At 45.1% G+C, this 144,179-nt stretch overlaps 2 protein-coding genes across 2 annotated transcripts; one reads left to right on the plus strand and one right to left on the minus strand.

The window, feature by feature from the left end:
• Positions 1-5,684: 5,684 nt before the first annotated feature.
• LOC147633633 (uncharacterized) lies at positions 5,685-120,658 on the plus strand. The gene is made up of 8 exons (XM_086805751.1): positions 5,685-5,757; positions 6,542-6,585; positions 29,990-30,084; positions 30,287-30,587; positions 30,693-30,845; positions 74,490-74,637; positions 80,515-80,662; positions 120,112-120,658. The coding sequence occupies exons 1-8, from the start codon at positions 5,685-5,687 to the stop codon at positions 120,140-120,142; spliced, it is 993 nt and encodes a 330-aa protein (XP_086661877.1). The 3' UTR covers positions 120,143-120,658.
• Positions 108,145-110,792, minus strand: LOC147633634 (uncharacterized). The gene is made up of 3 exons (XM_086806820.1): positions 109,378-110,792; positions 108,967-109,282; positions 108,145-108,836 (listed from the first exon to the last, which is right to left on the minus strand). The coding sequence occupies exons 1-3, from the start codon at positions 110,790-110,792 to the stop codon at positions 108,411-108,413; spliced, it is 2,157 nt and encodes a 718-aa protein (XP_086662946.1). The 3' UTR covers positions 108,145-108,410.
• Positions 120,659-144,179: the final 23,521 nt, after the last annotated feature.

A 144,179-nucleotide genomic window follows, 5' to 3' on the forward strand; every position in this document is an offset into this window, starting at 1 on the left:
CTTCTCATTATCTTCTCTTACCTCAGATTGTTGAGGTCTTGAATACTCTGCATAATGGCTTCTATCCTGAACGTCCATGGAACACCTCACAATTTCCCCCTCGTTATCCATACTGTACATCATTAAGAAATATATTAATGAAATATTTTTCAAATTTTTTTTAATCTAGAAGAAATTACGGATTATGAAAATAATCGAAACGGTGAATCACAAACTAAATCACACGTACGTAGAATAGATTAAGACCCAACTACGCTCAAGTGAATGAATGGTAAAAAGGTATCCACATGATGTATATGTATATGTATATGTATATGCATATGCATATACATACATATATGGTTGTATATGTATTTGTATATGTATATATATATGTATATGCATATACATACATATATATATGTATATGTATTTGTATATATATCTATATATGTCTGAAGGCGGTTCACCTAATTTTAGCTTTTGGGAAACTCATTGAAAAAGATGGCTGAGAGTGCGGGCCCAAGGGATTCACCTAGGAATATGTAAAATATCATGTGAGTTAAACAAAAGGCGCTTACAATTTCATCGACTTACATAAAGTTTTACATACATCCTCGATTTTTTAAATACAAAGAATGAAGAAAGTTCTAAGCTTAACCGTAGTTTATTACCTTGAAGTTAACAAAATGGGTATATTTAAAACATCAAGCTTCATAGATCAAAGAGTTTTAAACTACTCCTTTAGTGAACTCCCTTACACTTATCGTGAGAACCACTCTCTTTGTCTCAACAACATGCATGTTCCCCATGTAGAGGACACATATTGTTTGAACAACATGTATGTTCCCCATGTAGAGGAGACATACTATGTCAACTTTCATAGATAGATGACGACCCAGCGGTCAAAGGTGCCAATGTTAGGGCCTTTTTATTAACTATATAAAATAAAATAATATCTTTTCAACCGGTGTTCAACCGGTCAAAGGCGTCATGACATTTCCAATGCTATTCTATGTTTTTCTTTGGGGAACCAAAATGCCCTTCAATTCCTAGTTTTAGTTTTACTGGCCCTCCTTGTCGTCTTTTTCTCTACATTATCATCGTCGCTGTCCGCAGCTCTTCTCATCGACCTCCAAGGATCAACAGATTAGGGCTTGGACAACCTAGGGTTTGAATAGGCTAGGATTTTGGTGAGATTAGGTTTTGCCTCAGCTGCTCTGTATCGATAGCATAGGGGTTGCGCACCTCCTTTGCCCACGTGGAAAGAGGTGGGGATGTGGTTAATCTTGTATAGATTTTCATGTCCTCACCATTCCTTATCCGGCCCAAGGCCACATCAATCCGCTGTTCCTTTTTTTGGGGGGGGGGGGGTATGAGTACGTCAAAATTTAAAATTGAGAAGAGCAATTAATTAATGCAAAGAAATACTTTTATACTTGCGGCTTATTTAATTGATACGTCTTCTAAAGAGAGCCAAAAAGGTCCAGAGGCTCTCTCAGCTGCATGGCTCTAAAGCCAGCTTTGCAATCAGCACGTGGGTGTTCCCCATGTAGAGGACACATACTGTGCCAAGTTTCATAAAGAAATCTGTTCTTGAAGGCGTGCATGTCAATAATTCGAGCATAAGAGGTATGAGGGGCAATGCAATGCAGAAGGGATTTGGTCCCATGGGCTTCTCAGGTATCACAACAAAAACCAAGACAGTGATCGATCGTTTCCTTCTGCCATGGCGAAGGGGCTGCCGTTGGCCACACCGTTGACATCAAGCCGTTCATGTGAATAGCCTCCTCTCCCATCCATGAATGCATCGAGTTCAAGGTATAGATAAATATATATAATACATTTTGTTTGAAATCTTTAGGTAGTCCTCTATATATATATATATTCTATATAAATAAATCTTTTATTTAAAACAAAACAATCCAAATCTTTATCAAACATTAATCAAAAGTCATCAATCTTCGACTTTTTAGGAAGGTTTTGAATTGATGTTTATATTAGGTTGAATCATTAATTATAAAACAATTCATTACAACACTCATGTATACAATTGCATCGAGTTCAAGGTAACAGCGCAGTACCAGTTCTGGTTTGCACTTGGAGGAGGCAAAGGCGGTCGAGGAGCTCGAGGAGGCGAAGGCACGACCACGTGGAGCTCAAAGCTAGCAGACTGAGGTGCCTGGCATACATAGAATAACCAAAATTTTTAAAAATTTGAAGGCTAGCCAAAATGCAACCACTTTTTCTCAATCATTTTTTAATTAAAAAACCCGAATTATTCTACACTTTCTCTCTCTCTCTCTCTCTCTCTCTCTCTATATATATATATATATATATATATATATATATATATATATATAAAACAAAACAAATCATTTTTTATTTAAAAAGTCCAAAATCATTTTACAAAATACACTTTTAGAACTCTTAGGGAACTAATTTAAAAAGATGGATGAAAATAAGTCTGAGGTGGGGTTCTCCTTAATCCTGTATAGATAGATGACGACCCAGCGGTCAAAGGTGCCAATGTTAGGGCCTTTTTATTAACTATATAAAATAAAATAATATCTTTTCAACCGGTGTTCAACCGGTCAAAGGCGTCATGACATTTCCAATGCTATTCTATGTTTTTCTTTGGGGAACCAAAATGCCCTTCAATTCCTAGTTTTAGTTTTACTGGCCCTCCTTGTCGTCTTTTTCTCTACATTATCATCGTCGCTGTCCGCAGCTCTTCTCATCGACCTCCAAGGATCAACAGATTAGGGCTTGGACAACCTAGGGTTTGAATAGGCTAGGATTTTGGTGAGATTAGGTTTTGCCTCAGCTGCTCTGTATCGATAGCATAGGGGTTGCGCACCTCCTTTGCCCACGTGGAAAGAGGTGGGGATGTGGTTAATCTTGTATAGATTTTCATGTCCTCACCATTCCTTATCCGGCCCAAGGCCACATCAATCCGCTGTTCCTTTTTTTGGGGGGGGGTATGAGTACGTCAAAATTTAAAATTGAGAAGAGCAATTAATTAATGCAAAGAAATACTTTTATACTTGTTTTTAGAGATATATATATTGCGGCTTATTTAATTGATACGTCTTCTAAAGAGAGCCAAAAAGGTCCAGAGGCTCTCCCAGCTGCATGGCTCTAAAGCCAGCTTTACAATCAGCACGTGGGTGTGGTGGGTGGGGCGCTCTCCCTTTAATTGATACGTCTTCTGAAGAGAGCCAAAAAGGTCATGCCCAGAGCTCGTGGGTGTGGTGGGTATCCATCGCGGAGGGGGGCTCTCCTCGGAGCTGCACGGCTATAGTCCTATTCGCGTGGTATCCATCGCGGGGGGCTCTCCGAACAATCCAAATCTTTTTTATTTAAATCTTACACACACACACACACACACACACACACACACACACACACACACACACACATGTGTATATGAAATACTTTTATACTTGTTTTTAGAAATATATATATTGCGGCTTATTTAATTGATACGTCTTCTGAAGAGAGCCAAAAAGGTCCAGAGGCTCTCCCAGCTGCATGGCTCTAAAGCCAGCTTTGCAATCAGCACGTGGGTGTGGTGGGTGGGGCGCTCTCCATTTAATTGATACGTCTTCTGAAGAGAGCCAAAAAGGTCATGCCCAGAGCTCGTGGGTGTGGTGGGTATCCATCGCGGAGGGGGGCTCTCCCCGGAGCTGCACGGCTATAGTCCTATTCGCGCGGTATCCATCGCGGGGGGCTCTCCGAACAATCGAAATCTTTTTTATTTAAATCTTATACACACACACACACACACACACACATGTGTATATGAAATACTTTTATACTTGTTTTTAGAAATATATATATTGCGGCTTATTTAATTGATACGTCTTCTGAAGAGAGCCAAAAAGGTCCAGAGGCTCTCCCAGCTGCATGGCTCTAAAGCCAGCTTTGCAATCAGCACGTGGGTGTGGTGGGTGGGGCGCTCTCCATTTAATTGATACGTCTTCTGAAGAGAGCCAAGAAGGTCATGCCCAGAGCTCGTGGGTGTGGTGGGTATCCATCGCGGAGGGGGGCTCTCCCCGGAGCTGCACGGCTATAGTCCTATTCGCGTGGTATCCATCGCGGGGGGCTCTCCGAACAATCCAAATCTTTTTTATTTAAATCTTATACACACACACACACACACACACACACATGTGTATATGAAATACTTTTATACTTGTTTTTAGAAATATATATATTGCGGCTTATTTAATTGATACGTCTTCTGAAGAGAGCCAAAAAGGTCCAGAGGCTCTCCCAGCTGCATGGCTCTAAAGCCAGCTTTGCAATCAGCACGTGGGTGTGGTGGGTGGGGCGCTCTCCATTTAATTGATACGTCTTCTGAAGAGAGCCAAGAAGGTCATGCCCAGAGCTCGTGGGTGTGGTGGGTATCCATCGCGGAGGGGGGCTCTCCCCGGAGCTGCACGGCTATAGTCCTATTCGCGTGGTATCCATCGCGGGGGGCTCTCCGAACAATCGAAATTCGAAATCTTTTTTATGTAAATCTTATACACACACATGTGTATATAATTTTAGATTTTTTAAATAAAAAATCATTTGTTTTGAAACGTGGAATGGCTTGAAACGTGGAATGGCTCGAATTCAGTTCTCTGGCTTAGCTGCAGTCGGATCTGGTAGCACACAGCTGCAGGTCCAATCGTCTCCCATGCAAACGCCAGATCCTCATGCAAACGGCCGCCCTCCCTATCATGCGCATCGTCGTCGTCGTCGGTCTCTGTTCCACTATACATGCTGAGCCGGCCGCTCAGATGCAAACGGCCGCGACGCCCAGTCTGTTGCGCCCCCCTATCATGCGCATCGTCGTCGTCGTCGGTCTCTGTTCCACTATACATGCTGAGCCGGCCTATGCCTACGCTCAGATGCAAACGGCCAGGTCCAATCGTCTCCCATGCAAACGCTCGTCGTCGTCGTCGGTCTCTGTTCCACTATACATGCTGAGCCGGCCTATGCCTACGCTCAGATGCAAACGGCCAGGTCCAATCGTCTCCCATGCAAACGCCAGATCCTCATGCAAACGGCCGCCCTCCCTATCATGCGCATCGTCGTCGTCGTCGGTCTCTGTTCCACTATACATGCTGAGCCGGCCGCTCAGATGCAGACGGCCGCGACGCCCAGTCTGTTGCGCCCCCCCTATCATGCGCATCGTCGTCGTCGTCGGTCTCTGTTCCACTATACATGCTGAGCCGACCTATGCCTACGCTCAGATGCAAACGGCCGCGACGCCCAGTCTGTTGCGCCCCCCCTATCATGCGCATCGTCGTCGTCGTCGGTCTCTGGGCGGTGTCCGCCACCTTGCTCTGTTCGGGCTGCATGGCTACCTGTCCGCGCCCAGGGCCTCGGTGTCCTAGGTGCGCAACACCCACTGGAATCCCCCCCCGGCCTCCCCCCCACGACAGAAAACTCTTGTTCTCGGGCTCAGCTGACGGGAGCATCAGGCTCTGGGACCTCACCACCGGCCGTTGCCTACACAGTCTCCTTGCCGCCCACACAGGCCCTGTCACACTGGCCTCCTCTCGGCCTCTGTCGATGGCACGCTCAACACGCTTGTCTTGGTGAGTTCGAGAGCCCAAGTTGACTCTCCACACTTCACATGACACTGCGTGCTCATCCCCCACGCAGTCTGGCACCCTTGACACCAGGACGGACACCGCCTAGAAAGTGAAATGCACTTGTCAGAGAGAAACTGGCAGTACGAAGATACCTGTGAGAGCTCGACGCGACCCGAACGTGCCGGAGGTGATGAAAGGACTGCAACAGCAGAACGCGCAGAACGCCTGGAACAGTAGGCGACTCACGTCACGTCACCTCGCGTGAAGCGTGAAGCGTGAACTTCACGCTTGCAGGAGAATTGGCCATTTTGAAATAGGCCCCCCTCCGTTGCCCACGTGGAGGGAGGGCCAGTCTCCCTTAATCTTGTATAGATAGATAGATGAAGTGACATTGTTTATACTCTTTTGGCCACCTCTACTTTTATACAAGGATCTTGAGGTGTGCAAACAAAACACATCAGATTTATGAGAGAGTGGAACCATGGTATTTTCTTCTCCTCCACTCTTATGGGGCTTTTAAGGCACCATAGTGCCCTTGATTGGTTGAGATCTCCTTTTCTATGATATTATGTTACTTAATAGGAATCTCTTTTTTCTTGGAAAAAAAAGAAAGTCATGAATACCCTAGATGAAGAGAGAGAAAAAGAATGGAAACCCTAAAATTCATGGAGAAAGTCTTCAGTAGAATCTCCAGGAATGCTCCTCCACCTCAGTGGATAGATATCAAACAAGAAAACTAAAAAGAACAACACTGCTTGGGTGCTCTTCCACTTCGGTGGCAATCGCCGGTGTAATGATCAACACTTAAAAAAGTTGAAATGCCAAAAAGGTTTCTTCTTCTTCTTTTCTCTCTCTCTCTCTCTCTCTCTCTCTCTCTGCGAAAGGTGTCTTCTTCTTCTCTCTCTCTCTCTCTCTCTCTCTCTCTCTCTCTCTGCGTGTGAGGCGCTGAGGCGGCACCCTTACCTGATGAGATCGGGGGGACGGACTGGCATCCGATTGTGCAGATTACACCGATGTAAGTGGCCGGTCTGTGTTTGGATCGCTGTGCTATTTTGCCATCGCTGAGCTTTCTGTTTTCAGATCTTTGCTTGTTTTGATACTTCCTGATCTCCCAATGTAAAGCTTGGCAAGGTTTCTTCAACGATGCTTTGTTAACTTCTATATAATGCATAATTCACACGAATATGTATTCGCTCAAATTATTTTCCTTTCTGGTGCATTCTTTTCAAAAACAGATGAAATGGCAGCAGATGTCGCAAAAACATTTGATACTTAGCCCTTGGCGTCTTAAACGCTAGACCTCGTCATCCCTTCTCCTGATATTTACAGATTTTATCGTCTTGCATTCAGAGCAAATGTTGTACTGAAAATATCTGCCGGGTTTTCTCAGTGGGACAGTAGTTATGAAATTATGTCAATGTGCGTGCCTCGGAGGATGCGATGCATGATTGGTTGTGACATACATTGATTATTTGGATCTGAGTAGTGAAGTCAAGTTCTCACAAGTATTGTAGCTATCTTGCTTTGCAGATTGCCGTACTGTGCAGTGTAGCTCATTTTCTACTCACTTATTGACGATTGAGTTTCACGTGTATCTTCTTTGAGCGAAACATGCACTCACTAGCTATTTTAACTCCATGTGAAAGCCTATTTGGGGAATTGATCTTTGCTCTATTCAAAACCTGTCTGCCTAGTATCTCCCATCTTTTGGCTGGCGGAGGTGTTGTCTACAAAGGGCTCCTATAGTGTGGTGGTGGCAGCAGCAGCCAGGATATGCAATCCCTTCAGGACATCCCCTAGTGTGGTAATGGATGGTGGGAGAGGTAAGAGGTAGTGGGGGGTGGAAAAGGAAGGAAGAGGCAGAGAGACGGAATGGGTTGTATGGGAGGTTGATCGTGGTGGTTGGGATATAGGAGGGGGTTGTTGGGAATCGAAGGTGCCTATACCTCGGGTGGGTTGCTCCCTTTTTGATGATTAGTTGGGACCTAAAAGGGGCTGGCCGACCAGCATACGACCTGCTGTCAGTATCCCTATATAAAGGAGGTCTAGGTCATTCTTCATTCATTGGGAGACGGGATGTAGAGCTAAGAGCAAGGGCAAGAGAGCCAAGACTAAAGGCATGCAGCCACAACATCTTGAGCAGTAGAGTACACCTCCATATCAACGTTTTTCATCATCACACAGAGGAGTGCCACAAGCATTAGTTTATGCATAGCATCAGTTCATGAACATCATTGAGGGCTCATATTTGATTTGGATCTTTTTCAACCATTGTGAATACGCACATTAGTTATAGCATTAGTTCATACACATCATTGAGGGCTCATTTCTGATTTGGATCTTTTCCAATCATTGGAAATACTCATTCATTCAGTAATATAAAATGAGTAGGTTATGTAAAGAGTCTCTCTCTTCTACTTCTCTCTACTTCTTTGTGTCAACATTGCCCATTTGATTAGCGTTAAATCTTCCGCATATTTAGCATGTTGTTACATTGGTATTGGAGCATTTGGTTTGTTTGGTGGGTCAACCACACCAATGTATTAGTCTGTTGGCATAAAACTGGCACGACATAAAAACATAAAAACTTGGTCTTCCTATGGAGTGACAGTCCCATAGGTAAGACACAGTTCCAGGCACGAGTTTCCCTATGGTGTGACAGTCCCATAGGCAAAACACGGCACGAATACTGGCTCTTCCATGGCGTGACAATCCCATGGGTCGAGCACAGTCCAGGTCATACACGGGTGGCACCAGTCTGGCTCCCGTCCATACGACACCATCCTACTAACACACGGATGGCACCAGTCTTTCTAAAGAGTTGACCTCAACTGAAAAGCCTCAAGATATGCCTGCAACAATTGCGGGTAATTGACAAAATAATCCTCATTTACCCACTTGGCATCAATAGGCAAATAATTCTTAAACTTCACAAGGTATCTCCTGGAAAGCTTTCCTGCAGGAAGCTTTCGCTCCTTGTGAAAAACAATCTGTTCTGGCTGGAGGATCTCCTCAAGCTCTTCAATCTCTGGCGGATCTTCTGTGACAGGCTCTTCAGGATCTGGCCCCACATATTTCCGAAATAGACTCACATGAAAAGCATTGTGAATCTTCCAATGACTAGGTAAAGCAAGCCTGTAGGACACTTCATTGATCTTCTGAATCACCTTGAAGGGTCCATAATAGCGAGGAGAAAGCTTAGGATATGATCCTTCTCGTCCTGGCCTCTTCCGAAGCCTAGCCTTCTCAAATTTCAGCAATACCCAATCACCTTCTTTGACTTCCATGTCCCTTCTATGCTTGTCAGCAGCCATTTTATGCTTATCCTGAGATCTTGCAATGGCTGTCCGCACCTGACCAAAGGCAACATCCAAGTCACGAACATATTCATCAGCTGCAAAAATCTCATCCTTTGTACGAAGGATGGGTGGCAAGACCACTCTGCCATAAATAATCTCAAACGGAGCCTTTCTTGTGGAAGCATGGATCGTATTGTTGTAGGCAAACTCAACAAGTGGAAGATACTTCTCCCATGCACTCTTTTGATCTGCCACATAACACTTCAATAAATCCAACACGGCTGAATTTGCAGCTTCACTTTGGCCATCCGTTTGGGGATGATAAGCTGATGAAAACTCAAGCTTAGTACCCAAATTATCAAATAAAGCCCTCCAAAATAGGCTTGTAGTTCTGGGATCTCTATCCCCAACAATGGATTTAGCCATGAACGGGAGATATGTCCATGTTACTATTTGCACATGCACACATGATTTGCATGTTTGAAACTATTTTCGCATGACATGTATTTGTGTGTTTGCCTGCTTGAGGTGTTACTTACTGAGCGGGGACGCCTTCCAGTGAGTCGTGAAGTCTGCTCTGTATTCTGACGAGTTTTATTGCATGTGAACAGGTGGTAAGTATATTGCACATGTTGTTTTTTATTATTTTATTTCTAACCTTTAGTTTTATAAGGTTAAGTGTTCACATTTATTTAAAAGTGGGCACCCCCTTTGGGCACCCACTTAGGGGCCAAGGTGGGGAGCCCCACTTAAGTGAGTGTGGGGGTGGGCATGGTCACCTACTCACACTAGTCCCCCACATGCAAGCGTGGAAATCACTAGAGAAAACTCCACTCTAAATTTTATAAAAGAAAACGTTCCCTTTCAAGCGTGGGCATGATTCGCTTCCACCTTACGTGAGACAACCGGCGACTCTCCCTCTCTCTGGCGCACGTTTTCATGAAGGCGACTGCTTCTGTTTCCTCTGCTGCTGGCTGCGCCTCCTCTTCTACAGGCGGCTAGCGCTGATTGCAGGTGGTTGCTTTCACCTCCCTACAGGCGGCTGTTTCTACGTCCTACAGGCGGTTGCTTCTACCCTCTTACAGGTGGGCTGCACCTGTGTACAGCAGCCAGGCAACCTTTCTCTAGGTGGCTGTGCGCCAGGTTTCCAGCCAGCAGACCCTCAGGCGATCGTGTGCGTGCCCCATCAGGCCATCTTCTCGCAGGCTGCAGCCAAGTAGCTGTGCACAGCAGCCACGTGCCTCTTCTATACTCGGCGGTTTCTTTTCTCTCTTAGGTGGCTGTGCCTACAGCAGGAGGCTATTTTCAGTTGGCAACTACACAATCCTCTCCGTTCGTTTGTGTACTTCACCCGACAGCTGCATCACTAGGCGGCTGTAGCAAGACAAACTCCTCAGCAAGAAGGCAGGCTTTGTCCAGCACAACAGGTGGTTGCACTTCTTTTCCATAGGCGGTGTTTTCTTTCTTCAAATGGCTTCTTCTCGGTGTCTCTTTTATGTGACTGTACACATGGGTATTGGACTTCCTCAGCCATCTACAAGTAAGTGAATTTCAGATTTAAGTAAAGTATTTTATGTTTAAATCTGATAAGGGATTCATCCCGCTCGGCCAACACCCGTTCGGTGCCGGGTTGTCCAAGCTCTGTTGGAGAACCACGGTCCAAAGGTGCTGAGATCGGGAGAGCCAGGCGTTAGTACGAGAGCGCCTGTTTGTGCGTGGTCTCGGAACACCAGTGAGGCGCGTTGCCTCAGTGGTCTAATCAGGTTTTGGTTCTTCAAGGTTCCCTATTCAGGTGCTCATTGACAGTGGGTGTTCTCATAATTGTGTGGGAACCACCTTGACTCAGAGATTGAAGATTCGGACTTCTCCAAGTACTATTGTTTATGAAGTAGAGCTTGCCGATGGTTCCACATCCTCGTGTAACACCATTGCCAAACACCTCTCCTTTCGAATTCAGCATTATCGTGACAAATTGGATTTCCAAGTCATGAATTTGGCACATTATGATATGATCCTTGGTCAAGAATGGTTGTATCAATACGATCCCCTGATCAGTTTCCGAAACCATTCTATACAATTTGCTCAAAATGGTATGCTTGTGGCTCTCGAAGGAATCAGAGACCAACCTTCTACACCAACCCTTTCAGCTCTTCAAGTGAAACGGTGGGTCCGCAAGAGTGGTTGTTCCTCAGCTCTTTTAATGGTCTATTCAGCCAACGACCCTCCCGAGGACATAGATACAAAGGTGATGTATCTCGGGCAACCTTTCTTTGCTCCATACTTGGATCTTTTTCCTCAGGAGCTTCTTGCGGTTCTCCCACCTCGTCGACGAGTCGACCATGCTATTGATATTCTTCCTGGTAGTGCTGCACCTACTCGTGCTCCATATCGAGTTTCTTTTACGGAATCTCAGGAGATACAGCGACAACTTACTGAACTTTTGGAGAAAGGACATATTCGACCAAGTAAAAGCCCTTTTGGAGTTCCAGTGCTTTTGGTGAAAAAGAAGGATAAGTCTATGCGTCTTTGCATCGACTATCGTGCCCTTAATAAGTTAAGAATAAGTATCCTCTTCCACGCATTGATGAATTGTTTGATCAATTGCTCCATGCAAAGGTCTTCTCCAAAATTGATCTTAAGTCTGGATTTCATCAAATTCGCATTCGCGAAGGTGATGAATATAAGACAGCTTTTCGCACAAAATATAGTCATTACGAGTACCTGGTCATGCCATTCGGGTTAACCAATGCCCCTGTAACATTTATGAGTCCGATGAATGATCTTTTTCGACCTTTTTTGGACAAGTTCGTCATTATTTATCTTGACGACATCTTGGTGTTCAGTCGTAATATGGAAGAACACAAGGCACATCTTAAGATCGTTTTCCAGGTGCTTCGAGACAATGCTCTTTATATTAATCCAGGCAAAAGTGAATTCTTCAAGACATCCTTGGAATACCTTGGACATGTTGTTTCAGCAGATAGAATTTCCGTGGATCCAAAGAAAATACAGGTTATTGTCAATTGGCCAACTCCCACAAACATCCATGATGTTCGTTCTTTTTTGGGACTTGCCAACTTCTATCACACAAAGGTTCATCGACTTTTCGAAATAGCTGCACCTCTCACCGAACTTCTAAAGTCTGCTCCTGCATTCCAATGGACTGAAGTCGCAACACAAGCTTTTGAAAATTTAAAGACAGCTTTGACAACAACTCCTGTCATGGCTATTCCAGACCCTACTCTTCCCTTTGATGTTTACATGGATGCTTCTGATATTGCCACTGGTGCCGTCTTAATGCAACAAGGACGTGCTATTGCGTTTGACAGTCATAAGCACTCTGCAATTCAAGGACGATTCCTGGTATATGACAAGGAATTTTTAGCCATTGTTCATGCCTATCGTGCATGGAAACATTATCTCCTTGGTGCGGATTCAGTGGTAAAAACAAATCATCATTCTTTGAAATATATCTTCACGCAGCCAGTTATGAATGCTAGGCAAGCACGTTGAGTCGAATTCTTAGCCAATTTTTTTATGACAATTGAGTATGTTCCTGGTCTTACCAATGTGGTTGCGGATGCCCTCAGTCGTATGCTGTCAGCTTCGGTCTTGGCTATTTCTACAGTTGAAATGGATATACCTCAAAGTTTCAAGGACCGTTATTCAAAAGATCGTGATTTTGAAAATGCATTTCGAATTCTCAATTCTTAGAATGCAACTCCTTCCGACTTAAAGATTTATGGCGCATTTACAATTGTGGATGGTTTATTATATTATCAGGACCGTATTTGTGTACCTCATGATACTCATGTTCGAAGAGTATTGGTGAAAGAACATCACGAGGTCACTTATGCTGCACACCCAGGCATCAACAAGACTTATCGTCTTTTGACAGCTACATACTATTGGCCTCAAATGAAGCAAGATGTTATTAAGTTTGTTATAGCGTGTCTCTCATGCCAACGTATGAAATCTAGCAGACAAGTTCTAGCTGGTCTTCTTCAACCACTTCTAGTTTCCAATGAACGCTGGGAAAGTATTAGTATGGATTTTATCACTTCATTGCCACGTTCTTCTAAAGGCAATACACAGATTCTTGTGGTGGTTGATAGATTTTCTAAAATGGCACATTTCATCCCGTGCAAGAAAGCAGTCCAAGCTTCAGATATTGCAGTACTGTTTATACAGTATATCTTCAAACTTCATGGATTGCCAAAATCTATAGTTTCGGATCGAGATCCAAAGTTTATAGGACATTTTTGGACTTTGATATTCAAGTCTCTTGGTACAAATTTACTCTTTAGCTCTGCTTATCATCCTCAGACAGATGGACAAACGGAACGAGTTAATCAGATTCTGGAAGAAATGCTGCGACATTATGTTCAATCTCGATTAGCTTCATGGGAAGAAAATTCACCGTTGGTAGAATTTGCTTATAATAATTCTTATCATTCAGCTATTGGAATGACACCTTTTCAAGCAGCTTATGGCCATACTCCCCTTATTCTTGCCAACTTTGTTCTTCAACATACAGTGGCTTTAGCATACCACCTCATTCAGGAAATGCAAGATATTCTATTACAGATTAAGGATAAGATGATCAGCGTCTAAGAGCAATATCAACGCACAGCTAATAAGCGTTGTCGTCACATTGAATTTCAAGGAGACTTGGTATTATTATATATTGCCCCTCATCGATACAAGACAGTGAAATCAGTTTTCCCAAAGCTTCGCTCAAGATATTATGGACCCTTTTGTATTATTAAGAAGAACTCATCTCTCAGTTATAAGTTGGAGTTACCACCTTCTTGGGGTAGAATTCATCCAACTTTCCACATTTCTTGGCTCAAGAAGTTTGTGGACGGTGATTCTCCAGTTTTAGATCATTTGGATTATGATCCAAAAATCGAAGATGAACACATACTCTTAATCCCAGAGATAATTCTTGATGTCAGACAGAAAGAAATACGACATAAACTCACTACATAATTTTTGGTTAAATGGAGAGATCTTGATGATTCCGACTCTACTTGGCAAAGTGATGAAGACTTACAAGAATATCCAGAACTTCTTCGGGAATTCTTTCAAAGACAACCATCTCTTCTTAGCCGGAGTCTTATTTTAAGTGGGAGGGAATGTCACGATTGTGACTAACTCTCTTAATCTCTCCTTAATTACTCATTAATCTCTTATTAACTGAAAGGACACTTGTGAAGGGTCACACCCTTACACATGGGTCATTATCAAAGGACATGTCTATTCATTAAAAGGCACACCCCTAAGTCCAAAGGACATAACCGTTGACTCAAGAGCCACACCCCTTCCCAGGGATGTTCTCTTCACTTGTACCTTTTCGGTCTCTATTTAAGAAAGGCCCCTGTCTCAATGCAAACAACTCAATCTTTCTATCAGCATTTGTCTTATGTTTATTAATTAAGTCTTAATCATGTTAATAAAGCTATAAAAGCTTTACATTCTTGCTAGACCAAGAGAAAGGGGCAGATCCGAGGGGGCACAGATAACCACCATGAGAACTTCGGGAGTCGAAACCACCGGCCCAGTCGGAGTCCGTGTAACCACGCAGGGTGATCCCACGACTGTAGTGAAGTCCAAACATATAGGTACCTGCTAGATAGCGAACAACCCTCATTGCTGAAATCCAATGTGGTCCCTTAGGAGCATTGAAATACTGACTTAAAATGGATGCGCAATAGGAAATGTCAGGTTGAGAATTTGTGAGCCATAATATGAGTTTCCCAACCACTTGGTGGTAGGCTCGCTCTTCATGTGGAGGGGAGTCCTCTTCGTTTGATAGTTTGATGGTGGGATCCAATGGCGTAGCCATAGGGATAGCACCATGAGGAAAGTAGGAAGTAATGAGTTGAAGACAATACTTTTGTTGGGACTCAAAAATACCATCAGGATGTTGGATCACCTCCATGCTAAGGAAATATGAGAGAAGACCGATATCAGTCATCTCAAAAGTTCGTCTCAGCTGTGCCATGATATCAGTCACTTTGGCTTGATGTGAACCAGAAAAGATGAGGTCATCGACATACGGTACTAGGTAGATTGATGGGAGAGAAACTCACCACCATTGTCACTGTGAGCAATCCCAACCGAGACGCCCATTTTGATTAGTGACTAACTGAACCCATGTGGAAAAGTATTGGAAGGTGTCTGATTTATGCTTCAAGAAATACACCCACATGTACCTCGAATAATCATCAACAATTAGCATGTAGTAGAGAGACCCATTCAAGGAGGGGGTTGGGGATTGCCAGTCAAGTCAAAATGAATCAACTTGAGGATACCCTGAGCACGATGAGTAGCATGATGTGGGAACGGTGAACGATGCTGTTTACGCATTTGACATGGCTGATAGACGTCCTTTGTCAGTTTGAGGCTAGGTATGCCTTCAACTAACTGGTCTCGAGATAACTCATAGAGTGTGTCATAGGGCAGGTGACCATAGCGAAAGTGCCATAGTTGTTCAATGTCCGAAAGAGCTCTGGTCACATAGGCACAAACCCGATGAAACTCAAAACCCTCAGAAGATGGCTCAGATAAAAAAGTAGACATCTGGTACAAGCCATCCTTTTGTGCTTGGCTGTGGGCAACAACAAGATCGGTAGTCTCATCAATTACCTCTACAACTCGTTTGTTGAAGTAAACTTCACGATCGAGTTGGGTCAGCTGGGATACAGAAAGTAAATTGAGGCCCAAGTTAGAAACAAGATAGACATTGTCCGATGTTGCCTGATTGGGGCTTGTGCCAATGGTGTCAAATAAAACGGTGCCAACAGATTTGATGGGCATCAGTGTGTTGTTGCTACATCGAACTTCATCCTTAGCAGGTTGCTGAGAGATGAAAATGTCAGCATTGCGTGCCATATGGTGTGTAGCTCCACTGCCAACTACCCAAGTGACCGGATAGCCATAGGGAACGGTGTCATAGTATCTAGTCCATACTATGCATAATGGAGTTGATAGTTATATAGTCTTGTGGGTTGACTACCATGAGTATATAACATGTACGTTCCTAAAAGGTGAATTTGGGCATGTTCCTGGATTCATCTAGGTATATAGGTATATAGAATGACCATCAGGTAATTGACAAATCTGAACGAGGGCGGATGCTTCCACGCGTGGACTGCCTCATCTAGGTGGTTGTTTCTTCGTCCTTCTGGAAGAGTAATCAACCTCAAATGTGACTTGAGCGACATTGGCCAAGGGGTCGGGATGTGGTGTAAGAGATGACCAATCAGACATCTCTTCTGGTGTGGTAAGAGAAACTGATTGGGTGGGGGGCCTTGAGCGACTTGACCAGTGGGTCGCCACGGAGATGATCTAGGACAATTCGTACCATTGCCTTGTTGCGGGTACCTCGGGGGGGAACCGTGCAGAGTAGGTGCTGGATTATTACCCCCTCTTGATCACCAATTAGGATTATTACTGCCACCTTGGTTGTTTTGGCGATTCGAGTTAGTGGGATTGTTACCTCTATTTTCCTTGGCTTTAATGCCACTCATCATCAACATGACCATGCATTTGGCAATGAGTGCAGAATCTATTCTTTTTGGGAATATTCCACTTGTAGGGAGTGGGTGTTGAGGCAGAGTTTTTTGGATTAGTATTGTTGCCTTGAGATTTGCCTTGATTACCTAAGTTGTTGTTCCCCTTCCCTTGCTGCTATTTTTGAGTAGAGGTGGTATTGGACACAAGGGCCCCCTCTTGAGTAGAGCAGGAACATTTCTTGGGATGAAATTGGGCATGCAACCGAGCGAAGTGCAAGAGTTGGCACTCACACTCATATAGGTTAGGCATAGGTTCTAGACTAATGGTCTGTGTGACAAAAGTAAAGAAACCAGGAGGCAACTTGTTCAATAAAGTGATCACCTGGTCTTCTTGAGACTTGGCGGAGCCAGTGGTGGCGTACTTCGCGTTAAGGCGTCGGTATTCAACAACCTTCACGGTCAGGTCATCACTCTCTTTTATAGAGAAAAGTTGGATTTGATGTTCGAGATCAATGTGATGCGTGCCATCACGTGCTACATATCTTTTTGCAAGGTGTGCCCATTTGTCAGAGACATAGGGGAACTACTGGAGTTGTGAATGAAACTACGGCAGAAGGCCTTACATGAGCTCCACTATGGCAGTGGCATTCCTAGCCTCCCAATAGCCGATGACGTCAAGAGGTGCTAGTGAGGGGTGGGGTTTTGGTTCAAGTCCCTTCACTAGGTTCCAGGAACCTTGGGAAGTGAAAACTTGTTCCATGAGGTTAGCCCAGGTGGTGTAATTAGACCTATTGAAATGAGTCTTTTCTGTGAAAGCATTTCTGGACATAGAGACGTAAAAGGAAGGAGGTGGGGGAGTTTAGGATGGTCGGTACCCATATCTGGAGTGTAAAGGGTGAGGAGGAACTCTAGAAAATGCACTAATACCACGCATAGGTGTAGGACGGGGCGAGGGTACTCCATAAGATGGAATATAAGATTGGGCACTCGGTATAGGTGGAATACTTGGCTAAGGCACAAATCCTTGAGTGGGCACATAAGTAGGAAAAGCATTAGTGCCAGAGATGGGTTGGTAAACCACTTGATACCCCGGAATGCTGGGTGGCACCATAGTGCCAGAAGGCATGTGTTGATAGATACTTGTGTGGGGTAAAACCCATACGTAGGACCCAATGGGGGTGCAGCTGGTAATGACTGCATGCCAACATTAGGAGGAAAAGACATGGGTTGGGTAGGAGGGTTTTGTGCTTGAGATTGAGCAGTATTCCAAAACACATTAGGAGAAGGAACAAAAGGTGAACCAGAAGAGAAAACAATGTTACCTCCTTGAACACCAGAAATCTGGGAGTGAATTGTACTCCTAGACCCTCCTCTATTTGGGTTTACATAATTCCAGGGATTGAGGGTAGTTGATGGTACCATATGTTGAACTTGTGCTACAGAAGAAGACACCCAGGTAGAATTAGGAACATAAGTACTCAAAGGCACATACGAACCTGACGTGGTCATCGGCAGAGATGATGATGATGGATCTCCAAACGACCAAGGAGGTGCCTGTCCTTATTGAGAAAAAGTCCCATACCGAAGTCTAGGCTGTTGGCTAGACTGAGTAGCAAGGCTCTCTAGATGAGGCTGGATACCTGGGTGCAGTATTGGCACATTGGCTGGCTGTAGGCATGTATCCTCCTCTGGAAGTGACGTTTGATAAGCTCGGAGAAGAAAGATGAGATGCCAAGGGTGTAGAGGGTGAGTAAGTGAAAATGGGCTGGTCGTCTCCCAATGAAAGACCTCGAACGGGGCTCTCCAGTGAATAAGGAGTCCCATCCTCCGTGTGATCTATTTCTGAATAAGGAGAATCAACATCTGGTAAGAAGGGCTGGTCCTCCGGAATCGTGGGTAGACGATCCATGCTGTGCGCTCTCAAGGTCTTCAATCCTTTTGCTCACGATGGCTCTGATACCATGTGAGGGCGCAAAAGGACGAAAGGACCAAATGTATGAGAGATTAGAGCAAATCAACACAGCATGCAATGAGTGAGTGTATATATGATAAAATCTAGTACAAGAGCTCAGTTTGAGACTCTGGAGGAGCAGAGAGGGCTGCTGTCCCGTGATTATGCAGAGGGTGGAGAAGGCCACAATCCAAGGCAGATGGTAGGCTGCTGTCCTGAAGAAATGAGCAGAGAGGGCTGCTGTCCCGATGTCGAGGCCAAGGAGCAGAGAGGGCTGCTATCCCAGTGATAATGAATGAAGAAACTTGCTGGAAAATTCTACTGTAGCAGAGAGGGCTGCTGTCCCATATGCTGTAGGTAAAACGCTGATATACTGTGGGCGAGAAGCTATTGCAGATCTGCTCCTGAGGAACAAGTGCAGTAGATGAGGGCTGATGTAAATGCTGATGATAGGCAGATGTAAATGCTGATGTCAACCCTGGTGTAAGCGCTGAATGTAGGCTGATGTAAATGGCCTGTAGCAGCAGCAGGAGAGGATGCGCAGCCAACAGATGAAGGAGCACCAGCTGCAGCAAGACTCCGGGTTTTGATGTGTTGTTGTGGAAGTGAATAATGTTTGAGTTTCTTTTATATGCTGAAGGGCTACTGGTTGGTCAGGGTAAACAGTCGGCCAGCAGCCAAGACAATTAAATACCAAAAATACCCTTTTGGGCTGGATAAAATGGCATGTTTTCACACACATACTGCACCAGGCGACCATTTTATTGGGAGAGGTGCATCCCTATGGTTGAGTTTGCCTATGATACTTCTGAGCATACAATTATTGCAATAGCTAGATTATGTTTGGTAGGAGTTGGATTAAAACCTATATTCCCTGAGACTTTGATAGCTTGAAGGAGAGACAATTTGTGGTGCCTGATAGATTTAGGAGTCTCTGAGAGGGAGGTACGATATCCACTAGGTACGAGGATTTACCCGATCGTGGAAAGGATGGGTATTATATTATAGCTAGCAAATAGTTGTCTCAGCAATTTTAGGTTTCCAATTCCATGAGGAGTTGGAGGATTGAAGGATGGTTTATGTTCTTCAAGGACCTGAGAAGGTTCTTTTTTTCTCTGTGTTGTTCCAATGGTCATATGCTACAGGAAGAGCATCTTCAGTTAAGCTGGTTGCTTAACTGAAGAGCATTTTCAGTTAAGCTGGTTGCTTGATAGGTGGCTATGTGGATTTGATAGACAGGTATAAATAAACCTGATTTCGGAGATAGTTGATGCAGGTAGTTGGATTCTCCATTTATTTCCAAGAGTGGAAATGTCGTAAGTGGGGAGGAATGTTACGTACTTGGCACTAACCCTTGGGGCTAGGGACTAATCTTGCAAGGTTAGGAGAGCCTTGGGATTAGGAAAAGAAGGTGGATTCAAGTGGATAAGGTTCAGATTTAATGAACCCAAGGTTATTGGCTATTTATGATTGGACTATTATTTATAGCAGCAATAAGCACTATATAAGTGAGTCTTGGGTTATTATTGATTCATTGTGTTCTGGACTTGGACCAAGAGGCTTACTCTTGCTATGGACGTGACAGGTCATGCGTAGTCTTGCCGAGGGCCCTTGTGGGCAGGCACTGGTGTTATTGGACGCCAAGGCTGACTGGCATGGACTCGTGGGAGTAGAAACTTCGTCCTTGGCTTGGGCAAGGTTTGCGACTTGAACCTATAGTTGGGTGGTGAGCTTGCCTACATCCCTTTTATTTGGTTTCTCTAATCTTGTTTATGCCTTAGGTGATCCCTGGGAGGAGTCCCCCACACCAGGGTTGCTCCAAATAAGTGAAAATGCTGTCGAAACCCGCAAACTCTAATTTCCAGCCCTAAAACCCTAGTTTGTAGATGATCTAGGCATTTTCCCACGATGAAACTTGGTACATAAATGAATCCCACCAAGAATTAGCATGAGATGGCTGCCTCTCACCTGTACTTGCTGTCCAACACCTGTAAATCCTAATTTACAACTGATAAACACTGATTTCCCAGAGTTTGGCTCTTCTCCCAGCGATGAAACATTGTGGAGTTGTCAAGGACAGCATGAGGAACCGGTTTGTAGCTGGTTGTACATCATTAGGGTTGGTTGTACATGCCTCAATCTGAAGTTAGGGTTTCTGCCATAGTCACAGGAAACGGCTGTTTCAGTCCCTAGAAATGTTTTTTTTTTGTTTCAGGACCTCATCTGTTTCCATGGCCATTTCTCGTTTCCCAAGTGATATTGTTTCCGCCCCTAAAAACTCGTTTTCCCGTTTACATTCCTCGAATGTTTCCCTTCGCGTTTCTCGTTTTTGGTGACTATGGTTTCCGCCCTGTTTCTTGGTTGTAGATCACCTCTACACCCTCTGAAATCAGGACCCTACCTTACCTAAAAAACATCCTATGGATGAAGAATTAGTGGGGGTTAGGTGAAAGAAGGCTCCCAAGGATAGAAACTAGCCAAATGTAACTTCCGAAGGGCCCGGGGGCTTTTGTGATATGCAGCGGAAGTCTTTGTATTGGTTGATCCTGTCACACAATATGCTCACACCGTCTTCTATATCCTGAGTTTCGTGAGTTTAGCAATCCATTTCATTACTTCAAACTTTAAAGAGATGAGAGAGAGAGATATGAGAACTGTACACCAGATTGGGTCCCGAATTACCCATTGAAGGGCCCCCTATCCCGATAACGAGATAGTATTTGCTTTATTACTTTAGAGAGAATGACTTTGGACTGTAGATAAGCCAAACACAAGATCTCGGAGGATCGGAGAGCGGCTGATCTGTACACTGCTGTAGAAACACCTCAATGACTTGATCTTGAGCCTATGCACTCTGCCCAAGGGTATGAGGAAGGGCTACACACCTGAGGCTCAAAGAAGAAGAAGGTGGACTGTTCTACACACTGTTATAATGCTGAAAACACATATGAATGCTGTGTTACCTTCACCAGATGACTGCTGAATGTGTGGATGATGCACAGAAGGCTGGACACTGATGCAAACAACTGTTTCAGGGCTGGAAACTGCTGTAGACCGAACCTTCAGGGCTGGATTCTGCTGTGGACAGAAACGCTGAACTGTAGAGAGGGCTGAGGGCTGAAACGCATGCGCAAACAGAGGACTGCAGGGCTGCTGTACGGCTGGAACAGAAACGCTGAAGACCTGCTGTACGGCTGTGCAAAAACGCAGAGATGAATGCTGATTGCTGGCGTTAATCTATGCTGAACTGTGGGCTGAACTGTGGGCCTGAACTGATGCTGAATTCAGGGTTGAAAGAGGCTGAAGGCAGGCACCTAGGGCTGGGTTGAAGCTATGGGTCTCAAGGGGCTGGAGAAGAAAGCTTATGGGCACTAGGGCTGGATTAGTCTTGGGCTGAAAGCAAGAGAGAGGAGAGCTCTTAGCACAATGAAGACTGAATGAGGAAAAGAGGCTCTAGGCAAGCCTATTTATACTAACTGGAGGTTGGTCATTTAATAAAGTTAATATTTATAAATGCCCAATAATGCAAATAATGATAAATAAATACTAATAAATATGGAAAAAATACCAGATAAATCCCAGTAAATTTCCTAAGGCTTTGGGGATGTTCTAAATGATGCACAAGCATATGTATGCATATTATGCAGGATGCAGAGTGCTTTCTGATGCAAACCCTAAGGCTTCTACTGACTCTACATGCATGAATGATTCTCTCCAAGTGGGTTAAGGGACTTGACTGACTGACTGACCCACTAAGGCTGAGGAATGACCTACGTAGCTCGTGCCTGACTTATCCTGGACTGAGGATGTACAATGGGGTCACGGCGTACGACAAATATCATCCTATTGGGTTCTAAAACTGTACAAATGTTGCACTTCTGATGATGAGCCATCTTGTCACCATGCACGGAGTGTAGAGTGCATGTGACATTCTCTCCTGATTAGCTTGGTGGCAGGTTCATGGCTTCCAAGTAGTCCGCCAATAACTGGGGGTACTCCTGGAAGAACTCCTCGTCGAGCCATACGGCTTCGTGGGTGCCTCGATCTCGGAACTTCGTATAGAACTGACGAATCCGTCGACCAGAACCATGCTTCCATTGATGAAGAAGGATTTGCTCAGGCTCAATAACTTCTGTCTCGTCTACCACGTCTGGCTGCTGTTCATCTGAAACATCAAACACTTCTGGACCAACATATGGTTTTAGCCAAGAAACATGGAAAACATCATGCATTGTCCAACTGGCAGGCAACTTTAACTTCATTGAGACATCACTTATCTTCTTAACTATTGGAAAAGGGCCAAAACTACGGAATGAAAGCTTGGGACAACGTTTGCCCACTTGTTTCAATCTCTGCTTCATGATACGCAAATAGACCCAATCCCCTTCCTTGAAGTGGACATCTCGTCTAGATTTATTTGCCTGTCTGCTATATGCTTCCTGAGCTTTGGTCAAGCGGTCCTTAACTGACTCAATGATCTCGGAAAATGCTTCCGTGGTTTTATTAGCCTCTAAAGATGGAGATACCATTCTCGTCAAAAGAGAAGAAAAACGGCGACCAAAGGCTGCTTCATATGGAGTCCGTCCGACACTGGATGAATGAGTGTCGTTCAAGATAGCTTGGACCAACGGAAGATAGTGCTCCCATTTGGACTGCTGGTCATGACAGTAAGACTTGAGGACATCAAAGGCCAACTGATTATAAATTTCTGTCTGGCCATCTGTCTGGGGATGGAATGCACTAGACAACTGCAACTTAGTTCCAAAGTTTTCAAATAATGCCCTCCAGAAATGCGAGGTAAACTTGGAATCTCTGTCTGATGTTATGGTGCTAGGCAAACCACAAATTGGATACCAATGCTTGAGAAACAGACGGGCTACGTCCTCGGCTGTGGCCGTATGCTTGCATGGGATGAGCATGCAGAACTTACTAAAGCGATCCACAATGGTAAAACACTGAGTGTTACGGGATCCAGTGGATGCTGGTAGAGGCCCTACAAAGTCCATAGATATGTCGATGAAAGGTCCGTCAGGGATAGGCAAAGGTTGAAGTAAACCTGCCTTCTTTGTATGGGGAACCTTGACTTTTTGACAAATCTTACAAGCTTGTACATGTGCATAGACATCACGCCTCATCTTTGGCCAATAAAAGGACCGTTCTAATTTCTCGAGGGTACTGTTGATACCCCTATGTCCTCCAACTAAGGAGTCATGGGCATCGTGGAGAAGAGCGGAACGCTTTTCTCGAGTAACACAGAGATGGTTCTTGTAGAACAACCAACCGTTCTGTACTGAATAGTGGCCAGGCTCAGAAGTGAGGGCCAAACTATACTGAGTACCAAACTCAGGGGAGTCGACATATTGGTCTTTCATACTATCCAAGTCCTTCCCCGTGATTTCGAGAATGGTAGCTTCTTGGACTGCCTGGATGCTGGACTTTCGACTGAGAGCATCTGCTACTGGGTTATGTTTACCAGGGATGTATTCAATCATACCTCCAAACTGTTGGAAGATTTGACTCCACCTGGCTTGTCGATCATTCCACTGGGCACTTGGCATAGTCTGAAGCCACTTAAGTGCTTGGTGGTCTGTTTTCACTGTGAAAGCCTGTCCATAGAGAAAAGGCTTCCAATGTTTGAGCGCTGTGATCACACCCAAAAGCTCTTTGTCATATACCGAATAATTCTTTTCGGCGACATCCAACTTTCTGCTGTAATAAGCCACGGGTCTATTGTCCTGCTGGAGGACTGCACCTATGGCTACATTGTTGGCATCGGTGATGACCTCGAAAGGTTCGTCCCATGATGCTAACTTTAATACAGGTGCTTCGGAGGCAGCTTTCTGGAGTGCACGGAATGCATCAAGTGCCTTACCTGGAACTGAGACTTTCTGCTTGCGAGTCTTCACCCCCTTGAGCAAGTCGGTAAGAGGTGCTGCAAGGTTGGAAAACTGATGGACATGTGTGCTATAGGCCTGACAAAGACCTACGAATGAACGGATTTCTTGGGCGGTCTTAGGAATATCCCAATCTAAGATCTCCTGAACCTTTGATGGGTCCAGTCTAATCCCATCGGAACCGATGATATAGCCCAAATACTGAACTTCCTTAACACCAAAGATAGACTTTTTGGCGTTTATGTAGAGTTGATTATCTCGCAAAAGTTGCAAGACTTTCTCCACATCTTTCTCATGCTGCTCCGCAGTGGCTGAGAAGACTAGTATGTCATCAAGGAATATGAAAACACACTTCCCAATGTGGACTGCGAAAATCCTAGACATCATCTTATTGAACGTTGCGGGTGCATTTGTAAGCCCAAAAGGCATGACTACGAACTCGTAGTGACCACGCTCTGTCCTGAAAGCTGTTTTTGGAATGTCAGCTTCAAAAATGCGGACCTGATGGTAACCACTCTTGAGGTCGATCTTAGTGAAAAACTTAGCCCCGTCTAAACGCTCCAAAATGTACTCTATCCTGGGCATAGGAAACTTATTCTTGATAGTGAGTTTGTTTAATGCCCTGTAGTCTACACAAAGGCGTGCAGACTTGTCCTTCTTTTGGACAAATAGGATAGGTGCAGCAAATGGGGAGGAAGAAGGCCGAATGAATCCGGCTCGGAGAAGCTCAGATAACTGCTTTTCCAACTCGCCCTCTAAAGTCTTGGAAAGACGATAGGGAAACCTGCTAGGAGGGTCTGATCCAGGGACCAAATCAATGTGATGGTCCTCAAGGCGAGAGGGTGGGAGACTGGGTGGGAGATCGTCCCTAAGCATAATGTCTTGGTGTCTGGATAGGAGGTCTGCTAACTGAGGGACTGAAGATGTAATGGATGCTACTAATGAGGGAGGGGCTGTTTGAGCACGAACATAAAGGAGTGCTCCTTCTGCTCCCTTGCGGATAGCTCGTCGGGCCTGGAGATGTGAAATCAATGGGATGCCAAGAATGCTTCTATCCCCCCGAATCATGACAGGCTCAGGAAAACCTTTACAAATAGTAAAAGTGTCTTGCCCCCAATTGGGAATAGGCTCATACTGACGGAACCACTGAATTCCTAAGATCATGTCACACCCTAACAGAGGGGAGACCATGAAATCTCGTTGAAATGAGGCCTTCTGAACTTCAAAGGCAAACTGCTGTGCCTTCTGGGAAATGTGGGTGCGAAGACCAGGTGTAAACCCGTCCACATCCAGATGATATGGGACTAAAGTGCAGTTCAATTTATTAGCCAACTGGGGAGAGATGGCGTCTTCAGAACTGCCCATATCGAAAAGGACTACAAACTGTCGGCCCTGGGCAGAGCCATAAGCTCGGATAAGGCTTTTCTGAGCAGCATCGCTCTCACCCTCCTGCTTAGCATCAAATACCACGGATGGCATAGGATGCATGGAAGGTAAAAGTTGAACTGCATTTGAGGTAGTAGGCGGGGCCGGAGGAGCTGGGGAGGCTGTGGCAACTGTGGCAGAAGGGGCTTTGGCAGCTTGTGCCGCTTGCCATTTGTGGCAATCCTTCTTACCATGCCCTATAATATGACAGAAAAAACATCTATTTTCTGACTGGTACTTCCTTTGCTCCTCTGGAGGAAGATAACCTCCAGTAATGCCTGCTTTAGCCTTTTCATCAGGGGTTTTCTTAGGTTCTTTATCCTTCTTACTCCCTGAACTGGAGCTATTACTGCTGTCCTTCTTAGCATCTTTAGAAGATGCGTTACCTTTCCCTGTCTGTGCAGCTGATTGCTGCTGCTGCGGTTTGGTACTGGACTGAGATGCCTGGTTGGGCTTGCCCCCGTTGAGCTTCATTTCTTCATTCTGAGCGAGAGTCAAAGCCCGGTCATATGTACTTGGTTCAAAGTTACGAACTGTGAACCGAATGTTGGAGTCCAATCCACGAATGAATTGCTCCATCTTGGCCTGCTCAGATAGCCCTAACTGCTGTGCTAAAGTAATAACCTTACCGGAAAAGTGAAGCACTGGGGAACCGTTCTATCTGAGTCCATAGAACTCGTCTTTCAGACCGGTCATGTACTGGGGCGAGAGAAATCTGGTCTTCAGGTCATGGACAAAGATGTCCCAGTCAAAGGCTGTGACACCTGTGGCCTGGTCAGTATGAATACTAGACCAATGCTGCCACCAAGTGACTGCCTCTCCAGTGAGATGGGGAGCCGCTAAGTGGACTTTGTCTTGTGGGTCTGTGATCTTAGCTAATGGAAAATGAGCATTAAACTGATGAATAAATTGATTAACTGAAGAATGATCACACTTACCATCATACTTGCTGAAATTCGGTTGACTGCGAATGATGGTGGTTGATGCTGCTGCGGGATGCTGGCTGGTGACACCTATGACTGGGGAGACTGAGGAGAGCTGCTGATACCTCAAGTGTGGCCTCCTTTTCCCGTTGGTGTTCGAGTAACATACGTTCTCGATCAAGCTCACGTTGGTGTTCCCGAGCGGCGAGTTCAGCCTGACGCCGGTCTTCGTCGATCCTGCGTTGGGCTTCCTCATAGTCCCGTCTTTCTTCTTTTTCTCTTCTCCTTCGGGCCTCGTCCTCTCTCCTTTGTTGTTCCATCTGAAAGAAGAGGGAGATGTAGTCGGGTGCTGCTGGAGGTGTAGAAGGACGTGCTGCTGCTGCCTCCAAGAGTTGGAGACGCTCCATGAGTAGCTGGTTCTGAGCTCTAAGAAGAGCTATGGTGTCTGCTGTAGGCGGAAGAACGAGGTCTCCTTCGGGGGAGACGTCTTCCGGCTGATGAGTACTCTCTCCTGTAGACACGATGCTGAAGTCGGTGGTCGTGCCAGAACGCAATCTAACCATCCAAGGATGCCCCCACGCTAGGATACGGTGTGTGTGGACAATTTGAATCTGATACCAATGTGATATGCAGCGGAAGTCTTTGTATTGGTTGATCCTGTCACACAATATGCTCACACCGTCTTCTGTATCCTGAGTTTCGTGAGTTTAGCAATCCATTTCATTACTTCAAACTTTAAAGAGATGAGAGAGAGATATGAGAACTGTACACCAGATTGGGTCCCGAATTACCCACTGAAGGGCCCCCTATCCCGATAACGAGATAGTATTTGCTTTATTACTTTAGAGAGAATGACTTTGGACTGTAGATAAGCCAAACACAAGATCTCGGAGGATCGGAGAGCGGCTGATCTGTACACTGCTGTAGAAACACCTCAATGACTTGATCTTGAGCCTATGCACTCTTCCCAAGGGTATGAGGAAGGGCTGCACACATGAGGCTCAAAGAAGAAGAAGGTGGACTGTTGTACACACTGTTAGAATGCTGAAAACACATATGACTGCTGTACTACCTTCACCAGATGACTGCTGAATGTGTGGATGATGCACAGAAGGCTGGACACTGATGCAAACAACTGTTTCAGGGCTGGAAACTGCTGTAGACCGAACCTTCAGGGCTGGATTCTGCTGTGGACAGAAACGCTGAACTGTAGAGAGGGCTGAGGGCTGAAACGCATGAGCAAACAGAGGACTGCAGGGCTGCTGTACGGCTGGAACAGAAACGCTGAAGACCTGCTGTACGGCGGTGCAAAAACGCAGAGATGAATGCTGATTGCTGGCGTTAATCTATGCTGAACTGTGGGCCTGAACTGATGCTGAATTCAGGGTTGAAAGAGGCTGAAGGCAGGCACCTAGGGCTGGCTGAAGCTATGGATCTCAAGGGGCTGGAGGAGAGAGCTTATGGGCACTAGGGCTGGATTAGTCTTGGGCTGAAAGCAAGAGAGAGGAGAGCTCTTAGCACAATGAAGACTGAATGAGGAAAAGAGGCTCTAGGCAAGCCTATTTATACTAACTGGAGGTTGATCATTTAATAAAGTTAATATTTATAAATGCCCAATAATGCAAATAATGATAAATAAATACTAATAAATATGGGAAAAATACCAGATAAATCCCAGTAAATTCCCTAAGGCTTTGGGGATGTTCTAAATGATGCACAGGCATATGTATGCATATTATGCAGGATGCAGAGTGCTTTCTGATGCAAACCCTAAGGCTTCTACTGACTCTACATGCATGAATGATTCTCTCCAAGTGGGTTAAGGGACTTGACTGACTGACTGACCCACTAAGGCTGAGGAATGACCTACGTAGCTCGTGCCTGACTTATCCTGGATTGAGGATGTACAATGGGGTCACGGCGTACGACAAATATCATCCTATTGGGTTCTAAAACTGTACGTAGCTCGTGCCTGACTTATCCTGGATTGAGGATGTACAATGGGGTCACGGCGTACGACAAATATCATCCTATTGGGTTCTAAAACTGTACAAATGTTGCACTTCTGATGATGAGCCATCTTGTGACCATGCACTGAGTGCAGAGTGCATGTGACAGCTTTGCAAAACACTTGACCATTATGCAGTGTAACACTGGAATTGACCACAACCGTAAACATATGCCACTTAATCCACAAAATTGTAAAAGAGAGGCCGGAATGGCAACCCCCCCCCCCTTATTTTATTACCCATGGAGAAAATATCATGGACAAGCTTTGAGGGGCTCACTCTCCCCACAGGAGATGCCGGATTATCCATATACAAATGCCATAACACAACCCAACACGAGGCAACTGTAAAATTCAGCCGTGGTACATAGGCTATAGAACAAGGCAGCTTCAGCCCCACCCCCTTCAGTCTATCTAATTTGTACCGGAATGAAAGCTTCCATGAGGGATCGAACTCTTCCATTGACAAAGGACTGGCTGTGGCTCATGACTAATGCAAGCTGGAAAGCACGGAACTCGGTGCTTGTTTAGTGAAACCAACCATGAAAAAATCAATCCAACGTTAGCAGTTGTCTAGCTTCAGCTACCAACTGAGACCCCCACTGGTTGGGCCGGGCCCCATTGAATTTTTGAAGAAAGATTGATGCTTTCTTCTTTAATGGAAAGGTGAGATGCATCCACTCAAATAGCATGGGAAGGCTGAATGCATGCCAATCCAATGTTAGGAATTTTCTAGCTTCAGCCACCAACTGAGACCCTTACCGTTGGGTCGGTCCCCGAAGAAACATTATGCTCTCTTCCACTAGGGAGAATTGATCACATGCTTTCCCCTTCTCCTCTATGGTACTTATTCTCATATTGGTCTCCTTTGATACCAAATTTGTCGGGTGAGAATCTCTCTAAAATGAAAGACTATTACAACTTCCTCTCTTCTGCATCTTTCTTGGGTACTTATCCTCATATTGATCTTCTCTCTTCTGTATAAAGAGTTCTTGGGTACTCATCCTCACACTTTGATACCAAATTCGCAGGTGACAATCTCTCTAAAATGAAAGACTGAATACAAATTCCTCTCTCCATAATTCCGCCACAAAAATTGTTATCATGAATGCATTGAGTTTGAAGTCCCTCAGATTGAGACAATGCTCTCAGTGTGGATGATTATTGTAGGGAGGTTTCGTGTAGTCTTCTCTGTTAGTATTTCTTACAGCCTTAGAGGGCCAATTACATTTTGATCTGCTAAGCCTAGAATGTATGTGAACATTGTAGTCTTGCTTGTGAACATGGAGTGCCTTGTGAAGTTAAGCTGCCAGTGAGACTTGACCTTATGTCACTGTTTTTTGGGAGGCTGTATTGTATTGGTTTGGTTATGTGAGACTTAGTTTTTTTTTTTGGACAGTGCAATATCCAAGTAATTTCATTGGTTTGGAGTGGTGAAAAGAGCACTGTGCATGTGAATGGGAGAAATACGGCCAGCTCATGGGATGCCACCTTGTAAAGTTCACGAGCCTCTTACTGAAAAATCTGAATTAAGTTCTTTATAACAGTTGAACGTAGCACCAAAAGAGCAGAGATATCTCTCAGTTTGACACATACAAATTAAGCTGGCTACGATGGGCCATGAAAACCATGCTGGCATGTCTCCAGCGCACAGGAGAAACCAAAATCCAGTTTCACCCTCTGAATCACTTTTCAGGAGGTCATCGACTTTCTCACGTGAGGAAACAGATCTTTCCTGGATGGCCTTGATAAGGCGCCATCGATTCCTCTTACTCATGCTAGCCTTATTGATGTTCCTCTGTACAATCTACCTGTACTTTGCAATCAAACTTGGGGCAGACAACTGTTCTGGTTTGAGTGGAAAGGAAGAAGCCTTGTGTCGGTTGAAAAGATCAAAGTTCAAAGCATCACATGGCCACAAGGCTACAAGAGGTCTTCTTAATGTTCAAGAGTCAACAATTGAGCTTTTGAGTCGAAATCACATCATGGGTCCAGAAGTAAGTTATTCCGTTGTGTCCTTTACTTTTGTTCAGTTTTCATGGTGCGGCTATTCTTTTTGCAACCTATAAGAGGTTTATTTGTAGTTTCTTGCTTTTTCGCAGATTCAACAGAAGTTAAATGCTGTTTCTTGGATAGATTATCTGTCTGAAGATGGTGGAATTCAGAGTGTTCTGTGTCTAGGTTGCACTGGCAGGGACTTGATTGAGTACTTGAAGAAGCGGTTTACCGTCTCTAAGCCTGGTTTAGATTGTGAGGTGAGTCCGCACTTGTCATGTACATATTGCTGCCTCCAGTGCGCAGCCCATGTAATTAGAATGCTGCAATAATCTTCAGGCTCCCGTAACCCCACATTACGCCAGCTAACGCTGCGGTTGGCATCAGGTAGGTAACAGTGGAATAGTGAAATCTCGGATATGTGACAGGAAAGTAGGAGAGCCCATCAAATAATCGACTGTACTGGAGATGCCACGATACAAAAGCATGTAAGGCTATCAGATGTAGGCCAATGGGACATCCCGTTATATATGATCAGCTCATGCATACTCCCATACATAGTAACATGTCCTACATCCACCGCAGTCCCATCTTTCGCCGATCAAGAACATAACAAAGTCTGCATGAAAATCATACATCTCAACCTGCATCCCATCTGTGCATGTATTGAAGTCACCCAACATGAGAATATCCCCCCCACCCCCTCTAATTGGTGCGTCACTTATCTACCTCACGAAGTCCACTGCAGTTCCATCTTTCCCCAATCAAGAACATAACAAAGTTTGCTCGAAAATCATACATCTCAACCTGCATCCCATCTATGCGTGTATTGAAGTCACCCAACAAGAGAATATCCACCTCACCCCCTCAAATTGGTACCCTCAATATGCCAACTCCCATACATATCCCGATACCTGAGGTAGCCCCCTTTCGGGGACTTTGATGAGGCTCTATTTAAAAAATGATCTCTTCCTCTCCAAGTCTTTGCAAAGCCACGTGGGTTCGAGCATAAAGTCCGCTGCAATTCCATGTGGACAGGTGAAGCATATCCTTGGTCTCATAGACCCCACCCCGTCATGCGGGGTGCCTCAGTTATGATGACCCGACCATCACGACATACATCCCATTTCCCTTCTTTGTGTGCCGTGTGAACCTGTATCATGCCAACCTTCCTTTGCTTTACAATTTGAAAGAGGTGGGGTCATCTCCTATGTAGGCCTTCGTTCCTTTCAAGGCTATCTGTTTGGCCATAAAAGCCTGACATTTGTGTGGTATAGATTGGATTGGCACATCATATGACTGTTGTGCATAAGCTTCGGAGAGGCTAGGGTTTGAGGTAGGTGTTATTAGTTAAACAATAGGAGAGATATGGAGGCTTGAAGATAAACATGGCTATTGCATTGATGAACAGAGAAGTAAGGAAGAGAGAGAGTGTTAGAGAGAGAAAGATAATGCTTCAAAGAGAGAAATTGCACGACTCAATGATGTGAACTCGTATTACTTAAATCAAGTACAATGCTTTCATAGGCTTAGAGCCTCTCTTGTATGACATCATTGCGTAGGTCATTACAGGTATAATGTCTAGATATTTTAGTGAACCACTCTAAGAGTGGGTTCACACACACATACATATGCAGCCCTTTTTAGAGGCTTTTCACACACCTTTATCCTTTCGTACTTGATAAGGTTTGTTCTCCAAAAGTCCCCCTTACGCGTTATCCTAGTACACACCTTTATCCTTTTGTACTTGATAAGGTTTGTTCTCCAAAAGTCCCCCTTACGCGTTATCCTAGTACACACTTCATTTGGATAAATCTATGCCTATGATATAGTAGTTGTGTCTTGTTCTATCCTTGAAGTAGAGTAGGTAGTCAAGCCACCTTCTGTGTAGTAGGCCTTTAAAAGGCCCATGAGTCTTCATAATCTGCAATGTTTGCATCTTCTTTGCAAGTTTCTTCTTCTTCCTGTGTGACATTGGGCTCTGTTTTCTTGTGAAAGCAATTCTTCTCATTGTGGTTGTTTTTCCCACAATGTTTACACGGCTTCTTTGAATAGTAGTCCTTTGCATGATTGTTCCTACCACAAAGGAAACACTTTATGCCTTTGAAGTTCTTCGTTGTGAAGGAGTTGTCCCTCTCCACTTTGTTCTTAATCTTCTTTTCTTCTTCATTGGAGGAGGCTATGACCCCTTCCAAGGTAAGATTAGGTAGGTTCTTCAGTGTGGTGATGGAGTGGCTGGCCCTTTATGACAGACTACGTCATCCTCCCTAGACGAAGACACTTCCTCTTGAGGACCTTTGGAAATTGGGTGGGGGCCCCGAGTCCCTTGAGGTTCGCCATCTTAGTTGTTTTCACGCCAATGCGCACTTAATTGGAGGTTTCCACAACTTGGTCTAGCCATCCAGACCCCAAAACCTTAAGGTGGTGGAGGACCTCCTAGTTCTACACTTTGGCACCACTTTTCTCAACACCCCTTCTTGGCGCCAACTTGTCCACTTTTTCTTAGCTCAGAGGTTGAACCTTTTTGTCCATGATTTCATGGCTTCAAAGACACAACTTCGCTAGTTCTTAGTGGCTCATAGGTTACACTTGAATGAATGGCTTTGATACCATATTAGTTAAATGATAGGAGAGTTATGGAGGCTTGAAGATAAACATGGCTATGGCATTGATGAACAGAAATAAGGAAGAGAGAGAGAGAGAGTTAGAGAGAAAGATAATGCTTCAAAGAGAGATAAATTGCACGACTCAATGATGTGAACTTGTATTACTTACAATTAAGTACAATGCTTTTATAGGCTTATAGTCTCTCTTGTGTGGCATCATTGCTTAGGTCATTACAGGTATAATATCTAGATACTTTAGTGAAGAGTGGGTTCACACACACACACACACACACACACACATACACACATATGTAGCCCTTTTTAGAGGATATCCATACACACACCTTTATCCTTTTGTACTTGGATAAGGCTTGTGCTCCAATAGGTATCGGGGTTCTTTTCTCCTCAAGAATGTGCTAAGCTTTTGAGTTATCCTCACTAAAAAAGAGCTTGCATAACTGTTGTTCTCGTATGGTGACAAATACACGCTTATTTCGATGAGTGATTCTATGGAAGATGCGTTGCATCTCACGTGCTAAAATCACCCATGTTTCCTCTTGTGTAAGAGGCGAAGCGTGGTGGTTTACACTCTTGGTCATAGTACCCATTTTGGGGTTGAGAACCCATTGGCAAACTCACACTCTTCATCATACTACCCATTTTGGGGTTGCGAGCCCACTTGCAAACTTGTTGAGGAGCATGTGGTGTATAGGGGAAGTTGGTGTACAGAGTCATGGATGATGGAAGAGAGTTGGGACGTAATGGTGGAGATAAGGAAGGATAAGTCTAGGGCTGAAATGTGGCAGGAGAGGTGGTCCTCATAGATGTGGTCAAGATCGTGATGGAAATGGATGCAGGTGAAGGTGGTGGCAAGGCATGCGAGTAAGGGTGGTAAAGTGGGGCATGGGATCGTCCAAGAAAGTTATGTGTGATCGGCTAGTATGGGGGGGGGGAGGGATGGTGAAGTCTAGGATGTGGTGGTATGAGAGCAAAAGGCCCCATAGGTAATCCACCATGCTAGTACCTCTACTCTACGGGATAGATGTAAGGCTGTTTGAATGTGGCTACCTGGACACCCCGTTAGGTATAACCAATGCATGCGTAGTCCCCGTCTCCAAGAAGTGTCTACCATATGATGTTGCATTGTCCATATCTTGGTTGGCCCTCTGGAGGTCCATCTCAAGCAACTCAAGTTCTCACAAGATAATGGCATCTCCCTGGAAGTCATGTGTCCATAGCTGTTTCCCTATTGTCCGTGCATTAAAGTGAGGATAACTCAAAAGCTTAGCGCAACAAGAGGACGGGAGAATATTGCATTAAGGTCTTCTAACAAGGTGACTGTAAGAAAATATTGCATTAAGCTTTTGATAACTCTTTTTGAGGGACAATAACGGGGCACTTCGCCTTGTTGGGAGAAGTCCTTGTTGGAGTCGAAATGGGCACAATATCTTCCTTTGGTTTAGGCAATCCTAAACGATACTCACTCATCAATTATTGGCCGGACGCCGTATGACGTAGCATGTTGGCCGACCAGCAACATAGAGACATATATAAGCAGTGGTTCAATCATCATCATTTATTCAGGTATTCAGCAAATACAAGTATTTTGCAAATACAAGCAGCAGTTAGACATCCTCCTCCTCTCCCGGCAGACAGTAAAGGTCCTCTTCAACATTCAGCCAGCATATGTGCAGTCCTACAGCTATCTGGACTTGCATCAGTGGCCCGAAGAGTCTTCAGAAGAGCCTTGGATTGGTGGATACACGGTCGACGCACGGTCTTCCTCGTCCTTGCATTGGGCATTCATATCGGTTGTTTACTCAAGCATTGTACAACATTCTCCAAAGAATAATATAAGCAAATACTCCTGGGGGGAAAGTGGGGGGGGGAGCGCTTTAGTGGGTATTTGGGACCCAAGACTGTGTCATCTTCTTCATTCTCATTCTTTTCTCTCTCTCTACTCTCTGAATTGGATGCTAAAGATTCTCCCCACATAAAGGTATAAAGAAGGCCTTGTTGTGCATTATCACGACCAAGCTCAGTGCATTACTACTTAGCTCTAGGCTTTAGCAGGTTTGAGTCTTTTCATGCTTTAGCCTTTTTAAGTTTTTTGTCCTTCCTTGTATTGTGTCTCCTTAAGGCTTAGTCCTGACTCTTGAGTCATGACTCATTTTGTATCTTTTTAATTATTAATACAATCAACCGTCAACGCCTTCGCTCTTTGATCGGTGTATTTTGTTAATATGACTTAAAAGCTTACCATTATAGTGTAAATTTGTGCTCATTTTGATGTACTTCCAAAGTAGAATAAGTGTAGAGTAGAAAAACTTAAAAAAAAAGTATTTTTTAAGTGTTGTTGCCTCCCCCATTCCTGTTCCCGTTCCCTACTTATGGCTGTCCCCTGTCCCGTTCTTGTTCCCGTGCCCCGTTACCGTCCCTCGTCCCTTGTGACTATGCGAGGCATGCAAAATGAATATGATTCCATCATGATGAGAAACCACACTTGGTATCTCATGGATCATCCAAAGAGACAAAAGGTCATTGGAACCAAGTGGGTTTTAAAGGCCAAGTACAGATCGGATGGTACATTGAAGAAGTACAAGGCACGGCTAGTGGCGAAGGGCTTAGCACAACTCGAGCATAGGAGACATTTTTCCCATAGCAAGATTGACCATTCGCACAGTACGAGCTTTGGTTGCTCATGGGAAGTGGCCAGTAATACAGATGGATGTGAAGTCCGCCTTTCTGAATGGCCATCTCAAGGAGGAGCTCTATGTTGAACAACCCCTAGGATCTGTGATGCCCAGATTAGAATGCAAGGTGTGTAGACTCTAAAAGACATTGTACGCATTGAAGAGACCCCTTAAGCTTGGTACCAACAGATCGACACATATTTTGTGTATTGGTTTTTGTAATGCCCGTCAACTGCAAATTTGTACATTTCTCTAAGCACAGCAAGTTCATGATCATAGTCCTTTATATGGATAACCTCATTTTCACAGGGAACCATGAGGAGAAGAGATCCAACAAACTAAGGAGATGTTGAGTTCACAATTTGAAATGACAGACCTTGGGCTTATGTATTTTTATTTCGGGATTAAGGGTCTGCCAGGAGCCGGGATTACATCTTCATTTCTCACCGGAAGTATTCAAGAGAAATACTGGCGACTTCTTGTTGATTGCCTAGTACATTGCCACCATTGGGCTATATATAGTCTTGGTGGCTCCTACCTTGCATATCTTATCTTGTATATTGAAATCTGTCTTCACTAGTGCACCGTTGTATGTGCATCACATCCTCTGTCTAGAGTCTATCGGGATCTCCATCAAAGCTCCTTGCCGGAGCACACAAGTGGGTAGACACCATTAGTTTGTAACTTTGGTTTGCAACAGTAATTCAGCGTTATTCTCCATATCTCTTGCCTTCAAGTACTTTGTCTTAAGTTCCGCTTAGTGCATTTTCTTACAGTCACCTTGTTGTGAGACCTTAATGCAATATTAAGGTCTCCCAATATTGCATTAAGCTTTTGATAACTCTTTTTGAGGGACGGTAACGGGGGAGGGAACGACACTTAAAAAATACTTTTTTTAAAAGTTTTTCTACTCTACACTTATTCTACTTTGGAAGTACATCAAAATGAGCACAAATTTACACTAAAATGGTAAGCTTTTGAGTCATTAACAAAATACGCCGATCAAAGAGTGAAGGTGTTGACGGTTGATTGTATTAATAATTAAGTAGATACAAAATGAGTCATGACTCAAGAGTCAGGACTAAGCCTTAAGGAGGCACAATACATGGAAGGACAAAAAACTTAAAAGGCTTTGGAAAGACTCAAAAGTGCTAAAGCCTAGAGCTAAGTAGCAAGGCCCATGAATCATGATCCATGAATTATCATCCATGTGAAGTGCTCGCCTCATGGTCGTGGGTAGCTTGTGCCAAAGGAACATCAAGCTCATCCTCACTCTCATCCTCATTGGCATGCTGTTGCTGCACCTCATCCTCTTGTTGCTCTTCTTGTTGACTCTCTCACTCGATGAAGGGATCTGCCTTCTTGGTCACGATCATTTGCTCCAAGCAAGAGGAGTTGATGGCCTGGCTAAGTATATGAATGGCCAGTTGCTGATCGAACCAAAGTTCTTCCATCATAGAGCGGCACCAACTTTGGAGCGGTCGATCTGTGCATCATGAAAACCATAGGAGCCATGAAATGACCTGTACATGGAAAGCTGGTGTAACGGGAGGCGGACGCGTGTATTGGAATCGTATAAATGTGAACAAGATTCTGAGCACTTAACACTTGAGCATTACAACCACAAAGCTGAAAATGACAGTACACCGCATAAAGGGGCCGATGATAGGCTGACCCCCCCCCTTTAGGTTATATTACCAAAAGAGTCTGCAAGTACAAGTTTACGGGTGCCTGGGGATTCACCACCAGCCTGCACCTGATTCTACCAAATACATCATGTATGAATACATCTCAAACAAGAGAATCTGTAGGTACATCCGCCCTACACACAGGTACATCCGCCCTGCATAAGCCTCTTCACAGGTACATCCGCCCTGCACAAGAGTATCACAATCCTCACAGGTACTCCGCCCTGCACAGGATGTAAATGGATCTTTTGGTCCTGTTTCCACGCGAGAAACTGATCCAGAAACCTGTGTTCTCCGCGAGCAAGTGTTCCCAATGCTTGCCCTAAACACCTGTTACACCAGGAACCCTTGAGACACATCCATGCTCACATATTCCATTGCTGTCCGGCCTGTTTTATGCAATAACCAGTCCAAAACAGCAGCTTTCCATCGCGAGAAATCCACCTGTAAAGGGTCCTACCGCCCTGTGGAGGTCCCTAGAGCTGTCCTGTATTGTCCAAGTTGACTTTGGACACCTGTAACCAGCCCAAAACTCGCAATAACCAGAAAATACAGGTCTGAAATTTACCAACCAGCCCTTTAGAAGAGTGTGGGGATCATTATCCAAGCTTGTGTGAGTCCGGGAAGCAAGCAACCAGCCCTGTAGCAACTCCCAAAGCTTCAATCAGCTCTCCAATGTGTTGAGTTATGAATAAAACAGCCCAAATGGCCTCTTGAAGGAGGCGCCTTTCTCCAGTGCCACCTATGGGGCTTGGTGGGTACACATAATGGCTGACAAGTGTCCCCATAAGGTGTCCAGGTAGGTGTCCAGCCCATAGTGCTCCATTTGTCCTGTTTGTATAAGTTTAGGTCCAACCAAATGCGAACGCATTATAAGTTGTCCGGCCACTTATTAATGAGTGTGGACCTGCAAACCAATAAACTTTAGTAGTAAATGAAATAAGCTGTAAATTGAGTGTGGATGCACTTACCACCTGCAAAACCCATAAGCCCACAGTTTTAGGCCCAAGCAGGAGTGCACACACGTGTCCACAAGGTGCCCGGGCGTCCCCGGTCCCTCAGACTTCACAAGCCAAAATAACAAGCATTGTCCAGGCAGCAAGACAATGTCACACAAAGTAAAATAAAGTTATGGCATGCATCATTTATGCATTGTGCACATGTAAACTTGGAGAACCACCTATCATCATTCTTGTACTTGAAAATATTCCGCCTGCCATCATAACACACCATGTGTGCATGGCCGGAATCCACACGGGCACCGCCCGAAAGTCCACAAATGTCCTGCCATGTCCTTGGACTCATATGCATCCACTCATATGATCCATACACATGCCCAGGTATAATACATACATGCATCCGCATGTTTCTAGGCCTGACACGCATCCGCATGTCCCTAGAATATAGGGATTTGTGACAGCTGGTCCCTAATCGTGCGCCTAACCGATGCATGAGACACAAGATGGTCCAAGATGATCCTCCACCCAACGCTCACCTCTGCATCGCTCTCTTGCTTGTTGCCTTGGAATTTTGGGTCCACCACATTAGTTGCTGCTTGCAATAGAGAGTAGTAGGAATTCCACCTTCCTAGACACAAGGCATGGATCTCCTCGTATTTGTCTTCGTCAGGCACAAAGTCTTTCAACTTCTCTATCATGCGATCCATGGCCTCGTAGACCTTGCCTATGCATGGTTGCATAGCGTCTACAATCCTCAATAGGTGGACTATGGGCCTCACTATAGCATCCGTGGTCTTCACACTCTCCCACCAAGAGGCGTCATCCGCCCGTAACTTACACTCTCGACCGTTGTTTGTACGGAACTCTTGCATGTCAAGAAACTTGTCGCTAAAAAGGAAAAGCCCCCTCAAAGCACTGCTACAATCCTTCAACCGGCCCAACATGAGGAGGTTGTACGCAAACCAGGTGTCGGAATATTTGAGGAGAGAGAGAGAGGGGACCTCTTGTTGAACTCATGCCAAAGTCGGTGGTGGTTGAGGACAAAGGAGACCATGGTGTTGGCCTCAATGAGATGGCTGAATCGTGGCAATGCCCCTATGTCCTTGAGGAGGTTGTTTAGGCAATGAGCCATACAAAGGACACCGTGACATGTCCATACATACCTTGGAGAATAGCTCTCGCCGTCCTATTCGAAGGCTCCCCATCCGCAACAAAGCCTACTACATGCTCAGGGCCAATGATCTCCATGGTGGTAGCCCACTTTGCTGGAAGCACATCCGCACACTTCCCGGTGCCGGATGCATCATGAGATGAGATGAAGTACATCTCTCCGTGGGAATATGCAACCGCGCCATGAATACTCCTCTTGCGGGCGTCGCTCCATCCATGCACAATGAGGGAGACTCCATTCCTCTCCCATTGCCGCTTTGTGTTGTCGGCTGCTTGGCCTACAATGCGCTTCTCCTTCTCGAGCAATGTAGTGGGCAAGCTCTCGGGGCATATAGGATGAGCCATACTCCCCAATCTTCTTAACCATCGCCTTGAAGTATTCCGACCTATTTAAGAAAGCAATTCACTAATGTGAAGGGGACTCTAGAAGAGTGATGGGTCTCCATTGCCGGATATCCAATCTGTCACCACCCTCCTTAGGAATCAAGTGTATCAAACCCTCGGAAAGCCTCTTTGGCATGGCACCTGTGATCATAATCTCATTGAAGGCAGCTTGGAGGCCGCCTTCCATGAGGTCCTAGGGACGAAGAAAGAAAGAGACTGGAAGCCCATCCGTCCCCCGGCATTTGCACTTGGGAAAGTGCTGTCACTGCCTTCGCCAGCTTCTCAGTAGTGAATGGAGTCAATAGGAAGGAACGATGAGCGGGGGGGACCACCTCTCTCGTGTGCTGCTAGACCCTCTCATGCGTGTCCACCACCTGTGGGGATAATGGGACACCAGTGAGAAGAGATCGGAAAAAATCCGTGTCGATGGCTCGCACATGGGGGGGGGATCAGAAACAATAGCTCCATCGTGGGGACACAAGCTACGAATGCCGTCTCTTCTTCTGTGGGGGCCGGCTATCTCAAAGAAATCCCTTGTGAGTCTGTCGCCGGCCTAGGTCCAAAAGGAAGCTCTGACATCGTACGTGTACTCTACCCTCCACTCCTCTATGGATCTAATCTCCGTGCGGGCGGGAGTAAGCTGACTTTCAATCCATGGGCTATCTGGGGAACTCTCCTGAAGCCATTGTAAAGAAGCTAGAGTCCAGACGACTCCTAAGACTCCTCTCTTGCTCTTGAAATCCCTCCAATTTGCTTTGGGCTGCCTTCTATAAGAAGCTACTGATCTCTCTCAGGCCCACATCCAATTTGCACGCAACAGAGCTTGAAATAAAATCTAGTCCTGCCCATATCTACTCTATCTTGTTGTAGATGTCAGGGTCTTGAATGAAGCTATCAGGAATCCTAGAGCTTGCATGCTTGTCCTGCCTGCAGGGGTCCTCGAAGAACAGGATAACCGGAGCGTGATCTTAAAAAGTAGTGCCTGCCAAGATACTGATCTTGCCTGTACGGCCGCAAGTCGACTCATCAACATAAAACCTATCAAGTCTAGAGTGGTTGGGGCCGGTGCTCCTCCTATCCGACCGCGAGAAGCTAAGGCTCGCAGGGCTGCGCTTAAACTTTGGAAGAAGCCAAGGGTCCTGTCCCTTGAGTGCCAATATCATCTCCTCTTAGGTAGAGTATTGTCGTGATAATGCAGAACATGTCCTTCTTTATACCTTGATGTTGGGAGAATCTTTAACATCCAATTCAGAGAGTAGAGAGAGAGAAGAGAATGAGAATGAAGAAGACGACACAGTCTTGGGTCCCAAATACCCATTGAAGCCCCCCCCCCCCCCCCCCCCTCTCTCTCTCCCCCCCCCCAAGGAGTATTTGCTTATATTATTCTTTGGAGAATGCTGGACAATGCTTGAGTGAACAACCGATACGAATGCCCAATGCAAGGATGAGGAAGACCGTACGTTGGCCGAGTATCCACCAATCCAAGGCTCTTCTGAAGACTCTTCGGGCCACTGATGCAAGTTTAGATAGCTGTAGGACTGCACATATGCTGGCTGAATGTTGAAGAGTACCTTTACTGTTTGCCGGTAGAGGAGGAGGATGTCTAACTGTTGCTTATATTTGCAGAATACTTATATTTGCTGAATACCTGAATAAATGAATGATGACTGAGCCACTACTTATATATGTCTCTATGTTGTTGGTTGGCCAACATGCTGCGTCATACGGCGTCCGGCCAATACTTGATGAGTGAGTATCGTTTAGGATTCCCTGAACCACAGGAAGATATTGTGCCCATTTCGACTCCTGGTCATGGTAGTATGATTTGAGAACATTAAAGGTCAATGGATTATATATTTCTGTTTGGCCATTTGTTTGAGGATGGAATGCGCTAGACAACTGCAACTTAGTCCCAAAATTAGTCAAACAAGCCCTCCAAAAAGACGTATATTTTGGGTCTCTATCTAATGTGATAGTCCATGGCGAACCGCCAATGGGGTACCAAAACCGAATGAACAGGCGAGCTATGTCGCTGTTGTGGCTGTCTGCTTGCATGGAATGAGCATGCAAAACTTACTGAATCTGTCAACAATTGTCATACACTACGTGTTTCTAGACCCAGCTGAGGCGGGAAGAGGGCCTACAAAGTCCATACTAATGTCGTGTAGGGGTCCCTTATCACGAATAGGCAAAGGCTGCAGTAACCCTGCCTGTCTTGTATGATGAACTTTCACCTTTTGACATATCTGACATGATTGGATTGATATATCTAACATGATTGGATGTGTTGGTAGACATCCCGTCGTAGCTTAAGCCAATAGAATGATCTCTCTAACTTCTCCAAGGTATTGTTCATACCCCTATGATCCCTGACAAGAGAATCATGGGCATGGTGGAGAAGGACTTAGCACTTTTCTTTTAGTACAGAGACGGTTCTTGAAAAACAACCAACCATCCTATATACTGTAATGGCCTGGTTCTGAGTTGCGGTCCAATTGTGAAGGGGTTTGAGCTGTTAGGGTTAGGGTTTAGAAGGCACTTCAGCAAGAGGCGTGAGAGTCAGAGAGACGAACACGACTACTCATGTATCGATTGTTGATAAAATGAAGTACAATAGCCACATAAAAGGATGTGACCTAGTAGTGTGTTCACATGGTCCGGCCATAAATAGTGCCAGGTGGACCAAATCACTTATAAACCTTTATAAGAAACTAAGCTAAAACTGGGGGAAAAAACCTCCACTAACTGAAGTAAAAAGTGCCCCAGTAACCTACTGATGATCACTAGCACTCCCCTGGGTGCATACACAACATAAAACCCAACAAACCCCCCTGGAGTGATATGTGATCACTGTACATCATCCACCAAAAGGAAACAAATTCAAAGCAGTGCGAAATGCTTCGAATTTCGGACGTGGTAATGCCTTGCTGAAGATGTCTGCCACATTCTGATGTGTAGGGCAATAAATCAGACTGATATCACCTGCCTGGAGTCTCTCCCGAACAAAGTGATAGTGAATCTCAATGTGTTTCATGCGAGCATGAAACACAGGATTCCTGGCAACAGCAATGGCACTCTGACTATCAGTATAGATAGGTGTAGGCTCCTCCACTGAAATATCCATATGTTTCATAAGAAGACGCAGCCAAACACACTCAACGGTAGTAGTGTAAGCTGCTCTTTACTCTGCCTCACAAGATGAAGTGGCCACTGTGGTCTGTTTCTTGCTTAGCTAAGAAATAAAGAGCCAAGAAAGAAACAATTTCCACTAGTGGAATGTTTGGTATCAAAATCACCAGCCCAATCTGAATCGCTGTAAGCATATAGCTGCATGTCACCCCCCTCAGGATAAAGCAATCCAAGAGACAAGGTACCCTGCAAATACCGAAATACACGCTTAACAGCTTGCCAATGTGACAATCACGGGCTGTGCATGAATCTGCTCAACTGAGATACAGCATACTGAATATCTGGCCGTGTAGTACACAAGTAAATAAGGCACCCAACAGCTTGAGCATATGTAGTGGCATCAAATAAAATACTGTCATCCTGTAGTGACAGTTTCATCCCAAGCCCCATAGGAGTGCTGATAGGCTTGCAATCCTGAAATTTAAACTTCTCCAGAAGTTTAGCAACATATCGAGATTGCAACAACCCAATGCCTCTGTTATCCTGCACAAACTGCATGCCCAAATAGTAGTGTACGGGCCCCAAATTAGACATGTCAAAAGTCTGTTGCAGTATCTCTTTAAAAGTTGCAATTTTGTCATCATTTGATCCCATGAGCAAACGATCATCTACATAAAGACTGATGACCAGCAGATCTTTCTCTTCTTTCTTTACATACAAAGTGGCTTCTGATGGACTGTTCACAAAACCTTGAGTGAGAAGGAAAGCATCTATCTTTGCATACCAAGCTCGTGGAGCTTGTTTCAAACCATACAAGGCCTTTTTCAGCCTGCATACTTTCCCTTCATGACCATGTTCTGCAAAACGTATGGGCTGATGTACATAAACTTCCTCCTCGAGGTCCCCATGTAGGAAAGCAGTCTTGATGTCCAACTGATGAACAACCCAACCACGATGTGCAGCCAATGCAATGACACTCCTAAGTGTCGACATACGGGATGTAGGAGCAAATGTCTCCTCATAATCAATGCCCTTCTTCTGTGCATAGCCCTTTGCAACTAGATGGGCTTTGTATCTGTCAATGGATCCATTTGCATGTCTTTTCAACTTGTAGACCCACTTAGTACCAATGGTTTTCTTGCCTTTGGGCAGATCAACCAAATCCCATGTTTGATTCTTTTTAATAGAATCAAGTTCATCCTGCATGGCTTTGTTCCAATGCACATTGTCTCGTGCATCCACAAATGAATCAGGCTCATCATCATCCTGTAAACTGGCTGCCATAACCAGATTTAAATCCATGATGTGTGCATGCTCATTGGTTCGTGTCTCCCTATGAGTACGGCCAGCAAGAGGACCCTCTAGATGGCTGTCCTGTAATGTCCTCAAATACCATCTAGGTATGTGTCTGACCTGTGGAGCCTGCTGCCCCATATTTGGCTCAACTTCTGGCTCAATAGCCTGCTGAATTTCTGCACCACCTTCATGATTTGCTGGCTGTCCTGTACCCTCGTGGGTTGGATCACCAACTGTGGAATGAAACTCCATAGGTCGTAGACCTTCAAACACATGATTTTCAGCCTGATTTACATCATAACCAGCCATGGATATTTCTGATTTTTCATCAAAAATCACATCCCGACTAGTGAATATCTTCCACGATAGTGGGTCATATAACCGGTAGCCCTTGCTCTCACGACTATACCCAACAAAAATACATTTTGTGGCTTTATCATCCAACTTCCTCCTCAACTCTTTGGGTATGTGTGCATATGCAAGACATCCAAAAGTACGAAAGTGTGATACCGAAGGCTTGCGGCCATGCCAAGTCTCAAAAGGAGTAATGGAAACCAATGGCTTTGTGGGACATCGATTCAAGATATGACAAGCACACATAACAGCTTCCACCCAAAAGATATGTGGTAGCTTCTTTGCCTTTAACATACATCTGGCCATCTCCATGAGTGACCGATTCTTCCTTTCTGCAACCCCATTCTGCTGTGGAGTATAAGGAGTAGTATACTGATGCTTGATACCTCTACTCTCAAGAAAGGAATTCAACATGTGTGACAGATATTCCCCCCCTCGGTCAGAACGGAGGGTCTTAACCTTGCATCCTGACTCTGTTTCAGCAAGTGCTACAAAGGCCAAAAATGCATCATATACCTGTGATTTGTGTGTCAACGGATAGACCCAGCATATACGAGAGAAGTCATCAATAAATGTAGCAAAATAGAAGCAACCTCCTAATGACTTCGTCTGCATGGGACCACAAAGATCACTGTGTATAAGCTGCAACTTTGCAGTTGCTCGTAGAGCCTGATCACGTGGAAAGGAAAACCGATGCATTTTTCCCAAAATACATCCTTCACATATGTGATGTGGAGGCTTCTCCATAAGAGGTAGGTCTGTCAACATGTTATGTCGCTGCATAAGCTTAAGACTACCAAAATTTACATGCCCCATGCGAGCATGCCATAACTCCAAATCAACCATAGAGGGAGTAAGAGTGAATGCATTATAAGCAGACTGATCCACTGGCTGAAATGCATCCAACTGATAAAGTCCATGACATAATGTACCAGTAAGCATCAAGGTCAAAGCATTAGCTTTCTCTCTGACCATGCATTTGTCATCATCAAAGTTGACTTGCATACCACACTGTGCTAAAGAAGAGATGGACAACAGATTCTTCTTATATAAGGTATCTGTAAGGCGAAGAATAGAACCATCAATGGCTGTGAGCTGAATCTCCCGATTGCCACGAACTGGATATGAAGCATTATTGGCACACTGAACAGTCTTGCCAACAGGGGCAGGGCATAGATTACAAAACAAATCCCTGCGAGATGTGATATGCTTTGAAGCACCACTATCAAAATACCATGTACATGCATGCTCAGTCACACTGAGTGCCTGTGAAGACCAAGAGGCATCATAACTGCATGTGTAGAAACAGTAATCCCTGTCTTCAACAAAAGAAGCAGTCCCCGGAGGAGCTTTAGAGGCATCATTTACAGACATCCCAGATTCCTTTGCCTTCTCTTTGGCAATCCTCTTCCTACACTCTGTGATGTAGTGACCTAGCTTCTTACAGTAATGGCATTTGTCCTTCTTCTTGGATTGTCCATCACCTTTCTTGGTATCCTGAGATGAACCACCATCACTTGCATTCTGATTTGAACTCTTTGGCTGAACTTTGCCTTTCCCTTTTTGACCTGTCGTAAATGCTTGTTTAGCACTTGTGTTCATGTTCATGTTCTTCCTGATTTGCTCTTCCTGTAACAAGAGAGCAACAAGTTCTTGATACTTAAGGGGCTCAACAGCATTCCTCATGCTAAGATTCAAAGAGGTATGAAAAGCCAAGTAGGATCTTGGCAAAGAGTTCAAGATGGTGGATACAAGCTGTGTCTCAGGAATAATCTCATCCACATTGATGAGTTGCTCTCTCAAATCCTGCAGCTTGTTCAAGTGGCTAGACATATCATCTCCTTCATGCATTTTCTGATTTTCCAGCTCTCTTTTCAAAAATGAGATCCGTGCCTCATTACGAGCAGCATACATTTGCTCCAAAGTCACCCTTGCATTTCGTGAAGAGCCAGTTGAACGAATATGAGGTATAATAGACCTCTGTAGTGACAATGCAATAAGCGATAAGGCTTGTGCATCTCTGGCATCCCATGTCTTTTGAGCATTTGTTCTTTGAACAGGCAGTGGCTGACCTGGTGCCTGTGCCTGTTGTCCTCTTCCACGAGCACCCCCTTGGGGAGGAGTCTTTGGAGCCAATGGACCTGGATGTGGTTCATCACCACTAACAAAATCCCAAAGACCTTTTGCCACGAGCACATTTCTCAGCATAAAACTCCAGAAGGAGTAGTTCATGCCATCCAACTTGTCTTCCTTAGACAAGTACGTGAACACATCACTCTGCTGTTGATTTGCCATTATGCCAATGCACAATGTTGTACCTGTGTATCAAAAAAAACCAAAAGCAACGCTGAAAGCAACTGTACTCCACTGAATACAGTTGACCCAAATATGCTAGCACTCTCAGTCCTCTGAATGTGCAACACAATGCACCATTGACTGAGCAGAGCAATAAGAATGGCTCACACAGTGCCAAAATGCCCAAAAAATGCCCAAAATTACTGCACTCAAAGCCTTGCAAAAGACCTGTAGAGATTTCTTTGCAAGAAAACCTCCCTGTATCTGTCGAAAAACTTTCACAGAGAAAATGTCCAAATTTCAAAACACGTAAGGCTTACCAAAATGTGTTTTTGCAGGTACGGAACAGTAGCACTGTACTGGACGACTTCAGGCTGTACGGAACAGCAGTACAGAAACAGGTCGACTGCAGCTTGCTGTAGAGAATAACTGTACGGAACAGTGTCGCCTGTATAGACAGACAGGTGTTGGTTTGCTGCAGGTAAACGCAGCAGATACTTGTCTGCTGTACGGAGCAGGTACGATCCACTGTGCACGGAGCCGCTGCAGAGTACGGAAACAGAACAGGTCGCCTGCAGGTACTGTACGGAGCTGCAGGTACTGGGCGTGTAGCTGACGGCGAATGTACGGACAGTGTCAGGCGAACCAGTACGGGCGGGTACTGTACGAGACTGACTGTCAGGAGCAGTGTACGACAGCTGGCTGCGCAGGACTGTACGGCTGTCTGCGCTTGAGTGATTGTACGGGCTGTTGCAGTCGAAGGCAGCTGATGGCGTGGAACAGTACGGGCAGGGCAGGCCAACCTGGCTCTGATACCAAATGAAGGGGTTTGAGCTGTTAGGGTTAGGGTTTAGAAGGCACTTTAGCAAGAGGCGTGAGAGTCAGAGAGAGGAACACGACTACTCATGTATTGATTGTTGATAAAGTGAAGTACAATAGCCACATAAAAGGATGTGACCTAATAGTGTGTTCACATGGTCCGGCCATAAATATTGCCAAGTGAAACTAAGCTAAAACTGGGGAAAAAACCTCCACTAATTGAAGTAAAAAGTGCCCCAGTAACCTACTGATGATCACTAGCACTCCCCTGGGTGCATACACAGCATAAAACCCAACAAATTGATATTGAGTCCCGAACTCTTCCGAATCCGGATACTGTGTCTTCATGTTGTCCAAGTCTTTGCCTTGAATTTCTAGCACAGTGGACTTCTACAATGTCTGAATAGTCCCGTTTCGGCTAAGAGCATCAACAACAGGGTTATTTTTGTCGGGGACGTATTCAATCATTCCCCCAAATTGTTGGAACAATTGACTCCACTTGGATTGCCCGTCAATTCATTGGGAACGTCTTCCTCCTACTCAGCAGCAGTGTACTTGGGATGCTAGGGATGCTCATGCCCATGCACTGATTGCTCTCTCGTGCCGCAAGCATATCATTCCGCACATTCATCCATGCACCACTGCAAAGGGTGCTTGGGATACCTTGGCGGTGTTGTATTTAGGTCGCAATGAGGCTCGTGTAGCTTATCTTCGGGGCAAGCTTGAGACTGACCGCATGCTTGAAGGTGACTCTATCGATCAGTACCTTATGCATGTGAAAGACCTACGAGAGCAGCTCATTAACATTGATGAAGTCTTGACAGATGGCTATCTTGTTCAGACAGTTTTGCGTAATTTGCCCTACTCTTATCAGACATTTGGCACCACTTTGCTGTTGTTGGTTGGCAATGCACCTAATGCGGTCACTTTTGACAACCTTGTGACTCTCTTGCTCAGTGAAGAGCAATCTCGTCCAACAGGAACAACATGATGTCTGTTGAGTCAGCAATGGCTGCTCCCTTTCGTGGGAATAGATCTGGGCCTAAACCTAGCCCATTGGATCCTCCCAAGAGAGAGGACAAGCCTGAAAAGAAAAAGCGCTGTAACTATTGCACGAAAACAGGGCACACCATAGAGGAATGCAGGAAGCGTATTGAGAGTGAAAAGAAGAAGAAGCTGGCATCTTCTTTCACAGGTGCAGATCAGGCCAATTGATGACTATGCTCTTTAGTCTGTACTCGGTATGCATTGTCTGGCAGATGCATTTCAGGGGGGGATTTTACTTGCCCACATGCAGTTGGTGATGCCTCATGGTCACTTATGCTTGTTGACCCTTATGCTTGTCTATGCTAGACGCTTTCTCTTATGTGATGTCTACTCGAGATGCCTGTTATGCTGTTTTCCCAGCAGGATTGTTTCTATAGTGTTGACATTGTCACTTTCTCACATGTGATGTTTACTGGGAGTGCCTTCTACACTTGGCTAGTGTTGGCTTGCTCTCATGGTTTTGACATGTCACATGTATATTATTCATTGTGGGATTATGCATCTTTACACTTGCCATACATGCCATTGATCATGGCATCGCTGAGAGTTTATGTTATGACCCTGTGTTTTTCCCTCTGGACAACAAGCAGGTGGGCATGGGCATGGGCATGGGACGCACAGTGTGGACAGGCATCAGTTTTTTAAGGAGGCGAGCCCGTGGTTGTCACATCAAAAGCTTCAACATGTGGACAGTGAAAAGGAAGTACAGGAGACAGTGCAGGATTCTGTGTCTTTGCCTATTTGAGGTGAAGAGCAAAAGCTAAAGATGAAGCTCAGGAGAAAAGACACCAAGGCTAGGAAGTAGTCAGCCAGGAACAAGAAGTAGTTGAAGTGTTATGGTGCAAGAGATGGGTTGAAGGCTGTGACTTTCGACATTTTGTCACTAGTGGTATCTTCACGGAGGCTTCATGGGTTCGGAAGGCAGCTTCTTTCTATGTTTAGCAGTGGTGATCTACTATGCTTCATTAGGGACTTGTGCTTACCACTTGGGTGGAGTGCAAGCAAGTTTTGGATGCCTGTGGATGTATCAGATGAGGCTCAGTTGGAAGCAGAGGAACTTGATGAGGTTCTTATTCCAGACCAGATACTGGCACACAAGGAAAGAAAGGTAGAAGGTAAAGTTTTCCGTCGCTATCTTGTGAAGTTCAAGAACTGTTCACCGGTGGATGCGAGTGGATGGAGGAGGGTGACTTAGCAGATTCACCTAAGGTATTGCAGCTTTATCTTGATTCTTTTGAGTTGGAGCCGACTCTTGCGACGGCTCATTCAGGTTCAGCAGAGCATAGGCTTGGAGCATTGCCTGATGCTCAAGAGGGGGGTAGCACCTCCACTCCCTTGTTATAGACAGGCTTTGTTTTCATCTAGAAGTCGCTTGGTGACATCTTTGTATTCACCCGAGGTACTGAGGCTGACAGTACATCTGCTTATGGGACTTCTATGGTATTGTGTACTAGTCACATGAGATGGTAAAGTTGGGTATGGTTCACAGTCGGCCGCACCATGAACTATAACTGCAACTATGGATGGTTTTGGCCTTTGGAACTAAGGTATGACTGAGGAAGATTGATCTTTGTCATATGGTTCTGGCTGTTGTTGACCACAGGATCGGTCAATTGGATATTGAGATGATGCTATTTGTGGAGTTGGTCTCCTTTGGAATGGCATGGTTTGGTTGAGCTCAAAGGCTACAGCAACCTGAGCTAACACTTTGAGACTTTATGGAGGGCATAAGTCTTGCGAGCAATCCTAGAGTTGGTTTGGTTCATATATGGATTGAACTCGTATCTGTGCATGTATTTTTACACTTTCCGAGGTATTATGGTATTCTGGTGCCATTGGATCCTGGTACCCTTGAGAATACATGGGTAATACTCTGGATGTGTCAGGATGACATGCATGTATGTTGGTATGATACATCAAGTACTTTATTATGTTCATGGATGTATCACTGAGTGTGGCTCCTGCGGGATGGCCATAAGTAGAGTGTGTAAAGCATCAAGAGGGACATATGTGGGAAGTACTTCGTGGATGTATAGTTTGATGCATTGAGTGCTTTCAGATGCTCATGTTGTACCTTCAGTCGTGGGTACTGCGGGATATTCATGGGTGTAAGGCTTGCGAGCAACCTTGAGACTGTTATTGTGGTGTATGTAGAGCATCTTGAGGAGCATATTGTTTGCGAATGCATATATGTGTCATGCATATGTTTGTCATATGTAGAATGATGCATGGTTTTGTTTTTGGCTAACACAGGTTACGTGTTTCCACTTGGTTTTAGACTTTTGCTGCAGGTTTTGAAGGAACAAGCAAGAGTTGTTTGTCACTTCGATGTGACAGTGTGGCTATTTTGTCTAGGATGATTGTTTCATCACCCAGATGCACTGGAGGGGCATTGCTTTGGTCATTTGGGAATTTTTCTTCATTGGATGCTTACTGTGTTATTGAGTGCAATCGAGGACGCTTGCTATTTTTCAAGAGGGGGGTATGTTACGACCTTGTGTTTTTCCCCCTGGACAACAAGCAGGTTGGCACGGGCACGAGCACGAGCACGAGCACGGGATGCACAGTGTGGACAGGCATCAGTTGAATGTGAAAAGGAAACTCATAAGTGTGGCCAGCCCAAGTGTGAAAGGGGACAAAAGTGATTTGTAAAGTTATAAGGTTTTTAAACCTTAGATGATTTAAAGGCTTATTATTTTGAAAAGCATGCGTTTCCTTTAAACTTTGCTTTTGGCGTTTTTAATGAAAAGCACATCGCCTCTTTAAAAAGAGCGAAGGGTGGTGGATTGGAGGTGGTGGCCGTGGCGTGGTGCATGGTGAGACGGTAGGCGCAACTCCTTGAGCGAGAACTGGCACAAGGTATGCATGGACGCTGATGTTGTTGGAGTGCTGCTGCGCATGGGTGGCGCTGCTGCACATGGGTACAGCTTCCGCTGTCGGGTACAGCTGCCGCCACCACGTACAGCCGCCGCCGCCGCCGCCACCAAGTGCTGCTGCCACTGCTGATGCTGCTATCGTTGCTGTTGGCCTGCTGGTGGTGGTGGTGGTGGTGCTGCTGTCGCCACAAGGTGATGTTGCTACTGCTACCAATGGTTGCTGCTGGGCGCTGTCAGGTGGGCTGTGAACAGCTCTAGGCGCCAGATGGATTGCTGCCAGCGTATATGCATGGGCTGCCAGCATCCAGCGACCAGATAGGTGGGCAGCTAGGAAAGCTATCAGTTAGGTGGACAGCCAGTTGGGCAGTCAGATGGATGCCAGGTGTGGGAAAGCGGTGCAGAGGATGGGCACACAGTAGTGAATTTGGCCAGGTACTGGTGGACGTGGAGCAGGTTACTTGCATGTGACAGCCAGGCGGGTTTTCTTGCATCATGGAGCAGACCGCATCGCTAAGGCATCTCCACAGCCAGACTGGACAGGCTTAGACCAGCATGATAGAAGCGGGTCTATGAGTTTTTGGCATCGTGATTGGATGGTGCATATGAGGATTTATCTGTCATGGAAACAGGACATTGGTCTTTCGAGAAGAAACAAGACTTTGGTATCGAGGATACAGGCCTTTGGTTTATGGATACAAGTGTATGGTTTATCGGATACAGGTCTTTGGTTTAATGTGGAGAACATGTCTATGGATTCATGTGAACAGGTTATAGTTTTCTCAAGGTTACATACAAGCTGTGACTATAGGAAGGACATATGGTTTGGTATAGCCCTATTGCTGTTTGGGAAAGGGTTGTGGGATCCATGATTGAGATGGAGAAGACCTTTTCAAGTAGGGAGGTGTTGTACTGGTGTGCCTTCTCTATAGAATGCTTTGCTGTACTAAGCGAGAGATCTTATTTGGAAAGTCCTGGGTGAAAAGCTAAAAGGGATCCTATTGGTAAAGGATTCGATAAGTTGTACTTTATACTCATATTTGATCAGGTAAAGAAATACCGCAAGGGGTGCCACTGCGTTTTGGGGCCAATCCGTGTCCTTGTACTATGTGCAGGAGCATTCTAGCTTCCCTGTTTGTTTTCCTTTTCCAGGTTCTCATGAAGTGATGAATTGTTTTGTGTGCGAGTGTTTGTTCCATTGCCCATTAGATTTCTGAAGGCCGGTTTCAGTTTACCTATCCTCTCATAGCATTGGCTAATGCCCGCCTCGAGCCCCCACTTTTTCTCCCCATTTTCAGTTTTTCCCATTGCTGAATTTTTACTTTTATCAGCCCTACCATTGCTGATTTTTTCTCATCGGATTCTCCGTTGATGAGTTTCCCTCTTGCTGCTTACATTGCATGTCTCACAGGCATGACTTCTGGATCCTGTTGCCTTTACACATGCATATATCTGCTACCTCTTCTTATACTTATCACTGGTGCAGTTACAGAGCATTGATGTGGATTACATGCAGTTCAGCTTGGCATTTGGATGCTTGCCTTCAGGGAGGTATAATGCGATGCCTTTTGATTTGATGCAGTTGATGTCCACATGATCTTTGCCATGCATTTCAGGTGATGCGTTTATGTACTACTGTGCTCTAGCATTAGCACCATGACAGTGGGGATTCTCCTTTTCCTCGTCATATAGTGCTTGCTTTTCCCATTGGCACTGCAGTTCACTCTTACTGTGGAGCATAGTGCAGGGCAGCATTCACAGCTTTATCACCCTGCTACTATCTGTTCACACCATTCACTTGAGGGGGGTTTGTTGGTCATGTCCACTCCCGGCTAGTTCAGGTGTGAACCCAGCTTACTCATGCGCACTTTTTCCCTGTGACTGGACACAGGTTTTTTCCCGGTGTGAACACACTTATGTGTGTTGGGCACTTAGCCCTAGGCTTTTTAGTACTCACTTGTACTTTCATTTTATATCATTATTGAATACATCTTTTCCAGCACTCTCATGTTTCTCTGTGCTTGAGGTTGTGTGTGTGCGTGTGTGTGTGTGTGTGTGTGCAGGCTAGCTTCCCTCCTACCCAACATGCTAGTGTCCACATGGGACCGTGCAGAAAAAGCTGACAACTCATACGGATTGTTGCGCCTTGTACCTCTTCCAAACTACACTGCTATTGGCATCCAAGATGACTGCACCAACCCCGATCAAAGTGAACCCTCAAGTTACGATCCATTATGGCCGCAATAAAGAGCAAGTTCTCTTTGTAGGCATATGCTCACTCATGGTAGTGCTATGTGTGAACAAGGCTTAACCAAGGGCACTTTTTCCCATGCGGTTTTTTCCCTTGGATATCAAGTGTGAAAGGACACTCTACATATAATATTTTGAACTTCTATATTATATGAATGTGGCACACATGCAAGGGTTGACTTGCATTTTGTGGATACCACACTTTTGGCTCTCTCTCTCTCTCTCTCTCTCTCTCTCTCTCTCTCTCTCTCTCATTTCTGTGTGTGACCTTCTGTATCCTGCACCTAACCCTAATGTGCAGGTTTGTGTTTGTGAGTGTGTGAGTCCAACACCAACAATTGGTATCAGAGCTGGGAGCTAGCCCTGGAATTCTGCCCCTGGAAAACCTGCAGCAAACTGCGAAATTCCGTCGCCTGCAGAATTCCGTCGCGTGGCGCTTCCGTCCGCCAGTTCCGGTGAGCGGCTCCGTTGCTGCAGCTTCTGACCACCGTTCTGGCCACCAGCACAGCCGGCGGGACTATGGGGAGCCCTCCACCGCCGCTCAGCCCGTGGGCGGCACCTCCCTCTCCAGCCGGCGGCGATACTGCGCCCAGAACCACCGCCGCCCAACAGCGCCTCCCATCCGCCGTCGTCCGTCAGTGCTCCATTCCGACCGGCCATAGCCACCGCCGTCACTGCTCCATTCCGGCCGCCCAAAGTCGTCGACACTTATCGCCTCCAACGCCGAGAGCTCCGCACGTGCCCAACTGACGACTCCAACCCATTCCGGCCTCCCGGCGGCTTGCCCGCGACATCCGTGCTCGCCCTGTGCCTACCGCCTGGCCCGTCTGCTCTGCGCGGTCGCGTACGTGGACCTCGTGTGCTCCTCCTCGTCAACTCTGCAGCTTCGGCAACTCCCTGCAACGGCCATCTTCACCCTCTGCACGCGTGTGCCTGGCTGTTGCTGCTAGCACGTCAACGTATGCGCCTATGCCACTCTTCATCGCTGTTGTGTGCTTCCCGCCTGACACCTGCTTTACACGTGTTGTCCTCGCCTATTGGTATTCTTTGTACACATTTTTATTCACATACAAATACAAATTTTGCAGCCATTTCAGGGCAGGTCAGATTCAAACAAAATTCTGGGGATTTGCCAGAAGTTGCCCTCTGCCAGAAAAATTACAGATGGTGCCATTCAATTTGTTTGGTTTGGAATTTGGGGGTTTTCCAAATTGAGGTCAAAATCAGCAAATTGAACCTCTTTCAGTTGCAGAAATTTGGGGCTTTTGTGAAAATTGGCCAATTAAATGCACATTGAAGCGATTGGAGTGCATATTGATAGCCCTTTCAGTGAAAAGGACTATTATTTCGCACATTCGTTCTTGCAAGACATCGAAGCTTGCATGGGGCACATTGGAAGCAATGTATCAGGCACGCAACGAGGCAAGAGTTGCCTACTTGAAGAGGCAATTGGATCTTCTTTCTATGGATGAGGGTGACTCCATGGTAGATCATATCACCAAAGTGAAAGATTTGCAGGAACAATTGCTCAACATTGATGAGGTTATCCCAGACAGACAGATGGTCACCAACACTCTTCATTCTTTACCACCTTCCTACTTGGGCTTTCACACCTCTCTCAACCTCTCAACGAGAGGAGGTGGTGATCCCGTCACTTTTGAAGAGCTGGTGGGTTTACTCTTGCAGGAGGAGCAAACAAGAGCAAACTTATCGAGCAACCGTGGTGGAGACAAGGCATTTACAGCCAAGGATAAGGGTAAAGCAAAGAGCTTTAAGCATGGGGGACAACAGTCTAGCAAGGCTGGTCATGGACAGCCCTCTTCTGGTGGTGAAAAGTCCGACAAAGGGGATGCCAACAAGCCCAAAAAGAAGGGCAAATGTCACTACTACCATAAGCTTGGACACTACATCAGTGAATGTAGGAAGCGGATTGCAAACGAGAAAAGGAAAGAAGCAGGCAATGCAGTAGCAGACTCTTCTGATGACAAAGCACAGCAATCAGCTAATGTAATCCAGGAAGAGTACACTTTTTTGGTCACATGCACTAGTGGCACACCAAGTGCTTCAGTCAATGATATGTCTTGCATTGCATCTGACAGACAGAATGCATCATGGTATTTTGATAGTGGTGCTTCGAGCCACATCACTTCATGCAAAGATGTATTTCAGCACTTGGTTTATGCTTCAAAGGGGATGCAAACAACCCAAAAAGAAGGGCAAATGTCACTACTGCCATAAGCTTGGACACTACATCAGTGAATGTAGGAAGCGGATTGCAAAAGAGAAAAGGAAAGAAGCAGGCAATGCAGTAGCAGACTCTTCTGATGACAAAGCACAGCAATCAACTAATGTAATCCAGGAAGAGTACACTTTTTTGGTCACATGCACTAGTGGCACACCAAGTGCTTCAGTCAATGATATGTCTTGCATTGCATCTGACAGACAGAATGCATCATGGTATTTTGATAGTGGTGCTTCGAGCCACATCACTTCATGCAAAGATGTATTTCAGCACTTGGTTTATGCTTCAAATGGCCGCACTGTATCATGTGCAGATCATACCACATATCCAGTAAAGGGAATTGGCAATGTCATACTTATTGCAGCCAATGGTGCCAATATTTTTATGAAAAATGTATTGTATGTTCCAGGGATAAAGAAAAATCTGCTCTTCGTCTCAGCCATAAACGACCAAGGTTTAGAGGTTGAATTTGAAGATGGGAAGTGTTTGGTAAAAGATCTATCAAAGGGTTATGAAATAGTCACTTCTGGAACACGATACAAAGGCTTGTATAAGCTGGACAGCTATGAGAAGCGTACTTATGATGCAAATACAGTGGCTGCCTACACTCCTGCTATGCATGATGCAGAGCTATGGCATGCTCGTTTTGGGCATGTAAATTTTTGGAGTTTGATGCTTTTGCAGAAGCATCATATGGTTGATAATATGCTGCCTCTTGAATCTCCACCAAGACATGTATGTGAGGGGTGTATTTTGGGAAAGATGCAACGAAAACCATTCCCCAAAGATGGAGCTGTTAGAGCTGAAAGTAAATTACAGCTCATACATAGTGATGTATGTGGTCCAATGCGGACACCATCCATAAGGGGGCATCTTTACTTCGTCACATTCATTGATGACTACTCCAGATTTGCTTGGGCTTACCCCTTGAAAGCGAAAGCAGATGTGTTTACATGCTTTCGACACTTTGTAGCAATGGCTGAAAATATGTGTTGATGTAAAGTCCAAACAGTCCGCTCAGATAGAGGTGGAGAATACATGTCAAATGCATTCAAGGATTATATGCTTCAAAAGGGCATCAAACACCAATGTACTGTGCCTTATACATCGCAGCAAAATGGTGTAGCTGAAAGGAAAAATAGCTCTCTCATGGAGATGGCAAGATGCATGGTGAAAGCACATAAATTGCCTCACAAATTTTGGATGGAAGCTATAATGTGCGCAACTCATGTGTTGAACAGGTGTCCAACAAAAGCTTTGAAAACCATAACACCATTGGAGGCTTGGTATAGCCGAAAGCCAACAGTGGATTATATGCGTACATTTGGGTGTTTGGCATATGCACATGTGCCAGAACAACTCCGAACAAAGCTAGATGACAAAGCAATGAAATGCATTTTTGTGGGCTACAACAATGAGAGCAAAGGATACCGTCTTTATAATCCAACTACATGAAGGATTTTTGTCAGTAGAGATGTGGTATTTGCTGAAAATTCAGAACAGCCCATGTACAACTTGTATAAAAGTAATGATACAGGCATACAGGACATGTTTGATGGACTTTTACCCATTGCAATTAGGGGGGATTCAGATCAGCCAGCCCCTAGACAAGAAAATCCACATGTAGAACATCTGGAACAGCCAGCCATTCAGCCCCCTTCTATGGAAGAAGTGGAAGATCTTGTCAGGGAAGAGCAAACAGCCATAGACACAGCCAAGTCAGTGCCAAGATGGTTGCTGAAAACTTTGTAAGAAAGCAAACTTGCAGCTCCACTCACAGGTAGAACAAGGGCTAGTTCTAGCCATGCTTTGAATATACATCGTGGGGAGTCTGCATTAGCAATGGGTGGTCTCTTTGATTCAGAAGAGCCTTCTTCTTATGAAGAAGCACATGAGATTGAGCATTGGTTGCTAGCTATGCAAGCTGAAATTTCTTCCATCATGAAGAACAATACATGGGATCTTGTGGAATTGCCTAAAGGCAAGCATGTCATTGGAACAAAGTGGGTGTACAAAGTCAAAAGAAAGTCTGATGGTACTATTGACAGGTACAAAGCAAGACTTGTGGCTAAAGGCTACTCCCAGAAAAAGGGAATAGATTATGAAGAGACTTTTGCTCCTACTTTGAGAATGACCACAATAAGATCAGTGATTGCATTGGCTGCACATAAAGGATGGATAGTGCATCAATTGGACATCAAAACTGCATTCTTAAATGGGGATTTACAGGAGGAAGTATATGTAAATCAGCCCATTGGTTTTGTAGTTCCTGGTGAGGAACATAAAGTATGCAGGTTACACAAAGAATTGTATGGGTTAAAGCAAGCTCCAAGAGCTTGGTATGATAAGATACATGCTCATCTAACCAGCCAAGGTTATGTGAATAGTCCAGCTGAAAGCACATTGTATGTGAAGAAAACCGATGCCGATATTCTCATAGTCATCTTGTATGTAGATGACATGCTCATTACTGGTACTAGCAAAGCACAAATTTCAGATTTGAAAGCTGAATTTGATATGTCAGATTTGGGACCTTTACACTACTATCTCGGCATACAGTTTATGCATACAGATGATGGCATTGTTATGCAGCAAACTAAGTACATAAAAAGTTTGCTAAAAAGGTTTCACATGGATGAATGTAAGCCCATTTCTACTCTAGTAGAACCAGGTGTACGGCTTACTATGCATGATATTGGAGAGCCTTTTGAGGCCGGCATTTACAGCCAGGCAGTGGGATGTCTCATTTACTTGTGTAACACGAGGCCAGACATATCTTTTGGGGTGTCTTTGTTGAGCAAATTCATGCATAGCCCAGGCACAAAGCATTGGCAAGCAATCAAACACCTTTTTCGTTATCTTAAGGGTACCCTGGATCTTGGTTTGTTCTATCCAAGGGGGGGCAGCTTGCAGCTTTATGCATACAGTGATTCAAATTGGGCTGGTGATTATGATACCAAGCAATCCACCAGTGGGAATTGTTTTTTTCTTGGCAGTTCATGCATATCTTGGTTGGGTAAAAAGCAACCCACTATTGCCACATCTACTTGTGAGGCTGAGTACAGGGCAGTCTTTACAGCTACAGTAGATTGTGTATGGTTGAGGAGACTATTGGCTGATCTTCGTGAGTGTCAGCAGACACCCACCACGATTCTGACTGATAGCCAGAGTGCTATGGCCGTGGCACGAAATCCCGTATTTCATGCACGCACCAAGCACATTGAGATTCATTATCACTATGTCGTCAGAGAGAGGCTACATACTGGGGAGATCAGTTTATCTTACTGCCCTATACAGGATAATGTTGCAGATCTATTCACAAAGGCTTTACCTCGAGAAAAGTTTGAAGCTTTCCGCAAAGCTTTGGGCTACTCTTATACAGAGAGTGATCTGCTACCTTGTACAGGTTCACACTTCCACTACAGGGGGGATTTGTAGGCATATGCTCACTTATGGTAGTGCTATGTGTGAACAGGGCTTAACCAAGGGCACTTTTTCCCATGTGGTTTTTCCCCTTGGATATCAAGTGTGAAAGGACACTCTACATATAATATTTTGTACTTCTATATTATATGGATGTGGCACACATGCAAGGGTTGACTTGCATTTTGTGGATACCACACTTTTGGCACCCTCTCTCTCTCTCTCTCTCTCTCTCTCTCTCTCTCATTTCTGTGTGTGAGCTTCTCTATCCTGCACCTAACCCTAATGTGCAGGTTTGTGTGTGTGAGTGTGTGAGTACAACACCAACACTCTTGATATGTGATACATAGAGGATATTAGACAACTTCTTAGTACCACCATTACTTGTAACAAAAGAGATAGTAAGTGTGCCTTTTGCTGGACATTGAGCATCATTCTCGTCGACCACTACAAGGATGGACTCCCCTATTGGTTGTAGTGAGCTATACCAGTCCTTCTGACTGGTCATATGTCAGGATGCTCCATTGTTGATGATCCACGAATCATTGGGAGCTCTAGAGTGCTCTGCCTTTGCATATATTTCTTCAATTTCCACAAAGAGCTCCAATTTTACTTCAACACTGTTTCTTGATTCCTTTGACGTCTCAAAGCTCCATTCTTCTTATCTGCCTCCGGTTGCTTGCATACTTTCTGTGTATGCCTAGGCCTGTCTCGCAGTCGAAGCATTTCACCATCTTCTTCTTAAGCAGAGGGGTTGTGAGAGTCCTTTCCCTTACCTTTCTTTGTGCTAATAGAGAAAATCGAATCACCATCATCTCTACTCTTTTGATGGAACTCCTCCTCCACGAGCATGGCACTAAACTCTTCAAGAGTTAGAGGAGGATTTCTCACCTGAGTGTTCAACGAGGTTACCAATCTATCATGTTTCTGGGGCAAGATCCTGATGCACCATTGTGCCGAATATTTACTTGATTTATCGATCCCAAGTGCCGCCATCTGATCTCGCAGATCCTAGATCCACGCTGCTCGGATGCTTCTCCATTAGAGAGCCTCTCTGCTTGCAGCTGATTCTCAAGGTTTTGTATCCTTGTCTCATTCACCATTGCATAATGGTTCGGTAGAACCACCCTCCCAAACCAGATCATGAGGTAGCGGGCTAACTCACCTCCCAACCGCGACCGGTATTCGCTGATCTTTCCGAGCCAAGGTTAAGGCTTCCTGCACAATCCCATAGGCCCGTGTCCAACTCTAGCGTCCCATACCAGCGAAGCTTGCGACACGCCAACCTAGGTACTTGCCATGTGCGTGGCATGAGCATGTTTGCGCTGTTTGTCCAAGCCAGACTTTCAGTGGTGCATCCGCGCAACTGTCTCATAATAACCGAAGTGTAGGGGTTTGAGCTGTTAGGGTTAGGGTTTGGAAGGTACTTCAGCAAGAGGCGTGAGAGACAGAGAGAGGAACACGACTGCTCATGTATTGAGTGTTGATAAAATGAAGTACAATAGCCATAAAGATGTGACCTAAAAGTTGTGTTCACATGGTCCGGCCATAAAGTGTGCCATGTGGACCAAATCACTTATAAACCATAATAAGTGAAACTAAGCTAAAACGGGGGAAAAAACCTCCACTAACTGAAGTAAAAAGTGCCCCAGTAATCTACTGATGATCACTAGCACTCCCCTGGGTGCATACACAGCATAAAACCCAACAAACCCCCCTGGAGTGATATGTGATCACTGTACATCATCCACTAAAAGGAAACAAATTCAAAGCAGTGCAGAATGCTTCGAATTTCGGACGTGGTAATGCCTTGGTGAAGATGTCTGCCACATTCTGATGTGTAGGGCAGTAGATCAGATTGATATCACCTGCCTGGAGTCTCTCCCGAACAAAATGATAGTGAATCTCAATGTGTTTCGTGCGAGCATGAAACACAGGATTCCTGGCCACGACAATGGCACTCTGACTATCAGTATAGATAGGTGTAGGCTCCTCCACTGAAATATCCATATCAATCATAAGACGACGCAGCCAGACACACTCAACGGTAGTAGTGTAAGCTGCTCTGTACTCTGCCTCACAAGACGAAGTGGCCACTGTGGTCTGTTTCTTGCTTAGCCAAGAAATACATGAAGAGCCAAGAAAGAAACCATTTCCACTAGTGGAATGTCTGGTATCAAAATCACCAGCCCAATCTGAATCGCTGTAAGCATATAACTGCATGTCACCCCCCTCAGGATAAAGCAATCCAAGAGACAAGGTACCCTGCAAATACCGAAATACACGCTTCACAGCTTGCCAATGTGACAATTGCGGGCTGTGGATGAATCTGCTCAACTGAGATACGGCATACTGAATATCTGGCCATGTAGTACACAAGTGAATAAGGCACCCAACAGCCTGAGCATATGTAGTGGCATCAAATAAAATACTGTCATCCTGTAGTGACAGTTTTATCCCAGGCTCCATAGGAGTGCTAATAGGCTTGCAATCCTGAAATTTCAACTTCTCCAGAAGTTTAGCAACATACCGAGATTGCAACAACCCAATGCCTCTGTTATCCTGCAAAAACTGTATGCCCAAATAGTAGTGTACGAGCCCCAAATCAGACATGTCAAATGTCTGTTGCAGTATCTCTTTAAAAGCTGCAATTTTGTCATCATTTGATCCCATGAGCAAAAGATCATCTACATAAAGACTATGACCAGCAGATCTTTCTCTTCTTTCTTTACATACAAAGTGGCTTTTGATGGACTGTTCACAAAGCCTTGAGTGAGCAGGAAAGCATCTATGTTTGCATACCAAGCTCGTGGAGCTTGTTTCAAACCATACAAGGCCTTTTTCAGCCTGCATACTTTCCCTTCATGACCATGTTCTGCAAAACCTATGGGCTGATGTACATAAACTTCCTCCTCGAGGTCCCCATGTAGGAAAGCAATCTTGATGTCCAACTAATGAACAACCCAACCACGATGTGCAACCAATGCAATGACACACCTAAGTGTCGACATACGGGATGTAGGAGCAAATGTCTCTTCATAATCAATGCCCTTCTTCTGTGCATAGCCCTTTGCAACTAGACGGGCTTTGTACCTGTCAATGGATCCATCTGCATGTCTTTTCAACTTATAGACCCACTTAGTACCAATGGCTTTCTTGCCCTTGGGCAGATCAACCGAATCCCATGTTTGATTCTTTTTAATAGAATCAAGTTCATCCTGCATGGCTTTGTTCCAATGCACTTTGTCTCGTGCATCCACAAATGAATCAGGCTCATCATCATCCTGTAAACTGGCTGCCATAACCAGATTTAAATCCATGATGTGTGCATGCTCATTGGTCCGTGTCTCCCTACGAGTACGGCCAGCAAGAGGACCCTCTAGATGGCTGTCCTGTAATGTCCTCAAATACCATCTAGGTATGTGTCTGACCTGTGGAGCCTGCTGCCCCATATTTGGCTCAACTTCTGGCTCAATAGCCTGCTGAATTTCTGCACCATCTTCATGATTAGCTGGCTGTCCTGCACCCTCATGGGTTGGATCACCAACTGTGGAATGGAACTCCATAGGTAGTAGACCTTCAAACACATCATTTTCAGCCTGATTTACATTATAACCAGCCATGGATATTTCTGATTTTTCATCAAAAATCACATCCCGACTAGTGAATATCTTCTTGGATAGTGGGTCATATAACCGGTAGCCCTTGCTCTCACGGCTATACCCAACAAAAATACATTTTGTGGCTTTATCATCCAACTTCCTCCTCAATTCTTTGGGTATGTGTGCATATGCAAGACACCCGAAAGTACGAAAGTGTGATACCGAAGGCTTGCGGCCATGCCAAGCCTCAAAAGGAGTATTGGAAACCAATGTCTTTGTGGGACATCGATTCAAAATATGACAAGCACACATTACAGCTTCCATCCAAAAGATATGTGGTAGCTTCTTTGCCTTTAACATACATCTGGCCATCTCCATGAGTGACCGATTCTTCATTTCTGCAAACCCATTCTGCTGTGGAGTATAAGGAGTAGTATACTGATGCTTGATACCTCTACTCTCAAGAAAGGAATTCAACATGTGTGACACATATTCCCCTCCTCGGTCAGGACGGAGAGCCTTAACCTTGCATCCTGACTCTGTTTCAGCAAGTGCTACAAAGGCCAAAAATGCATCATATACCTGTGATTTCTGTGTCAACGGATAGACCCAGCATATACGAGAGAAGTCATCAATAAATGTAGCAAAATAGAAGCAACCTCCTAATGACTTCGTCTGCATGGGACCACAAAGATCACTGTGTATAAGCTGCAACTTTGCAGTTGCTCGTAGAGCCTGATCACGTGGGAAGGAAAACCGATGCATTTTTCCCAAAATACATCCTTCACATATGTGATCTGGAGGCTTCTCCATAAGAGGTAGGTTTGTGAACATGTTATGTCGCTGCATAAGCATAAGACTACCAAAATTTACATGCCCCATACGAGCATGCCATAACTCCGCATCAACTATAGCTGGAGTAAGAGTGAATGCATTATAAGCAGACTGATCCACTGACTGAAATGCATCCAACTGATAGAGTCCATGACATAATGTACCAGTAAGCATCAAGGTCAAGGCATTAGCTTTGTCTTTGACCATGCATTTGTCATCATCAAAGTTGACTTGCATACCACACTGTGCTAAAGAAGAAATGGAAAACAGATTCTTCTTTATCCCTGGTACATATAAGGCATCTGTAAGGCGAAGAATAGAGCCATCAATGGCTGTGAGCTGAATCTCCCGAATGCCACGAACTTGATATGAAGCATTATTGGCACACTGAACAGTTTTGCCAACAGGGGCAGGGCCTACATGACAAAACAAATCCCTGCGAGATGTGATATGCTTTGAAGCACCACTCAAAATACCAAGTACATGCATGCTCTGTCACACTGAGTGCCTGTGAAGACCAAGAGGCATCATAGCTGCATGTGTAGAAACAGTAATCCTTGTCCTCAACAAAAGAAGCAGTTTCCGGAGGAGCTTTAGAGGCATCATTTAGAGACATCCCAGATTCCTTTGCCTTCTCTTTGGCAATCCTCTTCCTACACTCTGTGATGTAGTGACCTGGCTTCTTACAGTAATGGCATTCGCCCTTCTTCTTGGATTGTCCATCACCTTTCTTGGTATCCTGAGATGAACCACCATCACCTGAATTCTGATTTGAACTCTTTGGCTGAGATTTGCCTTTCCCTTTTTGATCTGTCGTAAATGCTTGTTCAGCACTTGTGTTCATATTCATGTTCTTCCTGATTTGCTCTTCTTGTAACAAGAGAGCAACAAGTTCCTGATACTTAAGGGGCTCAACAGCATTCCTCATGCTGAGGTTCAAAGAGGTAGGAAAAGCCAAGTAGGATCTTGGCAAAGAGTTTAAGATGGTGGATACAAGCTGTGTCTCAGGAATAATCTCATCCACATTGATGAGTTGCTCTCTCAAATCCTGCAGCTTGTTCAAGTGGCTAGACATATCATCTCCTTCATGCATTTTCTGATTTTCCAGCTCTCTTTTCAAAAATGAGATCCGTGCCTCATTACGAGCAGCATACATCTGCTCCAAAGTCACCCATGCATTTCGTGAAGAGCCAGCTGAACGAATATGAGGTATAATAGACCTCTGTACTGACAATGCAATAAGTGATAAGGCTTGTGCATCTCTGGCATCTCATGTCTTCTGAGCATTTGTTCTTTGAACAGGCAGTGGCTGACCTGGTGCCTGTGCCTGTTGTCCTCTTCCATGAGCATCCCCTTGGGGAGGAGTCTCTGGAGCCAATGGACCTGGACGTGGTTCATCACCACTAACAAAATCCCAAAGACCTTTTGCCACGAGCACATTTCTCAGCATAAAACTCCACAAGGAGTAATTCATGCCATCCAACTTGTCTTCCTTAGACAAGTACGTGAACACATCACTCTGCTGTTGATTTGCCATTATGCCAATGCACAATGTTGTACCTGTGTATCAAAAAACCCAATAGGGACAACCCTGAAAGCAACTATACTCCACTGAATATAGCTTACCCGAATATGCCTGCACTCTCAATCCTCTGAATGTGCAACACAATGCACCACTGACTGAGTAGAGCAGTGAAAATGGCTCACACAGTGCCAAAATGCCCAAAAATGCCCAAGATTATTGCACCCAAAACCTTGCAAAAAACCTGTAGAGATTTAAATGTGATTTTGCAGGTACACACGGCTGTAGGCTGTACTGAATAGTAGTACGGAACAATGTAGGTACAGGTCGACTGCAAGCTGTACGGAACAGTGCAGGTACAGGTTGACTATACGGAGCAGGTACTGTCCAGAGCTGAGTATTGGTCGGCTGTACGATGGCTGTACAGAGCTGCAGGTACACGCAGCAGGTACTGTATGGAAACAGTTGTCGACAGGTTTGCTGCAGGTATGCGCAGTAGGTGCTGTTGGTCGCCTGCAGGTACTGGGCATGCAGGTACTGTGTGCTGTACGTGGCTGCACAGCTGAAGGCGAAGTACAACTGAAGGCGAGTGACTGAGCGGCTGCAGCTGGGCGAACCTGTACGGACAACTGCAGGGTACGGAACAGAACAGGCGAAGGGGCTTGTACGTACAGGGCAGCTGATGGCGAACCAGTCCGGGCAGTGGCAGGCGAAGATACCAAGGTGAACTTGTACGGGCAATTGCAGCTGTACGGGCAGGACAGGCGAATGCAGTTGATAGCGTGGAACTGTACGGGTACTTATGGCGAGTGTATGAGCAACTGTAGCTGAACTGAAAACAGGTGAACTGATGGCTATGGCCTGTACGGACAGCTAGACTAACCTGCTCTGATACCAAATGTAGGGGTTTGAGCTGTTAGGGTTAGGGTTTGGAAGGTACTTCAGCAAGAGGCGTGAGAGACAGAGAGAGGAACACGACTGCTCATGTTTTGAGTGTTGATAAAATGAAGTACAATAGCCACATAAAGATGTGACCTAAAAGTTGTGTTCACATGGTCCGGCCATAAAGTGTGCCATGTGGACCAAATCACTTATAAACCATAATAAGTGAAACTAAGCTAAAACTGGGGAAAAAACCTCCACTAATTGAAGTAAAAAGTGCCCCAGTAATCTACTGATGATCACTAGCACTCCCGTGGGTGCATACACAACATAAAACCCAACACGAAGCTCTCACTTGTATAGTAATAACTACGGCATAAATAGCCAACTTACAATAACAGGCCATTAACCTTGTTTTATCAATCCAGGAACCCGGGCCAAGTATTTGCTTGCTAATCCCTAATCTTGGGCCCCCTAACCCCATTGGATTAGGTCTCTAATCCGTGGATTAGTGTCCAGGTACATAACATACTTCCCCTTTTTAAGCATTTACTCTTAAATGGAGTTAGGGAAACACTTACTCAAACTAGTTGAGTCTTCTTTCCTCTGTCCTATCTTTCAACTTAATCTTATATATTCAAGGATCAAGTTGTTCCTAAGTTTCCTTTCTTTGATATCTATCACCCTCTCAGGTTCATGTGGAACATAGGACAAGTCCTCGAGCTCGACAAGTTCTTGAGGGGTAACAAGTTGATCCTCAGCTCCCAGCATCTCTTTCAATCGAAAGATTGGATGAACTTTCACATTCAGAGGAAACTCTAGTCTATAAACAACCTGACCGATCTTTCTCAAGATCTTGTAAGGTCCACAATACCTAGGGGATAACTTCCCAACCTTTCCCATACGTAACGTCTCAGAACTCTTGGGCACTTTCAAATAAACTAGCATTCCCTCTCTAAACTCCATGGTGAACGCTGCCTATTAGCATAAAAGTGTGCACGATCTTGTACACTTTTGATAGCCTTTCGTGCATTGACTAGCATTTCTTGCATATTTGCAAAGAAATCCCTAGTTGCACTAATCTCAATACCCTTATGTTCAACTATTACTAGAGATCTAGGTTGATATTCATACATTAGCATAAATGGACTATAACCGGTAGCCGCATGCTTAGCATATCATCCAAAACTTGATTCACCCTCTTTGTTTGCCCATCAGAATGAGAACGATCAGAGGAACTCATATTGAATGTAGTTTTTTTGCTTTCAAAGGCCATAGTTCAGCCATTTTGGAACAATGGTGTACCTATCTCGAAATCACTAGCATCTGTCTCGACCACAAATGGTCTGTTAGGATCTGGCAAGCCAATACAGGTGCTTCCTTCACCTTAAGCTTGAGCGCTGGAAAAGCCTCATTAAGCTTCTCGTTTCGAAAGATCGAGTTGTTAGACTTACGTCCTCTTTCCCTAAGGAGGTCCGTTGTCACTAGCCTGGACATTTTCCAGTATGAAAGGGGTTTGGTGGACTCCAAGATGTCTAAATATTTGGAAAGTACAAGCTTTGGGAATGGGGGATTATCCTAGAATACAAAGGACCACACGCCTAAAATTTAGGAGAGTTGCTATTTTTAGCCCGACTCTGATGGAAATTCTGTTCGCATCATTACATCTGGAATTGAGCAGATACCAAGAGTTGGCAAAGTGCCTATGATAGAATGTCTATCAGTTGGGATATTTTTAGAGATAAAGTTTATGGAAGGACCCATCTCTTAGATTGGGACATGTGGCAAGAAAGTGGACCAAACTGAGACAAGTGGCCTGACACTCATGAGAAAGTGGATCAAAGTGAGACAAGTGGCCTCACACTTGTCACTTACACTTGTCGCTTCAGCTTTTGTGTGGCTCTCCACTTGTCATCATAGCCTTCTCTTTCCATTTTCACTCATGGGAGCCCCAAATCTATAAATTGGAGCCCTCTCTCTTCATTAGTAGAGGCTCTCTTGCTGCACACTAGCCTCTACCACCGTTACAGGCTGCCCTAATGATTGCTACTCTCTTTCTCTCTCTCTTGAAGGCTGCCCATGAAGAATACCGGCTGTTGGGGACTGTTTTGGAGGCTTCCATCGTGAAGAAATACTGAAGACAAGGGTATTTAATCATTTATTATGATTTCTAGTCATTGTACTTGTTGTACCAGCCCTTGTACCTGTTGTACCAGCCACTGTATTGGCTGTACCCGCCATTGTACCGACTGTACCAGCCATTGTACTTTTACTAGCCATTGTACCTACTATACCAATCACTGTGCCTATTGTACCAACATGTGTACTTGTACTTGCCATTGTACCGCCTATACCAGCCATTGTGAAACCGATCCCGTCAAGTGGGAAAGACTCCGTTGGATACCCACACGCTTAATAGCACAACTTTAAAACCACAAATATGAAATGGACAACTTAAAACAACTTGAAATTTAACTGAACAGAAATGGAAAGATGGACACCAGCACTGGGGCCGGAACGGGCCGACCCCCCCCTCAATATATGATATATTTATTGGGAGTATTTAATGAATACAATGCTCCATGGGTTCTGAGAACCAGATAATGTCCATGTACATATGAAAACAGTACCAAACAAATAGGCTCGGATTTCGATGAAGAAAACTCGAAGCAGAACGACCACTAGTGTGGTCCAATCTCTGCGGTCCTGTGCTTTCACTGGACTCCGCGGAGAGCGCCTCACTGGTGTTCCGAGACCACGCACAAACAGGCGCTCTCGTACTAACGCCTGGCTCTCCCGATCTCAGCACCTTTGGACCGAGGTTCGCCAATACAGCTTGGACAACCCGGCACCGAACGGGTGTGGCCGTAGAGGGATGAATCCCTTATCAGATTTAAACATACAATACTTTACTTAAATCTGAAAATTACTTACTTGTAAATGGTTGATAGAAAACCAAAACTTGTGGTATGCTGAAGCCACCCTTGTTGCCGAAACAATTGCCTTGTGGTAAACCACCAAGACAAGAGTCACCGCAAAAGACCACCACCGCCTGCTGTGAGAGAAGGAGCACAACTTACTGGTGGTGGACAATGTCCTAGAAGCAAGAGACCACTTGTTGATGATGCACACGCAGCCTGTAAGTGCTGGACACACAGCCAGTTGCTTTGAGGGGCTGCGTAGAAAGGAGGGGATGTAGTCGCCTTGTGAAGGTGGCCCACGTCTAAGAGCAGCCACAGCAGTACCTTGTGAAGGTGGCCCACGTCTAAGAGCAGCCACAGCAGTACCTTGTGAAGGGGCAGCGCAGCCTGTTGGAGCACAGAGGCAGGTAGCCTTCAGGTGGTGGCAGCCGGCTGCAACCAGTAGCCGCCTAAGCACAGCAAATTCAGCAGCCGCCTTGGGGAAAACATGCGCCAGAGTACAGGCTGTGGGTAAACACCAGCCTGCGCAGCCACCTGGATGAGAATATGCGCAGCTGTACGGAGAAAGATGGTGACCACCTGCTGTGCAGTTCGCAGCCAGCCGCCTGGGGACAGGTACGTGCAGAATATAGGGAGCCGCCTGCAGCAAGCTAGTCGCCAGCAGCAAGAGAAGAGTCGCCGGTTGGTGAAAATCAGCGCCAGGGAGAAGCGATTCATTCCACGCTTGAAGGGGGAAACCTTTTTAATAAAATTTATACAACTCAAGATTTCCACGCATGCATGTGGGGGATTAGTGGGGGTAGGTGACCATGCCCACCCCCACACTCACTTAAAAGTGAGGCTCCCCACCTTGGCCCCAAAGTGGGTGCCCACTTTTAAATAAGTGTGAACCCCTAACCTTATAAAATAAAGGGGTTAGAATAAAATAACATTAAAACAACATGTACCATATACTTACCACCTGTTCACATGCACTGAAACTTGTCAGAATACACACGGCACGAATACTGGCTCTTCCATGGCGTGACAGTCCCATGGATCGAACACAGTCCAGGTCATACACGGGTGGCACTGATCTGGCTCCCGTCCATACGACACCATCCTGCTAACACACGGGTGGCACCAGTCTGGCTCCCGTCCATGTCAGCAAAATACTGGCCTCTTCACATGAGACACCGGCCTGGCCTCAAGTGAACGAGACGCAAAAACTAGGAATGGACCAAATGGTCGGCCAATTGGTGACACATTGTACCTATTGTACCTGTTGTACTGGTTGAATGGAGCGTTGTACTTGCTGTACCAGCTCTATTGCATGAAGACCCGTGGTTTTTGGGGAAGAATTAGTACCCACACGGAGGTATATGGATTATATTATTGGCTTGGCATTTCTACAGCCTATGTTCCGGCTTGGTTTGTAATATGCAGAAGCTTTGGAGAAGAATCGGTATTTTTAAAACTCAGAAATCAGCACTCTTTTCGCGATGGAAATTAACGCACAAACTGAAAGGAGATGTGCAGAAAATAGAGAGAGAAGGGAGAGATGGAGAGGACACAGTATTGGGTCCCAATTACCCTCTGTAGGGCCCCCACCACAGACGGTGTATTTGCTTTATTAGAATGATGTGAATCTGAAAAGAAAATACATAATTCTTGACCTTACTTGGCTGGGAAAATCCCTGCCCTTGACCTTCAGTTCTCCACCCCTTTGCTTAGCAACTCCCTTGGCTTGTCTAGCCCTTGATTTGCTTGAGCTCTTGGTGAATAATGAGATAAATGAATGGGATTGTGGGCTAAGCCTTTTATACTACTCCTCATGAGCAGGCGGCCAGCATACATCCAGGCGGCCAGCATAAAAGTCCCACGACTTATGCAAATTCAGCAATAAATGCTAAAATAAATCCCATAAATGCTGCGTTTTATTCCTAGCTAGCTGGGAGGTGATGCGCCTGCATTCCAATGGCTGGGCAAGCCTTTTGCACACATCCCAAGGGCTAGGCAGCCTGTATGGGCAGCCCCATACTTGCCCTACAGCCATGAAAAGGCTGTAAACTCCTGGAATTTGCTTTATTCTTGCCCTAGGGCTGTCCTACAGCCCTTCCATGGCTGGTGGGTTCAGCCTGGGCCTTCCTGGCCCTCATGGGGGTGGTTCCACACCATTCCCATGCCCACACTAAGATCCGGGGTCGCCCTATGGGCTGGCCCCTTGTCCTAACCACTATCTACTCAATGATCTGGCATCCGGTACCATACCAGATACACAGAATCACTAACATCATTCTAGAGGGAGACTCACAGCGCGGACTGGCACTGTTTCATGTGCAGGACAGTGCACACCTGACCTTAGACTCCTGTGGAGGACAATGCACACCTGACCTCGGACATCTGAGATGGATCCCTGGCTGACTCGTCCCGAACTGGGCTCACATGGGACTAGTTCACCATCCCAGGTCCTACACCTTCTGTACTAAAATGTCTACGTGGCATCCAAGTGTGGGATGCACGTGACATGGTTGCCTCGTGTTGGGCTGTGTTATGGCATATGTATATGGATAATCCGGCATCTCCCATGGGGAGAGTAAGGCCCTCAAAGCTTGTACATGATATTATTCTCCTTGGGTGATAAAATACTCTAAGGGGGGGGTCGGCCCATTCCGGCCTCTATGTGGTGTCACATGTGCAAGCTCCATTTTCAGCATTTGTGGATGTTTTGTCCAACTTTTATGTTTTATGCAAAGTGATGATGGATATGTGTTAAGGCTGTGGCCATGTTTAAGTGTTTTAATATGCATTGATGGTATCAACAAGTGTGCCAAAGGCCCTAGTCTTCGGGCACCCGCCGTGAGTTTCATCCGTGGTTAGCTGTGAATATGTCAGAATGCACAGCGGAAAATGAGACAACTGTTGTGAGAAAGAAAACTCAGAAGTGTAGAGAGAGAGAAGCTGTATAAACTCTACTATATACACAAGATCCGGTACAAAAAACTGGGGTGGGGGGGCAGCCAGCATATATACTATCTAGGGCATGCAGTTGGCCTGTAGTAACAACTGGGCCGATAGCCCCGAGATATGCCCATGACTGAGAAAAAACCAGTCACCCAGTACGTGACAAAGTTGGCCAACAGCGCAAGACCAGTCGGCCAGAAACAGTCAGCCCCCACGACCAACAAGTAGGGAAAACAACACGGAAAAAATAGGAAAAATGGAGAGAACTCTTGGGCGGGCACACCCACAACAGAGGCCCTCACTGGGTGATATGGTACAGACAGGAAATGACTGCTAACAGAATAATCCCTTACTGACTTCTTAAGAAAGACGGTGAATCCCAAAAATGCCAGAAGTTGCCTTACAGTCTAGTGAAAAATTGTCCAATTTAAAACCTTATGTATCCGCTCAAGATCTGTGCTGATCCCATCTCGAGAAATCCGATGTCCTGGATATACGAGTTCTCTTTTGAAGAACTTTCTCTGTCGTATACTTGGCATACAACTTCTCCTGCCTCAGAATCCTCAAGATAATCTAGGGATGTTTGACGTGGTCCTCCAGAGTACGACTATATATCACGATATCATCTTGAAACATGACCATCAATTTCCCTAAATAATCTCTAAAGAGATCATTCAGCATGTGCTGGAAAACAGCAGGAGCATTCGTGATCCCAAAAGTTAACACGAGGAACTCGTAATGGTCATACCGCGTACGGAATCTAGTCTTAATGAAGTCTTTCATTTGCTATCTGTAACTTGTGATAATCAGCACGAAGGTCAATCTTCGCGAAAGGGTTAGTTTATCACAACAGCTATGGAGGCTTGAAGATATCCATGGTGGTGAGTATTGAAGAGAGAGAGTGAGAGAAAGACTCAAATGGAGAACCAAAGACAACGATTGCAAGGCTCAATGATATTCTATTGATTGTTTATTAAAAGTTCAAGGAGTACAGTGCTTTTTATAGGCTTAAAAGCCTTATCTTTGACACACCACATTTATTGCGCGGTAATGACATATGGCAAGTCCTATGCCATCATTGGTATCACAATTATACATAAAATGGCTATAAGAGGTAGGTCACTCACATACTCACTTACTCACATAAGTGAGTGTACACACACCCTTACATGGGCTATTCACACAAGCACACAAGCGGGTACACAAACAGGGGTACAGGTATACGATGGGTACACACACAGAGACTCTGAAATACCCAACAAACCCCCCTTTAGAGCGATGGTGGAGTGACCCCATTAAATAATCCACCGTAGTAGAGCAGCCCGGCCTCCCATAGAAAAGCATGTACGGCTATTAGATGCAGGCATGTACGGCTATTAAATGCAGGCCAACGGGACATTCTATCGCTTTTCCGGAAAAAAAAATTGGCTCCCACATAGTAACATGTCCTACATCTTGGGATGTTTTCTGTAATCCCATCTCTCCAGGATCCATCTCGGAAAGCATAACAGAGTCTACATGGAAATCATACATCTGAACCTGCATCCGAACTGTCCGTGGCATTGAACGCACCCAACAAGAGAATACCCCCTTGTTGGAAGAACTCCGTAATGTCTGCAAACAAAGGGATTTCCCATCTTACAACTAATCTCGTGCATAAGCTAGGTGGGAACTAGCATACTGCAATGTACATCATCCTGAAGCCAAGCCTGGCTAAGTGCATCCACATGAAACAAGCCTTCTCATCCCATCTGACCACTGTGAGTACCGTGCACATATTAGGCCAAAACAAGCATGACACTCCTCCTGAAAAAATGATATTCCTCCTTGTGTAAGTCTTGGCAAAGCCACCTCTGTGTGCGTGTAAGTCTTGGCAAAGCCACCTCTGTGAGCGTCTCTGTGTGTGTGTGTGTGTGTGAGAGAGAGAGAGAGAGAGAGAGAGAGAGAGAGATGATGTGATCGCTTTTCCCAGGAAAGGATATCAATCAAGGGAGGGATATCAATCAAGGAAAAAATATCTGAGTTACTGCCTGGTTTTTTGCAAATGGGACTCTCAGATTCACGCTCGTTGTTCGATCTGATAGTTTGTGAGAATTGTAATATGTCAGAGTTGACAGCTGGTAATATTCGGGTATTTTAATCAGATTTGTTTTAATATTGGGTTTATCGGTTTTTGTTTTTTAGGTGATCCAAAAAAAGAGTGCAGTTTTAAGGAAGTTATGTTTCGATAAGTATCTGTCTTCTCTGAGTTGGTCTTTCTTGAGCTTAGAGAAAGTACGTGCCTTCCTTGAGTTGGCTTCTCATGGTTAAGAACGGAGTCAATTATGGCTTTGGATAGAGTTTTGACTTAAGAAAAATGCATAAAAGCTTTTATTTGGATGTAGTTTGGTTACAATGGTTATGTTGATTGCTACCATTATATGTGTATGCCATCTCTGGTATCAGTAGCTGCTGTGTAATTGTCTGCATAGGGAGCACAGGGCACAGCAGGTAGAGAATTGATCTTGGAGCATATGCTGTGTGTGAGACAACACATTGGCAAGGTCAAAGCCCTAATGGTGAGCTGCAAGTGCATGGGGGTCCCCAAACATCTTAATTGGCTTGCTTGGAAACTGTGAAGCTAGGAATCCCCCTACTAAAAACAAAAAATACTTGTGAAGGGGACTCCTTTGACTGGGGGTTGGGGGTTTGACATATCTAAAGTTGGTAGGCAAGACTTACTTTCCGTATGCTGAAAATAATGACAATCTTGCTGATTTTTGGGCCTCTCTCAGTAAAATATTAAAAGATTTTTGATGCAGAATGTGTAGACCTTCAAGCCATACATATTGTATAATCTCAATGTCTTCCGATAATCCATGCACTCTCCCCTCCGCATACACACACACATCTGACGAGGCAGGCTTTAGAAGGAATAACTCAACATTAGATTACATCTTCCCCCTCCTGGCTGTGATTTAGGAAGTTAGGGCACATCGGCAGTGAGCCTCTTGCTGTTTTGTAGACTTCGAGAAGGCTTTCGACTCGGTCCCGGATCATTACTTCTCGGCCGTGTACAGGAGGTACATTTACCATATGAGGTGATCTTGGGAGTGAAGACATTATATGAGTCTGTGACAAGCATCAGAAGGGTTTTCAGGAGATTAGTATGACCATCGGGGTCAACAGGGCTGCCCACTTTCTGTGACGCTTTTTAAGTTATATATTGATGTGATATCTGGCTTCATTGACCTATTGGGAGGTACAGGCTTACAGCTAGCCATGAGGGAAATGGAAACGCCACGTCAATTGTTTGGGGGGGGGATCATATAACAATAAATTGAAACAATTAAAGTTAGCATTTCAAAATCCAAACTCCAGAGTCCACGCACAAATCAAAAAGATTTTAGACTGTAGACTCTACATTCTAAAATCTAAGACGTAGATTCTACAGCGTGACCCTCAAGATTGAACATTCCTGTTTCTTAAAGTTTTTTGACTCATCATGATTAGTTGGAACATCTTCTTGGGCCTCTGTAGGCTGATTGTCAGCATCCTCTACGGTCTCCAGAATCTCTTGAACTTTACCATCATCTTCATCGAACTTGTGAAAGCCGATGTATAAATTCCGGGTATACTCTTGCTTCATCCTTGTTAGCAAACACAAGTTTGCATGAACAAAGACGAGATCATTTGCTTTTTGAGTTCCAAGCCGGTTTCTCTTCTTTGTGTGGATGCTACTAAAGGTGCTCCACAATTGCTCCAATGCGAGCAAGAGCAAAACTTGGCTCAATATTCGAATGGCCAAGTTTTGGAGCTGAGGAGAATCAGCTCCATAGTCCCCCCACCAAGTTACAACGCCAACATGGAACCTGAAATTTAAGAAACATACATTGATAAGCTCTAATATCTATGTTCATATCTATTATCAAGAGACAGTGTTAATTGTATTATACAATTTTAAAAGCCTTAAGATTACCTGTCACGCTGAGCATCACTCCATCCAAACATGCCCTCCTTGCCTTGATAGCTTGCAAGTTGGTCCTTCCCAATTCGACGTTGCTCATGAGAACTAATCAACCTTTGAAGTGTGGAGTTCCAACCCCGAACTACCTCGCCATTTGCCTGTTGTTGTCTTCCCTTGTGTTGAAACTTAGGGTCCAAACACATATGCAACACTATAAAGTGGAGAATAGTATTGGTTCCATTTGTCAACCGCAAGCTCCGCCAGCTCTTGAAGCCTTGCCTAATCAATCTCAATGGTGTGGATGTTTTCAATCATCCGATCCATTGCCTCGTAAATCTTTCCCATTTACGGTACATCTCCATCCACCAAGGGCAAGAGATTTACAATTGGCAAGCAAAGAAAAGGCATATGCTTCACTTCAGGCCAAAAATCATCTTGTATGGTGGTACGGAAACAAAGTTGCCCCAATGTTGCCTTACGTAGGTCAAGCTGCCCACTTTGGGCTTGCCACCATTTGCTTCAAGGCCGGTGTCTGGTTGTAGAGATGACGAAGCATAAGAAAGTTATAGGCAAAGTGAGTCTCGGAGTATTTGAGAATCTCTTTCTTTGCGAACTTTCGGTACAACGCTAAGAAGAAGTTGTGGCGTGTGATGAATGTGATAATCTCCTTGTCTATATCAATTGAGCTTTTGACACAAGGCAACTTCCCAATATACTTTAACAAGTTCTTTAAAAAATGTGCCATGCATGGACTCCATGTCACATGTGGATATCTTTGCTCTAATAATGCCCCTGCAGCTTTGTTAGTACTCTCCAAATTAGATACAAATTGTACAACATTATTTAGGCCCACGTACTCCAGTGCCTCACTCAACATTTCACAAATAATAAGTGCTGCTTTTTGGTGCACACCACATTCTGTGGACTTTATGTACGAAGCCTTGCCCCGGCATGATGCAAGGATACCCTCCAAAGAGTAGCTGGTATATCACTCAAGCCATCTGCCATCAAAGATTCCCTATGAATGTCCCATTTTTCTTTCACAGGAATTGAGGCATCATTAATGCTAGAGACCTCATCTTGCAAAAGTCTCTCATGTAATGCATCGTATTTGGGTGCTTGATAAATGGGGTCAACGGTTGCAATTTCAGCTACCATCTCCTTGAAGAAAGCGGATCCAGGCACACTAAAAGGGATACCACATGAGTAAAATAAGCAGGCAATGGCTGCATCTACTTGTGCTTTCCTTTGAGGATGCCATGCAATATGAAGGATGCTTTGTTTACCTTTTGTTTGGGATGGAGTACTATCAATGGTGGTGGAAGATGCTCGAAACATGGCGGTTGCACTCCCTTGACTCCCTGTGCTTTGGCTGCGTCCACGACCCTTAGTGGGAAGAGGTTGTCACACGCACTCTGCACTGTAGTGCATAGTGACAAGATGGCTCATCATCATCAGTGCAACACTGTACAGCAGTAGAACCCTTTAGGATTTGATATTTGTTGTATGCCATGATCCCATTGTAATCCTCAGTCTAGGATATGTCAGGCACGAGCTACGTAGGTCATTCCTCAACCTTAGAGAGTGAGTCAGTCAGTCAAAGTCCCTTAACCCACTTGGAGAGAAGCATATAGAAGTCATAGAAGCCTTAGGGTTTGCATTAGGACATGTTTGCATTTTGCATAGCATTCATTCCATATGCATGTAAACCATCTAGACCATTGCAGAAGCCTCAGGATATCATCCAATATTTTATCCTAATTATTTGGCATTTTTTCCATATTTTTTCAGCATTTAATACCATCATTATTATATTTATTGAAGGATTGCCAGAAATGGCAAACGGAGCAAGCCTCCAAAGCACCTTCTTCCATAGTTGCCACAACATCTCCTGCTCCTTCGGCCGCGCCTACTACCACAAACGCAGTTCAGCTTTTACCTTCTATGGAGCATATGCTATTCGTGGTATTTGATGCTAAAAGTAGGAGGGTGAGAGCGATGCTGCACAGAAAAGCCTCATCCGAGCTTATGGCTCTGCCAAGGGCTGCCAGTTTGTAGTCCTATTTGACATGGGCAGTTCTGAAGATGCCATCTCTCCCTAGTTGGCTAACAAAATGAGCTGTACATTAGTGCCATATCATTTGGATGTGGATGGGTTCATACTTGGTCTCTGCACCCACATATCTCAAAAGGCACAACAGTTTGTCTTTGTAGTTCAAAAGGCCTCATTTCAACGAGATTTCATTGTCTCGTCTCTTTTGGGGTGTGACATGATCTTAGGAATCCAGTGGTTTTGTCAGTATGAGCCTATTCTCGATTGGGGACATGACACTTTTACTATCTGTAAAGGTTTTCCTGAGCCCGTCATGATTCATGGGGGATAGCAGCATTCTCGGCATCCCATTGATTTCTCATCTCCAGGTCCGACGAGCTATCCGCAAGGGAGTGGGAAGAGCGTTGATTTATGTTCGTGCTCAGACAGCCTCTACCTCATGGGTAGCGGCTCTCTCATCTTCATCCCCAGTCCTACAGTTAGCAGACCTCCTATCTAGACATCAGGACATTATGCTTAGGGACAGTCTCCCCCCATCCCGTCCTGAGAACCATCATATCGATTTGGTCCTTGGATCTGAACCTCCTAGTAGGTTCCCTTATTGTCTTTCCAAGACTTTAGAGGGCGAGCTAGAAAAGCAGTTATGTGAGCTCCTCCGAGCCGGATTCGTTCAGCCATTTTCCTCACCATTTGCTGCACCCATCCTATTTGTCCAAAAGAAGGACAAGTCTGCACACCTTTGTTCAAGAGATCTTGGATTGGGACACATCCCTTAGATCGCCCAAGAGATCCATTCTTTCGTAGGTCTTTGCCAAGCCTACAACACTCATGTTCACCAGTTTCCCAACCTTGCAGCACTTCTCGCCAACTTGCTCAAGGGGGTGAAGGCTTGTAGACAAAAAGTCACAGTTACAGGCAAGGTGCTTGATGCATTTCGTGTACTCCAGAAAGCAGCCTCAGAAGCGCTTGTTCTGAAGTTAGCATCTTGGGATGAACCTTTCGAGGTCATTACCGATGCCAGCAATGTAGCCATAGGTGCAGTTCTTTAGCAGGATAATAGACCCGTGGCCTAGTACAGTAAAGTTGGATGTCGCTGAAAAGAATTATTCGGTTTATGACAAAGAGCTTTTGGGTGTGATCGCAACGCTCAAACATTGGAAGCCTTTCCTTTATGGACAGGTTTTCACAGTCAAGACAGACCACCAAGCACTTAAGTGGCTTCAAACCATGCCAAGTGCCCAGTGGAGTGATCGGCAAGCCAGATGGAGTCAGATCTTCCAACAATTTGGAGGAATGATCGAGTACATCCCTGGTAACCATAGCCTAGTCGTAGATGCTCTTAGTCGAAAGGCCAGCATCTAGACCATGCAGGAGTCCACCGTTCTCGAAATCATTGGGAAAGACTTAGATAGCATGAAAGATCAGTATGTCAATTCCCCTGAGTTTGGTACTCAATACAATTTGGCCCTCACCTCTGAGCCTGGCCATTACTCAGTGCAGAACGGTTGGTTGTAGGTTAGCCAATCATGAAAGCATGTATCCCCGCATGCAGCATATCTGTGAACAAAATACAGATATATGTACCTTTGGGTTTAAAACTTGAGGTGTTTCTTTTGAAGGGTTTTTAAAGGAAGCTTCAAAAGGTTTTGAAACATGACAACATGTTTCTTGCTGCCTCTTGTTGCAATATAGTATTCGGTTGTGGCTCTACTACACAGGCCTTGATACTTGATTTGATCTATAGGAAGAGCCCTTTTTTAGTGCTAGAGATCTCTTCTTTGTTTCTTGATAGTGTTTTTCGTTTAATAGAAATACCATGGTCTGGTTATTTCAGTAAGATTTTTTTTTTTCTTGCCTTTGCAGTAAGAGCATTATAATAAGCATTATGAACAGAGCATTATAATAAGCATTATGAACGAGTACGCTTTGAATTAAAGTTTGATGAGGTCTACCTCTCCTTCTCAGTGATTTGGGTTTTTATTTGTCTTTATGTTATAGATCAAAGCAAGTTTTCAAAATTAAACAAGTTACTCCGACATGGGGGATTTTTTCTCTGGATCTCTGAGTCATTGACTGTATTGGACTCTGATGATGCAACTTTACCTCTTGCAAATCTGCAGTTGCATGGTTGGTCATGTTTGAGCAGGTATGGATGTTGTGCTATCAACAAGGACATGTTAGTTCCTGCTTTTCTATTTGATTCCTTCTTTTGCTGTAGCATAGTACGTACACAACTTCACATCTATGGTTTTGAGTGCAATACACATATATTTGGGGCTGGGTGTAGAGTGTGGTTTTTCAACATTCACTACATTACCATGTTTTACCTCCACTACAGGACCAAAAATGGCTGTCTTTGCAGGCAAAAGTGCCTTGGTGAGAGGTTGTGTGTCATGACTGTGAAGAAGAAAACCCTTCTCCCTTAGATTCTGTATAACAGGACCAACATTTGATAGACATGTATAAACCTCTACTGGAGTTCAAGTATAGGTTCAAACTACACTTGACATGGGTAACCCATGTTGATAAATGCATAGATGTGAGAATTAAGACTTAAGCTACAGGATCCTATTCAAATCAATGTGCACCCTGCATTCATTGCATTCTATTAGAATACATTATGAACCACAAGATTGTGAAAGAATTCCAGTGCTTTTGGTAGCTTGCGACATTAAGCATATATATCATCCAATGCGTACAGAAGAACAGGGTTTGAATACCAACAGCTCCTTTCTTGCAATCTCAGCATGTATTTCTCTGCCCTTGTTTGTCACTCTGACCGTGCCACGAGCTTCGAAGGTGCAAGCAAATGTTGCAGCAGTTGGAGAAAGATCCTCAAGTTGTAGTTATTCAAAACAGTGCAGTGCTTCCTCACCATGCTCATCGTTTGCATGTTGCCCTTATCTGTGGGTTGAACAGCTGACTCTTGTCCTCTCTTTTGTGTATATACATGTATTCCATGTCTGTGGCTCCTATATTTCCACGAGCTTTCAAACTGCATGCAAGAGTGAGCATTCAGAGATATGCCATGGAGTTGTATCCTTTCAAAACAGTGCAATGCTTTTTGGCATACCCATGTTGGCCAACACATGCATTGTATTGTGCAAGTATGCATGTATTTGCCAACACATGCAGCATAATGCTCATGTGTTGTAATCTATCGCCATATGTCATGTGCACAGTGTGTATCTACCGTGTGCTACACGCACACAAGACTAGCTTCGAGGTTTGGGGAAGCTTGGAGCTAGGTAGGCTGATTGGCGAGCTGAGTTAGGGATAGACTAACGGGCGGGCACCCAAGTATGGAGGACGGGCGGGCGCCTAAGTGTGGACGCCCGATGACCGGCCAAGAGCCTATAAAAGGGTGGCCAAGGTTAGATATATAGAGTCTCGCGTGATTTGTGAGAGCTCTATGGTCTGGAGCCTGGATCTAGTGCAGACATGCACCTGCTTTATGCAACCGAGGCCGGCAGCAGTCTCAAGGCTTGCGAGGGTAGCTTCGTGGCGGTATGGGACGTCGCGAGGTAGAGATTGGTCGGTACATCTAGTTAGCTCAGCTCGTGGCTCGGTGGGAACAGCCAAGTCTGTGGGCTTGCCCACGGCTGTCATGGTTGGGAGGTGAGTTAGGCATGCAACCCCTTCTTCTTGTTTGTTTGTTTGTAGGTTTCAATAGCTCTCAAGTTCTCTCACACTTTTCTTGCGCAAGATCGAATTTTCTCTCCACTTGCCCTCTTCACGATGTTGACCCAAGAATCCGAGTTCGAGCCCCTTGTCGAATGCGAAGGCTTGCCGGCTACGAAAGATACCGATGCCGATCTTTTTGAGGATTATGTGTCCAAATCTGATTTCCAAGAGTTCAAAGTAGCTCTCGAAGCTTCTTCTTCGGTTCGTCAGGCACAAATCGCCGCGTAGATGCAAGCTTTGCAGAACTCCATCTCTCTTTTGACCTCTACTCTTTCGGGTATGGATACCTTGGCCTCTGCTTTAGGCCCCAACATTACTCCGGAACAGTTCGGGGGCGAGCAAAAGCAGCGTACCAAGGAGATCATGGACACTTAGCTACATAAGTGGCAAGTCCTTTTTCAGTTTCATCCATATGATGATGGAAAAAAGATCCAGTTAGCAAGTTAGCAGCAGGTTTCCTCTCAGGCAAAGCTTTGCTTTGGTGGAAGAAACTCAACCCTAAGCCAACGACTTGGGCACAATTCGAAGACGTCTTCAAGAAGGAATTCCTCAAGAAAGAGGATGATTATGATGTTGTTGCCCGGTTTACAGCTTTGATCATGACCTCGCAACACCTCACTTATGAGGTCTACCTCCAGAAGTTTAGAGACTTGCAGATGAAAGCTACAAAGATGGATCCCACTACTCTTTTGGGGTTCTTTGTAGCCGGTTTACCCGACTCATGCCGTTTACAGGTTAAAAATAACAAATGCAAAACTTTGGACGAAGCCATTCATTCAGCTCGTATCTATGATGATACAATGGTCTCTTCCAAGTCTAAACCCGTTACCGAGTAGGGGAACAAGCACAAAAGAAAGTTCTCCGTACCAATGGCTAACACAACTGGAAGGAAAGTCTTCGGACCAACCTTCGAAGAATTCAAGTTCGACACTAGCGAAGAAGAAACGATTCCTTAAGGCTTTGAAGCTCAAGAAGGAGGAACGTTGTTTTATCTGCGAAGAAAAGGGACACATGTGTAAGAACTATCACTTCTTTCCATCCTAATCTCTCCGAACCCGAATTTCAACATGGTCATGTTTCCTACTTGCGACCACCCTCTAGGAAAAGTACGAGAGTATGGCCTATTTGGGGTTGTTTTGGTAGCTTAGTAGGTACTGAACTCCAAAACGCAAGCATCTAGAGATCATAACAGAAGGCGTCAATCAACAAGTCATCTTTGTATGCATCATCAGTAGATTGAGTAGATAGATATGCATAACCAGGCTCTAAGTCAAGATCCAAGTTCATCATGTATTTATGTTTTGCAATATACAGTTAGGTCTTTGTGTCCTCTATTGTGTCTTGTTTAGTTTTGATTAGGGATAATCTTCCATGTGCTTAGCATTAATCCATGCTTAAGTGCTTAAGTCTTTTCATTGCATCCCTCATGTTTTATCTTTCTCTCCTCTATAGTGTCTTGTTTAGTTTTGATTAGCGTTAATCTTCGATGTGCCTAGTGTTAATCCATGTGTAAGTCTTTCCACCGCATCACTCATGTGAAGTCTTTCCATTGCATCACTCATGTGACATTGTTTTCATAGCATCTAGGTCAATCCTAGGTATAGTTTGTGCATGGTGAATTAGGGTTTTTGAAAATAGGGTTTGCATTCTAGGGTTCAGAACCAAAGTTAGGGTTTCCCTGTTTTGCATTAGGGCTTTAGGGAGGAGATCGAGACAAGGAGAGAAGGCTGGTAGTTTAGTCTCTATCGTATTGGAAGGGAGTTAGGAATTATCTTCTTTTTGCATCTTTAGTATCAGAGAAGGCTCCATTAAATCAGAACCATGGCCTTATGGTTACTACGGCCAATTCTGGTGTAGAAGGGAGGAATTTCCGGTTGAAGGATGCAGAGAAGCAAAAGCATTTGTTGAGTGTTGAACGAATTTGCAACGAGGTTTTAGTTCAGTCTCTGATTTGGGTTGCTAACAAAGGGGATCTTGTGATCAGTTTATGGTACTTTTTTGTACATGTTCTAGTTGTGCTAGAGGACTTTCCTCACACATGGATGCATATATCACATTGTGTAACCAGCATGGTTTTGAGTGAGGCTATTGGCAGGTTGTACGATTAGTGGTAGGGTGCATAGTTCTATGCACGAGGTAGGAAAGTTGGTACGACTTACCACGGATATACGAGTTGATTCAGTTAACCCAGGACCGTACAAACTTGTACTCCATGAAATGAAGTGCAAACAGGAGGCGCAAGCAACTTGTAGCGAGCATTGGCACAGATAGTTTGGCATGAGGGCTGAATTGTGCACTGGATTGGTGCTAGGATTGTCCTTGGTGAGACTCGTCACATTTCAGCTTTTTCTTGTGTATCCAACTTCAACCTTTATGTCAGGATGGATTGGTAGGCAAGGTATCTCATAGGAATTATGTCATTCTAGTGGGTTCCACACTCCTTAGATAAGGGCCCAGGGAACTTAAGCAGATGCTTTGGTGGGATATACGAATTTGAGGTTAGGCTTACATAAGCTTGTCTCCTTGGAATTTTTTTTAAAACCGGAAAAAGTTCCTTCTATTAGTTAACAAAAACCAGCCACGAAGGGCTGAATACAATCATGAAGGGATAGGTACAAACTCGCCTCCATGTATGGGGCGGGGATCAAAGAATCAAAAGGTGGAGAAAGATCTTTTCCTCCGGCTGGCCGCTCTATGAGGAGAAAGCTATCTCACACAGGGGGAGGGGGGAATTGTAACTCGCGGCGGGTGCCCGGGGGACTAGGGCCTTTGACACACTTAAACATGGCCACAACCTTAACACATATCCATCATCACTTTGCATAAAACATAAAAGCGGGACAAAACATCCACAAATGCTGAAAATGGATCTTGCACATGTGACACCACATAGAGGCAGGAATGGGCCGACCCCCCCGTTGAGTATTTTATTACCCAAGGAGAATAATATCATGTACAAGCTTTGAGGGCCTAACTCTCTGAATGGGAGTATGGAATTAGGGTTAGAGATTCATGTGGGAGACATACACAGAGAGAACAAGGGGGAGAGAGAGAGAGAGAGTTGTGGGGATAAGTCAACTCATGGGAATATGAGTGTGTGACTCCCCTATCACACATGTATATTGCACTAGTACACATAGTGCACTTAGTACATTAAAAGTACTAAGTGTACTATGTACTATAAACACATGGGCTAGTACACACTATAAGGGTGGGCATAATGCCTTTACCCCAACAACCTCCCACTTAAAGGCAAAGTGCCCTTAAATGAAGGAAAAGAAAAATCAGCATGTACATGATAATATACAAGGCCATATCAAGGCTGAAACTGGCCTCATCCAATGCCCATCAAGTGTTTGCAATGAGCAAACCGCTCCGGAGGCAAACTCTTTGTCAACAGATCAGCCGGGTTGTCATCCGTATGAATCTTAACAAGCTGAATTTGCTTGTTCTCTATCACCTCTCTGATGAAGTGATACTTCACATCCACATGCTTCGTCTTTGCATGAAAGACAGGGTTCTTTGCCAACTGGATGGCACTCTGACTGTCACAATGCAACAATGGAATATCCCCTGTATAACCCAAATCAACCACTAACCGAGATAGCCATAATGCCTCCTTGCAAGCCTCTGTGGCTGCAATATTCTCGGCCTCTGTAGTAGATAAGGCTGTGCGCTTCTGTATCCTGGATATCCATGACACAGCAGCTCCTGTGAATGTAAACACATAACCGGTAGTAGACTTCCGGTTATCTGGATGACCGGCATAATCCGAATCCGTGTAACCATGCACTAATGCATCCTGTTTGCCAAAACAAATGCACATATCCTGTGTGCCCTTCAGGTATCTCATGACACCTTTCACTGCTTCCCAATGCTTCTTGCCAGGGTTGGCCATGTATCTAGAAACCACTCCCACTGCAAATGCAATGTCCGGCCTAGTAGCAACCATGGCATACATGAGACTGCCACAAGCTGAAGCATACGGAATCTTGGCCATATCAGCCCTGCCACTATCTGACTGTGGGCTGTCCATAGCACTGAGTTTCACATATGGAGGCAAAGGAGTACTAGTCTTCTTCCCCCCGTCCATATTGAACCTCTGCAAGACTTTGCCAATGTATTCCTTCTGAGACAAATACAACACATGCTGATTTCTGTCCCGAAGTATCCGCATACCCAAAATGTGATTTGCATCACCCAAATCCTTCATATCAAAGGTTTCATGCAGCCTCTTCTTCAAGGCATCCATCTCTTTACGAGATTTCCCGGCAATCAACATATCATCAACATACAAGATGAGGATCAATAGACTGCCATCCAAAGCTTTCTTGGTGTATAAGCAGTGATCTATGTCACTTCTCCTGAATTTCTGGGATTTCATGAATGTATCAAATTTATGATACCATTCCCTTGGTGCCTGTTTGAGCCCATAAAGACTCTTTTTCAGCTTGCATACAAGCTTCTCCTTTCCACTCAATGCATAACCCTCTGGTTGCTGCATATATATCTCCTCATGGAGATCACCGTGAAGAAAAGTAGTCTTCACATCCATCTGAATCAAGTCCAGATCATCATGTGCAACCAAAGCTAATACAGCTCTAAGTGTGGTCATTTTGACCACTGGAGAGAAGATCTCCTCAAAGTCCACACCATATTCCTGCTTGAAGCCCTTAGCCACTAACCTGGCTTTGTATCTTGGCTTTGCATCTGGTGCAACTTTGAGCCTGTAAACCCATTTGCATGGCAAAACCTTCTTGCCTGCAGGCAAATGCACCAACTTCCATGTTCCATTTTTGTGTAGAGAATCCATCTCTGACTTCATGGCACGCTCCCAAAGAGCCTTGTCTGCCCTCTGTAAAGCCTCCTTATAACATGAGGGCTCCCCACAGTTAGTGAGCATCAAGTAGTCAACCCCTGGAACAAACCTGTCAGGGGCTCTGGAGGGTCTTGTGGACCTCCGTACCCAATGACCATCATTTGCAGGTTGCTGTCCAGCCTGCATATCACCCATTGGTGGCTCCTGTTCCATGCCATAAGGCTGAAAAATCGTGCCCGGTATCTCCTCTAACTGTGGTATATCCATAGGGATATCTTCTGCCATCTCTGGCTGTCCATTTGGACCATTTTCAGCACCATTTAAGGGTTGGTTTTGTTGCTGTAATGGTTGATTTACAGCCCTTGGTTGTTGTCCATGATGTCCATCATCATCAAAGATGACTCTGCCTGGCTCCTGTTGCCTTGCAGGCTCCTTATACATGCATGTTTCATCAAAAATGACATCATTGCTGCGTATAATCTTTCTATTCACGGGATCCCAAAGTCTATACCCCATTTCACCTTTGTCACCATATCCTAGGAATATGCATTTGTGAGACTTAGGATCAAGTTTGGTGCGCATTTCCCTGCGTATGTGCACGTACGCAACGCAACCAAACACTCTCAAGTGCTTGTATGACGGAGGCTTCCCTGTCCATACTTCCTCTGGCACTTTCCCACCAAGCCTCGTGTTAGGTGACCTGTTTATAAGGTGAACGGCTGTCATAACAGCTTCAGCCCAAAAACCATGAGGTAATGCAGCATGTGACAACATAGAACGGACCTTCTCCTAAATGGTCCTGTTCATCCTCTCTGCTGTCCCGTTTTGTGGAGGATCATAAGGAGTAGAGAGCTCCCTCTTGATGCCTTTAGCATCACAAAAGTCCTGAAACTGTTTGGACATATACTCTCCACCATTGTCGGAACGCAAAGCCTTCAGTGTTTTGCCAGTTTGATTCTCAACAAGAGCAACAAACTTCTGAAACACTGAAAATGTATCACTCTTCAAACGAAGAGGATAAACCCACACCTTACGTGTGGCATCATCAATAAAAGACACAAAATATTTTGCCCCTCCCAAAGAAAGCTGAGGCATCTCACATACATCTGTATGCACAAGCTCTAACTGAGCATCTTTCTGTCCAAGAGCTTTCTTGTGGGGGCACTGCAGTTGCCTGCCATATATACAATGCTCACAAAACTGAAAACTTGAAAACTTTAGAGAAGGCAAGTAACCCAAACGAGACAATTGCTCCATTCCCTTGACACTCATGTGTCCCAACCGGCTATGCCACATAGAGATTTCCGGCAGCTCGGTTGCATTTACATTAGCATGGTGACAAACACCTGCATGCATAAAGTAAAGAGTGTCCACCTTAGAGCCTCTGGCAACAACCAGTGAGCCCTTACTAATTTTCCACTTTCCACGACCAAATGTGGTAACATAATCAGCATCATCAAGCTGTCCGGTAGAAAGCAGATTCTTCTTGATCTCAGGCACATGCCTGACATCATGGAGCATAAGCTGTGAGCCATCTGAAAACACAAGCCTCACATCACCTCTGCCAAGAATCTTGCATGCATGGTTATCACCCAAATAAACCACTCCTTCATTGCCAGTAGTATACCTGACAAACAAGTCTCTGCAACCTGTGACATGAAAGGAGGCACGTGAATCAATGATCCATGAGTGCATACCATGACCACCTGTAAGAAGTGAATGGGCATCAAGTGAAGACGTAAATAGGACCTCATCCTCACTGTCACCTGCATGTGACACATTGATTTCTTCAATCTTGACTCCACTTTTGCCCTTTGGCTTTACATCTTTGGCTTCATCTTTGTCTTTGTCTTTGCCTTTTCCCTTTTCCTTTTGATCATTTTTCCATTTGTAGCATTGCTTTTTAATGTGTCCCTTCTTGCCACAATAATGGCATTCCAAGTCCTTTTTGGAGCGAGACTTGCTCCTTCCCCGTTCTTGGCTTTTTTCCCTTTGTTGGGATCTCCCACGTGCATTCATTGCATTGGACTTTCCAACAGAGTTGTTTTTCCTGTTCATCTCTTCTTGAAGAAGAGCACCCTCAACATCTGCATATGACGGCATAGCATTCGAATTGCTAGTGGCTGTCCTGAATGTATCCCAACTCTCTGGCAAAGTGCATAACAGAAAAGTGGCTTTGAACTCATCGTCCATTGCCAACTTTTGATTTATAACTTGGCTAACAATACCATTAAACTCATTTAGATGGGCTGTCATAGACGCCCCTTCCTTCATCTGAAGACCTATGAGTTTCTTCAACCAATACACTTTGCTTGAGGCACTTTGCTGGGCATACAAGTCCTGCAATCTCTGCCACATTCCCCAAGCTGTCTTCTCTTCACGAATGCTGAAAAGTAAAGAGTCTGACACAGACAACATGATAGTAGATCTTGCTAGCTCATCCATATCTTCCCACTCTTCAGCAGTAAGAGAAGCGGGCATTACACCCCTTTCTTTGATAGGCTTGTGCTGCTTCTTCTGGAGCAACACATTATAGCACTGGGTTTGCCAAATATCATAGTTATGTGAGCCTTCAAGCTTCTTGATGTGAAGCAATGAAGAGCTCTCACCTGTGGTTGCCATAGCAATATGCAACCTGTCAATGCTTGACTCCCTGCAAAATGTGCAAACACTGCACCAAAAGCACACAAAGTGCTCACAGTTGTTCTCCCAAACTTTATCTCCCACTTTATGTGATGAAATCACCAAAATCTGGTTGCTGCAGATTTAGGACAGCACCTTAAATGTGCTCTGTTGCCCTTCCAAAGTACTGTACAGCAGTACTAAGTGCTCACCAATGATGTACCAAACCTGTACCGGCAAGTACAGCAGCTGAAATTGAACCTTTTCCTCACTCAAATCAGTGTACAGCCATGCCAAAACTTGCACAAAGCTGTGCCAAATCTGTACCAGCAGGTACAGTAGCAATAAATGCTCTCTTGGCTGTCCAAATGAGTGAAAATCAGACTTTTACAATCTCGAACACTGCATACAACAGTCCCGAACAGAAATTGGGCAAAAGCCCCTTGACTGCAAGCTGATTTCTGAGGATTCAAGACATAAATGTCTTGCCTGCTGCTTTGCCGAGCTCAACAAGCATAAAATCTTGAAAAGCCCCTTGATTTGAGATCAATTGCTGATCATACATGGTACATTGACGCACATGAAGGCATCCAGAGTCTTTGCGATGCTTCCCCCTGGCCACATATACATCAAATACATGAAACCCCCTTGATTTACAGGCACATTGAGTGCTTGTCAGGCATCAACACATTGCCCAAAGCATCAAATGTGAGTGCCTGCATGCAAATCAACCCAATCGGCACAAAAGCCCCTTGATTTGCACTGCAATTTGCTGCAATTTTGCCCGTATGTGCGATTTCTCACATCGTACAGCATGTATGAATGCTTAATTGCACGAATACATCAAAAGCCCCAAATTTCGACATCCAATTTCCTGCAAATTAATCCTGATTGTGACCAATGTCACCCAATTTTGCCAATTTTGCTCAAAAAATTGAGTAATTCGGCACCTGTATCTGCTCAATTGATGATTGTACCTGCTCAATTGCAAATCCCCAAAAAAAATTGAAGCAAGATACCTTGTAATTTTTTGATTTTTTTTTTTGAGACTTGCAGGCTGAATTTCAGTTGTTGCAGGAGAAAAGGGGGGGGCACGTCTGATGCTGCTGCTGACTGTACGGAGCGTCTGGGAGCTGCTGTGAAGTGCGCCTGGCTGCTCAGCGCTGACACGTAGTCAACCAACGCCACCAGTCGCTCGCCTGTTGTATTGACGCCTAGCGCAGGTAGCTAGCCGTGTTGGCCTAGTAGCCTTCGCCGTGGAGCGCTACACGCTACCCAACGGGGTCCACCTCCATTCTCTCGCAAGCTTCTGGCTGCCTGCGACTAGTTCAACACACGCAGCAAAGCAGCTGCTGGAGAGTCGAGCTGCTGGCTGCCTGCGACTAGTTCAACGCCTGTGGTGTGCTACGCGTAGCTCTGCCACGTCAACTTAATCGACCTGCTTCAGTTGCAGCCTGCGTAAGTTGCTGCCCTGTTTGTGTGGGAGACATACACAGAGAGAACAAGGGAGAGAGAGAGAGAGAGAGTTGTGGGTATTAGTCAACTCATGGGAATATGAGTGTGTGACTCCCCTATCACACATGTATATTGCACTAGTACACACAGTGCACTTAGTACTTTTTAAAGTACTAAGTGCACTGTGTGTACTAGTGCAATATACATGTGTGATAGGGGAGTCACACACTCATATTCCTAAAAAGTACTAAGTGCACTATGTGTACTAGGGCAATATACATGTGTGATAGGGGAGTCACACACTCATATTCCCATGAGTTGACTAATCCCCACAACTCTCTCTCTCTCTCTCTCCCTTGTTCTCTCTATGTATGTCTAAAAGTACTAAGTGCACTATGTGTACTAGTGCAATATACATGTGTGATAGGGGAGTCACACACTCATATTCCCATGAGTTGACTAATCCCCACAACTCTCTCTCTCTCTCTCTCTCTCCCTTGTTCTCTCTGTGTATGTCTCCCACATGAATCTCTAACCCTAATTCCATACTCCCATTCAACTGGTATCAGAGCTAGCAGCAAGTGCCACTGGTTTCATCTCTGTAGCCTTCGCTTCACACACCTCCAGTGCAGGGCAGCAAAATTGACGGCTCTATATGCTGTATTTGTAGGCTCCCATTACAAGCTGAAGCATACGACTGGCTTGGGTGTTGCAAGTGTCAGAAGCTTCCATGACAGGCAGCGCAGCATAGCAACGCAACCAAACACTCTCAAGTGTATGTCTCCCACATGAATCTCTAACCCTAATTCCATACTCCCATTCAACTGGTATCAGAGCTAGCAGCAAGTGCCACTGGTTTCATCTCTGTAGCCTTCGCTTCACACACCTCCAGTGCAGGGCAGCAAAATTGACGGCTCTATATGCTGTATTTGTAGGCTCCCATTACAAGCTGAAGCATACGACTGGCTTGGGTGTTGCAGGTGTCAGAAGCTGCCATGACAGGCAGCGTATGAGTGTGACTCCCCTATCACACATGTATATTGCACTAGTACACAAAGTGCACTTAGTACATTAAAAGTACTAAGTGTACTATGTACTATAAACACATGGGCTAGTACACACTATAAGGGTGGGCATAATGCCTTTACCCCAACACTCTCCCCACGGGAGATGCCGGATTATCCATATACAAATGCCATAACACAGCCCAACACGAGGCTACCAAGCCGGAACATATGCTGAAGAAATGCCGAGCCAACAATATAATTCATATACCTACGTGTGGGTACTGATTCTTCCCCAAAAACCACGGGTCTTCATGCAATACAGCTGGTACAACAAGTACAACTCTCCATTCAGCCGGTACAACAGGTACAATGGCTGGTACAGCCTGTACAGTGGTTGGTATAGTAGGTACAGGGGTTGGTACAGCCGGTACGGGGCTGGTACAACAGGTACAGCAAGTACAAAGGCTGGTACAGTCGGTACAAGGGCTGGTACAACAAGTACAATGGCTAGAAATCATAATAAATGATTATGCCTTCAGTATTTCTTCGCGATAACAGTCCCCAACAGCCAATATTCTTCATGGGCAGCCTTCAAGAGAGAGAGAAAGAGAGTAGCCATCATTAGGGCAGCTTGTAACGGTGGTAGAGGCTAGTGTGCAGCAAGAGAGCCTCCATTAATGAAGAGAGAGGGCTCCAATTTATAGATTTGGGCCTCCCATGAGCTAAAATGACAAGAGAAGGCTACAATGACAAGTGGAGAGCCACACAATAGCTGAAGTGACAAGTGTGAGGCCACTTGTCTCACTTTGGTCCACTTTCTTGCCACATGTCCCAATCTAAAAGATGGGTCCTTCCATAATCTTTACCTCTAAAAATATCCCAACCAGTAGACATTCTGTCATAAGCACTTTGCCAACTCTTGGCATCTGCTCAATTCCAGATGTGATGACACGAACAGAATTTCCATCGGAGTCGGGCCAAAAATAGCAACTCTCCTAAATTTTAGGAGTGTGGTCCTTTGTATTCTAGGATAATCCCCCATTCCCAAAGCTTGTACTTGCCAAATATTTAGACATCCTGGAGTCCACCAGACTCCTTTCATACTGGGAAATGTCCACGCTGGTGACAGGAATAACCACACAGGTGGTATCTAATGCCAAGTGGGATCACCACATCTATTTGTGAGAAAAGGGCCAGGTTGCCAGAGCCTCAAAAAAGCTTCCCGCCACTTCTGCATTCGGTTAGATGCATTCGGTTAGAGGCACCTTGCAACTTTTCTAACTGACCGTGGAGGGTATAAATGATGTCGAGCCAAATGCTCTTGGACTCCGTAGGCGGAGTGTGGGCACCCTCGATGGCTTCACTGCATCTAGCTTTCCATATGTGCCAGGCTGCAATGCTATTGCAAATCTCTCATCTCTGGCACAAGCCCGGACTCCAATGATTAGTAGATGGGATTGGGACTGGGATTGGTACTGCAAAAGTGTGAAGGTGAGAGACCTAAAGGGATAGCCCCCCACCTTCCTCCTCATAAGCCATGACAACCTGAGCCTTTGTGGCCCAAGTGACAGTGCCCCATGAAATGATACGGGTTGAGGTCTTGTTCATCGTAAAAATGCGGAGAATCCACTGGCAAACCTGTTGAGTCTTCGGGTAATCCTAAAGATTGTGTCGCTAAGACTCCCGAGGGTGGTCGCACCTCAAACAAGCTGCTCGTTGACCACTAATGGCCAACCACGTGCCAACCGCAAAGCTCTTATGTGCCATCAACGAAAGAAAGAGGGTGATCTTTGAGGTCGAAAACTGTCCCAGAGCCTCTTCTGAGAGGCTCTGTAATTGCAAATGTACTGCAGCTGTCGGGGTGCCATCAACCTCTGGCATTTGAATCTTGTGCCTTGGCGGTGTTGTGTATGCGAAAAAGGGGATATCCAGAGTCTGCTCCCAGCATCACACGAAGTCCACTCCTCCGGGTCCCACTGGAGGTGCGCGAGGGGCCGGGTCTCCCAAATCCATAACTGCCAGAGTCTCTCCTTGGCCACCTTGGCTGGTGGGGGGTCTATGTGCCACTCATGTGCCTAAAATCCGATCACCCTTACCCTCTATAAGTTGCAGCTAGTGAAATCCTTCGAAGGGGGCTCTGATCTCTCTAATCTACCATGGGGACCAATAGAAAAAGTGAGCAAACCACAACCCTCATCTGTGCCATGGATTGCCAAGATAATATCATGCCTAGTAAACATGCCTAGCCACTATGGGGGGTCAGGTCTGAGATAGGGGTCAGCCACTCCTGGGGAATAGCCATGTCGAGGCTGAGTCTGGCTCTACCTAGGATCCTGGTTCGCCACCACCACTCGACTAGCCAAGGAGAGTCTTGTAGAGCTCGAGTATAAAAGCTTCTTCTGAATGCTCAGAAAAAGAGGGGCGAGTTGCTGCTATGGAGAGATATCGATGCCCACCTGGCATCTTAGATAGCTGATTGGAGTGCCCCTCGGGATCCACTGGAAAGCCTCAGGGCCAAGTCGGGGTGGGTGCAAAGCCTACCTTGAAACCACACGACTTGGGCCAGTTGATCTGCACTTTTGATGCGCGACAAAAGATCTCGTCACCTTAGCAAATCTCTAGAGATTCCCCACATCTCCAAATAGGTATGCTGCTGTGTCATTTGCAAACTCTGAGTCCAACAGCTCCACCTGAGTACAGAGGGGGAGGCCCATTTCTTGAGCAGAGAGGAAGTTGCTCATGCCTCAGCGATGAATAGGAAAAGGTAAGATGCCAATGGACAACCTTGTTGGGCCGAGCGAGAAAGGGGGAATTTGTCGCCTCGGGCTCCCTGAATGAGAACTTGACTTTGAGAGGCTGAGTAAAGTCCTAAAACACCACGGATCCACTCCACTGGGAACCCCATCTGGCGCATTGTGCCCTCTAGAAAGCTCCAATCAACCCTATCAATGTCATAGTTGCAATGAAACGCGTTTCATTCAGTTTGAATGAAACGAAACGTTTCATACGAATGAAACACGTTTCATTTGTGTCCACCTGGGAACTGTACAATTTAAGTGTTTTTTTATCTAGATTCTTTAGTGTTAACTCGTGAACATGTTTTAATGTGTAAATGATGCATGTTTAATATTGTTTTGTAGGGAAGGCAACATATTTTTTTACATATTATAAACTTATATATCAATTTTGGGACCTGTAACACATCCCCCCCCCCCCCTCCTCTTTTTTGTATGAAACGTTTTTGACACATCTAGGATTTGAAAGAAACATTTATGAAACACGTTTCATGAAACGCCTAGCAACGATGCCTATCATAAGCTTTCTTAAAGTTTAGGAGGAGCTCTATGAGGTCTTGTTGCTCATCTTGGCCAAAGCTGTCGCCTCCCAAACGGTGAAGATGTTGTCCAAAATGCTCCGATCTTGAACAAAACCTGTCGTCTGAGTGTCATGGATCAAGTCAAGGAGGAAAGGCTGAAGTCTCTGGCTGATGGCCTTGCCTAAGATCTTGTAGGCGGTCCCAAGAAGGGTGATGGGTCTCCAGTAGAACCGGGGTAACCACCTCTCTTGGTGCCGCCAGACCCTCTCTTGCTCGTCCAGCACATGTGAAGATAATGGAGCACGCATGAGGAGGGATTGGAAAAAATAAGTGGCGATGGCTCTCGCATGGGGTGGGGGGGGGGGTCAGAAACAATATCTCCATCCTGGCCACACAACTTGTGAATACCTTCTCTTCGCCTGTAAAAATCTCGTGATCTCACCAAGGTCCACATCCAAGGTGCAGGCAGTAGAGATAAAATCCACTCCCGCCCATATCTGCTCTATCTTGCTGTAGATCTCAGGGTCCTGTATGAGGTTGTCTGAAATCCTAGTGCTTGCATGCCTGTCTTGCCTCCAGGGGTCCTCTAAGGATAGAATAAACGGAGCGTGATCAGAAAAAGTGGTGCCCGCCAAGATGTCGATCATGCCACATCACCGCAAACCCATTCGTCCACATAGAACCTGTCAAGTCGAGAGAGGTTGGGGCCGGTGCTCCTCCTATTGGACCACGAGAAGCATAGGCTCCTGGGGTTGCGCCCAAACACTAGTAGATGCCAAGGGTCTTGTCCCCCGAGTGCGAGGATCAACTCCTCCCATGCAGAGTACTCTGCACTTGAGACTGTAGCCGTGCCTCCTCCGAGTCTGTCCTCTGCTGACTTGATCATGTTAAAGTCTCCACCCATGCACCAAAAGTTGGCTTGAGGAAGGGCCTGACGGACTGTGCTCCGGAAGATGGCTCTCCTTGCTGCGGTGTTTGTGTTCCTATCCAGCCCACCATGGGGCTTTGGTGGGTTGCTTGGGGACCCCAAGGATGCATCTGAATTTGTATTTAATGGCCTCACATGCATGGTTTCACACCATAGACGTGCCATGGCACGACAACGTCCGATCATATTTCCCCTTTTTTTTAGTCAGTGTGATGTCCCCCCCCCCCCCCCCCCTCGGGAGTCCTATCCAACCCACCATGGTTGCTTGGTGGGTTGCTTGGGGACCCCACATAGAGGCACATTCCTCGGGGTCCCCAAGCAACCCACCAAAGCCCCATGGTGGGCTGGATAGGACTCCCGAGGGGAGGGGGGGACATCATAGTTCGGGGCATAAACATTGAGGAAGCCCACGTAGTCCTCTCCAATCTTAATGGTAACCCACTGCGCTCGCCCAGAGACTATGACACTTGAGTGTGTCACTGTCGGCAAGATCTGCTCATTGACAGAAATACAAACTCCTCCCTGTGTCCCCGAGGGGCCGAAATAGGGAGACTAATAGAAATACAAACTCCTCCCTGCGTCCTCTAGGGGCCGAAATATAAAGACCAAAAAGTGTGACTCCTGCGTGGTGAAATCTTCCTGCAGCGGCGGGTAGGGCCCTCGGGAAGATGGTGCTATAGGATGAAAAGAATGTCGATGGGTCCCCCAAGTGTAGCTCTATGAAACTCTCCTTTGAGGATGCCTCGCCCTATTTGCATATCATTCTCTGTCGGAGGCGGAACTAGCGGAACTGCCCTCTACTCGAAGAGTCTTCTTAGGCGTGGGTTTTGATGGGGAATAATCACAATTAGTCCTGGGCCGAAGGCGTGCTAAGTGGGCACGGATCCTGTCTTCCATATATCGCCACTCTATCCAAGCGCGAGAGTAGGCGTACTCTGCATCCATCGATCACAATGGAGGTATCTCTAAGACGGGGGGAGGGGTACTGCAACTGAGATATGGAACAGAAAAAGCAGCATCTCCAGGCTGGAGGACACCACCTCCCTGTCCTAGTCTCTATGGCCTGAGCCTCCCAGCTCCATCCTAGCCAAGGGCTAGAGGTGGGTGAGCACGTCGATGATGCGTAGATCATGAAGATGGTGTGTGAAACCGGCCTCTGATAGAAACCAGAGTGCGGTAGGAGCAATCACCCGTCCACTTGTAGTCTAGATGAGATACCAAACACAGATTGGGGCTAGAGTGCCCAAATCTGAAAACACAGCGACACCTGTTGGCCCCAAAGCTTGGCGCCCCTTGCGGTATTTCTTTATTCAATTAAAATAATATGTATGGCTGAGTACAACACAAAGACCAGCCAAGAGTTCACACCTGTAAGTCCAATCTGACTGCCCACAAATCCTTCTCAGCACAGAGGATCTATGCACACAGATCTGTGTCCTCAAGCAACACACTGTGCCTCCCTCTGATCAGCCAAGTTCACAAAGCAGGCCAGCCATGGGCATACATCTGGCATAACTCAAGAGCATGATACAACTTCTCAGCTCAAACATACATGTGCTGTTCAATCTCTGTCTTAATCCCTTGTCAATCTGCCATACTCCTCCTCTCACAAGGAGCTAGATAACACATACCTGCAGCAGACATCAAGCAATAGAAAGAGAGATGGATGAACAGGGACAAAGCTTACCAAGTTCAGCTCGTGAAACAGCACTGGAGGAAGCAACAGCACTAATCTGTGCCTGCAGGCACTTGAATCCACAATCCTGCTTCACACGTGTGCTTGCTCTTGCCTGTATCCTCCTCCTGATGCTCACTCCTATGCTGTCCTTGAAAGTACAGATCTGAAAATCAGCACAGTACCCGTCTGTACCGCCTCGGGATACGTGCCAGGCGTTGTACTAGCATAAACAGCCTGCTGTCCACTTCTGTACCAGCCTGAATCAGCATACACAGGTCTGTCCAGCACCCAGAAAAGCGCCGCCTGCACTTGTACGTGCTGTATCTGACTGCCCGTACACTGTACGGCAGTCGTACAGTAGGGTATGGGCTGGAAAACAGTCTGTACAGCCTGTACAGGTCTCCTGCGCAGAGTTTCCAGCAGCTGTCCTGTGCGCCGCCAGCAACAGAGGAGAAAGAGAGAGAGAGAGAGTGTCCAGTTCTGGCCGTACAGTGCTGTACGGCTGGTTCTGCTCAGAAAAACAGCTACAGCCACAGCAAATCAGTCGCCTTCTCCTTTCTCTTCAGCTTTTCCACGATAGTTCTCAAGCGCATGAGGAAAGCTCCCCTTTTACTACACGATTCCCAAAAAGGGAAGAGAGAGAGAGAAGAGAGAGAAAACTCCTCCCCAATTTAATCCCTAGGGCCCCAACTTAATAAGTTCCTAGGGCCACTAAGGCCTAGGGGCAAACTCCAACAAACATTAAAACTTAATGTTTCTAGTTCCCCCCTTCACACCTAGGGATGTCCACACATCTTAAACACTGTCCGGGCACCCCCCATGTGAATCATTAAATATTCTGACTCTGCAACCACCATGCCCACACTTGTCCTGCTCCATTTTCACAGGGCCATGACATACCCCCCTCTTGAAAGATGGCAAGCGTCCTCGATTGCATTCTGGTGATGCATCAAAATATCCAAAGTGAAATATACAATATGGCAAGATCAGCGTCCCAATCTCTCTGAGCCATACACATGTATCAACATTCACTGCAAACCAATGGCATAGTAATAGTCCAAGTTGTATACCACTGTGAACCATACATATCCACAAAAATCTCCATGTGACTAGTACACATATATCATAGAAGTCCCATAAACAGATGTACTGTCAGCCTCAGTACCTTCGGATGAGATAAAATCTGCACCAAGCGACCTCTAGATGTCATCTGAGCCTGTCTGTACCAAGGGAGTGGAGGTGCTACCCCCCTCTTGAGCATCAGGTAATGCTCCAGACCCATGCTCTGCTGAACCTGAATGAGCCACAATAAGAGTCGGCTCTAACTCAAAGGCATCGAGATAAAGCTACAAAACCTGAGGTGAATCTGTTAAGTCACCTTCCTCCATCCACTTCGCATCCATCGGTGAATAGTTCTTGAACTTCACAAGATAGCGACGGGAAACTTTACCTCGTACCTTCCTTTCTTTATGTGCCAGTATCTGCTCTGGAATCAGAACCTCATCAAGTTCCTCAACTTCCGGCTGAGCCTCATCTGATACATCCTCAGGCACATCCCCACGGAAAGGTCTAAGAAGACTCACGTGAAAAGCATTGTGAATCCTCCAGTGATCTGGTAACTTCAAACGATAGGTTACCTCACCAATCTTTTCCAAAACCTGAAAAGGCCCATAATATCGCATGCTCAACTTAGGGAATAAGCGCTCTTTACCCTTCATCTTCTTGAGTCTAGCCTTTTCAAAGCGCAAAAGAACCCAATCACCCAATGCAAACTGTAAATCACGTCTGTGACGGTCTGCGGCTTTCTTTTGCTTCTGCTGAGTTTTCTGGAGGGCCAACTTAACTCTCCGATAAGCTTCATCCAAGCTCTCCACATACTGATCAGCCTCAAAGATCTTATCCTTTGTATGCAAAATGGGTGGTACCTTCTTCCCTCCTTCTACAATCTCAAAAGGCGCCTTGCCTGTCGAGCTATGTACAGTGTTGTTATATGCAAACTCCACCAAAGGAAGATACTTTTCCCATTGTTGCTTGTGCTCTGACACATAACACTTGAGAAGATCCAACACTGTAGAGTTAGCCTCTTCTGACTGACCATCTGTCTGTGGATGAAATGACGATGAAAACTTGAGAGTTGTACCCATGTTGTCAAACAACCCTCTCCAAAACAAACTCGTCATCCGTGGATCACGGTCACTAATGATAGACGTAGGCAAGCCATGATACTTGAAGATGTTCGCCATGAACAACTTCACCATATGATCCACTTTAATTGTCTTCCGCACGGGAATGAAATGAGCCTGCTTACTGAACCTGCATATAATAGTCCAGATGCCATCATTTCCCGTTTGTGTCCGTGGAAGATCAAATACAAAATCCATGGCAATGCTCTCCCAAGGTCTATCCGGAATAGGTAAAGGCTGTAATAACCCTGGTGTCTTCTGACGGTCAAACTTTACCTTCTGACATACGATGCATTGCCTCACAAAGGCATCAACATCTCTTCTCAAGGTTGGCCAATAAAAGAAAGTCTCCACTGCTTTGACCGTGGCATCAATACCTCTATGACCTGCATACGGTGGAGCATGACTTTCAATCATAACCTTGAGTCGCAATGGCCTGGTAACACACAGTCTGCCATGCATCAATAAAAACCCATCTCTGAGAGTGTAATGCTCATGCCGCTGACCCTCAGACATCTGATCATACAACCTTTCAAAATCCTCATCATGGGCATACTGCTCTTTCATTTCATCAAGCTCATGATGATAAGCAAGTGAAACTGCAGAGACCTGTGGCTTGCGTGACAAAGCATCTGCCACTACATTCTTTTTGCCTTCCACATGCACAATCTGGAAGTGAAACATTGACAAAAAGTTTGCCCAACGCATATGCTTCTCTGAAAGCTTAGTCTGCGTGAGGAAATAACGCAAGGTCTGATGATCTGTCTGTACAGTAAAATCAGCCCCAAGCAAGTAGTGTTTCCATGTAGAAAGAGCGTGAATTACAGCCAACATCTCTTTCTCATACACCTGCAAATGCTTCTCGGCATCTTGCAAAACTCTACTCTCATAGGCTATCACATGTCCCTCTTGCATGAGAACTGCACCAATGCTACTTCCACATGCATCACACTGGACAACAAAAGCCTTTCGGAGGTCCGGTAACACCAATACTGGGTCCGAAGTAAGCTTTTCTTTGAGCTTTTTGAATGCTGTAATTTCCCGATCAGCCCATCTAAACGGAGTTGCTTTCTTCGTCAAATCATGAAGAGGCGAAGCAATTTCAGCAAAGTGCCGTATGTAACGCCTGTAATAGGAACACAATCCTAGAAAGCTGCGTACATCATGCACGGTCCTCAAAGCTGGCCAATTAAGTATTGCTTCCACCTTTGCTGGATCCATACGGACTCCATGACCAGACACAATATGCCCCAAGAAATGTATCTCGTGCAAAAAGAACTCACTCTTCTTGCCATTAACCACCAACCTATGGTTTCTGAGTTCTGCAAACACAATGGCCAAATGCCTTCTATGCTCTTCCTCATTTTGTGAATGCACAATCATATCATCAAAGAATGTGCCCACAAACTCTCTATGAGGCCTGAAAATCCTGTCCATCATTCTGTTAAATGTGGCAGGCGCATTCGTTAAACCAAAGGGCATAACCAAGAACTCATACAACCCAAACATGGTTCGGAATGCTGTCTTATGCACATCCTCGGGTCTAATGCGTATCTGATGATACCCGCTTTTCAAGTCAATACGACTAAAAACTGTGGAGCCCTGTAAGCGGTCCAAGATGTCATCGATCCTCGGTATGGGGAAGCGATTCTTGATGGTATTCTTATTCAGCGCCCTGTAATCAATACACATGCGCCAAGAACCATCCTTCTTCTGCACTAAGAGCACAGGTGAGCAAAAGGGTGATGAGCTAGGCTGTATCAACCCTTTATTCAAAAGCTCCTGCACCTGACTCATAATCTCTTCCTGTTGGGCTGCACTAACACGATACGGCGGTCTATTCGGTGGAGTACTACCAGGAATCAGATCTATGGCATGATCTTCTGGCCTCTCAGGAGGTAATTCTCCTGGCAATGACTCGGAAAAACAGTCTTGAAACCCACTTAAGAAATCAGCCCTGTCCTTATCTAACATTGACAAATTAGACTTAGACTCATCATCCTGTGCATCCTTTACATAAATCAAGTACGCGGAAAGATGCTTTTTCATTACTGATGAAATCGCCGAAGCGGATACAATAGGAACAGATTCCCCTTTGAGTTTTACATCCAATACATGCTCTTTCCCTCTATGAGTCAGAGTAATTTTCCTATTGTAAGTATCCACCACCGCATGTACCCTGTGGCACCATGGCATCCCCAACAAAACATCACAGCCATCCAAAGGCATGATGAAGAACTCCTCGCTGTCCACATAACCCTGCAAATGAAGCCGAAGCTTCCCAATGATAGGAGTAACGGGTTCTGCATACCCTGGACAAGCCATATTTGCCTCATGTAACGGCCCCATCTCCTCTGCGCGAATCCCCAATCGGCCAGCCAAATCTGGTGAAATGAAGTTGGCTCTAGCACCTGTGTCAAAGAAGATCAAAGCATTCTGATCTCTCACTTTGCCCCATGCCCTGCACAACTCTGTAGCTTCACCACTTAGCTGCTCACCCACAAGATCAGGAACTAAGCCTGCAGAAGGCTTTTGTTTCTTTGGCTTGGGCTCTCCTTTATTGTCAGGGTCCTTCCTGGACGTTCTCTTGGGACAATTGAATGACATATGCCCCTCTTCAGTACAGTAAAAACACTTTTGAGCATCTCTCAAAGCCTGTCTTTCCTCAGAAGTCCTTTTGGGCATTGGCAACTTCTTATACTTTGTCTCTGAAGACCCTTTAGCATCACGAGAAGCATGCCCAAATTTTTCAGCTTTCTTGCCCAATTTCTTACTGCCTTTAAACCCAGATGAACCACCTGTGAGTAACGCATTAGCTGTCATAGCATTTTCAATCATCTGTGACATGTTCGTTACTCTTGTCTTTATACAGTAATCTCGTACCTCCTTGGGCAGCCCACAACAATACTTCTCAACCTGCTCAGATAATGGCACGGCACGATAAGAAGTCACTGGGAGTAGAGCTTCCCAAAACTTCTTGTTATAATCCTCCAAACTATCACACTTTGAAGCATCCAGCTTGTGCCATGCTGTCATAACATCCACCTCGAATGTAGATGTGAGCCATACGGAAGAGAAAACCTGTTTGAATTGGACCCATGTAGTGGGTGCTATGCCCTGCAAAAGAAGAGTAGACCACCACTGCAAAGCATTGCCCTTGAGAAAAGTGGCAGCTTTCCTCACCTTTGAGGACTCTGTGTAATTCCCACCAGAAAAAGCAGCATCAAACTGCTGTAAAAAGGTAAGTGCCTTCAATTTATCCTTGGCCCCACTGAAAGTGTCAAACTTCACTGCAGCTCCCCCTTCCTTGTAATCCTTCGCCTTGCCCATAGGCGTTAGATTATCATATGGAAGTGGTTTCGTAAGATTGCTGCCCCCAACATTCATACCCATCATTGGGTCAACATTTCCCATTCCAACACCAGGCATACCATACATCCCAGCCATGTTTCCATACATTCCACTATGCATACCTGGCTGCATGCCACCAAACATATTGCCTTGCATCCCAGGTTGCATGCTTCCAAACACATTTCCTTGCATACCGGACTGCATACCACCATACATATTCCCTTGCATGCCAGGCTGAAAATTGGCTCCAAAAGGCCCATACATACCCATGCCTCCCTGAGGATAACCCCCAGTCATGGATTGAAACACCGAGCCACCACCAAAGTACCCTGGATGCATGTTCTGCTGAGGAATAGGTGGCTGTCCATAGAAGGAACTCTGTGGGTTAGCACCAAAAGCATGCTGCATGTTCGGAAACTGTGCAGGAGATGGATCCTGTGGAGTGGTACCACTATGACCTTGAGAAAGATTCTTCGAACGAACCTTCTTCTTCTTTTTCTGGGGCTCTGTGCGGGGCTCTGAGCGAGATCTCAAAAATTCAGCAAATCTCTCACTCTGTGTGAGCTGCATAAAAGTATCCATAACACTAGCCAAGCGATCTTTGAACCGAGCATCATCATCCTCTTTACCATGCACATCTTCTGGCTGTGTTACATCCTCATAAGGCTCAACATCTGCAGCCTGTTCTCCTGCAAAAATATCCTCAGATACGTCTCTTTCAGGAGAAGTCTCTTGCTCTTCTTCTTCTTGATAGAAGTACTCTTCCTCTGTATCAGACATGATTGCTGAATTTTCAGCGATGGCTTTCTCCAAAGCAACCACGAGCTCACCCCCTTCAGAAAGTTGATGATTGGTCCCGGCAACGGAACCTTGAAACCGGCCTCTGATAGAAACCAGAGTGCGGTAGGAGCAATCACCCGTCCACTTGTAGTCTAGATGAGATACCAAACACAGATTGGGGCTAGAGTGCCCAAATCTGAAAACACAGCGACACCTGTTGGCCCCAAAGCTTGGCGCCCCTTGCGGTATTTCTTTATTCAATTAAAATAATATGTATGGCTGAGTACAACACAAAGACCAGCCAAGAGTTCACACCTGTAAGTCCAATCTGACTGCCCACAAATCCTTCTCAGCACAGAGGATCTATGCACACAGATCTGTGTCCTCAAGCAACACACTGTGCCTCCCTCTGATCAGCCAAGTTCACAAAGCAGGCCAGCCATGGGCATACATCTGGCATAACTCAAGAGCATGATACAACTTCTCAGCTCAAACATACATGTGCTGTTCAATCTCTGTCTTAATCCCTTGTCAATCTGCCATACTCCTCCTCTCACAAGGAGCTAGATAACACATACCTGCAGCAGACATCAAGCAATAGAAAGAGAGATGGATGAACAGGGACAAAGCTTACCAAGTTCAGCTCGTGAAACAGCACTGGAGGAAGCAACAGCACTAATCTGTGCCTGCAGGCACTTGAATCCACAATCCTGCTTCACACGTGTGCTTGCTCTTGCCTGTATCCTCCTCCTGATGCTCACTCCTATGCTGTCCTTGAAAGTACAGATCTGAAAATCAGCACAGTACCCGTCTGTACCGCCTCGGGATACGTGCCAGGCGTTGTACTAGCATAAACAGCCTGCTGTCCACTTCTGTACCAGCCTGAATCAGCATACACAGGTCTGTCCAGCACCCAGAAAAGCGCCGCCTGCACTTGTACGTGCTGTATCTGACTGCCCGTACACTGTACGGCAGTCGTACAGTAGGGTATGGGCTGGAAAACAGTCTGTACAGCCTGTACAGGTCTCCTGCGCAGAGTTTCCAGCAGCTGTCCTGTGCGCCGCCAGCAACAGAGGAGAAAGAGAGAGAGAGAGAGTGTCCAGTTCTGGCCGTACAGTGCTGTACGGCTGGTTCTGCTCAGAAAAACAGCTACAGCCACAGCAAATCAGTCGCCTTCTCCTTTCTCTTCAGCTTTTCCACGATAGTTCTCAAGCGCATGAGGAAAGCTCCCCTTTTACTACACGATTCCCAAAAAGGGAAGAGAGAGAGAGAAGAGAGAGAAAACTCCTCCCCAATTTAATCCCTAGGGCCCCAACTTAATAAGTTCCTAGGGCCACTAAGGCCTAGGGGCAAACTCCAACAAACATTAAAACTTAATGTTTCTAGTTCCCCCCTTCACACCTAGGGATGTCCACACATCTTAAACACTGTCCGGGCACCCCCCATGTGAATCATTAAATATTCTGACTCTGCAACCACCATGCCCACACTTGTCCTGCTCCATTTTCACAGGGCCATGACAGTGTGAGAGCTCTATTGGCTGCCCCTGGATGGCAGCAGCCACCGACTCCGAATCCCAATTCGTCACGGGGGCTGCACTCAAGGGAAAGGAGAAGATCATAGTGCCACTCTGTGGCGTAGGTCGTCTAGAATGATGAAACACCACACAGATCTGCATGGGAGCCACTGCCTCCTCAAAAATATCATTTCTTTCCACCGGAAGACATCGGAAGAAACTGTAATCCATAGGCAGCCCCAAAATCTGTGGGGGGCCCACCTGGGGACTCTGGGGGGAGAGCCCTCACTGGGGAAGCGGTAATGGTCATCTCTACCAGCTCCGAGCATTGATGAATCAAGCAACAGACAGAGCTCGCTGGCTGCCTCTGCTCTGGGTCGGGTGCTGCAAGGGGGCGGCAGGAGTGTTCTAGAGAGGCGGAGGAGGGGGGAGAGTGGGCTCAGAGGAAGAGGGCGGGGCTGTTGCGGGAAGAGTTGGAGGAGGCAGAGGGGGGTGGGGGATGGGGAGGCGGAGAAGAGGGAGATGGGAGCGGATGGGAGTGATCCATCGGAGAGGGAGGGGTTCGTCGGGGATTCAGTGGGGCCAATTGGCCTCATTGGAAAGTGAGAGCCATAAGAAGAGTCTCGGCGGGGCAACGATCGCCATAGTGAAGGGGCCGGAGGGACCCTTGCAGTGATTGGAGGGGGCCATCGCCGACAGGTGGGTGCTGCGATAAATGCTCGAAACGGTTCTGTGACAGAACCGAATCCTCTTGTACTCTGCTAGCTTGGCGTGCGCACGGGCGGTGGCGGCGCTCAGCTTTGGTAGTCGGCTGACGGCTCTGGCGCGGGCCAACAGTTTGCCACTCTCTGGCAGCATAGTCGTCTGTGGTCGGGTCCTGGTGCTTAGCTGCTTGAGAGCTTGCCTCTCTCTCTACCCCTTGGTGAAGATCTGGATGGGGACTGGCGCCGCGGGGCGGGGGGGGGGGTGTCTTCTGGATTGGTGTGAGGGCAAGCTTTGGCAAGGTGTTCCATTTGCTTGCAAATGAAACACAAGCCGGGAAGGCCCGAGTACTCCATTCGCTGAATGATGGGGTCTCCCCGAAGACAAGGAATGGATATGACATCAGGCACTATCTCCGGCGTGGCAATACAGATGCGAAGGGATGGAATCCCAACCGCCCATGCGAGAATGAAGCGGCAGTGTGGGGGGGTTCCATCACTCTTCCATTGGCTCCACCAATCACGGGGAGAAGAGGAAGGTATTCCTTCCTAAGGCCTGGGAAGCAGACTGTCATAGGAAAGCCTAAAACGCTAGCCAGTGGGTCGGATGCGGGGTCGAAGCTGTGCTGCCACGGCCTGGGTTGTATGCAGTGCAACGGGGCTGAGCTGCATGACTCAATCTAACGCCGCTGCTGAGTCAAACTCAGCCTTGTAGTAGCCACGTCCCAAGGGATGAATGTTTGCGATCTTTGCAAGCCCACCAAGGAGGCTAGCCCGAAGAAGATCTTTGAGTTGTCCATGCACAGGACAGCTATCGAGAATCTTGCATACCAGAGTGGAGGCCTCTAAGGATGCAATGGTTGTAGCAAGGAGCTGAAGGTCCGCTTCAGAGAAAGATAAGCAAGTTACGGCATCCTCGGTTGGGGATGATGGAGCGGCTGTCATGGAGTCCTCTTGAAGGTGAAGACCAGAAGAGGACAAGACTTGCCGAATGAAGAAATCCCAAGGATCGAGGCATTGCCAGATGAAGACAGAAGGGGTGAAGAAGACGGGGTAAGCGGTGAGGCTACGGGGGAGGAAAGCAAAGGAGGCCGGGGGGGGGGGGGGGTGCTGCTGGCGGACAGCGGGGGCGGGGGAGAGCAGAAGGGGCTAGGCAACCGGGGAGGGGGCACAAGCCCCCCCCCCCCCCCCCCCCCCCCTCCCCCCCCAACATAGTTGCCACACGTTTTTTGAAACGCGTTTTTGAAACGTGTTTGAAACGTTTCAAAAACGTTTCAAACAAATTTCCAAAAGTTTTTTAAAAGTTTTTTTCAAATTTTTTTTCAGGTGTTTTTTCCAGGTTTTTTTTAGGGGGGTGTCCATAAATTTATGTTTGGTACAGTTTAATGCTAAAATCTACATTCAACTTTCATATACATGAATCATGATACATCATGAATGATGAATCCATGATTCAAATTTCATACTGAATCCTGATTCTTAATACATCATACATGATTACAATTTACATCATACAATGATCATACATGTAACATGAATCATGATACATCATACATGATACATGGCAGTCTTCAGGAATCAGGAATTAGATCATAGATGGCAAAAACCCATATAATTATTAATAGCATAACCAGTTTGAAGTTACAAGTTACAACTTACAACATACTAAGCAACATACTAAGCACTAGTGAATAGTGTCAAATGATAAATCTGAAATCTGAAATACAGATGTCTGTACCGAAAGACCAAATACAAAAACTCTGAAAAAACAAATGGTCTCCAATGTCTGGAGTCTGGACTCTCAACTCTAGACTCAAGTGTCAAGAGTCAAGAGTCACTAGTAGTAACTAGTAACTACTCAGCATCATCCTCCTCTGAGGAATGTGAGTCTGTGTCGTAAGAAGATGAAGCCTCAGCCTCAGCCTCAGCACTCGTAGATGCATGATCTGCTGATGTCGGTGCCCGTGATCGTGTCATAGTAGCTGGTGCCATCATCTCCTCATATAGCATGGCATAGATGTCGCGCTCCTCAGCAGGGATCTCTGGTACGTCCTTCACTTTCTCTATGTCGATCTTGTCGACATTCACTTGGCGCGGCTCAATGGGATTGCCTTGCTGCTCAATTAAACGGAGGTTGCAATGACAATACACCAACCGTTCTAATTGAGCAGTGGACAATTTGTTCCTCTTCTTTGTATGGAAGAGGGCCCATGTGCTCCAGTTTCTCTCACATGGACCAGAGCTGCAATCCTGTGAGAGGACTCGTAATGCAAGGCGTTTCTGTCAAAAGATAACAGAAAACTTTATAAATAATAAGAAGAAACAACTTATATAAGTTGTAAGTACTAAGTTGTTACTTCAAAGTGCAAACTTATTACATGTAAGTTGTAACTTGTCAGTGGGCACTTACCAGAACTGGAGTACCGATGCCATATTTCTCCCACCAAGAGACTGGCTGAAGCTGAGTCTCTCTCAAAACTGCAGTGGCTCTCCCAAAGGCATGACTCCCATTCCGAAATACTAGGAGCTCATCCTCTAACTTCCTGAGGAGCTGAACATCACCTCCAGTCCAGGTCTGGATGTAAGACTGCCATCCCTCTTCTAGCTCCTCATTGTTGAACTGCTCCTCATTCCGCCATAGTGGGTGTAGTATATGGGCAACCGCATGGATTGGCCTATGAAACCAATCCCATCTACGGTTCCACACCTCCCTGATGTCCTGGATCCTGTTCAACGACACTTGGAAGCATGGAATTAATATCAATGTATAATGTGGCCACTGGCAACTAAAAGAACAACAATGACATACAATGATACATACCTCTCAGCTGATAGTATAGTGCATCGATCTAGGGCCTCTCCAATGCGGTCCATGAACTCATATAAGAGTCCAAGGGTGCTGCCCTCCATGTCCGTAATGCGAAGCACACTATATATAGGCTGAGTGGCCGTGACAAGTGCAAGGGCCTCAGCCCACCAAGTGTCTCGCATTACCGCGCGCACAAATGCTACTGCCTTGGGATGCTCTCTATCATCCCATGCCATCCACTCCTGAGAGACAACAGTGCGGAGTAAACCTGTACGGACCCGCACAAGCCTCTCAACCACAATGAGCATGTAAGCAAACCTGGTGTTTGAGGGCTTCAACAACTCCAAATCACTGTGTGCACGAAACATAGCTAAAACCTTTGGCCTCTTGGTGACAAACTTCACCATGCTCCGAGAAGTACTAAAGAGGTCGGCAATCCACCCAATTTTGGCCACATCCTCTATCAAGAGGTCCAAGCTGTGTGATGCACATGGAGTCCACACTATCTTTGGAAACTCATCCTCTAACATCCTGCCCATAGATACACAATTTGACCCATTATCTGTAACTACCTGCACTATGTTCTCTGGGCCAATCTCTAGCACTGCCTCACGCAAATGTCTCCATATGAATGCTCCAGTAACAACTGTACCTGGAACCGAGGCATCAATGGCACGCAAAAACATTGTGCCCTTACAACAGGACACCAAAATGTTATATACATTTCTCTTTCTCATGTCTGTCCAGCCATCACAAAGCAATGTGCATCCATATTTCTGCCAGGTTGCCTTCAAAGGCTCCATCTCAAGCTCCACTGCCTTCTTCTCCTTCCTTAAGTGGGTTTTGCGAAGGGACTCATAAGATGGACCCTCCCACTCATACCCAATGCGGCTGATAGCTTTAATGGCCTTCTTCCAACGAGGAGTACGCACGACGTGAAATGACAAAGCGCATTGTATAAACAACTTTGTCAATTCACGTGTGGCCTCCTTGACAGCTTGCTTTTGTATGCCTGCTTTAATGCCTGCCCTCTTTAGAGAAGGCACGGTGGGCAATGAAGATCTGTGGGCTACAGGAATGGAGCTAGACCCACCTGCTTGACTCTGCAAATCATCCTCTGTCCTAGCTCTTTTGGACACATCACCTACAGAATCTGTATCCTGTACATCATCATCAATAGGCTGAATTCCCTTTGCTGCTTCATGTTCTCTCTTCCATTGCTGAAGAGACGCTACAACCTCTCTTGGTACTTGACTGCAAGGGCCAATGCCTTCCCCTCTTACTCCTGTAAAATGGGCCTTTACCCTAATAATAGACCCACCTGACACTTTGGCACAAAAATTGCATTTCCACCTTTCTGTGCCTGAACCCCCATATCTGCTCACAGGAGTTACGTGGTTCCACATGGCATCCTTAGCCCGAGGCATGATGAATGAATGAAGAAATTTGGGCAACCTGGCAAGAAATGCCCAAATTTCAAATCTGAAATTTGGTCCAAAATCAGAAAAAATCAGCATTTAGGGTTATTAAAAACCTGAGAAGCAGGGTGCGTAGGGGCCGGAGGAGTAGGCTTGGTGCGTAGGCAAGGTGTGCATGCACCAATGTAGGCAACCTGGCAAAAAATGCCCAAATTTCAAATCTGAAATTTGGTCCAAAATCAGAAAAAATCAGGATTTAGGGTTAGTACAAACCTGTTACCTACGGTGCGTAGGGGCCGGGGGAGAAGGACTGGTGCGTAGGTAGGGGTGCAAGCAAACCTGGAAGACTTCAAAGGCTGGAAACGTCTCTTTCAAGCGTCACTTTCAAAACTGAAATGCCAGGAGATACTGCATCGTACGTTTTCTATCATAAAAAAAAACTGGCCCAGCAAAAAAACGCGTTTCAAACGTTTGAAACGTTTGCACGTTTCAAACGAGTATCCTAAAGTTTGAAACGCGTTTTTTTGCAACTATGCCCCCCAAAAAAAAAAGCTCATGATCAGCATTGCCTGCGCCTCCTCCCCCTTCTGTGCATTGTCTTCGCTAGCAATGCTGATCGCAAGGGAGGGGGACGTTGCCGTTGTTTTTTTATTTTTCTCCTACTTGGATTCACGAAGACGTTAATCTAAAAGAAGGGGGAGATAATGTTACATCCCTAACTAGTGTCAACTAGGGGTTAGAATGACCCGGGACTAAGGGGATGTGTTAACCCAAGATATGGGTTAGGGCTTAGATGGGCACGGGGACTTATAGGACCTGCCCAAGGTCAAAGGGCTAGCAAGGTTGAGGTTGGGATTGGGATTGGTCAAGAGTCAATAAAAAGATAAGTAGAGGCTTATAATGGCTAAAAGCTTGTAATAAAAGCAGTTAGCCAATAATAATCGCTGGATTATTACTATATAAGTGAGTTTGGGCTCACTTATGAGGATTATGAGGTATCCACACGGAGAGGGAGGGCTCCAAGGCGTGTAGGACCTCAAGGCCAGAGTAGCTGCACACAGGCAGGCAGTCTGGTGGTATGGGAGATGCCAAGGTGTGCTGTCGAGGCTTGGCTTACTCACGGTAATCTGGTTTCAGGCTCGGGCATGGTTCCAGAAGGGGGTCTATGGTTGGGAGATGAGTTGCTAGGCATAATCTATCGCGGTCATCGCTCCAGATTTGATGCGGATTATTTTGAACCCTTTGAGTGTTTTCTAAGTATGTGGTCCTAACAGCTCCAGTGGTGGCAAAGAAACCCTGAGAGATTCTGTTCCCTCGCGTGAGACCAAAAGGAGGCACGGGCATGGTATGTCCATGCTTTGCTCCTCCAAGGATGCTAGTTTGGCATGGGCTATCTCAAGCTTGGGCTCCAACCTAAGGTCGCTATCTGGGGTCAATTTCTGAAGGTGCTGAAGAGAGGCAAGGCCTTGGCAGAGGCCTCTCTCTCACGTGTAAGAGCAATGAGCTGCTTCTGGGCTGCTGTTTGGAGGGAATGCCTAACCTCTTGGAGGTCGCGGTCCAGGGTCGTTGCAGCACCTTTTTGGGGGGGGGGGGGGGGGGGGGTAGGTGGACCATAACTCCTCGATCTGCTTGACAATATTGGAGTCTTTTAGAAGGAGGTTTGGGATCCATGTTGATTGCTAGGCAATCCTGGTGTCAAGGGTGAGCTAACTGAAGAATCACCTGGGCGAAAGAGTGGTGCTGTGGGGAGGATGCCCACAATGCCTCCTCTCTCGCAGCCCCCCTCATCTACATAGAATCGGTTTAGGCAGGACAAGGTAGGGCCGTTCAGCCAGCGGTCAAAGTGAGAGAAGGGGAGGTTGTGAGAGTCATCCAACCAAAGTTGGGGAGTTGCCAGGTGTCCTAGCCTCTGATGTGGAAAGCAAGCTCCTCCCAGGAGGTCTGAGCTGCCACCCCTGTGGTCCTCCGGGTCCTCAAGCATGTTGAAGTTTCCTCCCATGTGCCATGCGTCTATGGGGGGTAGACTTTGGTGTACCTGAATCCAATAGGCAATGCGATTTGCTGCTCCTTTCAGAGCGTAGATGTTGAGGAGGCCCAGTCGAGTCTCCCCAACCTTGAGAATTGGTCATTGTGCTCGTCCAGGGTGTAGGCATATGCTCACTTATAGTAGTGCTACGTGTGAACATGGCTTAACCAAGGGCACTTTTTCCCATGTGGTTTTTTCCCCTGGATATCAAGTGTGAAAGGACACTCTATCCATATAACTTTTGTACTTCTATATTATATGGATGTGACTCACATGCAAGGGTTGACTTGCATTTGTGATCAGCACACATTTTGTGTCTAGCTCTCTCTCTCTCCCTCTCTCTCGTGTGTGAGCTTCTTCTTCCTGCATCTAACCCTAATATGCAGGAACCCTACCTGTGTGTGAGTCCCCCAACCAGTGGTATCAGAGTTGGTTCCTGCTCCCGGTAATTCTTGCAGTTCCGTCGCCAGTGTCCGCCTACCACAGTCCCATCCGTCCGTCGCCTGAAACGGTTCCGTCCGCAATTCTGTTCCGCTGCTCCGCCTCCCCTGCAGCCCTCCGCCGCTCCTTTCCGCCTCCAATTCGGGCGGTGCTACTGCTCAGTGCACCGCCGCCGCCTAGCCACTAGGTGGTGCTCGTTCCATAGTGGGTGCAGGCGGGCGGAGATCCACCACACTTATGCCTTACGTGGCATCGAACGGAATTTGGCATTTTTCCATACTCTTCGTTTGTAGCCCGTTGACGCCGGCTCCCAGTCGCCCTCGCTACCGTGTGCCGTCTCCATCACATGCCCGCGCTTTGCCGTCGCCCACTACCTCGCCTACACTCATGGCCGTTGTGCCCGCACTGTAACTATCGCTGCCTCCTGTAGCAACCCGCATGTGCTTTGGTGTGCCGACTGCTGCAGCCTGCAGCAGACCGACCTGACGCGACTTCTGTACATGGTCGCCCCTCTTCCCCTTTGCTCCCACCAGCAGTATACCACCTCAAGGTCACGTGCAGCACTCCAGGTCACTCGCAGGTAAAAACAAATAAAACTAAAAATCTTTTGATTTTACAATTCAAATTCAGACACTTGCAGGTGCAAGCATTTGGGGATTTCTATTAGATGCCCTATGGAATTTGAGGGATTCCTCAATTTGATGCAAAATTGACAAAATTGAACATATTGCCTTGCCTGGAATTTGGAGGTTTTTCAAATTAAGGCCAAAATCAATCAATTGAGCCTCTTTCAGTTGCAAAGATTTGGGGCTTTTATGAAAATTGGGCAATTGATTGCACATTGAAAGGACTGGATGGGGTTAGGCTAGACTGATGGATCCGTAAATTGAGACTCAATTTCTGTTTAGTTCGATGCCTCATATAGCACCTCTTGTTGTATATATGTGAAAAGGGGGTTTATAGGGTGAGAGAGAGAGAGAGGGGAGACGCAATTGTAGTGCATAACAATTGGGGCTTTTCAGTTTGGGGCATGTAATCGGGGATTAGAGCAGTGATTTGTTACATATGTATACACAATGTGTGTAATTGGACAATTTGGTGCAAGTTTATACTTGCTTGAGGTTGCAGGCAAAAATTTGCACAAGACATTTGGTTGCCTGGCCATGCACATTGGTGCTTGGTTTGCTTGTAGGTGTATTCTGTTGACATGGCTCAAAATGCTACAGATGTATTTGGTGTGCTCACGCAGGAGGACAAGTTGGATGGATCAAACTACTCCCTCTGGAGTTTCATGATCCGTAATTTGCTGGTAGCCAAAGGGCTTTGGGGTATCGTGTGTGGTGACAACACACGCCCACTTATCATACAGTCAACAACGCCTCAAAGGAAAGGTGCTCAAAGAGCTCCTGAGGTAGAACCTGCTCCCACACAAGAGCAGAAGAGATGGGACTCCAGGGATGCACAGGCCATGTCCTTGATAGCCCTTTCAGTGAAAAGGTCTATTATTCCACACATTCGGTCTTGCAAGACATTGAAGCTTGCATGGGACACATTGGAAGCAATGTATTAGATACGCAAGGAGACAAGAGTTGCCTACTTGAAGAGGCAATTGGATCTTCTTTCTATGGATGAGGATGACTCCATGTTAGATCATCTCACCAAAGTGAAAGATTTGCAGGAACAATTGCTCAACATTGATGAGGTTATCCCAGACAGACAGCTGGTCAACAACACTCTTCATTCTTTAACACCTTCCTACTTGGGCTTTCACACCTCTCTCAACCTCTCTATGAGAGGAGGTGGTGATCAAGTCACTTTTGAAGAGCTGGTGGGTTTACTCTTGGAGGAAGAGCAAACCTATCTAGCAAGCGTGGTGGATACAAGGCATTTACAGCCAAGGATAAAGGGTAAAGCAAAGAGCTTTAAGCATGGGGGACAACAATCTAGTAAGGCTAGTCATGGACAGCCCTCTTCTGGTGGTGAAAAGTTCGACAAAGGGGATCCAAACAAGCCTAAAAAGAAGGGCAAATGTCACTACTGCCATAAGTCTAGCCACTACATCAATGAATGTAGAAGGCGGATGGCAAACGAGAAAAATAAAGATGCAAGCAATGCAGTAGCAGACTCTTCTGATGACAAAGCACAACAATCGGCTAATGTAATTTAGGAAGAGTACACTTTTTTGGTCACATGCACTAGTGACACACCAAGAGCTTCAGACAATGATATGTCTTGCATTGCATCTGACAGACAAGATGTATCATGGTATTTTGATAGTGGTGCTTCGAGCCACATCACTTCATGCAAAGATGTATTTTAGCACTTGGTTTATGCTTCAAATGGCCGCACTGTATCATGTGCAGATCATACCACATATCCAGTAAAGGGAATTGGCAATGTCATACTTGTTGCAACCAATGGTGCCAATATATGTATGACAAATGTGTTGTATGTTCTAGGGATAAAGAAAAATATGCTCTCCATCTCAGCCATAAACGACCAAGGTTTAAAGGTTGAATTTGAAGATGGGAAGTGTTCGGTAAAAGACCCATCAAAGGGTTATGAAATAGTCACTTCTGGAACATGATACAAAGGCTTGTATAAGTTGGATAGCTATGACAAGCGTACTTATGATGCACATACAGTGGCTGCCCACACTCATGCTATGTATGATGCAGAGCTTTGGCATGCTTGTTTTGGGCATGTAAATTTTTGGAGTTTGATGCTTTTGCAAAAGCATCATATGGTTGATAATATGCCGCCTCTTGAGTCTCCAACAAGACATGTATGTGGGGTGTGTATTTTGGGAATGATGCATCGAAAACCATATCCCAAGGATGGAGCTGTTAGAGCTAAAAGTAAATTATAGCTCATACACAATGATGTATGTGGTCCAATGCGCACACCATCCATAAGGGGGCATCTTTATTTTGTCACATTCATTGATGACTACTCCAGGTTTGCTTGGCTTTACTCCTTGAAAGTGAAAGCAGAGGTGTTTACATGCTTTCGACACTTTGTAGCAATGGCTGAAAATATGTGTGGATGTAAAGTCCAAACACTCCGCTCAGATAGTGTTGGAGAATACATGTCTCCTACTTCGAGAATTACTACAATCCGATCAGTGATTGCATTGGCTGCACATAAAGGATGGAAAGTGCATCAATTGGACATCAAAACTGCATTCTTAAATGGGGATTTAGAGGAGGAAATATATGTAAATCAGCTCATTGGTTTTGTAGTTCCTGGTGAGGAACATAAAGTATGCAGGTTACACGAAGCATTGTATGGGTTAAAGCAAGCTCCAAGAGCTTGGTATGATAAAATACATGCTCATCTAACCAGTCAAGGTTATGTGAATAGTCCAGCTGAAAGCACATTGTATGTGAAGAAAACCGGTGCCAATATTCTCATAGTCATCTTGTATGTAGATGACATGCTCATAACAGGGACTAGCAAAGCACAAATTTCAGATTTCAAGGTTGATTTGAAAGCTAAATTTGATATGTCAGATTTGGGGCCTTTACACTACTAGCTCGGCATACAGTTTATGCGTAGAGATGATGGCATTGTTATGAAGCAAACTAAGTACATAAAAAGTTTGCTAAAAAGGTGTCACATGGATGAATGTAAGCCAATTTCTACTCTAGTAGAACCAGGTGTATGGCTTACTATGCATGATATTGGAGAGCCTTTTGAGACCGGCATTTATAGCCAAGCAGTGGGATGCCTCATTTACTTGTGTAACACGAGGCCTGACATATCTTTTGGGGTGTCTTTGTTGAGCAAATTCAAGCACAGCCCAGGCACAAAGCATTTGCAAGCAGTCAAATATTTTCCGTTATCTACGAGGTACCCTGGATCTTGGTTTGTTCTATCCCAGGGGGGGTAGCTTGCAGCTTTTTCTTGGGAGTTCATGCATATCTTGGTTGAGCAAAAAGCAACCCACTGTTGCTACATCTACTTGCGAGGCTGAGTACACGTCAGTCTTCACAACTATAGTAGATTGTGTATGGTTGAGGAGATTATTGGCTAATCTTCGTGAGTGTCAGCAGACACTCACCACCATTCTGACTGATAGCCAGAGTGCTATGGCCGTGGCACGAAATCCCGTATTTCATGCACGTACCAAGCACATTGAGATTCATTATCACTATGTCAGAGAGAGAGGCTACATGCAAGGGAGATCAATTTATCTTATTGTCCTACACAGGATAACGTTGCAGATCTGTTCACAAAGGCTTTACCTCGAGAGAAGTTTGAAGCTTTCGGCAAAGCTTTGGGCTTACTCATATAGTGAGTGATCTGCTACCTTGTACATGTTCACACTGCCACTACACAGTGTAGGCATATGCTCACTTATAGTAGTGCTACGTGTGAACAGGGCTTAACCAAGAGCCATGTGGTTTTTCCCCTTGGATATCAAGTGTGAAAGGACACTCTATCCATATAACTTTTGTACTTCTATATTATATGGATGTGACTCACATGCAAGGGGTGACTTGCATTTGTGATCACCACACATTCTCTCTCTCTCTCTCTCTCTCTCTCTCTCTCTCTCTCTCAGCTTCTTCTTCCTGCATCTAACCCTAATCTGTAGGAACCCTACTTGTGTGTCAGTGTGTGGGTCCCAACATAGGGACTATTGTGGCTGTGTCCATCCCCACCTGTGGGGACACTAACTCTCTGAGATGCATACACCCTGATACGTACTGGTCCCCAAAATCCGGGGGGATTTTGGGGACCAGTAGGTGTGGCTCGTTCCAGGAAGAACCTTCCCAAAGTGATTCGTGCAGCCAGCGGTGAGGTGATGCTCCTGCATCATGAGCACATCGATGGATCCCCCCCCCCACAAGCGCCATGTGAAATTCCGTTGTGACGGTCAACTTGTGCTTTTTACAAAAGGCACCTCGAAACCCTCCAACATTCAATGAGAGAATCCTCATGTTTGAAACACTAGTGGGTGTGCCATGTTCAGTCTCTCCGTGGCGCAGGTAATCTTCAGGGTAGGTTTCAAAGGGGAGTAGTGGCAGTCAGTGCAAGGGTGGCACCTCTCCAAATGGGCTTGGATGCAGGCTGAAAGGTGTATCCACTCCTTTCCAGCCTGCTGCTTGGCCTCCTCTGGCACGACATCCTCTTGATGGAGCTGTAGATCCACGCTCCCCTGTGCAGCTGAGGTGGAAGTAAATGAAGAGGTGGAGCCTCTTTGGCCCTGGAAGGAGACTAAGCAGCTTCATCCTGGCAGTTGCCCTCATGGCGTCTGTGTACAGCCTGGTCCTCAAGGGTCTGTGTCACGGCCTTATCATCCCACACCGTCCCCAGAGTCACACTCGGGGTAGGAGAAAACCACCTCTCTGACGTTGGGAGGGGTGGGGCGGGAATGGTGCAGGGCAGGAAAGGTGGGCTTCAGTTTACTCAAACTCTCTCTGAGGAGGAATATCTTACCACCAGAAAGGGAAAAGTTGGCTTTCATGACCACCAATGGCATGTTGACCCCCACCCCTTGTAGCATTTGTGGCTTTGGGAGAACCGCCCCCTGACCTGACTTTAGTGTGACTCAGGAGAGTGACATTTGAGGGACCCCCCAGTGTTGTCGAGCGCCTCGGATTCCCCTTCTTTTGGTACTCTGCTTGCTTGGGTTGTTGCATACAATTACGAATCTCTACCATCTCCCTCACCAACTTACGGAGAAGGCTACGGGACAGCATCCGACCGAGAGGTCACCCTCTTCATCTGGCTGTTGGCCCTTGGGAGCCTCCGCTATGTTGCGATCGTTGGCTTCTCAGGTGCATACGTCACCATTGCCTTTGCAGTTGCCCAACAAAGGCGGAACAAGTTTGGTGGTGAATATTGTGCTTTTCACCTAGGATCCCAGCACCCACTGGACTAAAACCGTTTGGGAATTATAGTGTGGGCCAGGAGGCTGGCCTGGCAGTTCTCTACGAGAATGGTGAGGACCATTGGAGCTCTCGCGTTTCTGGATCACAATTCATTTTTGCTTCCTCAGGCCTAGAGACTCCCTTAATCCCACATATCCACGCGGATTTGACATGGGAGCATGGCAGCCTAGCATATTTGGTGAGTGGTATAGTGAGGTCATAAAGGGTACCATCACACCATCGGCAGAGACCACCCGCTTGATCTGGACCGATCTCATTCACAGACGTCTACAACGTTTGACGGGTGACTGCGTAAGCGCCAAATAACCCTCTTTTGCACTTGGAGACGGGCCCCTTTCTCTGGCAAGGGGGCTCCAGTGTAGAGTGACATTATAAGTTCCTAGTGTGCAAAATCCCAACCCCCCACGCCGCTGCCCACCCCCCCTCCCAACTCCCTTCTTCACCTCCTCACTGGGTTGTAGTGCATTCTTGAGTGCACACTTTCTTTTTAATAATAGAAGGATATTTTTGGAGATGCATAGGTTTATCCCGAGGTATTGGAAATGTCCAAAGGCTTCCCCTTGGAGCATAGTGAAGGTTGCGGCCATATGCACATGACCGTGGCCTTGTCTTTATTTTTTAGCAAGATCACTTAATTTGTATAAGGATGTACATCATCTTCTAAACTTCTTCGTATGAGCAGCTCACTACTTCTCCATCCACGGACATGTTGTCTTTCTTGCTTGACATTCTTTTAGTGATGAGAGCCTAGATTGCACACCCCAAATAAGGTGGGCCAGTTTACTTCAGTAGGAGAGGCCCCTAGAGCTGCCTGAATCATACTCACCATGTAGTTTGTCTGTCTCCGTAGCTTGTTTTTTTACTTCCAAAAGTTTTGCTGTTACACTATGTGCTTTTTGTCTTTATTATACACCAAGTTCACGTCTAGACAGTTAATGGTATTTCTTGTTTATATTTGCAGGATCAATGGGATGATTATCTGGCAGAAATGATTATTCACTTGGAAGTTGGAGCTAACTTGCTATGGCTGGTGGCATTGACTGCTCTTATAGGAGATGCTTCTTTAACATTTGTTTGCTAAATTGAGATGATTCGACTTAGAGAAAAGAGTTTATCCTGATCAGAAGCAACGGGCTTTGTTTATTGCTGGGATAGCACGAAAGCAGTGTTCTCTAGCTTATGTAATCATTTTTCAAAGATTGTATTGTTTGAAATGATTCAAGTATTGTAGAATTGGCTGGTGTCTACATTTTATTTGTGTCATCAGCCACTCTTAAGAGCTAGGATTTATGGTTGCCATGAAGAAATAGTGTTGGTTGAAGCGGGATCCCTTTGGTACTGTTGAAGGGTATGCCAAATTTCAAACGGCGGGCTTGGTGATGTTTTTACCCAAAGCTCTAACTCTCGTATAAATCTTGTGAAGATTTATACAGGACATTGTGAAGTCATTCTCTAACTCAAGTCCAAGTGAGTCAAAAACAATTGAAGTCAATCCTCTGTTGCAAGCCCATTCAAATTTGTTGTGGTCGTACAGATTTTGCCCAGACCATACAGATTTTATAGATAACTTTCCCTGGTTGTTTCCCTGCGTTGTCCGTACAGATTTTGCCCAGACCATACAGATTTTATAGATAACTTTCCTTGGCAACCTTCGAGAGCAAGTCCAAAGTCCATAGTGCCCAAACACACCCATGTCCGAACCGTGCCTAGAATATTACACCGCACCCAAATGTGGCTTGTGCAAGTCCAGTCATGCGGCGCCCAAACACGCACATAACTCTCACAAAACCCATCCCTTGCATGTACTAATGGCACAAGCTTTGCTTGGAGATCTTGACACCAGCCTTGCCCAGAAAGCAAATCTTGCCAAACACTCATCCAACAAAGAAGATGAAGCGAATCCGTTAGAAAATCTTCAAAATCAGTCAGTCTACCAAATCAGCCCCTAAAGAGACTCGAACAGCAGAATTCGCCCTAAAATTGCTTGAGAAAGTTGGGGAAATCAGTCAAAAAAGCTGTTTCAAAGTAGAAGAACGTCGCCACAGTTTCAGCACCCTTGCACAACCATGTCGGTACAGTTTGTACAATTGTGCAGAAATCCCAACGTCATTCCTAGAGTCGAAGTATATTCCCTCTAGCAATGTGTTGCAATTACGAGGATGAGAAGTGGGTTGCTTTTCCATGCATTGGAGCTGATCATCGCAGAGCCATTATCTTAGAGTTCGCATGCCTCGAACTTCCTTTTGATCTAGGTGAGAGCATAGTTAGTCTCATCATCGATATTGGTTCTCTACATAGTCTCATCATCGATATTGGTTCTCTACATTTTCCATTTGACCTATGCAGTTGGAGAACCATTACTTTGAATTTTGCATGGCTTGGATTTCCTTTTGATCTAGGTGGTTGTATCCTTAGCCTTGGCTCTTCGATGGCATCCCATTTTCTTTTCAACTTGGTTTTGAGGGTCATGCAACTTCGAGACACGACTATTGTTTTGGCATTGATTTTCCATTGGTTTCGATACCGAGTTATGGGTGATTTTGGCTTTTGTTTATAGCTTTTTGTATGTGTCTATTTTGTGCACGACCACCCTTTGATTTCGAGGACGAAATTATGTAGAAGGGGAAGGTTTGTAAACAAGGAGGATAATAATATTTCAAAACTGCCAACCGCGAGCTAGTGTAGCAGAAAAGTTAGAAGTTGATAGTCCTGAGGTTAAGGGTTTGATTCCTCCTTGTGCAGCAGTGGCATGCTTGGGTGTTTGGATGTTGATGTTCTTCTTTCAAATTTCTAGCTAATTCAAGAAAACAAAATCAAAATTTTTTGTGTCTACCACTTGTCTTTAGTGGACAAGGAGAACCATACTATCCGCACGTCCTTGGGGTTTTTCAGTGTCCTAATCCAAGCAATGTTCATGCATGTAAACATAAGTTTTTGTATGTTTTTAGGAGCTTCTTGATCAGTGTGAAAGGATTTGCATGAATCCCTGATCTAAAAATTTTAGATTTTCAAGCTCCCTCGACATACACCCATGTGGATCGTATGATTTGATCTTTCAATGATCCTATTTTTTGCACAATCTGATCTTTAGATGATGCATCTTCCAAGTGAATCAACTATTAGACAGGACAAGGATGTAGAAGCCATCCAATCAATCCAAGAGATAGGGGATGTATCACCCAGAACCTCAACAACTAAGGGTGCTCCACTAGCACCAGCTAGAGTAGTCCCAGTCAAGGACATGAGCAAGCAGTGGTAGCAAGGCTAGCCCCAAGGGTAACCTCAAGGCCAATATACTTTTTAGGTCTAGTTGCCATTGTGGAAAATTTGACTAATTTAGTATACGGAGAGAGTGAGGTAGCATCATGAATGCTCCAACTCCTAGTAGTAGGGTTAGATTGGAAGAGATTTTTAACACACAGAATCCTCAGAGACTTCTCGAGTGAGGGGGAGAGTTATATGTCAGACAGTGCAGGGACCTTATTGTAAACTCCAATGCACTTAGTATTGGATTTCAGTTCACACCATTAGGTGCTCCTTTGTTTGCTGCATTTGGCATGTCTTTAGTATTGGCAGAGGTCTTGGCTCAAGGTCAAGTAGGACTGACTCGTGCTACTACAATGAGGTTGGCTACTATGAATATTGGTCAAGCAGTCTTAGCTACTTTGAATTGTAGCCTTAGCCTGGGTGATGTAGTCACTTATCATCACCTTGAGTTGTGTGTCGTCCTCTTCATTGGGACCTATGTTGAGTGTGCATGGTACAGTGAAGGAAATGTAAAAGTGTTTTGGAGTAGTGCAAGTGTTGTCCATCTTCTTGTTTTTCTTGCAATCTTGTCACTTGTTCCACTCCATACTATCTATTTTGCCATCAATGAAAGAGAATGTGCCAAGTCCAAGTCGGCATCATGGCCAGCTATCCACCCAGCCCAAATCATCGCCAAGTCACCTCCACTTTTGCCATGCCATCTGGAGCTGTTCCCGCAGCAAGGGTGCTGGCTACAAGTCGCCCACCACTGGAGAACTCACTATCCTCGGTGAGATCAATGAAAAGAAAACATGCTGGTATGTGAAAGACAAAAGAAAACTGAACAATAGAAAACCTGAAAGCGGGTATATACGGCTGGGAAAAAGCGGCGGATGATGAGAATTCAAGGGGGAGGAGTGGTGGTGGGAGTGGAGTGATGACTGGCGGAGGATGGTGTAGGTGCAGCAACGGTAGAAGGAGGGGGATGTAGAGGCTGAAGGAGAGGAACCAAGCTGGCTTTCCACTGGCAAAGCTGATCGGCTTTGGCTCTTTCCAGGGTAAGCGTGGCTTCGGCGACTTGAAGTCGCGTCTCCAAAGTAGTGATGTGAGAGTGGAGCTGGGTGATGGTGGCAGCGCTAGCAGCTGCGTCGTGATGTTGAGTGTTCATGGAGGTCTGCGAGCGGAGGTCGAAGATGATAGTGTCACGAGTGTCGATGTCGAGAAGAGCGAGGCGAAGATTTTCGCGAAGGTTGCGAGAGAGCCTGAATGCTGTCATTGTATGCTTAAGTGAGCCGTAGAAATGCCTGATCCAGGTTGGTAATGGCCACACTGAATTCGAGAGCGGCCGTCTCAGCTCTCGGGAACCTGTGGTTTGGATCAAGAGGCTCAGGGTGGCCCAATCAAGACAGCGGATGGAGGGCGGGGTGTTGATGAAGAGGAATGGCAAGGCGAAGGCAGAGAGGTTGTAATAGATAGTAGGGCAGCTTGTTGCGTTGTCACAGAGGCAGACAGGATGGGAGTTGTAGCATAGAAGTGGTTTGGAGCAAAGGTGGGATGGGGCGGAGGAGGTCCCAATGGGTGTCCTGAACCACCTTGGGACGCTTGTGATGGGCAGAGGGTGCTGACGAAGAAGCCGGTGTAGAGGGTGTAGAAGTGGCTGTGGGGTGGGTGCGATGGAGAGTGCCTTGCGGCGCCGACGCTCTGGGAAGACGAAGGAGAAAGGTGATGAACGGGGCAGAAGGGAGAGTGAAGCAAGAAGCGGGTGGTGAAGCGAGAAGTGGCCGATTTTTTGAATTGCGTGGTGTGATCTTGTAGGTTAGAGTGTATGAATTTGGGAAAGGGAAAGGGTTAGGGTTTTACGTGGTAGAGGCAGAGAAAAGCATCGACAACAATGGGGTTGGGGATGGAAGGTGAAAAAAATGATGAAAGCGGGGATAGAAACAGTGCCGGGGATCAAGATAGGCCTTACACTTATCCAACAAGGTAGCCAATGGTAAACCATATAAAGAAGGCGTAGTAGGTTGAGGAATAGAGGGAAAGTTTAAGGCATGAGTGAGACTATCAGGGGTCGTGTAGCCAACGAGGGAACTCAATGAAGTTAGGCAGAGAGGAGGGTTTCATCAATGGTGGGAAGGGTAATGGATCCAAGGGTTTGACAATGCAGGGTAGTGATTTCGGGAGCAGAAAAAGTGGAAGTGAACGAGGGCGGGGGGGAAAGATCTGAGATTTAAATTGTGAAAGGTGGAATGGAAGTGACAGGGAGGCTATAGTGATGCAAGAAGACTTACTGGTGGATTTCGGCGGTCTACGGGACGGAGCCTTCACGGATGCAGATGAATCAGATGCCGAAGAGGAACTCGAGCGGCCTCCCTGACTTGGGCGATAGGCATCATCAGAGGAGGAAGCAGAGCCCGATGATACAGAGGAGGGGTAGCAAGCATGAGGATGGACGAGAGGGAGGGGAAGGTGGAGGGCGAGAAGGTGGGCGGGTGGGCAAGATGGAGATGGACGAGAGGGAGGGGGAGGTGGAGGGCGAGAAGATGGGCGAGGTGGGGTGGGCGAAACAGAGATGGACGGGAGGGAGGGAGGGGAGGGGAGGGGAGGGGCGAGATGGTGGGATGGACGAGAGGGAGGTGGAGGTGGACGGCAAGAAGGTGGAGGTAGGCGAGAAGGGGATGGATGAGAGGGATGAGGTGGAGGTAGGGGGGTAAGGGAGGCCGATTTTTTTGGGATAAATAGTGATAAATAATAGTAAGTATTAATGGGATTAAGTGAAAATATTAGAGAGAAGAGGAAAAGAGGGAGAGAGAGAAAGAAAGATATATTAACGTCTGTGAAAGGCCAAAGTGGCCTATGAGACCAAAACATAGTACACATCTGATAGTGTCTTATCAAAACTAAGAAAAAAAGGACTAAAAAAGTCCTAAACAGCTATGAAAGGAAAATACTCCTACTGAGGTACAAAAGTGTATAATATCTACAACTAGCATAATCTCTCTCATGGGGTGCTGTAAGATGAGAGAGACTAAAGTGGCGGGGCAGTCGTCTCTTGTGGCGGTGATGATGGCTCTAATCCACTGGTGATGAAGGGTCCTGGTAAACGTGGGCGTCTCGCTCGACAAAGTGCTACTGCTCTATCAAGGGTGACTCCTCCTGAAGGACGTCTATGGGACGTTTGACTCTCCAAGGGGGTAGTGGAGGTCCTGGTCGTATCTGCCGGGGTGGTCTTGACCCTGAAAAAATCTATCATGGCTCATTGGCGGGGTGGATCCTGGTGTGTTGTCCTGGCTCGTAGGAGAGCCTCTCGATGAGCTCCAATAAGAAAAGCCCCAAAAACCTATGATCCTCAAACTCCATCACATGTCGTAAATGGTCCAAAACCCTCTTGGCGGAAGAGACACCATTATCTCCCTCGTATCCCATAGTACACAATACATCGGCATATGTAGTGCTCCTCTGACTCCACTTCCTGGTGACATAGCTAATAAATGCGGTCTTCTGGCTTCATCCCCTCGTATCTGCCAGTGTCTACCCTCAGTTGATGTGATGAAGTGCGGATCTGTCCAATGGCACTGCGAATGCCATGTGAGAGATGGGTGTCCATGTATGTAGACCGTGTCACAAAGCCATCTGGGGAGAGATGTAGAAAATGGTCCCGATAGTGGGCCATCTTCGTGCCTAGTGGTAGGGGAGGCTGGACCATGTCCTTTTTGCATCTAGCCTCACGATGTCCATCTTGATCACCCTATTCTGCTCAGAGCGACTAAGGTCCAAGAAGGGGCAATCCAGGCTGTAATCAAATGGAGGGAGTGCATCAATCGTCATGCCATGTAATCTCAGCCAGGTACACATCTGGGTGTACCAACATCATGTATCGCTGTTTGTTGCTAACTTCCTAGAAGAGATAAGTGCTAGGTGTGGGTATCTCTGTTTGGGGAGCTCCCATATCCTCTGCAAAAATGTCACTGATTGGAACAGGGCTTCGGTAACCATTGGTACGGCTCCTGTCTTTGCTCTGACAATCTCATGAGGTACCGATGGTTTGCTCCAAATCATGCGTGCGATCATAGTCACCAATGGTTTCTCTAGTACCTGCCATCCATCATAGAAATCTCTCTGTGGTCGTCTGACCTGGCCGACAAGCCCTCGTGTGGTAGAGGCTGGGTCCCCATATGGGTGAGCCATATAAGAGTGTAGGTGTGACCAATGTGTCAAACAACCAGAGTTTGGTGCGCGGCTCCTGAAACTCAATGTAGGCACATTGTCTCTCTAGTGCCCCTAGGGCTGCATATCCACGTGCCAATCTAGCCTTTGCTGCCTGCCTCTCATAGAGAATTGTGGTCCGCTGAATGTGACTCCTAGGTACACATGATCTGGTGTACTCCACTGATTCACCTCTAAAAGTGAGCTAATGGTCGGATCTAGTCACCAAGGCCTCTGCGGTATTGAAGACCATAATCTTAGTCTTCCCAAGGTTCACTGTGAGGTCCCTATCTGCACAAAACGACTGCAAAGCATCCAAATGCTATTGCAAAGCCTCAGGGGAATCTGCAATAAGTACAATAATGTCATCTGCATATAGCAGTATGGGTATCCAAACCCTTGCCAGACTGGCCCCTTGCCCCCCCATCCTGTCAATGTAGTTGGATATCTCATCAATGTAAAGTCCAAAAAGGGTGGGTGACAGTGGGCATCCCTGCTTCACCCCAATGGTGCTAGTCACTGTATCCGACATGCCTCCGGGAGTCCATACACTGCCTATCACCCCCTCATATAATGCATAAATGCCCCACTACATCTCCTCGGAACACCAATGTCATGCAATCTCCTCATGAGTCTCGCACGTGGCATCGTGTCAAAAGGCTTTGCGGAAGTCCACACAAAGCAGCAATATATCCTCTTCCCATGTGCTCGTCCCTCCTCAATGAGAGCCCTGAGGGTAAATATGTGATCTAAAGTCGTGAAACCTCGTTTGAAATCTGCCTGCCCAGGTGCTCTGAGTCCATGTGTCTCAGCCCATCTACTCAGCTCTCGATCCAAAATAGATCCATCTTTGGCCAATAAAAAGTGTGTTTCACTAAAGCTTATGTCCTGTGTACCCTAGGGTGTCCAGCAGAAGGGCCATCATGACACTCCTTAAGAATCTTGGACCTAATGTTCGGGATCTGTGGTACACAAATTTTGTCATTATAGAATAGTAAACCATGCCTCTTGCAGCCTAAATGGTAGGCTGCTCAGTCCTAAGTCTTGGTCAATCAATGAGCTCTCGTCCTTGGATCTTCTGCCAATATGGACCAAAATAACTATCAGTCCTACAAATCCCTCTCAATGACTGAAATAAGTCAGTAGAAATCTCGGTGAACAACAAAGTATTCACCTCTCTAATTCAACAAAGCGCATCTGCGACACTATTCATGGACCCCTTTCGATAACGGATTTCAAAATCAAAATCTTGCATTAACTCAGCCCATCGAGCTTTCCTTCCTCTCAAATCATCTACATCACACACATACTTGATTGACGGATGATCAGTCAATACCACAAACTTGGAGCCATAATGTCTCCAAACCTTGAGAGCGTGAATGACAACATAAAGCTCCTTCTCAAGGGTTGGCCAATGAGACTGAGTGTTGTCTAGCTTTCTACTCTCGAAAGCAATAGGTCTACCATCTTGGAATAGAGCAATCCCGATTGCATAGTCACTGGCATCAGTCTCAAGAACATAAGGCCGACTAGGATCGGGTAATGCTAAGATAGGTGCTTCCTTGACTTTATCTTTCAAAAGTCTGAAGGCCATATCCAAATCGTTATTCCAAGTGATAGGCTGATTCGACTTACGTCCACGACCCTTCAACAAGTCGATCATTGGTAGTAACGAAGTTGTTTCATAGTCTGCGGTATAGGCCAGGCCAGAACCTTCTGAACTCAGTCATAGTCAATGCTCAACCCATCTCGTGTCCCAAGTAAATGATTTCTGTCATAAAAAACTCACATTTACTTAATTTAGCATACAGTCGATTCTGTCTTAAAATAGTTAAGACAATCATGAGGTGTCTAACGTGATCCTCAAGAGTACGACTATATATTAAAATATCATCTAAGAACACAATCACGAATTTTCCCAAATGTTGACAAAAAAGATCGTTCATCATTTGCTGAAAAGTGGCTAGAGCATTGGTTAACCCAAAAGGTAATACGAGAAACTCATGATGGCCATACCTAGTCTGAAAGGCGGTTCGTTCGACGTGCCTTTCATGAATACGTATCTGGTGATGGCCACCCAGTACGTAAATCTGTCTTTGTGAAGTACTTCGCTCCAACTAAACGGTCAATCAAGTCATCTGATCTAGGGAGAGAATAACAGTTCTTGATTGTCAGCAGCTTGTTCAATCTCTTGTAATCTATACACATTCTCTGGGCGTTGTCCTTCTTTCTCTTGAGTAACACAAGTGCACCCCAAGGTGATTTACTTGGACGGTTCTGGCCCATCCTCAAATAATCTTCGAGTTGTTTGGCCAACTCATCTTCCTCAGCTTGGCTCATCCTGTAAGGTGGAATACTAACAGGTTGAGTACCAGGGACCAGGTCAATACGATGATCTCCTGCCCTTTCAGGTGGTAAGCCTAATGGCAGTTCCTTAGAAAATACATCTTGAAACAAATCAAGTAGCTTCTTTAATTCATTGCTTTCAAACACAATTCATTAACATCCATAGTAGGTATGAGAAATGAAGAAAGTGGAATCAAAACACAATGGGCTAGTAGTGGCCGTGCACCTAGATGTAGTAGATTATTGGATCCTAAGATGAGGGTGATGATAGAGAGGTTTTGGGAGGAGCATTGTCGTGCATCACTAGAGTACAAGAAGGCATTGTGACATAGGGTTCGTCGTAATGGGGAGTACATAGTGCATGGGGCTTGCTTTCTTGACATGACATAGACAGAGTTGTACTTTGAGTTTAGGTCTACACACTCTAAGATCACCACCATCAGCCAGCGTTCATTTAAGGCTTGCAAGCCTTGGTTTATACGCTACTCGAGGCAGTGTGACATGTCTTTGTAGGTACCACGTTGGATTTCAGCTTTTGTATGATGTCTTTCGTGGCTTGTCTAGCCATCGGGGGGTGGTGCCTTATAGCCCAAGGGACTTTATTCACTCGCTACTATGCCGCAGGGGTGGAGGATGCCATCTACCATCGTATGGCTTGCGTCATGGGGACTTGTACCTCGTGTGGCAACTTGGCCGTCGTGCGAGGAGGATTCCTGATGGATGAGGTGGTGACATGGCGACAATATGAGTCTATCATACATGGGCAGTCGAGGAGATTACAGCTAGTGGAGTATCGTTCGACACGTGGTGAGTTCATAAGTACATTTACAGATTCTATCTATGCCTACATACATCATGCTTACGGTGCCAAGTGGCAAAACCGTCAGTTTCGTGCTAGCCTACAACAGTTTCCTATTGGTGTATTGTCTCTGTGGTTGACTTCGCAGAGAATTACACATTCATACCACAGCAAGAGATCCAGGCATAGTACTACTTTTCTAACGAGGTGTTACATGAGACATTGCCTCATTTTCAATTTAAGGTCTTCAAGATATTTTATATTGATGTTGTCTATGAATCTAACAATTCCCATACTTGTGTGCTTGACTAGGTGGCCATCATGGTGCATATTAGTTATCGGCATGCAGAGGCGGCAGCAGCACATGGCATAGCGAGCACCCCAGAGAAGCGAGTCATTATTAGAGAGTATCACTTTTACATTAGTGATGATCGCTCTCATAGCGCCTAGCTTGTGTGTAGCATTTCTTCCATCGTATGTGATGACTTTTTGAGAGAACATGGAGTCACATGGACAGGGTGGTGGATATGGTCTGATGGATGTGGGACACGGTTCAAGAGTGCTCGTCAGTTTTATTAGCTATATTCTTGGCATCGCCATGATAGGCTACTTTGAGATAGGGCATGGAAAGGGGGAGCACGATGGTGTGGGTGCATGTGTCAAACACGACCTCAAACATCACCAGCTCCGCCCTAAGAATGAGTGCCTTTGAGATGCATAGGATGTAGTGGCTTGGTGAAATGTGCATTTGACCACTAGTGCTGCCTCTTCCTTCCCTTAGCGAGATGCCAGGATTGTCAGGAGGTTATTTTGGTGTGTTGATAGTAGTGTCCTTGATGGTGCTTCTCCAACTTAGGCTACTCTCCATTAGGAGCACATCCTATGATGATCCCACCATCTTCACACGGTGATGTTCATGCTTTTTTGGGCCATGCATCGATGGTGACTACTCACTGTGCAAGATGGGAGAGTGAGCTGATCCTTGGTTGCAGTACGTGTTGAGGCCAGAGCGAGGAGCATTACCCCCTACCACTTTTGATCCTCCCTTTGCTCACAAAGTTTCACCACCACCATCGAACACCAAATGGGCAGGACGGTGTGTTGCCACCCCGCTATTCTTCGCACAGTACCCAAGGGGTCCCCTATGCAAAAAATAGCGGGTTTGGGTGGGGCATCATTATCATACGGTGTCCGATGGTGGTGAAAATTTGTGAGGAGGTCCATGGGGGATCCTACCCCTCTACTCGCAAAGTTTCACCATCATCGAATGCTGGATGGGTGGGACGGTGTGTTGCCACCTGCTATTTTTTTACATAGTGCCCAAGGGGTCTCCTATGCAAAACATAGCAGGTTTGGGTTGGGCATCATTATCATATGGTGTCCGATGGTGGTGAAGCTTTGTAAGCATGTCCATGGGGCTCCTCTCCCTCTTCTTGCAAAGTTTCACCACCATCGAATGCCAGATGGGTGGTACGGTGTGTTACCACTTGCTATTTTTCATAGTGCCCAAGGGGGGAGTGCCCAAGGGGGGGTCCCCTATGCAAAAAAAAAATAGCAGGTTTGGGTGGGGCATCATTATCATACAACATCGGACGGTGGTGAAACTTTATGAGAGAGTCTGTGGAACTCCTACCCCTCCACTCTCACAAAGTTTCACCACCATCGAACGTCGAATGGGCAGGACGGTGTGTTGCCACACCCGCTATTTTTTGCATAGTACCCAAGGGGTCCCCTATGCAAAAAATAGCAGGTTTGGGTGGGCCATCATTATCATACGACGTTCGATGGTGATGAAAATTTGCGAGCGAGTCCATGGGGATGCTTCTCCTCTACTCGCAAAGTTTCACCACCATCGGCGGATGCCAGATGGGTGGGACGGTGTGTTGCCACCCGCTATTTTTTCACATAGTGCCCAAGGAGTCCCCTATGCAAAAAATAGCGGGTTTGGGTGGGGTATCATTATCACACGGTGTCCGATGGTGGTGAAACTTTGTGAGCAAGTCATGGGCTCCTACCCCTCTGCTCACAAAGTTTCACCACCATCAAATGCCGGATGGGCAGGACGGTGTGTTGTCACTTGCTATTTTTTGCATAGTGCCCAAGGGGTCCCTTATGTAAAACATAGTGGGTTTGGGTGGGGCATCATTATCATACAGTGTCTGATGGTGGAGTGAAACTTTACGAGCGATTCCATGGGACTCCTACCTCTCCTCTCGCAAAGTTTCACCACCATCGACTCCAGATACATGGGACTCCTACCTCTCCTCTCGCAAAGTTTCACCACCATCGACTCCAGATACATGGGAAGGTGTGTTGCCACACACTATTTTTTCGCATAGTGCCCACTCAATGCCCAAAGAGGTTCCCTATGTAAAAAATAGCGAGTTTAGGTGGGGCATCATTATCATGCGGCGTCTGATGGTGGTGAAACTTTGCAAACAGGTCCATGGGTGTACTACCCCTCTACTCACAAAGTTTCACCATCGTCGGATGCAGGATAGGCAGGACTGCTACCACCCGCTATTTTTCACATAGTGCCCAAGGAGTCCCCTATGCAAAAAATAGCAGGTTTGGGTAGGGCATCATTATCATACATCATCCGATGGTGGTAAAACTTTGCAAGAGGGTCCATGGAACTCCTACCTCTCCACTCGCAAAGTTTCACCACCATCAAACGTCGGATGGGCGGGACGGTGTGTTGCCACAAGCTATTTTTTGCATAGTGTCCAAGCGGTCTCTTACGCAAAAAATAGCAGGTTTGGGTGGGTCATCATTATCATACGACGTCCAATGGTGATGAAACTTTGTGAGAAAGTCCATGGAGCTGCTTCTCCTCCACTCGCAAAGTTTCACCACCATCGGATGACGGATGGGTGGGGCGGTGTGTTGCCACCTTCTATTTTTTCGCATAGTGCCCAAGTGGTCCCCTATGCAAAAAATAGCGGGTTTGGGTGGGTCATCATTATCATATGGTGTCTGATGGTGGTGAAACTTTGCGAATGGGTCCGCGCGGCTGCTACCCCACCACTCACAAAGTTTCACCACCATCGGACGCCAGATGGGTGGGACGGTGTGTTGCCTTCCGCTATTTTTCACATAGTGCCCAAGGGGTCCTCTACATGCAAAAAATATTGGGTTTGGGTGGGGCATCATTATCATACAACATCCGATGGTGATGAAACTTTGCGAGCAGGTCCATGGAGCTGCTACCCCTCTGCTCGTAAATTTTCACCACCATCATCGGACGCCGAATGGGCGGGACGGTGTGTTGCCACTCACTGTTTTTTGCATAGTGCCCAAGGGGTCCCATATGCAAAGAATAGCATGGCACCTTACATGTACAAACTTTATAGAAATACAAAATCAAAAAAGATAATCCAATATATAAAACTTATAGAAATGAAAAATCACAAAAGACATAGTCCAATATATAAAACAAAATGTGATACAACTAGTGGATGTCATACATAGAAACATGAGGTCATAAATACAAATGGCATGTAGACTGCTCGATACAAAAGCATGATGCAATATATATCTACATGATAACTAATCCTCATCTGATAGGACGACCTGATAAGCTCCAGGATGACATGCCCAATGCCTCCTCCTTGGCTGTGCTATACAACCCGCTCTCTGTAATGGTCCTCTGAGTAAGACGCTCCTCTGCCATGGCTGAGGACTTTGAGAGAAAAGGATTTAGGCTTACCTTGGCAAAAGGGCGGGTCCAACAGCGACAACAGCAGAGCAGGCAACATCAACAGCTCGGGCGAGATCGACAGTAGTAGCTCCTGGTGAGACAACTCGATTGGGATCTAGTGATGGGGATAACAGAAAAAGACCATTCGAAATACGAGAAAAGAACTGTAAAAAATAAAAGAAAGGAAAAAGTTTGGGAATTTTAGGGTTTAGGTATCTCAGACAAGATACGTGGCATTGACTTACATATCTCACCCGAGATATGATAAATATATAATTAATTCGATTTACGTATCTTACTCGAGATATGATAAATATATAATTAATGTGATTTACGTATCTTGCTTGAGATATGATAAATATATAATTATTTATATTTTTATATCTTGCTCGAGATATGATAAATATATAATTAATTCGATTTTCATATCTCGCCCGAGATATGATAAATATATAATTATTTATATTTCTATATCTCGCTCAAGATATAATAAATATATAATTATCTCGTCCGAGAAACTTTTTATCGATTTTCATATCTTGTGTAAGATATAAATTTACATACTGAGTTGACATGGCACCATGACCGGGCAATCTACTCAGCAACTCCACCTATCTCGCTCGCCATCAAGTTTAGACTAGAACCAAAAAATAGCATGCTTATCTATTTTTGCCCCTTGAATAGTATATAAATTCATGTAAACATGGCTCTTTGGATTCTTTTGTAGATAAGTGTTTTATGTGCCAATTTATCTCTGAATTTGGCACATTAGACAAAACTGGCTGAAACATCTCATTGAAAAGGTCAAAGATTGGCCACGAGAGCTTCCATGTTTAGACGCCTTAGTGCCATCATGAACATGTGAAGCATCGTACACCAAAACAATGGAAGAATGCCAATGGTCATTGACTTCAAGTCTCACTTTTCACATGAAGACAAGTTCATGGATTACTTTTCTACCTATTGAGAATCACGCATTGGTATGTTCTTGATTGTCTTCTATAATTGATAAAATATTGTAAGCGAATACTTGATCTCTATGTTGTGATTTTAAAGAAACATAGGTGCGAGCATTAAGGGATTCACCACATGCCAACCAAGACACCAATGGTTCTATTAAGTCTTATCTTGCCATATTAAAATCCAAGTTCTTATATGGAAGAAAAAGGTTGGTGGGTTGAAGAGTGGATTAGCTCATACATCATCTCATCTCCAATGCCTTAACATACTATTGGTATCAAGATGAGATGAAAATGAGTGGTTTTAAAAAGAAACCACTTCATTGAGACACTACTCGAAAATTCCCTGAAGAGACCACAAGGGATTCTGGGTGAAAGTGTGCATTTTGAAGTCGACAATGGTTGTAAAATTGTATAGGTTAGAAGCATGTCAAATTCTTCTTTTACATATACAGTCTTTAATGCAAATTGTGATTGCCCATGTTGTACATGTGAATGGGCACAAAAAGGAAACTTATGCAAGCACCAAGTCAAAGTATTGCTCATCATGAAGGAATTCACAGTACTAACCATTGTTACCAAATTCATGGATATGTATGAAGGTCAAGAAGGAGATGATACAATGGGTATTCATGAACCTTTAGATACTACTAAAGTTCCTATTCACACTCCATTATCTATTAGAAATGATGAGGAGATTAGAGAGATGACTACAAACACCATTCTACCCTTAAATAAACAACATAATACTGATGGCATTGTAGATGAATTATATTAGCACTATCATGCTCTGCCTACTACAAATCAAACATTGCTTCCACATATGATCTCACATTTGCAACGCGTGCTTGCTTCCTTGAGAGAAATAAATTCTCAGAATGAAGATAATGTTATCTTAGACCATGCAACTCACTTTGCTAACTTGGATGATGGATTTGGCACATCACTTGTTCGTGCTCGACCCTTTATTGAATGTTAGGTGTCGAAGATAAGACATCCCCCTAGAAACTCCAAAGTGAATGCAGTATAATTCAAAAAAGCTCAATCAAGCCACAAAAAAACCATGCAAGAAGATCTTGATTCAAAAGCCGAGAAGAGCACATAATGTGATCCTACACTTAGCTTTTGAACTATTTTCATTTTTTTAGCTTTTGAACTATTTTCATTTTCTTTGGATTAATAACAATAACATTGTTGCTTTATACATTTCTCTTGTATGTCTTCTTTTTGGAAATTAATTTGCTATCGAATATATGTAAGTTTATTATCATATATAGAAGTTTTCCAATGTGTAAGTTGCCTTTGTGATTCGTATTTTTGGTTTGTGTCATGTGCATCACATGGTGTTGACTTTTGAACATTATAATACTTAATGGTTGTATATTTGAACCCTTTATTATACAAGATGAGTTAAAGATTTTGTGGTAATTTATTTGTCATCATAAATGCATACTTTTATTAGGTTGTACATTTTATAGAATGAATTATCATGTGTTGAAGTGTTCTAGTACATTACTTGTTGTCAAACTTTGTTTCCTTGGCCTGGTGTCATACTTTGAATATTAATATAGTACTTCTTAATGGTTGTATGTTTAACTCTTATCATGTCAATTATCACAAGTTCTTTGTGGGTCCAATATCTTGAATCCTTTATTGTTCAAAACAAGTTAAATCCTTTGTGGCAATTAATTTGTTATCAAATATGCGTAAATTTATTTTGTTGTGCATATGTATTATAGAATTGCATAATTGAACCCTTTTTTATACTTGAACTTTTTGGTAATTGATTACATGCAAGAAGTCATGGCTTCAAGCAATTCAATGTATCATTGGGTTTGGCATCACACATATCAAGGCCATTTATAAGGCAATCATTAATCATGATTGTGCCCCAAAGATCTTACTAGATTTTTCACTAAAGATGGAGCATTTGAGACACTTGTGATAGAGCATGTGGGTGAAGTGCAAGTTACTACAGTAAATAATAATGGGAAAAGGGTTTTAAGAAGTTACAAGCAAGTACTTGATAGAGATAATGGTGAATGTTTAAGCATTTTGGATCAAATGATACCTACAAAAAATATTATCCTTGAGTTTGTAGAGGAATACCCAAAGTTTGAAGATGATATTTTACCTTGCTTGATGGAGTCGCTTGGAAGAACACCAATGATCTAGACTAGGTATTTTGTTTTCAAAATAAATATTTTTATTCAACTTCTCATATTGACCCTATGTGTCAAATGGGTTGGATGCATCTACTTACAGGGACAAAGACATGGCACTTTTGGAATCCACATAACTTAGAAATGATGAGGGAATGAAAAGAATGTTTGACAAGTGGGAGCCTCACGAATACCTAAGCCACATATTTCCTTTGTGGTAGACTCTATGGTTTTAATCCCTCCGGGATGGCCACATGTGTCTACAAAGAGTCGTAGCATTGGTATTTATGGCTCCATGGTTACTACAGAAGAGAGCCTTTTTTGCATGCCCTTCTTTTGGGATGAGCATAGAAGAGTATATGCAGAGGATGATATGCCATCATGGAGGCATGTGGAGCCCATTGTCAGTGATCTACATGGATGGATTATCCCACAACTATGTGGTTGCATTAGAGAATGCACAAGAATTATGGAAGATATGATGAAGAAGGATGGTCATAATTTAAGTACAATTAGTAATCTCAATACAAAGAGAGGTCCAAAGGCAGGGAGGAAATATTTTGGGTATAGAGATACTTCCAAATTTGGAAAATGACCACGAGGAGAGATAAGCCTTGTGAAGACCGTGAGCACGATCCCACATTGCCTTGGAGTTGTGGGAGACAATATGTATCTTATTCATATAGCTCGAAGGCTCTTCATATTTGCAAGGCATGCTATAACATAACTAAAAGAAATAAGGCTTTCCATGAGCCTTAATTTTGGTCTTCATATCCTATGGTTTTGTAATAAGTATGGGGTTTGATGTGCTATGGTTCCCAAATTAGCATGAACTTCGAGGCATATGAAACACAATGATGAGAAAATGTGTGTAATCTCTCTCTCTCTCTCTCTCTCTCATATATATATATATATATGTATGTATGTATGTATGTATGTATGTATGTATGTATGTATGCACATATATATACTAAGATTCAATATGCTCAATGTGGTCATGGTGCATGTGACACAATCCCTTTCATAACCTTTGATAATGTTAAGGGGATTAAATTATAGTGATCATAACTAAATGCCATCTCACTAAAAAAAATTTATCACTCTGACCAGAATAAGATTTGCAACATGGTTAGGGAAACAAGAGAGAAATCAAGTAACATAAAACACAAAGCAAACTACTCTAATCACTCCTCCACACATACACTCTCTCAATCTCTCCACTCAACCATGGATTTGCATCACATGGGCTACAAAGAAGGCTCTCAAACTATGTAGAGAAGGGCTTGCTTGGCGCTAACAATGCTTCTCAAGGGTAACAATGCTAAAATATATAATATGCAACTCATTCTAAAAAATGGAGTGGCCTAATAATTTTTCTTTCACTTAATTACCGTTGGCAATATTTACTTTAATAACATTGACCTTTCACAATATTGGCTATCATACAACGACCATGCCATCTTATGTGGATGAGAGTAGGTTAGCTCACTTCGATCCTACATGGAAGGGGCAAATTCCAACCATGCCACCTCTTGGAAGGGGAAAAAAATCAAGACCAACCAAGTAACTATGAGTAACCTTAATTCTTTAGCTTCACCTTTGCAAAAACAAAAACTCAAAATTTTTATAACTATTGCTGACACAACAGCGCATGAAAAACCAATTTGCGGTGTATCTTTCTGGGTTGAATTTTCAGTTGAAATCTGGCATTGCCTTTGTTACACCATGTCCATTTTCCCATGGGATTCTCACTTGACTTCCTCCACATAGCCATGTTATGGCTACCAAAGGTTGCCACCTTTTGGCTCTCCCATTCACATGTATGTTGAGAATGATGGATTGAGCTCTCTCAATGACAAAATAAATTCCTAATTAGACACTATCTAAACTAATTAAGTATGATTAATATGAATAATCTAAGGTGGATAGAGCCTAAGAATGCTCATGATGAGTGAGTAGTGCTAATGAACTCAAGTACAATTAGGTTATAAGATTAAAACTTGTACTCATAGAGAGACTTGGGATTTGTGCAAGTGATATGATTTCATTGCTTGAAATGGTCTCCTTTTATATGAGGAGGTACACCCTTGGGCTTGTACATCAATGTGGGATAAATCCCTTTGCTCATGTGGCTTCATGCTATGCTTTACACTTTCTTGGCTTACTCAACTCACTCCCTACCTTTTCCTTGTGCTCTTTGGCACCACATTTCTCAACACCCCCCTTTGTGCTGAGCTACTCAATGTGGTCAGATGCAAGATTTTACAATATATTTTTACCCCCCTTGATGTTGACTTGACCTATCTTAAGGCCTACAGGTCATCTCTAAGAGTAAGGTCCCCCCTTGATAGATAATTGACCTATCTTTGAGGTCTAGAGGTATCTTCTAAGAGTACGGTTACAACAAGGGTGCTGAACTGGCTACTCTCAGGTGGTCGGGTAGATACACACAACAAACAAGATGAAATGATAAAATGGGTGTCTACTCATATGCTCTCTCATGATTTAGTCTTCGACACTCTTCTTTTTCCTAAACACATGCGTTAGCATGCTTATTTGGCCGCTCTTTTACAATGATTTTTGACTCATGGTCAAACATGAAAGATTTAGTGAAATTTTTATTTGATGGAAGAGTTTTGCAAATGATGATCCAACCATTACATATGGCATTGATGCTTATGAAAGAGTGCATTCTTATCTTGGCTTTGCAAAGCGTGTAAACAATCTCTAGTGTGAGCCTTTTTATGCCACACTTTTTAAGGGATAAGGTTTAACCCTTAGGTTTTTTTTTTAATAAAACAAAATACAACCTTATGTCATGCTATTCTGTGTGACTGCTACTTTGAGATCTGCCCTACGCTTCTCCTTCACATGGATTGTAGGTGTTGACTGTGCATTGGCTATGGTGGCAACAAGCTCCACTACACTCCCTCTTTCTTCATTGTGACGCATGCACGTACTTCTCCTTGTGGTAGCTCTGCTCTGTTGTAGCCTATTCTTCACTCTTTCTTTTACAATAATGAACTGCTCACGGATTGCTGCGCGTGCCACTCTTTGCCTTCTGCTGTTCGTTTCATGCAAGGATGACATCTATGCTGCAGTCTCCTTTCTTCTCTACTTTTGTCAGTTTTATTGTATGCCATTTGCTGCCATGAAGCATTGATTAAATGATTGCTTTCTTTTGCTTCTATTGACTATTGCCTGCTAGCAATGATGGCTCCCTGTTTGTTGTGATGGCTGTTGTTGTGTCTTTGCTCATGTGCTCCAAATCTTGAGATACCGTTGTTTCTCTATGGCGTCGGGAGCTCCTCTCTCTCTCTATTAGCAGCTTCTTCATTGTTTTTTGGATGTGCAATTTAACTAATCTAAGGTGAATGGAGCCTAAGAATGCTCATGATGATGAGTGAGTAGTGCTAATGAACTCAAGTATAATTAGGTTACAAGATTGAAACTTGTACTCATAGAGAGACTTGAGATTTGTGCAAGTGATATGATTTCATTGCTTGAAATGGCCCCCTTTTATATATGAGGAGGTACACCCTTGGGCTTGTACATCAATGTGGGATAAATTCCTTTGCTCATGTGGCTTCATGCTATGCTTTGCACTTTCTTGGCTTACTCAACTCACTCCCTACCTTCTCCTTGTGCTCTTTCGCACCACATTTATCAATAGTATACAGTGCCCTTTCACTATGAGGTGTCCCTCTTAGAAAATGTCCAAGCCCCCCTTTCTTATAAACTAAGTTAGGCTTGTCTACATTTAACGCTCCACACCTATCCTTCGTGAAGCACACCATTGTGGCTAGCCCTTCGTCTTGGCCACTTGATGTCCCCTTATGAGACTATCTACTATTGTATCAAGCCATGTTCATGACCATGATTTGATGCAAGACCAACCATGCCCCAAGCTCCATATCATGGCACGGTCTCTATACAAATCCCTATACATTGAGCCATCGGTGGGATGCATGCTAACACATCAAGCTCACGTGTGTATTCGATGCATTAGCTACATATCACAACCTTGATTTAATGAGCACACTCGTTACATTTCCCCACTCGATTCAAGACCCCCTCCTATCAAGTCACACAAGTCCAAGGAATGATTTAGGCTCAACAACCCTTTTTATCATTTTGTCACATAAGTCACTATCACATTGCCAATCCCGCATAGCTTAGGTTTCTTAGTGTCAACTCTAAGAAATTTGACTTCACTAAAACCATTCATCTACACTAGCCTCCTCTCTCATGGTCGTGCATAATAGAGGACTTTTCATCACCACCAAATGCTTAGGGCAAGGGCCCCATCCGTTGGCTCCTTTCCCCTTTTTTTTTCTTTTTGAACAAGCCCATTTTACATAGTTCTCCTCACCATGTGACACACCTAACACACCTTGGAACTTCCCCCATAAGACAACACCTTTAGTTACATATCTCAAATCCAAAGGGTTGCAGGTCCCATGTACCTTATTTTGTTTATCACTTCTAGATGGTGAGTATTGGCTTAGAGATAACTCATCTTCCAAAAGAAGCATTTGGCTTGCAAATCCCCCCTTCCTAGGTGAAAACTCCATCTCACTAGGATTCTAGGGCATACACTACTCCATCCATGTGTACACTTACTCTTTTCTTTGGGTAAATTTCTCCACCCATGTTCTCTTGTGTCTCATCCACGAAGACCCATCATAAAGAACTAAGTGTTGGACAACACAAAGTGCCTTTTCTAGCACTACCTCCTCGCGGTCCTTTCCACTTGGTGGTGAAGTCCTCTCTAGAACTCCTCTATTTGTCCCATCCTATTTCTCCCAACTCTTTGACCCATCTTATTAGCAAGACCCTCTTCTTTGACGCTACTCTTGCATGAATCTAGCATTTCTTATGTAGCTCTCCAAACCAAGTGCTAAAATGCATCTAAAGGCTCACTAGCGAAGATCATTCCATGTGATCTAAGTTGCAACTCTCCTTTTTGCGACGTCTCCTATGAATGGATCCTCAAGTAAGGATGACAAGACTCCTTTGGCTTACTGAAGTATGACAAGGACGACTCAAATTATCTTTATGTACCTCCTATGAATGGATCCTCAAGTAAGGATGACAAGACTCCTTTGGCTTACTGAAGTATGACAAGGACGACATAAATTATCTTTATGTACCTGCTTTAAATTGAGATGTAAATCTAGTGCTCAACTTAAAAAAAGAACGTATTTTTATTTGTTTGGAAAACAATGAAGTACTCTAATTTTGACAATATATTCAACTTTTGCATTTACCCATCTATGGAAAAACAAAATATAATGTTGATTTTTTGGAAGGTCATTTGCAAGACAAATGCTGCCAATCATGATAACATTATTTAAGAAATAAGGACAATCCTCTCTTTTCTCCTTCTTACAACTCACTCGACTCTATGGGGCAACTCCATGTGTGAGATCTATCTCACCACAACGTTAACCATCATGGTTCTATGCATATCACTAGGTACAACACACCCTCATGTCCCATTTTTCACTTAGGAGGAAACATCCAAGACAATCTCCTCGTACTCTAGTGGAACCACCACACTCCGTGGTGAATGGTTTTGGTGTAGTACTTCCATCTTACACGTACCAACATTACCCTTGTTCATTTTAATGAATTGAATAGAAATAATAAGAAATTATTAAACCAAAAGAGAAGTTACCAATGTATAGCACCATCTCGAATGGTTTGTTACCTTTGCTCTTGCTTAAGGATGTCCACCTTTTTTTACCCATGCTCATAATGAGCCTAGAGCTCAAGGCAGAAATAGTCCAAGTGTCCAAGCAAGTGTCTCTTTCATATCTTGCACAAGGTTCTTTAAGGTACTCTTCTTTTAGGTGTACAAAAGATCCTCCAATCTTCAAGAGAGTTCTTCATGGCCAAGTCCGGTTCCTTACCATCTTCATCTTGAGAGGAGTGCTTGATGGTATCATCTTCACTATGATACCACTGTGCTGATTTTTGTTGCGTTTTCACGTGAGCCTAGTGGGGCTACTACCCATAGTGTTTTACACCTAAGTTTTCATCTCCAGGAGCGGTGGCACAAATCTGCATTCTTTTCATCTTTTTTCTCCTCTCCATTCACATTCTATCCCGCTCACCCTCCCTACAAGTGTAGAGAGCAATTCTTGGGATGTACTAGTGTGTGATTTTCAAAGGGGGTACATCATGGCACTCATTCAACTTGGAGGGGCAATTCAGATACCCACTCTTATGACTTCTCCTACATATGCAAAGTTGGATGGCACAAACTATGACATCTAGAAAGTCATGGTGGAAGCAATCTTGGAGACATACGATCTTCTCTAGTTCATCACTCACCCGATCCTATGGCCTAACCCAGACACCGTAGAGGATAAGGATACGAGGGCTAACCTTACACACAAAGCTACTCTATGGGATCAGCTTAATACCCGTGCTTGATCATTCATCCTTTTGAACTCTCAACCCTCAATCATCGCTCACATCAAAAGGGATACCCATGCACATGTTGCTTGGAAGAAATCCTCTAGTATCTATGACCAAAAGACACCCATGAAGAGAGATTCCCTGGAGCTTCAAATGTTGAAGCTTTCACCCACCCACTGATTCCACTTCCACCCACTTCCATGCGGGATCACATCAACAAACTGGAGTCGTTTATGATCTGAGATTTCTAGATGTAGGAAGGAGATTTCCATTGAGGATATGGCCATCCGGCTACTTGATCAATTTCCCCCAAAATTTGGGAGCTTCCATTCTTCACTTCTTACCTCAAGGAGACGGACGGAAACCATTACCTAGGTTGAGATGGTGCCTATGGTCCTTGATCAAGAGGGCAAATTCAAGGATTCTTCTTCAAAGAAAGGTGAACATGCTTTTATTGGACAAAAAGGGGGGGCACTAATTCTTTTGGTAACCAAAAGATTTGTGTGATTACTACTCCAAATAGGGGCACTTAGGGCAACAATGCCAAAGTCGCATGCAAGACTTGGAAGGGAAGCTAAAGGATAAAAAGGTGAGCTTATCAAAGCATATCAAATTTCAGCTTTCCCAAATCGCATGTAGACATGTGCTCGAGATGATGGAATTCCATTATAAAATAAAGGATAGTAGGCATGGTCCAACTACTAGTATGACCCACCCATAGGATTGGTGTGTCCTATTGTTGAAAGGTGGTGTTTTTGAAGGAAAAGAATGTACAATATGCCTCTAATTACAGCTCCCCAACTCTTAGCAAAGAACCTCTCTCCAAGTATGAAAGCGGGGAACTAAGCATGCATGTCTATCTGGTTTATAAAAATAGACTTTATCTAGTTTCTCTACCATTTCGTGCACGTCTATCGATTTGCTATTACCATTTTTACTAAGGGAGAGGAGTCACAAAGGGAAAAGAGTCTATAACAAAACTTGGACTAAGATCTAGGGAGATAACCTTATCTTCATGTTTTGTATTGTTAAAAAAATATACCCTCACTAATTTTACATAATACAAGTATTCAAGTCAAGAGATTACCTTAGCCTTTTCGAAGCATGTGTTGTTTGGCATTGTCTTCAAGCTACAAATGTAACTTCTCGATGTGGATGCAGTAGCTCGTGTGTCGCATCCTCACTCCA

This window comes from Cibotium barometz, chromosome 12 (genome assembly GCF_041138505.1).
Source record: "Cibotium barometz isolate CiBa-2024 chromosome 12, ASM4113850v1, whole genome shotgun sequence".
Classification (NCBI taxonomy): domain Eukaryota; kingdom Viridiplantae; phylum Streptophyta; class Polypodiopsida; order Cyatheales; family Cibotiaceae; genus Cibotium; species Cibotium barometz.

Bases quoted from the DNA above. Each gene is read 5' to 3' on its own strand.
- LOC147633634 (XM_086806820.1), bottom strand. From the start codon at position 110,792: ATGCCTCGGGCTAAGGATGCCATGTGGAACCACGTAACTCCTGTGAGC. The intron at 109,283-109,377 runs GTATGTATCATT...GTCGTTGAACAG, and splicing joins ACTATACTATCAGCTGAGAG to GATCCAGGACATCAGGGAGG. The intron at 108,837-108,966 runs GTAAGTGCCCAC...ATCTTTTGACAG, and splicing joins GCATCGGTACTCCAGTTCTG to AAACGCCTTGCATTACGAGT.
- LOC147633633 (XM_086805751.1), top strand. From the start codon at position 5,685: ATGCACTTGTCAGAGAGAAACTGGCAGTACGAAGATACCTGTGAGAGC. The intron at 30,588-30,692 runs GTAAGTTATTCC...GCTTTTTCGCAG, and splicing joins ATCACATCATGGGTCCAGAA to ATTCAACAGAAGTTAAATGC. The intron at 74,638-80,514 runs GTAATATTCGGG...TTTATGTTATAG, and splicing joins TATGTCAGAGTTGACAGCTG to ATCAAAGCAAGTTTTCAAAA.